General features: G+C 52.9%; 2 protein-coding genes across 5 annotated transcripts; both read left to right on the plus strand.

The window, feature by feature from the left end:
- The first annotated feature begins 2,068 nt into the window (after nucleotides 1–2,068).
- Nucleotides 2,069–118,657, plus strand: PDE5A (phosphodiesterase 5A). 4 transcript variants are annotated; one of them, XM_036240179.1, is made up of 21 exons: nucleotides 2,069–2,139; nucleotides 24,778–25,360; nucleotides 33,887–33,976; nucleotides 50,738–50,809; nucleotides 52,772–52,861; nucleotides 55,435–55,572; nucleotides 57,782–57,849; nucleotides 65,930–66,038; nucleotides 66,942–67,029; nucleotides 77,748–77,923; nucleotides 79,956–80,015; nucleotides 91,123–91,269; nucleotides 94,348–94,473; nucleotides 96,396–96,490; nucleotides 101,789–101,876; nucleotides 105,465–105,565; nucleotides 106,714–106,791; nucleotides 108,517–108,580; nucleotides 112,882–112,956; nucleotides 114,701–114,784; nucleotides 116,717–118,657. In XM_036240179.1, the coding sequence occupies exons 2-21, from the start codon at nucleotides 24,782–24,784 to the stop codon at nucleotides 116,852–116,854; spliced, it is 2,466 nt and encodes an 821-aa protein (XP_036096072.1). In that variant the 5' UTR covers nucleotides 2,069–2,139; nucleotides 24,778–24,781; the 3' UTR covers nucleotides 116,855–118,657. The 4 variants fall into 4 exon arrangements, with proteins under 4 accessions (XP_036096072.1, XP_036096070.1, XP_036096073.1 ...); XM_036240177.1 differs by lacking the exon at nucleotides 2,069–2,139 and adding an exon at nucleotides 6,842–6,954; XM_036240180.1 differs by lacking the exon at nucleotides 2,069–2,139 and adding an exon at nucleotides 7,445–7,465.
- Nucleotides 118,658–134,011: 15,354 nt separating this feature from the next.
- On the plus strand, nucleotides 134,012–138,044 carry FABP2 (fatty acid binding protein 2). Its single transcript, XM_036241677.1, has 4 exons — nucleotides 134,012–134,275; nucleotides 135,931–136,103; nucleotides 136,994–137,101; nucleotides 137,779–138,044. Exons 1-4 carry the CDS (start codon nucleotides 134,209–134,211, stop codon nucleotides 137,827–137,829), a joined length of 399 nt encoding a protein of 132 aa, XP_036097570.1. The 5' UTR covers nucleotides 134,012–134,208; the 3' UTR covers nucleotides 137,830–138,044.
- The last annotated feature ends 3,534 nt before the right edge of the window (nucleotides 138,045–141,578 follow it).

The raw sequence follows: 141,578 nt of genomic DNA on the forward strand, positions 1-141,578 counted from the left end.
CAAAGAAGTTCAATTCCATTTGTGTACTTTTCACGTCCTTGCATCATTAAATCCTCAGTGTTTCGCACATTCACCAGCATGTTCAAATGTCTCAAGGAATCATCTCATCGTATCTCATCTCATCATCACATGTTCCTTGCTTGTCCCTCAAAATTTACATTATTATTATGATTCACTTAATAAAAATTGATGTTGCTATAAAAAAAAAAAAAAAAAAAACGTTCCTAGACCTGGCCAGTTTGGCTCAGTGGTTGGAGCATTGACCTGTGGACCAGAGAGTCCCGGGTTCGGTTCCCGCTAAGGGCACGTACCAAAAAGAAAAAGTTCCTAGATCTATTGAATTTTGAGTCCCACGTGCGGTTGCTTTGGCGGGGCCAGAGCAAATGATTTTGAGGGCGTCATACGGCCCACGGGCTGGACATTCCCCTGCTCTAGAGAACGGACTCCTCTCTTTAACAGAAGAGTATAGAAGTGTTCCGAATCTGAGTGTTTTCTGTTATTTTATGTCTCTGTGAGTGGTTACTATTGTTTATCAATGACAGTGACACAATCCCTCCATCACTCCTTCCCCATATGTGGGTGAAAGGGCAGGACCCCCCGAGTTGATCCACCTCTGAGATAGGACTTCATCACCCACAGGCGGTTGTCCACCCCGCCGTGGAGGTCCTGGGGGAACTCCGCAGGTGTGTCACCCAGGTGCACAGCACCCATTGCCAGGACTTCATCACCCACAGGCGGTTGTCCACCTTGCCGTGGAGGTCCTGGGGGAACTCCGCAGGTGTGTCACCCAGGTGCACGGCACCAACTGCCAGGACTTCATCACCCACAGGCGGTTGTCCACCCTGCCGTGGAGGTCCTGGGGGAACTCCGCAGGTGTGTCACCCAGGTGCACAGCACCCATTGCCAGGACTTCATCACCCACAGGCGGTTGTCCACCCCGCCGTGGAGGTCCTGGGGGAACTCCGCAGGTGTGTCAACCAGGTGCACAGCACCCATTGCCAGGACTTCATCACCCACAGGCGGTTGTCCACCCCGCTGTGGAGGTCCTAGGGGAACTCCGCAGGTGTGTCAACCAGGTGCACGGCACCAACTGCCAGGAAGGCGTCCAGTGTCCGTCAGACTGCCTCCTGTCCTCGGTGTGCGGCCCCTGTCGGTACGAAGAACAGCTGCTCACCACCCTCGGTGTAACGTCTGCTCACGCGGACCGGCCTTCCTTCACCAGACTGACCTCTCGGGCAGAAACCCCGTGCTTGGTCTGGGAGAGGAGAGGCCTGTGCTGATCGGAGCCCTTGCCCTGGTTCTGTTGTTGATAACTGGGCTTTGACTTTGAAATGGAGACTGATGCTGAGATTTCACTCGCCTACTTCAACTGCCTCGCTGACCCTACTGTGCGGATCTGACACCTTCTCCAACAGCGGCCTCAGAAACTGCTACTTCACACAAGCCTCAGAGCAGGGCTCGTCTTCCTAAGCGTGGAGAGACTGCCAAAGACCACGAAGAGCAGTAGCCTGGTCAGAGATCCATGGTGGACACAGTCACATTCAGTCACAGCAGTTCTGCCCAAGTGCTCTAAGGGAAGGCCCACATTTCTCCTTAAGTTGGCCCAACCAATAGCTGTGACACATGCTATGTTTAGTCACCGCCTTATCAGTGTCATTCCAGGTGCCCCCATGGTCCCCTCCTCCTGGTGTGAGCCCCTCCCCTGGTGAGGGCAGAGTCTTGACTTGCTTTCAACAGACAGGCCACGGCAAGGTGAGGGGATGCACGGATGTTTGTGAATGTGGGGTCACCTTACCTAAGACCGCAGCGCCGTCGTGCTGGGGGCTCTGTCCTCTGGCTGTGGGGGTCAGGAGCCTGCTGGAGACTTCGTGAGACAAGGAAATGAAGGAGGTTTGAGGAGCAGAGAGGGGCCTCAGCCACCAGCCTGGAGGGTCTCCGCTGGCACCCAGCAAGGAAAAGAATTCCTCATTTCGATGATCGACCGTGGGGAGCTGAATTGTGCCAGCAGCCTGGGTGAGGGCGGAAGGGGATCCTTCTCCGGTTCAGCCTCAGAGAAGCCCGGCTCTGCCAAGCCTCACTCGGGATCCGCAGAAGCTGGGAGAGAGAAAATGTGCCTGGCTTTGAGCCAGTAACATTGAGGTAACATTGTTGCATAGCAATAAGTAACATACTGCTCCTCGGTCTCTCGTCTTTTCTTAACCTTGAATCATTGTGGAAAGTTCCCCAATCTGGGCATGTTTGTGTGAAAATCCCTCAGTCTAATCATCATGAACAGATGCAGGCTTTTGGCAGGAACAGGACATAAGTAAGTTGTAAGTTGTGTCCTTCTCTGTACATCCTATTGAAAGGTGTATACTTTGGTTCCTCCAAATGTAAGTGATTCTAAATTGATCACTTGGTTAGAGTATCCACACGTCTTTCCTAGTAATGATAGATACTTTCCCCCCTTGGTAACTAATAAGTAACTCATGAGAAGATACTTTATGTAAACATTTACATAATGCTCACCCATTCTTTTAGCAACCATTTAATGACTTTCTAACTACATGCGTCCTTTTCTGTTCACTGGTTGTCACTCTGCTGCAAGGAACATTCCCTTCTCTTTTATGTCTTTGCTTATCTAGTTATTTGTTAATATCAGTACGGAACCGTAGTAAGTTGTTACTACCAGGTCATATCATGATATTCAAATTGTCCCCCTTGTGTCCATTGGAAGCCGCCTCCAGATACATGTTCTGTCCTTCTGATATGTTGGCATCGTTCTTTTTATCCTCACCTGAGTGTGTGTGTGTGTGTGTGTGTGTGTGTGTGTTCATTTATTTTATAGCGAGAGGAAGGGAAAGAGAGAGAGAGAGACTGACAGACATCGATGTAAGAGAGGAACCGACTGGTCGCCTTCCGTACATGCCCCGACTGGGGATCGAACCAAAACCTAGGCATGTGCCCTGACCGGGAATCAAACCTGCAAACTTTTTGGTGTCAGGGATGATGCCCCAACCAACTGAGTCACCCAGCCAGGACTGTTGGCATCATTTTTAAGCCTTTTTCATTTTCTGGCAAAACGAGATTTTCCAGGTACAGTGATACCTCGGTTCTCGAACATAATTCGTTCCAGGAGGACGGTCGAGAACCAAATTGTTCGAGAACCGAAGCAATGAAACCCAATAGGAAATAATGGAAACTGGATTAATTCGTTCCAAGCCCCAGAAAATGCCTATTTACTGGCCTAATTTGTATATAATATGTAGAAAAACATAAGTCTCAACAAGAAATAAAAGTGTACAGTATGTCTCAGGGTTAAATTCAGTGTAAAGCGTGACTCTCTCCACAAAGCGTGACTCTCTCTCTGCACTCACACTGATGACGCGAGCAAGGCGCGCTGGGCCGAATGAACGCCATTCGGCTCAACTCGGCTCATCTCGGAAGTTCGAGTTCCAAATATTTGTTCGGATTCCAAGACAAAAGTTTCTCGAATCTCCTGGTCGAATACCGATTTGGTCGAAATTCGAGGCGTTCGAGAACCGAGGTATCACATTTTGTACTTTCCTTGTCCTACCTGGACCTTTTCTCCACAGGCTGCTGGTTTCTTTTAAAATGAAGAATGGTATCTGGTAACCAACGTACGGGTACTACGTGTACTCCCTGCTACCGAAATGTCATTGCTCCCAGCATCTCTCAGTGACAAAGCTGGGCGTATACAAAATAATGCAAGATGTATACATTAAAAACTACAAGACGTTGCTGGGACAAATCTTAAAAGACTGAACTGGACGGATAAACATACAATGTTCATGGATTGTAGGATTCAATATTATTAAGATGTCAGTTATGAAGACGTCTTTGCTTAGCATCTCCCGAGGTTGCCGTCAACTTAACGGCTGGGATTGTGGTCTTGCCTGAGGGTTGGGAAAGAGCCCCTTCTGAACGCACTTGGGTTGTTGGCAGTGTTCAGTTCCTTGCAGTTACAAGACTGAGGGGTGTTCTCGCTAGCTCAAACTCCTCGTAGGCTGTTAGCTGGGGACTGCCCGCAGCTCTTAGGAACTGCCTGCATTTCCTTGTCATGTGGGATTTCCCCTCATGATGTGCAGTGTTGAAATGTAACTGCAGGTTAAAAACTCAGTGTGTGTGTGCACATCATGAGGGGAAATCCCACATGACAAGGAAATGCAGGCAGTTCCTAAGCACACACACTGAGCTTTTAACCTGCAGTTACATTTCAACACCACCATGCACCTCGTAGTGTTTCCCCTTCAACAGTGAGAAACCTGGATCCCCTTTTATGTGCAAATATATTGAATCAGTCTTCTCAAGCCTAGACTACATAGGATTGCTACAAGAGAACAGAGGGTACTGTGTGGTATTGGGGGGGGGGGGCAAGGCAGGAAAGATGTTGTGAGTCTTAAACAGTTTGTGTTATCCTTTTTGGGGAAAAAAATTTGATCATCCATAGTTTTGTTTGTTTTTTTTGTCCTACTTGTATAACCAAAACCTTTGACAGTAGAGGATGACAAAAGCAAAATCCCACGGAACCTTAAAAGACATGTTGGAGAGTTGGCATTTCATTCATTGATGGGAATACGTCGGGGGGCTTTCTGCTAAGTTGTTGCACATCTGTGTGTTGTAAAACGCGTCAACAGCATCCTCCATGTAATTTCCTGCTGATGTTTATTATTTACTCATTCTTCAACTCATTCTAAAAGATTTGTGATGTTTAGTGCAATCCATACCAGTAAGTTGCAACATAAAATAATCGAGCAGGTTGAGATAAAGAATAAAACAGAGCCCTGGCCGGTTTGGCTCAGCGGTTAGAGCGTCGGCCTGCGGTCCTGAGAGACCCGGGTTCGGTTCCCGCTAAGGGCATGTACCTCTGTTGCAGTTTGTCCCCGGCCCTGGCCGGTTGTGCGGGTGGCAGCCACTCGATGTGTGCCTTTCACATCGATGTTTCTCTCTCTCTCTCTGTTCCTTTCTCTCCCCCCACTCTACCTGAACAAAAAAATGGAAAAATGTCCTCGGGTGAGGATAAAAAAAAAAAAAAGAATAAAACAGAGCTGGGAAACAAGAAGCCCATTCAGAATATGCTTACTTGTCAGAACTTTAAAGTTACAAGAGGTATTACTACAGATGTCATCTGAGTTTTCTAGAGAGAATAGTTTGAAACACCTCAGGCCCCAATCCTTTGTGATATGCTCACCTCGGGTAACAGGCCTTCCCACTGACCCCCCAACCGGTTATCTACAGGGCTCAAAATTGAGATGCCTGATGGAAGGATACAGCAAATGTTTCTCTTGCAGCAATTTTTCAGAAACATTCCTGGTTTCTGATCATTTAAAATCTGACATAATTGATCATGCATGACTTCACTCTGCTTTGCTTGCTTGTTATTTGGGGGCTGCGGTTACTTGCCTAGAACAGAGAAGCTTCAGAGCAGCTGAAGTTACAAAAGGACACTTATGTAATGCAGAAAGATTGCATGGAGGGACGGACGTTCTAGAAGTTCTCATATTATCAATTTAACGATGTGTTTTTATATAGTAGTAATTTCTTACATTGTTGCCAAGAACATTTTAAAAGGAGTTTGTTACAAGTATGTAGCCAAATTGCTTTTGGTATATCACTGCTAATGGTGTCCTTCACACCCCGTGAAACCTACAAGGCCAGATTTAATTCTGTCAAAAACAATTAGTTCACTGGAAAAAACACACACACACACACACACACACACCAGATTAAAACTGCAGGTGCCTGCGGGGCTATGGGGTTGAGGACGAGCAAAGGAAGACACAAATCCCTTTTTGTGAGGCAGGATGGGGATGGGCAGAGCAGGGCAGGAAGGCGGAGCCCTCTCAAACCCATACTTTTGAGGGGGAGGGGTGTAAGTTCATTCCAGTTAAACAGAATGAGGAATCCATTTGGAACTGGGCTAACGGGCTGCCATGCACTGTACCGGCAGCGCCCTGGTCTCGGGCTGACTGTGCAGAGGTGACCTTGTTTTCTGGCGGCATACACACGCCATCGTGATTATTCCAGGGTACCCCGCCCCTTTTTAACACAAAATCTCCTTCCACGTCGTGAAGAGAGTGTGTTTGATGCAAAGGCACTTAATTTATCATTATTATTAACGTTGTTATTTATTAACATTGAGCACAAAAAAGGCCGTGCTGGAAGTCACCCGAAAACCTGTCTGGTGGCCCATGCACACTGTCCCGGGAGCGCCAGATGGCTGGGACGCTGTGAACCCAGCTCCGGCTGGGCTCGGAGACGGTGTCCCCGCGGCCCCCAGACCCCAGCGCCTGCTCCGGCAGAGGAGACGCGCGGTCATTGTTCTCTCGGGGCCCAGAAGCAGCGTCCGCGGTGGCACCACCGCTCCCTCTCGGGGAGCCGTCCCCCTAGCTACGGCTCTCTGGGCTGGGGCTGGGTCTCCACGTCGCGACCTCTCCGTTCCTAGAGAGGGGCACTGGCGAACACCCCGGCACCTCCGCGCGACCCGAAGCCCGGCGCACAGCGCACCCCAGCGGCCGCGTGCTGCTCCGGCCGTGGCCACCGGCTTCCGGAGAGCTGGCCAGCTGCCGCCGCGGCCGCCTCGGGATCGGGGACTCGAGAGGCCGCCGGAGCGTCTGGGCGGGACCCCCGGGGGCGCGGCTGCGGCCCCGGCCCCGCCCGCGACACCTGGAGCCCCAACTCGAAGCGGCGGGGCGGGGCCGCAGGCTGGCCCGGCGCCCGCGCTGCCCGCCTAAGTCCGCGCGCTCGGAGCGAGGCACGGGGAGGGTCTCGAGGCCGCGGCCGCTCGCAGGAGACCCCGGCAGGGGACCAGCCCCCGCGAGGCGCAGGGCGCGCGGCCGGCATGGAGCGGGAGGGCCCTGGCCGCGCGCGGCCGCGGGACCACGACTCGGTGGAAGCCTGGCTGGACGATCACCGGGACTTCGCCTTCTCCTACTTTGTCAGGAAAGCCGCCAGGTAGGAGGAGGCCCGCGCGGGCCGGCGGGCGGGGCGCCCGACCTGGCTGCTGTCTCCCCCCTCGTCCCCTGCCCGCACCGGTGCACAGCCTCGGTCCCGGGCCTCGATTTGAAAGTAGGTCCCGGTCTTGTTATGGTGCAGAGACCTCGACTTTAAGCGAGCGCAGCCCAAGCACCCAGGCGTGGGATTCGATCCAACTTGCTGGCAAAGTTCAGATACAAAAATGTCGCAGCGGCCCCGGCCCCCGCCCCCGCATTCCCGGAGCTGTTCCCGCGCGCCCGCGCTCACGGCCTCCGGCAGCCCCGTCCGCCTCCGGAGCCCTCAGCCTCCACAGCGACACCAAAACAGTTTGAGCCCCTTCCCTGCGGCTCCGGAAGCTCCATTCCCGGCCCGGCCCGGCGGCTGCGCTCCTCCCCCGTCCCCCTCGCCCGGGCCCGGCGGGGCGGGGAGCGGGGAGGGGGCGACACGGCGGGGCAGCCCCGGGAGAGCAGCGCGCAGGAGCCGTCCTCGAGTGAGTGCTGGCGCCGCGTCCCCTCCGGTCCCGGCTGTCCCGCGCTCCTTCCTCGCTCCCGAGCTCCAGGAGCCGTGGCGGCGCGGCGTGGAGTGGACGTGGAGACGGGCGGGTCCGGCGCGGCCAGAGCGACCCCAGGGCCAGCTGCGCCTGGTCCAGAGCCAAGGCCGACGGCCGCGGCGGAGGGCGGGGACGGAGCTGTCCTCTGGAAGGCGGCCGCGCCGAGGGCATTGGGGCTCGCGTGGGAAACGCTCTCGGAGATTTGGGAGGAACCGAGGCTGGAGCCGGGGGACAGGGCGGGGAGCGGAGAGTGGCGGGCGGGTCCTCAAAGCCCGCGGACTCGGTGCGGAGCCTGGGTGCGGACAGGACTCCTGCGCGCGCTCCGACCGGCTCCTGAACGACCCTTCAGAAGGGCGCGAGCCGGCGCTGGTCGCGGGGCCGGGGGTGATGGTGTGGGAGCCGACCGGGGCTCGGTGGGGGGCTGCCGCCGCTGTGCTGGGCGCTCCCCGCCAGGGGGCAGCGCGGCGCGGGACGAGGCGGCAGGGGAGCCGGCTCCAGTCACCCGCCTCACCTGGGCGCGGCGTCGCCCCCCGCGCCTGCTGAAGTCCGGGGTCGGCCGGGGCTGCACGGTCCACACCTCGCCTTCCCACGTCTGCTATGTTGCCCTTTGGAGACAGAACGAGGTACCTCCCCAGCACCCCCTTCTGACTTCCCCGGGCCCGGCGGGCCGGGGCTGGGTGGCGGCGCCGGTCACCAGCGGGGGAGGCTTCACTGACAGTGAACCGTGTGCCATTTGGACCTCCTGGAGTCTCTGCAGGGCATTGTTTTTGCAGTGTTAGACGGGGCCCTCTTTAACCCCGTTTCTCCTAAGGAACGTCCAGAGTCGGGGTCGACGTGACCACCTTCGGGCGAAGGCTGGGAACAGATCCCGTCTCTCTGGGTGAATTCCTGCCCCTTCTGAAACCAGCTCCAGCCTCGCTTTCGCCTTCTCCCTTGGAAGCCCCACATCTAAAGCGCCGGAGGGGTGGGGATGAACCCTGAGCTGAGAGCGGTTTCTTTCCTGAGACGGTTTCTTTCCCGAGGCGCTCTCTGCAAGTACGGGCTGAGCACGGAGGCCAGCGCCCTCTGGAATTGCCCTTTGCTGTGGGGGACAGTTTTCAGAGGCCTCTCGCTACCCCCAGACCATCTGTCCTGTCTCTGTCACCCTTGCACACTTCACCCTTCTGCTCTCGCGGAGCTGTGGCCACAGGCTGGGAGTGGGCCGGGGAAAGGGCTGATTTTTAAAGTGTGAGGTGTGCTCTTTAGCCGGATTACATTAGAGATTGGAAGGGAAAAGTTATTTGTCTTACAAATCAGCCGAAATGCTCTTTTCTTACCCCCTTTCCATTTAAAGACCAAAGTGGGGTTGCTTGGTGGTGGTTGTGGACTGGTCACACCCAACAACACAACTTCAGAGCCACCCAGAAGTTGGAAAGTGGTATTTTAGTGGGAAGTAATTTGAAAATGTTACTTTTCTTTTCACGTTGTGTTTTCTCCCTATTGACATAGGATGAAAATCTTAATTCTCAAAACTAAACTCATCAGTGTAAAATTTACATAATCTGAGATGATACTTTTCTGTTAGGGCTGTTTTAGGACAGCTGATGTGGATGGTCGGTTGCACACTTTCTATGACCTGTGAGTGTGCGTGTGTACTCCTAACAGAAGAGTTTATGTTGAGTTGAAGTTGGAAAACGAAAGTATCAAACAGTTGAGAGAATTTCAGGCCCTCAGTTGCAGGAGTTGCAGAGTTGCTGGGAGTTGTCAGTGTGTAGCTAGAGGTGCTTCATGAAACAAACAGTTCGGTCTGGGTTTGTATTTGGTGGCGTTAAAGTCAGATCTGAAGTAACAATGCGAGGTTGGGTCGTCGTTGCTTATAAAATTGCCACACTTCTAAACCCAGAGTGATTCACTTGGTTGTAGTGAAAACTTCCTGCAAACATTTTAACTCTACAGCTAAGATTTCGTTTTTTAACTAGAAGCTCACATTACTTGGCTGTATTCCCTTTTGTTACTCTTTGTAAGTGTAAGTGAACAAACACTGTAGGTGACTCAGGAAACCCATGAAACAATAGAGTTAACATACTTTTGGATTTGGTGGCCGCCTGTGCCCCTTAATGGGTTTGGTGATGCAGAACTGTTTTCTTGATTAAATTGTTGTCTTTTGACTGTTATGCATGCTCCTCTGTCCTCTCCCCAGACGGAGTGATCTGTGCCCAGTAGTAGGCACTGAACAGAACGAAGGTGCTGACCTTACCCTTCCTCAGTTCTCCTTTAAGCACCTGTGCGTTGGGTTGACCTTGAAACCTGTTATGCTGCTGCATTGCACTGTTTCCGGTAACTATCTTCCAATGCAGAGTTAACTCATTAAAAGCTATGGCTTGGAACACAGAAATAGATGTATTTAGTAACAACCTGTGTATGTGAATTTGAGTGTCAGCGGAACAATTCATAACATAATCTATTGGCATAAAAATTAGTTAGAGACGTGTCCCAGGACAGCTCCCACCCACAATGTGGGAGACAACTCGGGAGACTGATAATTAAGGGCCCTGATGCCCCTGCGTTCTCAGATGTCGCCTTCCCCGTGCAAATGCCACTTTCACAGCTGTTGTTATTCTTAACAGCTTGTTAGAATAATGTTACCTTTCATTAGCTACAAACCAGCTCTGTGATCCCCGCAAGCTTTAGTCCCTTAGTACTGGAGGGGTAGCCTGATGGGCTTCATTTTTTAAATTGATTTCAGAGAGAGGAAGGGAGAGGGAAAGGTAGAAACATCGATGAGAGAGAGAAGCATCAATTGGGTGCCTCCTGCATGGACCCTACTGGGGATCGAACCTGAAACCCGGGCATGTGCCCTGACGAGGAATCGAACTTGCAACCTCCTGGTGCCTGGGATAATGCTCAACCAACTGAGCCACACCGGCCGGGCCACAATGGGCTTTTTATTGCTTTGCTTTGTACTAAGTAGGCAAAAGCTTGAGAATATTTGGCATCTACTGGAAGGAAAGTGGAGAATATGAAGTGAGGACAAGTTTTATAGCAGCTTCCATCAAAGTCCAGAAACAGACGTTTCCCCCTCCCCCGTCGTCCTGTGTGACCGGCTTCCCGCTGGACCCGCAAAGCTGCCACAGGGTTGCTGTTCCCCGTCCTGTGTCTGCGCTTCTCTGTCTTTCGTCCTTTCTTTCTCTTACTCTTTCTTTTGTAATTATTTGTCACCTCTAAAAGCTGTGACATTTTGCCCTGGCCGGTTTGGCTCAGCGGTAAAAGCTGTGACATTTTTACTGGCACGGTATTTATATTAAGAGCAGAATGGGTAGAAGGTAAACATTGCTGATCCACTATTAAAAACTACCGTTTCCGTCATCACAGAGGAAAGTAACATCTCGGTTTGCAGACAAATGCTGTGCGAAGCATATTTTGTGGAGCGGTCACTAGTGTTGAAGAGAATGGAGCCCTGTGGGCATTGAGTCAGTCTGACTTTGACGTTATTTATAATGCAGGGTGGGGCAAAAATAGGTGTACAGTTGTTCCTAAGGAAAATAATACAATGTGTAATAAATAATAATGCAAGAATAAACTCGGTGTTTCATATACTCACAACTGTACACCCCCTTTTGCTCCACCCCGCATTTTTACGATGGTAATTCTGGTGCAGTAATGGCCCTTTTTGCTTCCGGTGTTTATAACAGGGCCGATAGCCAGTTTAAAGCTGTGTTTTATGGCCTGAAAGTACTCATATAGATTGAATGAGAATTCGTAGGAGCCCCTGGAATGACGTTTCTTGTTCCCTTCTATCCCGGGGTTTCACACTCAGATCCATGTGGAGCCCTGCAGAGCAAAACCTTGGTTCCTAAGAATGTGCTGGAATCAATACGGTGGCGGTTGGTCAGAGGTGGATATTCGGAGATCACTCTTTTGTTTAGTATCTCACAAACTTAAATAGGCTTGTAGCTCCCCCCACCCCCAAGTTTGTGGTCTGAAGATTTATGGAAATTGCCAATATTTTTACAAGATCATGTCTTCAGTGCCTCAAAATGAGTCGTTTTTAGCACTTTGATTTTGTCATATAACAAAATTTTCTTTAAATAATTCCATCTAAAGTAGATGATTTGACTCTGGTCTCTGATATCATTTTTTAAAGTATTTGTGACTCCATCCTGGCTGGTTTGGCTCAGCGGTTAGAGCATCCGACTGCAGAGGGAAGAGTCATGGGTTCGATCTCTGCTCGGTCCGGGTCACATTGATTGGGAGGCAACCAATCAATGTGTCTGTGTCTCTCTCACATTGATGTTTCTCTCTCTCTCTCTCTCTCTCCCCCCCTTCTCTCCTCCTCTTCCTCCCTCACACCCTAAAGAATCAATTAAAAAACATCCTAAGGTGAGGATTAACAAAAAAATAGTATTTGAAACTACCTTCAAGTTGTGTGGGTGAAGGCTGCATTGTCACCCTTATCTGATGACTGAGACTGTCTTCCTGCCATGGTCTTCTTCCTCCAGATTTGAAAACACACAAAAAATCTTAGAACTTTGGTTGGGCTTCCTGGTGCATTTTAATAATATCCAGGAAAGATTTCTTTGTCATTGAAAAGGCTGAACAGAACTGCTTGATGTTTGTTAGTTTATCCCCCAAACATTTTCAACCTAATCATGTATGAAACCTGCAACTGTTGCGTTGAGTTCCGTTTGCTCTTTGGTCTCAGAGCTGACTGTGGGATAGAAGCCGCGTCCTAGGATAAAAGCCCTCAGTAAGGACTGTACGACAAGTGAGTAGGTCAGAGCTGATTGACAGTGGAGGGTTGAGAAAGGACTAATTTCTGCATTTAGGATGCAGACTAGCTACTGACTGTGCAGGGCTTCTTAGGAAATGAGTTCAGCTGCACCGACATACATCCAGTTGACCGATGTTACGGCTTGATGGATGGGTCCTTGGAAACGTCTGTTACAGTATCAGGTTCTCCGTAAGAAGTGCCTGTGAGCCGCATACCTAGGAATAAAAACTGAAAAAAGTCTTTCCACATGAGTCACTCATGCGATATTTAGCTCTGTAATCTTGTTAACCGACGTGGTATTCTCATTTCATTTTGAATTATATCTATATTTTTATGATGTACGTGCTTCGTTCATTTTCTCTAAATGGTAGGAATGTATACTTATTGCCAAACCAATGTTTAAAGCAGGTGCAGCAACCTGAGAGTTAAGTTCCTAAGAATCATTTTGCCAAGTATTCAAAGAAGCGTTTAAACATGTGTATTTCTCTAGTGTTTAGTTTGAAGTGAACATGCCTTTTTAAAAAAATTTTTTTATTTATTGATTTTTAGAGAGAGAGGAAAGGAGAGGGAGAGAGAGATGGAAACATTGATGAGAGAGAACATCGACTGGCCGCCTCCTGCAGGCCCCCCACTGGGGATCGGGCCCACAACCTGGGCCTGTGTCCTGACCGGAATCGAACTGGCGACCTCTTGGTGCAGGGTTGATGCTCAACCACTGAACCACACTGGCTGGACAAGTGAACATGCTTTTTAAAGTCCTGTGTGTCCTTGTTGGCCTCTGTATTGGTTGAGACTTTCCCCTTGAATCTGAATTGTAAAGGAAGATTAACTTTTTTGCAAATTATTTTCTCTGAATAATTTTATTACACCCAAACTTGAGAGACCAAAGAGCCCTTATTTGATATCATATCCTTAGTGCTAATTATAAACAATAAGAATCATCATTTCTACTCTCTGTTGGATAGTTCTACTGAGGTTATGAGAAAAGACCCTGATCTTTTGAGCTGATGAAATAATTGAAACACACACACACACACACACACACCCACCATTGACTTTTAGAGGTAGACCAGATCATGTGATTCAGTGTTGCTCACACTGCAGTAGTGCACCCCTGCTAAAGACATTCCTATGGTCTCCATCACAGTAGCTAGAAAGCTTTGGGTCACAAGAGACAGAAACCCAACTTGAATTTGCACAAAATTGACTCGCGTCATTGAAGTTCCTGGAGGTTAGTTTGGCTGTGAAATTCAGCTGATGAAATAATATTGTCAAAATTCTGCCTGTTTCTCTATTTAACCTGTTCGGTCTTCAGTCCACTCCCCCACCCCCCACACCCGTCCCGGGGCCCTGTGCTGTGGTGGCTACAGCTCCCTGCGTGCTTTCTTCGTGTGCTGGGAAGGCGTCTTCTTGGCAAGTTCATGAGAGTCTTGAACTTCCGATGTGAGAGAAGCACCTTCTTCTCTGTATCTGTCCTCGAAATGACTCCGGTCCTGCTGTGTCGCAGCCTGCCCTGGACCCATCACCGTGCCCAGGACAGTGCTGTCTGACCACCTTGTCTAGGCATGTTGCCCCTCGTGTGCTGTGTCCCCGGGGACAGGGGCACTCCCAAAGGAAGTGAGGGCACACCCCGGAGCCCCAGACGGCTGCCACACTGAGTGTCCTCTTCCTTTCCGTGTAACGTTATTTCAATGTGAAAATGTTAAGATGAGTGTCATTTAATCAGTTCAGCATGTATGCAACCGTAATACCAAAATAATTGTATAAGTGAATTATGACTAAAATGAAGACTCCAACCAAATGCCAGTGGACAGCGCTCACTAGATCGCCTGTGGAGCGAACAGGCCCCGGCTGCGGGCAGAGGGCAGAGGGCCGGGCTCAGCTCCCGCCCGCAGGTGCCCTTGATGGATCTGTGCTCCGCGGGGCCCCTGTGTTTGAACAGTCGGGAAACTTGTTCCTACAGGTAGCCTGCCGGCTTCTCGGCTGTGCTTGGACTGGCAGCATAGTTCATGTTGCATCTACTACCTCTGTGATGTTCTCTCTACCCAGAGCCACTGGGCTGCGGGGTGGTTGATGGAACAGGATGGAAACCTGACCCGTTACAAGGTGGTCCTCTCCGCAGCGTGAGGTGTACTTCTTACACCTCCGTTTTGTTTCATTGTCGTCGGTGTGGACACACACAAGCAAAGCGTTTTCATGGCAAAGGTGCAGACCCTCCTGCCACACTCGGCGTGCCCGCTCCGGGTTCTCAGACCTCGGCCTGGCACGTGCCAGTCCCGTCCAGCCTCCAGGGTCGAAGCTGCAAAGCAAACCAACGGGCCAATGGACAGCGTGGGTTCCGGTGGCTGTGTTTCCTTCCAGCTAGGTTTTCCTTCAAGGGACATTTTCCACGCGTGTGACAGGGAGTGCATGGAAAATTACAACGTGTGTCTCTTCCAACTTTCAGTCCAGTTCGAATGTGAAACCGTATGAAGCAATTCTGATTTTATTTGTGTTTGGTTCCAGCTAGCGTCTCAGATATTTTCATAGCGGGGGGGAAACTTGGAGTCACTAAGTAACTGTAGACGGAGCCTTCATTTTCTCCCCGTGCCAGACTCAGGGGGACGCCTCCGTGTAACGCCGGGTAGAGATTTTGGAGGATGTCAGTGGAGGTGCCCCAAACCACCCCTGTTTCATTGACCACCCTGCTGTGGGATGCTGTGTGTTGGGTGCTGATAGTCTTCGCTGGGAGACTGTTGGGCACATTGCAGGAGGTTTAACATCACTGGCCCAGACGCTGAGTTCCCGGGGCACCCTCGTCTTTGTGACCCACATTTCCAAATGTCCTCCAAGGGCTGGTTCGAAACCCCTTAACACTGATATCTCTGTACCGTGGTCAAGGGCCCCAGGGGGGGCAGATCCACGCTGTAACCCCAGACCACCTCGAGGAGTGGGACCTTTGGGATGTGATTCGCTCTCTCTGTAGAAAGGAAATAATAGCGTTTACTTCCCAGGGGTCTCGGGGAAGCCGAAGGAAGTAACGTATGCTTCTCTGTTTTCGCTCGTCCACTCTGTCGCCTTGAGACTCGTCATGCCTTCGTGGGGTCATGCTCTTCGGTAGTCTGGGAAGTGGGACTGCAGCGACAGAGGGGTGATTTTATAGACTTTACGTGCCCGTCTCATCTTTCAGGTACATTTTTACTAATGGTTGGAACAGAACCTCTGTGGATTTTGTAAGGTGCTGGAAGGGGAATTGGAATGGGAGGCCGGAGCTTTGCTGTTAACTAACTTTGTAGCTGGCCCAAGCTCAGCCACCTGGGCGATCAAATGGGAGGGAGGGGGGCATCAGGGCAGACATTCATAAAGGAGCTTAAAATTCTCACTGGGGTCCCAGCACTCTCCATGCTCAGTAGGGGAGCAGAGTATCAACTTCTCAGATCAAATCCCTCCCTTCTTTAAGTATTTCCCAAACAGGAGTAGTGGACCCAAGTCAAATTATGCAAATAACGTGACCGAAACTGTCTAAAACGAGAACCCAAGAGCAGGAAGAGTAACCCATGTTATATTTTCTGTGAGTTATTTTTGTGTGTTTCCTACAGATAATTTTAGCAGATTGCCATGTAAGCTGTCTGCCGTCCCTTTTCAGACAGGAAATTCACACACTCCTTGCAGTTCTGGCCTTTAGGGATTAATTCTCATGACTGATGAAGAACGCACGGGAGGGAAAGGGACAGGGACGGTGAGTGACCGGTACGCAAACACACGAGCCTGCGTGTGTGTTCCAGTCACTCAGGCCTGCGACTTTTCACTCTTCTTTTGAGGCACGTCAAAAATCTCCCCAGATGCTCTGCTCAAGGGACCTGCCACGTGGCCAGCCTTGGGGCCGGGGTGTCCACCCACTTGCGGAATTTCCCCAAGTGAACCCCCTTGTGTGGAAGCCAAATGGCCCACCTGCCATCCCCAGGTGTCCGGTAGCAGAACACTAGAGCCACCGAGTGTCACAACATTCTTCCCGTTTAGAACTTTGGTCATGAAGAGATGTTGCCATTGTTTTCATCGTAAGTCATTAGTTGCATATTTTCTCACATTTGTTGGCATTTTTATTGTATCTTTGATACTTGGAGGAAAAAAATTGTCTCCCAAATCTATATAATTTTTGGAAAAAAAATTAATTTTGAAGTAGTGATGGAAAAAAAACAAGTTCCATTTTTGCATTTATTTTTCTCAGCGAAATGTTAGGCTCTTAATCTTTATGTGTTTTTCAGAAAAGTGTGTCATAGGTAAATGTAGTTATTGGTCTGGGGAGTCTGTGTATTTCACTTGTATTTTGAGAAAATTCTTACATTAAAGCAACTTTTTTTTTTTTTTAATATGACTGTTTCTGTAGAGAAATTAGTGCATTTAAATTAGGAGCTTAAAACAAAGCAATGGCTAACATCTCATTTTTCTGTAGAAGTCCATTGAATAAGTTCTTTTTATACTTACAAAAAAAAGCAACTTGAAAATATACTCCATTTAATGTTCAATGAACTTAGAAACAATAACTGTTGTGCATTAAACACAGGGGCCAGACTCCATACTGTCCCTTTAAATACATCCGTTCCTTTCCGTTCTCACAGGGCCTGTGAGGGGCGGTGGCGCTGTCTCCATTTTATAGGGACAGTAAATGATGTCCCTAAGGTCTCGCCCTCGAAAGAAGTAGTTCTGGGCCTGGCTGGAGGCCCTCAGTTGGTCGAGCATCGTCCTGGGTACTGAAGGATTGAAGGTTTGATTCCCGGTCTGGGCTCGTATGAGAGATGTCTCTCTCTCTCTCTCTCTCTCTCTCTCTCTCTCTCTCTCAGATTAAAAAAGGAGAAGAAAAAGAAAGAAGCAGTTTTGGGGTTGAAGCCCAGTCTTTGCCACCCAGGGCCCTGACCACCGTGCTTACTGAAGTTCTGGGCCACTGTTAACGGGAGCAAAGCAAGGGCCCAGAAGGGTGCCCCTGCGGATCTGAGTCCGGCGGAGGCTGAGTGCCTCCCAGGGCCTCTGCCGCACGCACATCCGAATGAGGGTCCCGAGCCTGCCCTCCAGGGTTTAGTTTCCATATATAACTTCAGAGTATAAAAGTGGGAACTCTCAAGTGACATTTGAGAATAGAGTGGCTAGAAATGTAGGTACCAGGCCACTGCAATTATATTTTTAGGGTTAGAACACAAATACCCTAAGCACAGTATATTTTCAAGGAACGTGTACCCTTTGACACACGACTTCAGGCAGGAGTACAAAGCACTCCAAACGGCTGCTTTACAAATAGGCTCCGGCTGGTATTTTTAGCTCGAAAGCGTTATGTTTACATCACATTTTTACTTCGCCTTGTAAATTCTTTCTCCTTACTCTTCTACATGCCAAGAAATATTCTATAAAACCTAGGCAAACTATTTAAATGCTTTCCCCTTTCCAGACTTCTGGAATAGCGAGTGTATATATTGAGGCATTTCTGTCTTTTTCAAGAGTCGTCTTGCAGGCTGAGCGGGCCCCTGGATGTGCGCAGGGTGCCTGGACCTGCCGCGCGGCCCCTGTGGCGAATCCCGTTCGCCATGCGATGGGCCCGTCCCGCCTGCCCCGTCCATACGTGTGCACGTTCTGTTTGTTATTTCTAGAGAGCAGGCCTGTGGGAGAGGCTGTGACTTGTCTGCATCCGTGGAAAATTTCTAGAACACAAACTAGGCGTAGTGATGTTATTCCCTGTGATACGTTTGTCATAATTCTGAGTGAAAATGAGGAGTTGGAGAAGGGAGAGCGTTTTCCTTCTTAACAGCATGTATGCCTTAGAGTGACCTTTCATCTTTTCAATGAATAGTGCTAATCAGTTCATGAACTTTCTAGAAAGGAGGAGATGAAGTGTACCCAATGCACAAAACGTTAACCCACTTAAATATCCGCACAAAGTCGTTACTATTTTGGCACCCTTAAATTTACTTATTAACTTAATTGAGTCTACCATATTAAGAATGATACACTTTTCTCTCTTCTTAAAAAATATAAGCACTCAGCCCTGGCCGGTTTGGCTCAGCAGTTAGTTGGCCCTCGGACCAGAGAGTCCCGGGTTCGGTTCCTGCTAAGGGCATGTACCTCGGTTGCAGTTTGTCCCCGGCCCCCTGTTGGGGTCGTGTGGGCGGCAACCAGTCGATGTGTCTCTCTCACGTTGATGTTTCTCTCTCTCTCCTTCCCTCCCGCTCTGTCTGAAGATAAATGCAAAAATGTCCTCGGGTGAGGATAAAAAAATAAAATATATAATATATATAATATACATATATATATATTATATATATATAGGCACTCAGAATGTGTGTAACTTTGATGAAATAGTTACAACCATTATAAAAAAGAAAAACAACAATTTACCCTCGAAGCTTCCTGGCTCCCAGAATTCCTTTGACCTTGTTTATCATTCACAATGTACTTATTCACCCCTCTGTGTGTCGGTGAGGATGCCAGATGCCAGACGCTGCGAATGTCAAGTTCAGCCTTTTCCCGGGCAGCCGCTGCCCCCGGCTGCCTGGCCTCTGGGTAGGACCTTGGTTCGTTTCATGGGCGCTCTGCCCACTTGGTGACAGCATCCAATGGAGGAGGGAGAAATCAGACCACCCTTCCTCATGACGCCAATGCTCACGTCGGGTTGAGCTGCGAGGGTCTTCCCTACAGCATTCCCTAACATCCCCAAATATCCCAGCCTTCCCTAGAGTGAACAGTCAGAGACACACTTCTGATTGGAGTCACCATCACTTAAACAGATTTGAGATTTGAAATTCAAGTCGCATGGATGGCAACCCATGGCAAGCTGTGGGTGGCTGCCATCTAATCAATGCCAGTCCTCGGCTCTCTCCTCGCTGGGTGTGGGAAGGGGCCCCGCGTGAGCCCGGCTGCCTCCGTGGTGTATTCGGGTTTGGAAGGACAGGTGGCACTTACCTGGGCAGGACGGCTCCTAGCGTTGACGTTGGTACCCTCCTGGCTTCCCCTCCAGTCGTTTTAAGACATGTTGTCCAAGTTTAATTAAGAACAAAACTAAATCAATATGCCCGTTTATAGAAGGTGTGTGCTACACCCATGTGTGAGGTGGGACATTTTTCGTGGAGTAAGAAGTCATGAGTGATTGGAGGACAATAAAACGGGTTTGGGGGCGGAGGGGAGGGTCCAGGCGGGACGTTAGCTGTCAGGATCTTGTCATCAGTGACAAACTCTTGGCACCAGGGCTCCCTGCTGTCCCCTCGGCCGGGCTTCATGTCCGCACATAAGGCCTGTGGGCTTTCGTTAGAGACTTGAGCAAGTTCCCTCGGAGACCAGACGGAGCCCCAGGCCCGCGGTGCTCAGCAGGGAGCCTCTGGTGCGGGAAGGGACAGCGCCAGGTCCCGAGTGCACGTGGCCCGCGAAGAATACCTCAAGGACCACATGTTTCTCGCTCTTTTTGCTCAGATGGCTATACCGTAACTTACGCGGAGTTACCATGTGACAGCATTATTGAGGGTGGGAGTGGGGAACTTAGGGTCTATGAAGAACAACCTTCCGAAGTCTCAGCTTCGGCCGCAGACTTTGAGTGCTCGGGGTGGGAGTGACCCGCTGACTTCCAGGCCCACGAGGCCACTCGGCCTGTGGTCTCGTAGCACCTGGAGGACGCTCTCCCCCTCGTCCTTCCCTCCTCCTCCAGGCAGCACTTCAGGGGGAAACGATCAGGTCCCCACTGGAATGGGGCCTGGGTACAGGAGACACAAATGCTCCCAGGTGGGTCCTCTGACCTGACCCCCGCAGCCCAGGGTGAGAAGTGAGGAGGAAGGAGGTCTGCTGCCTAAAATTGAGGAAGCCGTCCAGCCAGTGTGGCTCAATGGTTGAATGTCAACCCTGCACCAAGAGGTCACCGGTTCGATTCCCGGTCAGGGCACATGCCCAGGTTGTGGGCCCGATTTCCAGTGGGGGGCATGCAGGAGGCGGCCAGTCGGTGTTCTCTCTCATCGATGTTTCTCTCTCTCTCCCTCTTCCTTCCTCTCTCTCTAAACTCAATAAAGGAAAAAAATTTTTTAAAAAAAGAAAGCCGAAGGGCAAAGGGCCAAAGTGAGTTGACCGACATGATGGCCCCTCCTGGCCTGCTGCAGTTCGCCGTCGTAGGGACTGTGCCATCGTAGGGACTGTGCCATCGTAGGGACTGTGCCATCGCAGGGACTGTGCCTGCAGCTGCCTGTTTCCACAACGGAAAGATCAGCTGTGAGCTCCAGAGAGGTGGTCCTTGCTTCAGCCTCCCACCTGTGTGGTCTTGGAGCCAGAACCAGCATTTTCTCCTGATAACTCTCCAGAATCCAGAGAGGTGTTCTTGACTTCCTGCCCTGCTGGAGACAGCAGCACCCAGCCCTCGTTAAGGGGCAGCGCAGGTGCTGTTGGCTGTCTCACGGAGGATGAGCTTGAGACTCAGAGGAAGAAAGTTGCTCGCACCGGCCACACCTCCCATGAGCAGCAAACGCTAAGATTAGGTTAGAATTCAGGACGCGTGGCTGGCAAACAGCCTTCGGTGCGTTGCAGTCCCGAGAACTAGCAGCTGAAGGAGGAGCGCCTCTCCCTTTCCTAAGGAGATTGCAAGTTACTTGTTTTCCGTTAAATACATTCGATGATGTGGTTTTGCAAGTAAAATGAAAAGGCTTGATTTAAGGAGGAATTTGATGCCACCAATGATTAATCCAAGACCTTTCAGAAGGTCCAGTTATCCTACACAGGATCACAGTGTGGTGGGCACACAGGATCCTTCGTGCTCTTGGGACGATAATGTCAGGGTCGGTGAGTCCACAGGCTGGAGCTCGTTGATGTGCTACACAGAAAGCACCTGTTCTCTGTTGTCTGTGCACCTGCAGTAGCAGCTGGGAAACAGAATCTAGAAACACTCGGGGGGCAGCTGAAATACAGCACGCCCGGTTACCGTGGGATTTCAGAGGCTACCGCTGCTAAAAAGTTACTTGCTGTTTATCTGCAACTCGATTTCAGCTGGGTGTCCTGTGTCTTTATTAGCTAAATCTAGCAGCTCTAAGAATGACCTTTCTTGAACACATTTATTTTATATTCTTTTCAGTGCATAGTTTTAGATTTCTAAACCATGGCCTGCTTTCAGAGAAATAGACAGATTCAGATTTTTAAATATATATACATATATTTTTATTGATTTTTAGAGAGAGAGGGCGACAGGAACTGGGGTGGGGGTTTCGTTGAGGTCGGGTTTTATTCTCGGCTCAGTGAGAAGCCAAGTAGTGTCGTTCAGATGCTAAGACCCTTGGGGACACGTTGCTCTGGGTGGTGAGTAGTGGAAGGGGAAGGTACCCTTGGAGACACCGGTTAGGGGCGGTGGCCATGTCCAGGGGAGACATGGTGGGTTCGGGGCTGGGTGCAGGACAGGAGGTAGAAATGAACAGATTGGGGTAGGTTGGGGTGGTCAAGTTGGCAGGACTTGAACCGGACAGGAGAGTTGAAGGCAGCAAATTGAGAGTCATCCCCAGATGTTTGGGTTGAGGAACCGGGGAGGCGGAGGCTGCTCCTGTGACCATGAGGGAGCTCACAGCCATGAGACCGGAGCCAGGTGACAGGTGAAGAATCCCGTCTCCTCCATTTCAGTTCTCTGTTTAGACGCCCATGTGACGTCCTCAAGTAAGTGGTTTGATTGAAAGAGAGAAAAGTTCATCGCCATTTTCCAATCAGCAGGTAAGAGATCATCGTGGCTAAGTTTAGGTTTGTAGCTGAAATAGTTAAAATGCCTGTTTCTATATTGAGTTAACCGTTTAAGTCCCGGGTACATAGGTTAAATTCGCGGGAGATATGTTAATGTAGACACACCGCTCTTTTCCTGTCTCACGTTTTCTCCGGACAGTTTTATTCGAAACGTCTCCACACGTCTTTGACGGGCACCTGCAGTGTGGACACCCATGTCTTGAACCCTGCGGCTGCAGTTTTGAGGGGTTGCATAAATGCCCCCCACAGTATGCCACCCTCGTTTCTAAGTTTGTAAGATACAGCATTATTTTAATCGATCTATTTTGCTGTCACTGGAAAGTGTGTTCTAAGCCACAACATGAATTTATAGGACATTTACATTTTTAAAAACCTCACCTGAGGCTATGCTTAGAGATAGGAAGGGAGAGAGAGAGAGAGAGAGAGAGAGAGAGAGAGAGAGAGAGAGAGGAAGAAGAAGAAGAAGAAGAAGAAGAAGAAGAAGAAGAAGAAGAAGAAGAAGAAGAAGAAGAACTAAAGAAGGAAGGAAGGAGAAAAAGAAAGAAAGAAGACAGGAAAGGAAGGGAAGGGAAGAAAGATATGAGAGAGAAACCTGGTTCCGTTACCTCCCATACCCACCCCAACTGGGGATTGAACCTGAAACCTTTTGATGCACAGGACGACACCCAAATAACCGAGCCACACCAGCCAGGGTGGGACACTTACATTTTTTAAAACTCTGTGCTGAAGGTACATACTTGTGAACTGTACAATATACCTACCCACTAGGTTACTTTTAAGAGACTTTTAAAAGCCTTTTATAACTGTATCCATCCCTTGAAATGATGAGTCATCCTTGAATCTCCGTGTTCCCTTTTTTACCCATTGCACTCTAGGCTGGGAGCATTTCAGAATACTGTACATTCACCAAACAGTGCATTTTTGTTCAAAAGAAAGTAAGGGAACATCCCATAAATGGAAGACTTAGTAAGACTGAGACATAAGGCCGCCCCTTCGTTGTCCCTCTGTCTGCGTTCTTCTTTCTCACTCAGTAAACCGTGGAGATTGTTCACATGGCTGCACATGACCACCGCCCCGTGTCTGCCTTGTGTTCCGTTGCTCACACGTGCCGCGGTGCATCCAGCCAGCCTTCCATCGGTAGGGTTAGGTTGCTTCTGGTCTTGGCTGTAACAGTCCATGCTGCAGCAACTGTCCTGGTTCTGCTGCCACACACGTGACATCTCTGAAACAGAGGGTGAATGCATTTTAAAATGTGTTGGACGTTGCCTGTTTGCCTTCTAGAGAAGTGATATCAATTTTTCCTACAACCAAAGAAATTACAGAGTGTCTGTACCACCACACTCCCCAAAACAGTGCATCGTCAAACGTTCTGCACCCTGGCCACTCGGTGAAGATAATCAACGTGATTATAAAGCAGAGACTGCATTGCTCTCACTAAGGGCAAAGGCTCTGAAATATCGGCAGTGGTAGCAAGTGTTTTTCTTTCTAAAGTAAATTCTCATTTAAGAAAATGTCAGGTCTTACGCGTAACCCAGATTTTAAGTTATCCGGTACTCTAGGGTGTTTTTGGATTTTTTATTGGTTTGGAGAGGAAGGCTTAATGAAAACCAGTCTAACTTTCAGATAAACTAATGTTCTTATGTGGCCTATGAATTGTCTTAGAAGTTCGTCTCCAAAGAAGAGTTTTTAAAATGTCTAAAGTAATGGTACTGTTGATTAGCATAGATTACAGCTTTCCAAGGGGGATGATTTGAATCCACCAATCCTTGAAAGTGTATGATCTGGGATGTTTGTTTAAAAAAAAAAAAAATCACCCACCATGAAGCCTGTAGCTCTAATAGATTTCTTTCACAGGAGGGTACATTAAAAACAAATGATTTACCCTGGCCGGTTTGGCTCAGCAGTGGGAGCATCGGCCCACGGACCAGAGCGTCCCGGGTCCGGTTCCCGCTAAGGGCACGTACCTCAGTTGCAGTTTGTCCCCGGCCCTGGTTGGTCATGCGGGTGGCAACCAGTAGATGTGTCTCTCTTACATCGGTGTTTCTCTCTCTCTCTTCCTCCCTCTCTCCCTCTCACTCTATCTGAAATGCAAAAATGTCCTCGTCCTCGGGTGAGGATTAAAAAAAATAAAAAACAAACAAACAAACAAAAAACAAATGACTTAAGTGTTTTGGACTGAACGTTTAAACTTAGGTATTGCTGACTTTAAAATGCCCATCCCTTACAGCAGTAGATAGATAACCTATCTACCATTATTGAACGGGCATTGTTAGGATAATATTTCCAGAAGTCTACAATCCTTCTATACCAGTTCAAATCGTTTCTATTTCCCATTTCCTCTTAATCTCATCTGTGTGTAGTGGTATAGATAAAGCTGCCTGAAACCAAGCATTTAGCTAGCCAGCTACATTTAGTTAAACCTTTGTTTTTAACTCTCACCCATTTAACTTCGGAAAAAGTTTTGTGTCTGTTTTCCTGAGATGATCACCAAAAGCAGTGATGTGCACTTGAACACAAACTGATTTTGAGAGACGCAGGCTCAGGTTCGATGTGTTACAGAGCAGATGTCCAGAAATGTGTGTGCAGAGATATCATTCTCGATGACAGTGTCCTTTGGACCAGTTGTCCTCTGCAGTTTTGCAAATACAGCTGTCTTCACCCCTCTTGTTTGTATTTTCTATGACGAGTGGGACGGTTAGCTAATGAGTGACGGGAGAGGTTCCAGCAGCTCTGGGGGCGCCCTGTCCCTGGCCAGTAGGTAACTGCGGCCCGCTCTGTTCCGCAGAGAGATGGTCAACGCGTGGTTTGCTGAGCGAGTCCACACCATCCCGGTCTGCAAGGAAGGTGCCCGAGGCCCCGCGGAACCGAGCCCCCCGCAGCAGAGCCCGCGCCCCGAGAGCAGTGCCCCCGGGACGCCCACCAGGAAGATCTCTGCCTCGGAGTTTGACCGGCCGCTCAGGCCCATCGTGGTCAAGGATTCCGAGGGGACGGTGAGCTTCCTCTCGGACTCGGACAAGAAGGAGCAGATGCCGCTGACCCCCCGGCGCTTTGACCGGGATGACGGGGACCAGTGCGCGAGACTCCTGGAATTAGTGAAAGATATCTCCAGCCACTTGGACGTCACGGCCCTGTGCCACAAAATATTCCTGCACATCCACGGCCTCATCTCCGCCGACCGCTACTCGCTGTTCCTCGTCTGCGAGGACAGCTCCAACGACAAGTTCCTCGTCAGCCGCCTCTTCGACGTGGCGGAGGGGTCCACCCTGGAGGAGGCGTCCAACAACTGCATCCGCCTGGAGTGGAACAAGGGCATCGTGGGGCACGTGGCCGCGCGCGGGGAGCCCCTGAACATCAAGGATGCCTATGAGGTAAGGGGGAGCCCCCACGCCCACCCGGAGAGGGTGGGGAACTGGAGGACGCTGGGCAGTGCTGTGAATGCTGGGTGCTGGGCGGCGCTCTGGATCCTGGGCGCTGGGCGGCGCTGGGAGCGGTGGGCGCTGGGCGGCGCTGTGGATCCTGGGCGCTGGGTGGCGCTGTGAGTGGTGGGCGCTGTGCCTACTGTGGATCCTGGGCGCTGGGCGGCGCTGGGAGTGGTGGCGCTGGGCGGCGTTGTGGATCCTGGGCGCTGGGCAGCGCTGTGGATCCTGGGCGCTGGGCGGCGTTGTGGATCCTGGGCGCTGGGCGACGCTGTGAGTGGTGGGCGCTGTGCCTACTGTGGATCCTGGGCGCTGGACATACTGTGGATCCCGGGCGCTGGGCGGCGCTGTGAATGCTGGGCGCTGGGCGGCGCTGGGAGCGGTGGGCGCTGGGTGGCAAAACAACACCCTGCAGATGTTTTTATTCCTTCATTCATGCGTACATAAATTCATTCAAAATCATACTCATTCACTCCAAGTCCCCTTGACACCAAAGTGGTTTCTCTTTCTTTCCATTCTTTCTTCCATTTTCTGTTTAGCAAATAAACTAATGGCTGTCTTAAAATATGGAAAATTTTACTCTAAGGCATTTCAGTGGAAGATTTGATTTTTCTTTTACTTCTGCTACAGTCTTTAATTGTGGACTTAAAGATTATACCCTGTAGTTCGAATTTCGTACTTAAAATGATCTCTTGTGTTTGTAGAATTATGGGTTTTAAACAAAGCATCTTGCTGGAATGACACGTTGTATGTCGACGAAATGCTTTCTGGTCCTTGGAGAGAGCAGTTGTGGTCCCTGCCCTGTACTGCAGCGGACAACACTGTCCGGGGTGCCCGGTAATGCCAGCTTGCAGCTCCTGTCTGTGATTCCAGGGGCCACAGCTTTCTAGTCACCCCGTATCCCTGGTGCCTAATTCAGTGCCTGGTGCCAGGTCATCTCTATAAATACTGAATCAACAAAAATTATAGTAGGGAAGATAGATAAGTAGACTGGAAAGAGATCCTAACAGATGCTGGGGAACATGGGCGGGGCGGGGAAGCCGAGATGCAGCTGTTTGGGGAGGATGGAGAATGGTTATTTGAGGGCGCCGTGCTTGACAGTGGGCCCTGGACAGCAGGTTAGATTTGAGTGGACGGAGCTGTGTGCATGGAGAGACCCAGGCCTACAGAGAAGTTTCGAGCAGAACCCCTGTCTCTGCTGGGTGTGGGCCATCGTCCAGACCCCAGGAAGTGCAGGAGCCGAGCCGGGATGACCGGGGTCTTGAGTGCCACGCTGAGGAGTGTGAACATGGGCCAGGCCAGGAGGTGGTTTCCCGGGGGGCCAGCAGGACTCAGACTGTGCTTTGGAAAGATGAATTTTATGGTGGTCGTAAAATGAGGGGGAGGGGAAGCCCCGGAGCCTGGGAGGAGAATGAGTTCCATGGTATGCGAAGCGAGGATCTGAAGAGGGCACCGGCCTGAAGGGCGAAGAGGGAGCAGATTTCAGGTGAGAGAGGAACCGCTGGACCTGGCAGCGGGGAGGAGGTAGAGGTCAGAGAGAGCCCAGGGTGACTCCGCGTCAAAGCGGGGCCAGTGCTTAGACAAGAGTCCCTGGTGAGGATGCTGAGGGGGAGGGCGGTGTGAGCAGACCAGGTCTGACATCTTCGAACCAGCGATCTGTGCAAACGCGACTCCTCCTGGAGCGGTCTCCACCGCCTCTGTCCTCTGTAGTAACGCTGCCCCGTAGCTGCACCAAGGGTGTTCAGGACACAGCTGAAGAATTCTCTTCCTGCGCTCGGTGACAGCTGGGTTCCCGCTTCTCAGTGGCAGTAGCGTCCCCAGGACAGAAGGACCATAAATACGCCTCGGCTTTGCTGAGCGCGCCTTCCTTTGTCCGCGTGGTCCCAAGTCTCTCCCGCCCTGAGCATCTCTCCACTTACGTGCATTTTGTCACCTGCTCCCGTCCGTAAACGCCGGCGGTGTGATGTTCGTCCTGCAGTTGGGGATTACTTAACCCTTGGACGCTGCCTGGGAGGGCCCGTGTCCTCAGCCTGTCCTGCTTCCAGGGGAAGCCTCTCAGCCCCAGATGCCTGTGTTGCCACCTGACCCCGGGTGCCTTTGACACCTTTGACCTGTGTTTACAGTGACCTTGCAGGAATGTGTCCCACGAATGTCATTAAAAGTTGTGTGGTTGATCTGTGACATATAATTTACATTCGTATGAACTGTGGAAGTCGGCCCCCCAGTAATTTGAATAAGCTTATTACTGTCTCGTAGCCTTTGTGACAGTAGTCAGAACAGGCCAATCCGTGCTCCGCTTTCTGAGTCTCACACCTGCACCGTAAAGGACACTTGATAGCCGTGTTTCCGGAGCTCATTAGACGGCGGAACACTCTTGAAGTGTGTAATGTCACAGTGGGAACCGCAGGGCGACCACGAAGTATAATCGTGCTCAGGGGGAAGCTCCACATAATACAACAGTCTCGCAGATCAGTTCATTGTGAGAAAAACCAACATTTAATTTACTGTTAAAACTTTATTTATTTATTTATTTATTTATTTTTATTTATTTATTTAATCCTCACCGAGGACATTTTTTTTGATATTTTGTTCAGATAGAGCGGGAGGGAAAGAGAGAGAGAGAGAAACATCGACGTGAAAGGGACACATCGAGTGGTTGCCACCCGCACAACCCAACCAGGGCCGGGGACAAACTGCAACCGAGGTACGTGCCCTTAGCGGGAACTGAACCCGGGTCTCTCCGGACCGCAGGCCGACGCTCTAACCGCTGAGCCAAACCGGCCAGGGCTACTGTTAAAACTTTGTAACAGAATGATATAAATTGGAGAACTCAACTCGTTTATTACTAATAAAATAACACATCCATATACTTAAGATGCAAGACAGACCCACCGGCTTTGACAGCAGTTCTCAGCGAGGCCACAGGTCCCCACGAGAGTGGCGGGCAGGTGCTGCCCACGCACGATCAGTCACACAGTGTCTCCCGCGTCCGCCCGCCACTCTTGCGCTTTCTGGAAGGTGGCCCAGGATGTGTTGGTCAGAAGGTGTTCACACGGGGTGACCGAAGCAGCAGCGGGCATGTGTTTGGCGTTTTCCAAAGTAGGCATCACCCAGTTTCTACACTATTGTGTATCAGAGCGCAGGGGCGGAGAGCGCCTGCCCTTCCCCCTGCGCCCCGCCGCCTCGGCAGACTGCTCGGTGCCCGCTGACGGTGACCACCTCTGCTCCCCTTCGGACTCAGATGCTACCTCTCCTGCAGACCGCCGCCCAGAACACCCCGCAGCGACCGTCCCCCGCTGTCTGGGATCCCTCAGCCTAGCCAAGTGGACTTATGAAGTTAACCATGTCCTTGAACCCCTAGTTGCACGGCCTGTGGGAGCCATCAGCCCCCTAACATGTCCCCTGTCAGAGAATTCCCATGGTCAACACAGCCCTTTTCCTCCCCGGTCAACCGGAACGCAAACCGGGGCCTTCTTTTGTTTCCCGGGGACGGCACTCCTTGTGCACCCTGGTTTCCGGGGAGAAGACTTGGGGGGCTTCCTCGCTCCTGCAAGCAGGCCCCGCTTCCGACTTCAGGATCAGTCCAGAAACATCGGCTCTCGCATGGATTTCCGGTGCGTTCAAGTGTTTCCAAAATGAATTTTAGCAGGAAGACATGACCCTAGCAACTGCTTTAATTTATTTTTTTTATCCTTACCTGAGGACATTTTTCCATTTTTGTTCAGATAGAGTGAGAAGGAAAAAGAGGAAGGGAGAGAGAGAGAGAGAGAGAGAGAAACATCGACGTGAAAGGGACACATCGACTGGTTGCCTCCTGCCCCAACCGGGGCCAGGGATGGACCTCAACCGAAGTACATGCCCTTGATTGGAATCGAACCCGTGACTCATTGGTCCGCGGGCCAACACTCTAACCGCTGAACAAAACTGGCTAGAGTGCAACTGTTTTAATTTTGATGAATCATGGCACCGTTGTGCCCCAGGGAACACAGTTTGGGAACTGCTGCTATATCTGTCTTTGCTCAATATTCTCATTATCTTTAGGCATTGTCTTAGGATGCCACTCTGGAAGAAAACCAGCCTATGACTTGGCAAGTCTGTCATGTTATTTTTTTGTTTTTTGTTCTTTTTACATAGTTTCAAATTTACAGAAAAGTTGCAAGACCCTTATAAGAAGCTTCCACTTACTCATTACCCAGATTGTCCAGTTACATTTTGCCTCGTTTGCTTTATCGGTTTTTTCTCTATGTAAGTAATATATGCATGTGATCTTTTCTGAGTCATTTAATACGTCGGAGATATCTGTACTAAATATTTCAGTAAATTTTCAGTATATTTTTCAACAAGAACATTCTCTCACACCCTTGTAATCCATTTATCAAAATCAGGACATTTTAGCCCTGGCCGGGTGGCTCAGTTGGTTGGAGCACTGTCATGAACACTAAAAGGTTACAGGTTTGATTCCTAGTCAGGTCACACACCTGCGTTTCGGGTTCGATCCCCGATTGGGGTGCATACAGGAGGCAACCAGTTGATCTTTCTCTCTGGCATCGATGTTTCTCTCACTCTCTCCTTCCCTCTCTCTAAGAACCAATTAAACACACACACACACACACACACACACCCTGGCCGGTTTGTCTCAACGGTTAGAGTGTCAGTCCTCAAACCAGAGTCATGAGTTTAATTTGATTGCAGTTTGGTTCCTGGCTCTGGTCGGGGTCTTGCAGGAAGTGGCCAATCGATGTCTCTCTCTCTCTCCCCTCCTCCCTTCCCTCCCTCGTACTCTATTTGAAAATAAATGGAAAAATATCCTAGGGTGAGGATTAAAAACAATCCTCGAGTGAGGATTAAAAACAAATCAGGAAATGTGATGATAGAATGCTATTATCTAAAAGTCTATAGTCAAATTTGGCCAATTGCCCGTTAATGTCCTTCGTGGTTCATTTCCTCCTCCGATCAAGGATCTCATCCAGGATCACAACTGTCACACCCCTGTTATGTCCCGTCAGTCTCCTTAAATCTGGAGGTGGCTCTCACTGTTTCTTTGTCTTCCTTGACACACATCGTGGAAGAATAGAGGCCAGCCCTTCTGTGGACCGTCCCTGAGCAAATGAATCCAGGGCACGGTCCTCGCTGCTCGGGCCGCTCTCTGAGTCCCCGCTGAACGCCCACATTGCTGAGCGGGCTGGGGCCCAGGGTCTAACCCTTTCCCTGACTGTGCCACGTTCTGCCCTCCAGGGGCAGTAGGTAGTTTTGCTCATTCTCTTGGCACATCTGAAGTGCAGAGCCCCCTGTCTGACACTCCTCCTACCCCCTCCCAACCCCAAGGGCCCTGCAGATGGCGCTGTGGAAGCTGGTCCCCTGCTGTTCCAGCTGGAGACCAGCTCCTCCGGGGGCCAGCGCCCTCCCAGCAGGAAGATGCCCGGGAAGAAGCACGCCCCCTCCCCCACGCACAGTGGTGTGTGTCGTGGTGTGCGGTGTCCCTGCGCCCCCAGAGCTTTGTCTGGTCTTCTGGTGCCAGCAGGGGGCGAGCAGGGCCAGTGGGTGGCAAGGGTTGTGTTTTGACCTTGCTGTTCTCGCCCCCTGTGGAAGCAGTAATCACGGTCCCAGGAGGGCCCCGTGTGTTTCGTGTTCCGGGACCTAGAGGCTCTGAGTGTGTGGCCTTGGGTGTGTGAGCGTTGTTAGGGACATTCTCTGCCACGCGCGGATCCCGACGTGAGCGGGAAGGTGCGTGACGCCCCCCCACGCGTGAAGCGTGGAATCCTGAGTGCCGTTGATGTGACCTTCCCCTCCGCACAAACAAAACCTCTGAAACGTCCTGCTGGTTCCAGTCTGACTCGCAGCCTTGGTCAGGCAGGGGCTTAACCTTTTCTTTATAATTTGGTCTTGTCATTGACATCTTTATTACCCAAATAATCGCTGATGATGCATTTTTATTCATATTCTGATATTAACTTATAGAACAATTCACTGGACAGGTTAATTTGTTACTTCTTTAATTCATCTGTCTGCTTTCTGTGGGTACTTTACAATACAGGATGTGATTGAAGACCTGCTTCTGAGAAACATCAGCCAGGGTTTTCTGTCTCCATATAGCTTTCAGCATGTTTACAAGAAAAAAGCAAAAACACAGCAGGGTTTACTTATAAAATAAGATATTAATACACCATTTTATTTTATATTTTATTTTTTTCGACTTAAATTTTTCCTTTTATTTAAAACGGGGAAGGGGCCCTAGCCAGTTTGGCTCAGCGGTTGGAGGGTCGGCCTGCGGACCAGAAAGTCCCGGGTTCGGTTCTTGCTAGGGGCATGTACCAAAAGAAAAAAATAGATAACTAAATAAATAAAAAGGGGAAGAGAACATCTTCATAACGGCATTTCCTTTCTTTCTTTTTTAGTTAAAATCCAAGCCAATTTTTAATATTAATATTCACTTTGTTCTGTGAAATTGTCATAACTTTTTTTTTTATCCTCACCCGATGACATTTTAGCATTTATCTTCAGATAGAGCAGGAGGGAGAGAGGGAGAAACAGAGAGAGAGAGAGAAATATCGATGTGAGAGAGACACATCGAGTGGTTGCCACCCACACGACTCCAGCCGGGGCTGGGGACAAACTGCAACCGAAGTACGTGCCCTTAGCAGGAACTGAACCCTGGGACTCTCTGGACCAAAGGCTGATGCTCTGACTGCTGAGCCAAACCGGCCAGCGCCGTCATAACATTTTAAAAATTTATCTTTTTTGTTGAAAGTATATTATAGATGTCTCTTCCTTTTCCCCCCCTTGACACCCTCCTCTCTCTCCCTGCCCCCTCCTGCCTTCCCCACACTGTGGTCTGTGTCCACTGATAACGCATATATGCATATCAGCTCCTTAGTTTATCTCTTCCCGCCCCCTCCCCCTTCCCTCTAAGGTTCCTCAGTCAGTCTGACAACCAAATTGTACTTCTGAATCCCTTCGCCTTTTCTGCCCATCCCCCAAACCCTCTCCCATCTGGCCACCAACAAAAAGTTCTCTGCATCCACGTTACTGTTTCTGTTCTGCTTGTTCATGTGGTTGGTAGATTCAGTTGTTGATAGGGAAGTGTTTACTGCCGTGTTATTGTTCCTGTTTTTTATCTTCTTCAAGAAGACCCTTCAGCCTTTCGTGTAACACTGGTGTGGTGGTGGTGAACTTGATCGCCCGCTATGTTATCACTTTTCTTTTGCGATGGTCTTGAGTGCCAAGCTCGGTTCTCTCAGGAAGAAACTGGCCTCATTTCTGGCCCCAGTGGAGCGAATGTGGTGCCATCATCTACTCCGTGTGCAGCGTTGGCTTTGCATGACTTCAGGCTCATTTAAAAAAAACAGAAATGACCCTCAACAATGCGGATTTTCCAGTGTTGCTCTTCCATGCGTCCCGCAGGGAATTCCAGAAGCAGGCTGTGCAGAGCCGGGGCTATTATTAGGCTGAGCATATAGCTTCCCAGGGCTGCCTTGAACCTCGTTCCCGTGTTCCCGTCCCGTGTGTGCGTTTCCCTTCTCATCCTGCCCCACATGTGTCCAGCCGCTTCCTCTAGCATGTACCCCCCCCACCACCTGCAAGATTTGCTTTAAACGGTAACATGACCACCGATGATACCAGCGATGCCATTTGTGAATGAACTCCTTCATTACCTTAACGGATGCTCTGGCGCTCCTGTGCTGGTATTGGGGACACACTGACGAACCAGAAAAAGCCCCTTGCGGCATTTACAGCTTGCCTTCCTTCTCCCCGGTCCCCAGTTAGTGCCACGGAGCCGGGACCTTGTTCTCTTCGCCCACATTGAGACCGGCGGCACCTCTCCAAGTCCGTGGTGATGGGCGTGCATGGTGCACTTTGTAAAAGGGGAAAGGCATTCAAAAGATGAAGGAGTTGTTTCTAGTCTGATCGAGGCCTTTTTCCTATATAGGAAAAAGGAAGAAAGGATTTAAATTCTTAGGAACACTTGGCGATAGGAGAACAGGATGCTGAGGAAATCTATGAGCAGTCATCCCAAGGGAAGTGAAGGCGACATGGAAAGGTCGTTTTGGGGGCACCGGGTTTCCCAGGAGAAGTTTCAGTGCAGAGTTGCTGTTCATGGGAGGCTCGGGAGAAGGAGGCAGCGAGGTGGGGAGAGGAGACTTGAATTGCAGGGGTGGAGAGTTCCCATTTTTGCCTGAATTTAGGTCAGGCTGTCGAAATTGGTTAATGTTTTGGATTTCCTTTATCTCCGAACATTTTGGGGGGGACTATATATTTTTTTGGGTTCTCATAAATATTAGCTTCTCAAAAGAACTTAAATTTATCTTGGTCAGCAATGATATTCATTTAAGTGATTTAATGCCTTTTATAACAATACAATTGTCATTCAGAGCTACAAGGTAAGTCAAAGTTTAGATTTCTCTCATCTTATAAATCAGAAAAATCAAATCAGGTTTTGACCAGGTCAGTCATCAAATTGAATTTCCTTTTCCTTACTAGGATCCTCGATTCAATGCAGAGGTTGACCAAATTACAGGCTACAGGACCCAGAGCATTCTGTGCATGCCGATTAAGAATCACAGGGAAGAGGTAAGCCAATTTTCCATTTTATCAAAGGTCATTTGAAAACATTTTTCTTCTTGGAAAAAAAAAATGTTTTTCTTACTTTTGCACACTTCCAAAATAATACGATAGTGACAACTTAACTATGAAGTGAATGCTCCGCTTGCTGTTTTTAATTTCTATTTCAGTTGTAGGGTTGAATCCTGATAGAGACTTTACTGTGACTTAGAAATAGATTTCAGCCATTTCATTTACTTACTCCACCCCCGTTCCTCCCACGACTTTATTCTGTCTAAGATATATAACTGTGGTCGTAATCAATGAATTTCATAGAATGTTTCAAGTGTGTGAATATGGCTCCCTTTGGAAATGTGATCCGGTTGCCCTGGTCATCAGAAAATGGTAAGGTTCACCCGCAAGTGTTTTCTCATTGTTGCAAATCTGCAAATACTTTCCCAGGGTATTTCTTGGAACAAAACCACGTGTAAGTGGACCTGCGTAGCTCAGACCCCTGCCGTTCAAGAAGGGAATTGCTGGGCCATATGGCAGGTGTTTGTTTACTTTTGTAAGACATGCCCGGGCTCTGGACAGTGGCTGAAGCATGTGTTCTTTCTGTTGTTGTGAATCCTCACCCAGGATATTTTCCCTTTGATTTTTAGACAGAGTGGAAGGAGAGAGAGACACACACACACACACCCATGCCTGTCTCTCTCACATCGACTGGTCGCCTGCTGCACGACCCCAGCCGGGGTCAGGGATCAAACCTGCATCCCAGGGATGTGCCCTTGACCAGGGCTCGAACCCTCGACCCCCAGTCCACAGGCCGATGCTCTAACTGCTGAGCCAGACCGGCCAGGGCAGGACATTGTGTTTTTAGCGGTGCTGTATGAGGTTCTGGTTGCCGCATGTCCTTGGCAGCACTGGGCACTGTGTAAAACTGCAGCCGTCTGGGGCGGGGGGATGTCAGTGTGGCCGTCTGTTCACGTACTGACCTGGTTAGAGTGGGCTTAGCCCCAGGCCCCTGGACTGTGGGGATGACTGGGCCCCACGTTCCTGCGTCCTCTCTGTGTCCCTGTGTGACCCTGCGGGACTTGGCGTGAACCCTGCCCCCCTCCTGCGGGACCGCGTTCGCTCCCAGCACACACTGCCCACTAAGGCGCTGTCCCTCACGTCCTGGAGACGGTACCTTCACTGAAGGGAGGCTCCCACGCGCAGCTTTTCAATGTCTCACTGCCCCCCCCCAATCCCTGCCCTCTGCCCCTCCCCCCCACAGTCACACGGCCCAGCTCGAGTGATGCCCCGGAGAACGAACTCTTCAGGGGGAATAGTGAGGAGAAACTGGGGAGAACGGACGCGCTCCCAGTGTGGCGGCTGTGAGGGAAGTGATTTGGCCCCGAGAAGGTGTAACGCGTGACCTTCAGGTTCACCTTCACATGGGCAGCGGCGTGAACACGCAGCCAGGGCGGCTGTCTCTGGGCACACGGAGGCTCCTCCTCCGACCACCTGTGAGATCAAGTGGAGAGTCGCCGGAGGGTTTGGGCAGGGTGGGCAGGACGTCGGCTCTTGGGTGGAGTCCCGTCTGCACCGCGGACCTGAGGAGTAGCCAGGACGGGATTGGTCAGCCCCTGCCACCTCCTCCTCTGCAAGCTGGGCCCGTACGAGGGCTTGCCTCAGGGCTGTGGAGATTAAATCCCACTGCAAAGGGCTTACTGTGGCTCTGGAAGTGATCAACAAATGGCAGGTGTTCATCTTACTTTAACTTTTTTTTTCTTTATTGATTTTAGAGAAGAAGGGAGAGGGAGACAGAAACATGGATGAGAGAGAACATCGACTGGCTGCCTCCTGCACGCCCCCCACTGGGGATCGGCCCACAACCCGGGCATGTGCCCTGACCGGGAATCGAACCGGCGACCTCTTGGTGCAGGGTCGATGCTCAACCACTGAGCCACACCGGCCGGGTGGCAGATGTCAACTTTTAAAAGAGAGAGAACCCACAGAGCCTTTAAGACAGACGAGGAATGATCGTCTTCCGAAGAGGTCACCAGCCACAGACGCCAGCTGGGGCCGCCTGATAAACAGCAGGGTCCCTGGCTTAACTGGTCTGCCGTCGAACAAACATGAAGCTGTACAGAAAAATGCCTCTGCCGCTTTCCTAGAAATAAGAGGAAATGAAGTGGGTGCCGTCTCTGGGTTCGCCCCACTGTGCTGAGTAAGCCAACACCGATCTAGCTGATGGCCGAGGGGCCTAAAATAAACTGTGAATATTGACTGTTAAATGTTTGCCAAGTGTCCCGGTGCCTTTCGGCCACCCCGATCCTTAAGGAGCTCCCACGAGCTGCTCAGCGGGAGGGTTAGGTCTCAACTACGAGAGGCCGGCTGGAACGCAGTACAGAAGATTCTGGAAGATGTCTGAGATGCGGTAAAAGACATCATCTCCTCGTGAGTCTCTCCTACCTGTGAAGTACTTCAGCCCGTGGAAACCTTTCAGGAGATCTTTCGTTACCATTACAATCTTAAGTGCAGGAGACGGAGCAGTACCTTTCAGAAGTCTGCGTCGCGGATACGCCTAAACTTCCGTGGCAAATTTATAGTTTTTAAATCAGAGAGCGTCACTGTTTGCACTCGTTCCTTCTCTGCTCCCCTCTAAGAGATTAGGGCTCGTGGGGAAAGGGGGGCGTACTGGAGAAGCCTGAGGAAGCTACAATAATTGGTTTGGAAAGGTCCCGTTGCTACAGGCTAGAGAAATGAGGACAGAAACTCGGTGTTGGGCAGGGGCAGAGGAGGGCCAGCCCAGGCTGTGTTTGGGGGTGAGGACCTCGGGGTAGGACTTTGGCAATAACTGCCCCTCCCGTGGGAAGTTTCCTGGGGACCGGGATGCATTAATCCCTCCACCTTCCCAACAACCCCAGCAGCTTGTCATCATCACGTCCCACTCAGCAGGTGAGGGGACGGGACGGGACATGCAGGGCGCTCACCCTAAGTCACATCAGTGAGCACTTGCCAAGCGGAGGTTCAGACGTGGGTGGCCTGGCCCCAGGATCAGGATGCGGGCAGGCGGGCTCCTCAGAATCCTGGGTCCAACGTGGCCCCGCAGAGGAGAGGGCTGGAAGGAGGAAACGGGGGACCTGCTGGTGCGGGTGGCTCTTCAGAGCGACAGGGCTCTGCAGAGCGAGGGGGAGCGGGCTCAGAGCCACACCCTCCGTGATGCTCCCGGAGGGAGGAATCGGCGGTGACCGGACGGGTCCCCAGGGCTGAGAGCCTTACCGGGGGGCGTCCTGCTCGTCCCGCCGACGTGCTGGGGTGACCCTGAGAAGCACGCGGGCGTGAGGAGAACAGTCCGCCGCACGCGCGTGGGTTTCAAAACTGCTGTCGCTCTTCATCCCTGGTGCTGGATCTGGGGACCCGGGCACCTGGGCCAGCTTTATTTCTGTCACTCGCATGACTTACCTCTGTAACCAGACGGTTCATCTGTGCTCAGTGAAGAAGGGCGGGGGGACATCGACTGTTTCCCCCCAGCTCGGATGACCCATTTCCGGGGTGCGCCCTCCCCGGCAGCGTGGTCGCCTCCACGCGGGACAGACGTGCATCCTTTTGATCCCAGCGGCTGCACTGAGGAGGTGGAGGCGGGGGCCCGGGAAATAATGCAGGTCTGTGGACGCCCCTCATTGATCCGAGCTGGAGACGGCAGCCGGTGACGGCTCTGCGCTGAGACACCTGCTTTCTTTCGGTTAGACGCCAACCCCGGTGACTGAAGGCACCGAATTTGGAACCAGAGCTGTTTTCCTCTGTTTTAATTTTAGCATCGATTTTATTTCATCATACTTGATGACATGCGTCTAATTCTTTGATGCCACTGTCACAGGACTTATGATACGTTTTGAACAATTTGATAAAGGAGCCTTTTAGCTAACTATTTAATTATTTATATCTTCCTTTGGAAACACCTAACATGTTTCAAAAAATATCAGCGAGTGTTTGTGAGATTTCTATCAGGTACATACTTTGATAAGTGGAAGAGATTTAACGCCCACTGAAAATCACAGAATCAAGTCTGAATGGAGTCAGATGTGTGGTTCCAGCAGCGATGTACACACATACATGTTTTCAGCACACAAAAGTGCATTTAAGTCACACAGACCGACTGCTCCTTTTTAAATGTTCTCATTCCTGCCTGAATTGCCTTGTTTGGACAAGCAATGACCGAGCCCCTGTGGCGTGTGGGTCCTCAGTCCTGGCGTGAGGGTGTGAAGAATAGGAATCGAGGGAGATGCATCAGCTGTACCCAGAAATTCAAGACCAGCTCGAGGTCACGGGACACCTGTTAAATGAGTTCAGTATTCAACACATACGTTCAAAGGACAGGCTGTGGATTTGAGGAGCTACAGAAATGACGGGAAGGACGAAGCTGGGGTCTCTGCACAGGGTTGCCCCCAAAGCCTGGGAGGAACCCCAGACCGTGGACCGAGCCGGTGCACCCCAGCTCACAGAGCTGCCAGGGCCTCCTTCCAGCTTGGAACAGATACGAGCTAGTGGCTTTATGCGTACCCTTCGGTCCCAAGTCAGACCAGATGCTGGTATGGCTGCAAAAATAAGCTGAGTTTAACTGCAAGCTGTTGGTTCATCTAGATCTATTTTAGTCTTAAACAATTGGCTGGTCATATGGTTTTTTATTATGATTGCTTTTTAATCCTCATCCGAGGACATTTTTCTGTTTATCATCAGATGCAGCGGGAGGGAAAGAGGAAGAGAGAGAGAAACACCGATGTGAGAGACACATTGACTGGTTGCCTCCCGCGCGACCCAACCAGGGCCGGGATGAACCCAAAACGAGGTACGTGCCCTTGACTGGAATCGAACCTGCGACTCTTTGGTCCATGGGCCGATGCTCTAACCGTTGAGCCCAACCAGCCAGGGCCATATGTTTAAAACAAACAAACTTACAAATTGTTCACTGCACCTGTTCCCCTTCGAGAGCCTTTCTTGCTCACAGAAGTCCCGCTGGCTCGCGACTGGACGGCAGGGTGGCCGCGGTCTCTGCCTTTCCCTTCCCTGTGCCCTCCAACCTTAAACAGCACAGCTCACGCGGAAGACAGCGAGGTCTCTCCTGAGGCAAACCGTGTCTGCCGGGCAGCAGCTGGGAATCACGTGCTCCGAGGTTGGATCCCCAGCTTCCGTTCTGCCCCGGGAGCAGAAGGAAGCACACGGACGCTGCAGACTGGAGGTTCCATCAGTGGGCGGCTGCACCTACCCAAGCTCACAACGCTCCCAGGACTTGCTGCCGCCTGTGCTGTGTTCTCGCGAGATGATGTCTTTATCCGCGCTTTCGGGGTCACCATTTCAACACGTGTTGGAATGCACCCACTTTTCATGTAGTAGATCGTGTAATTTTGAGAAGTTGTCCCTGGGCCCTGAGTAGTGATAGGCGTGGTCTGGGCCCAGGCGCAGAGATCATAAATGATGTCTTTGGGTAAACATCTCACCCAGAGTCACATAACTAGACCCTTGGATGGATTTTGAGCACTAAATAATTTCCGTCTCTTCTTGGAGTGTTCAGGTGGTTGTCAGTGACATTGCTACTCTCAGCAGACGTGTGTGCAAGTCTGTTCCATCCATGAGGAGCTAAGATCACACAGGCAAAGTGCTTCATGAACCGCTCGATACTGCGCTTCTCCTTAAATCCTTATTCGAACATCCCCATTGTCTCTCTTCTCACAGCGACAATTAACTTTCTAGGACCAAGTCAAATGGAAGAGCAAGAGGTGATGGTCTAGTAAAATTTTTGAATCACCTTTTTTTTTTTTGTACATCACTTCGTAGCAGTGAAATAAAGTAAAAGTGACCTGGATTCAGAATTCCAGCTCCGTTTGATCAGAACACATCATTTGATGATCATGAGGACTGAGGTCAGTGATCTCTTTCAACATAAATTGCCCCAAGCTGGGTGATTTTTTAGGCATTCCAGAGGGTGTGGCCGGCCAGGAGGGTGCCAGGGTTCTCTGCACTCAGGATAGGGGCCAGGTGTTTGACTTAAGGTGAGGTCCCGTCCCGGAGGCCTCTGTTCCCACCCGGTGGGCCTCCCCATCCACCTTCCCACCGCGGGGGCACAGCGAGCAGGGAGGAGCAGCTGCGCCCTGTAACCCAGTCTCCAGAGAGCACCCTTCCCCTCTGGGCTCATCTGTCCTCAGTAGCCTAAGCCTCAGGTGCAGCCCAGAGTCAAGGGAGGGGCCCGAGGCTCCACTCTCAGAGCCAGCAGGATCAGAGAATTTGTGCAGGTATCTTGAAACCACCAGAGGACTCAGCATATTTTGTGGCTTCATCTCCTTTCCTTAAACCTTGCCAGACGACCCCACGGCCTCTACTTGTCCACAAAACGAGTACTTCTAAGTTCTTTCTCAGTCTCACGTGTAGGGAAATATAGGAACCTCTCGAGGCCATGGATGGGGTTTGCAGGAAGGTGCCGGGTCGGGGTGTGTTCGGCGCCCGCTGGCCCGCGTCACAGGGTCAGGAGCGGCGGGGCCGCATCACCGGGCCGTGCTGAGGCACTAGCATGCGCCCAGTGCTGTGTCACAGAGGCCGCGCAGGCTGCATTGCGTGGAATTGACGTCCTTTACTTCTCACCGGCCACGGGGAGGGCTCCCTGCTCTCTCCTTTTCATCCGTCACTCTGTGTTGCCCCCGGATCCAGGGCGGAGGGCTGTGCCCAGGGTCCGCTGGAGCTGACGCTGCGGGAGGGACGTGCCTGGCGACCGGGCCGGGCAGGCGGGCAGAGCTCCGTGAACCGCCTCACGCCAGGCACAGGAGGGGCGGGATTTTTCTTGAAGCCAGGACACATTTGCTATGATTTAAGGATCTCTATGGCTACAGCATGAAGGATCAGCAGCCTTTTCTGCTTCACATGTAACCCGGAGCCCCACAGTTTGACACGTGGTTTGGATAATCAGTACTTTCCGTATCAGCTCCTCCGCGGAGGGGGTACTGTGGACACAGGGAGCTGAGTGCGAGGCGTCTGCAGTGCACAGGTGGCCCGGGCCGAGGCCGAGCCCCAGGCAGTGGGTTTGTCGCTCGGGAGGTTGAGGAACAGTAGAAGGAAGCACCTAGAGCACATCCAGGCTGTTTAGATGGGACATAACAGGGTACACTGGGATCGCCCCTAAAATAAAACACGCAACAGAGAGAACTGGTCTGTGGGAGCAAAACAATTGGCTCCTTTTTGGGGCAAATTGTTTTTGGTCTCAGTCTCTCCTCTGTCCTCCAGTATCAACGCAGCCTCCTCAGCCCACGTCCAGCTGCCGGCCTGGCTTCTTAGTTCAGTGAGGCAAAGCCAGAAGAAGGCCTAACTGAGACCTTCTCTCGTCTCGTCCCCGCTCACCAGAATGTCCCTCTTCACCCGGCGGGCTCATCGGCTCACAAATATGCCGTTAGCTCTCCCCTCTGAGACAGCCCACTGGGCTGCACCTCCCTCCCTCCAGGGCCACCGGGTCTCTGCTGGCCCCTAGGCAGCACTTGTCCCCCCCCGAACATCCACCACCCCGCTCTGGGAAACCACTCTGGGTGAGGACCGGGACTTCCGTGGGCGAGAGCTGGGATCATTGCTCAGGCCTCCTCCTGCCCGGAGGTCAGTAGCATGTGGCATTGTTGGTGGTCACTCACCCATATGTGTTCGCTTGCTCCAGGACCTCAGACTGCCCAGTCGTCCTGTCTCCACAATGGCCTCTCTGTGTCCTCTGCTGGTGCCCACTCACCCCTCGGGGCCCCGCCCCGGACCCGTCTCTGCGGACAACACCCATCCCTGTAGGGATGTCACCCTCTCTCGTGGCTCAGTGCCAACCTGCTGTGGGGAGTGAGGGCACCCCCACTTTAGGTGCGGAAAGGTGGACTTGGTCACGTTCGGGAAATGTCCCAGTGTCCCCGAGCTGGGGCCAGGCACACAGCGTCTCCTTCTGAGGCTGCACTTGACTCCCATGAAGTGACTCCCATGAAGTGACTCCTCCGTGAAGGACTGTGCCCAACAGTTCTTGTACTGTTTCTATTTTTTAATGCCAATTGTGGACAGGAATAACGTCATGATAAAAGCTGGCGTTGCAGATGGTGATTTCAAGTGTGAATCGTGCCTGTGTGGTCTCTGGCACAGCTGTGGGGGAGGACACGCCTTCGGAGCTGGGGACACCCTCAGTTGGGAGTCTGCGTGCGAAAGGGTCTGCATCCGAGCCTTCGCAGATGCCGGTCCGTGCAGGCTCACCGTTCACTGGAGGGAGGAAACGCAGAGATAACATAATGTTTTGTGTGTGACCACATGTCTAGGTGAAGGGGTTGCTAAGTGTAAAAATATTATGAGTGCAGCCCGGCCGATGTGGCTCAGTGGTTGAGTGTCAACCCTGCACCAGGAGGTCGCCGGTTCAATTCCCAGTCAGGTTGTGCACCCGATCCCCAGTGGGGGGCGTGCAGGAGGCGGCCAATCATCGATATTCTCTCTCATCGATGTTTCCATCTCTCTCTTCCTCCCCCTACCTCTCTCTCTAAAATCAATAAAGAAAAAGTATATATAAAAATAATAATAATAAAGGGCACCCAGGGAGACTTCTCACAATGGCCACAGGCTGCTCTGTCTCAGAACCGAGTCTTTGTGTCCCAAGGGGCAGACACATTTAATATGAAGGCAGCATGTCCCTGTGGTTCTCCCAGCTGGTGTGGCAGACATGTCAGCATTTGGCAGGGAAGAGGAATTGTGTGTGTGTGAAGAGATAAGAATAAATACCAGGATGAAGAGTTATGCCCAGCATGCACTGCACACGGCCCCGGCCCAGGCAGCTACTGGTCCTGGAGGCTGGGTCTTTGCCCTGTCTGGGGACATCCGTCCTGCTAACAGCACCGAGCAGATGGTCAGACCTCAGCCTGTTCCACCGTCACCAAGCAGCCTGCAACCCGGCACATGGACCAACACTTTCCTGTACCGTCAGCACAGACAAGTGTACTTTTAACACTTAAATCCTTTTTGAAAACTGAGTTAAAAGTTACCGACAGCGAAATACACATATCTGAATGTACCATCTGAATGTACCATTTTGACCAATGTGTATAGATCTGTGTAACTAACACCCGATCAAGAGATAGACACGAGTCCTTACGCCGGCCAATCCCTACACTGTTCTGACTTCTATCACCATCCATTTACTGGCCTCTTTCTGAAAGAAACTACTACTTTTGAAACTGCATTATTATCTGTTTTTTTCCCAGAAACGTAGGACTTTTTTTTTTATGTTGCATGAGTGGTTCTTGGCTATCAACACGTGTCATGAGATTTATAATCGAAGTCAAAGAAAACAGAACTTCTAGCAGCCTCTTTGGATTTGTCTTTGTTCCTTAACGTTCTAATTTTGAAATCTTTCCATTGCCTTGGATGAAAATGTGAGTTAACCCGATGTACGCGTGCAGGGGTGTGCAGATGGCCTCAGATGTCCGGGGAGACGCCGGTCTGCACGGCCCCTCACCGATCATGCTTCAGGGGCTGCACCGGATGGGGGAGCCCGGCTGGCTTGGCCCCGGCGCGGGGCGGGGTAGCCGGAAGGACGTGGGCTTTGGAATCAGACCGGAGAGCGCGGCTCTGTGTTTGGGCCACCTACTGAACTCTGAACATCAGCTGCCTCTGAGTTACAGTGGGAGTCGTGATGATGATCGGGATGGTAAGTGCCCACCTGTAGGTGGTCCCGAGGTTAAACGAATGAGCAGAGGCCTCCCCGGCCTGCCCTTCACTTCCGTGCCACGGGAACCTTTCCGACACTGTGACTTCCCGTCGTTGGCTGGGAATGGAGGGGTGAGCTCTGTCCAGACGCTGGCCCTTGGGCAAGTGTTTCCGACGCCAGCTGTCTGCAGGCCCCTGCTGTTCATCTGGCAACTTGCTGGAAGCTTCTCTTCATGGGCGGCCTCTCCCTCACCCCCGGTGTGTGAGGAAACCTCTGCCCAGGACACCAGGGGGTGCAGCAGTGCAGGTGCCCACAGGGGAGAGAATGGATCACAGCCGGCCAGGTGCCCACAGGGGAGAGAACGGATCACAGCCGGCCAGGTGCCCACAGGGGAGAGAACGGATCACAGCCGGCCAGGTGCCCACAGGGGAGAGAACGGATCACAGCCGGCCAGGTCCGTCTCACCAGGCATTTAGAGAAATGCCAGACCTGGACTCTTAACTGTATTCATAAAAGCCCGACAACCCAAAACAACCGCAAACAGGTCAACACCGGCCAAGGTGCACATGGATGACGGAGTCACACGTACAGCGATGACATTGAGAAGCTGCGCCTTCTCTGTAATGACCAGCAACACGCGAGTTAGCGCGGCGCGGGGGACCGTGCTGGGCCCATCAGACTGACCAGGTCAACGCCCGCGAGCGCAGCGAGAACTCCGGGGCGTCGCCGGAACGGTGTCCCTCGCACCCCCTCGAAGCTGTCGTGAGGGAGCTCTTCCACGCGGGCACAGGAGACCCGTGCGCGGTCACCTCTGCGGATTGTCCGTCATAGCAGGAACCTGCCAGCGACCCGAACACTGAGGTCGAATGACCAGCATTTGGTACCGAGTCCCTAGGCCCTGGGAAGGCCACATGCAAATTCATTTCGTCTTAATTCAAGAAAGGGAAACCTCCACATAGTAACACTCCCTAGTCCTATGAGCAGTGGTTCCAAAAGTGTTTTCCCCCAGACCAGCAGTATTTGGCATTTCTTGAGAACTTTCGGTGAAACACGGTCTCAGGCCCCGACTGGATCCACTGAGCCGGGACTCGGTGGGCCCGCGGGCGGTGTTACCCAGCTCCGGACACTACCGCGGCCTGGGTGACAGCGTCCTTCTCGGCTATACGCTTTAACGGCAAAGCTGAAGGCTTATTAAGAGCATGAACTTCTCCCTGCCACAGAAGGTGCTGGGTGTGGACAGAGGTCCTACCACCAGGCTAAGGGCAGAGGAAAAACGGGCAGATGTGTGAACTCTTACTCAAACGTGTGTTGTCCAGTGAGTACGTCACCCCAAAAACGTGGTCCCTCTGGCACCTCTCCCACCGTCGTCATCGACCACAGACGTCTGCCCAGCCTTGAGTGCGCTCAGGACGACACCAGGTCCCCCGGAAGGCCGAGGGGTCAGCCACGCCCGAGGAAACAAGCTCACTGGAGACTCGGATGTGCGTGGAGACGAGGAGGCTCGAGGCCGAAGACCCTGGAGTCAGGTGTGTGGCATCTGCAGCGGCCACGCAGGACGCGGAGGGGTGGCGGGGCTGGTGTTGGAGGGCCGGCCTCTGTAGGGAGAGAGACAGGTACTGTTTCAAAGAACCATGTGCACAAAGGTCATGTGAGCCACCTGGGCGCCAGCTGAGGGTGCGGATCCGTCTCGTTTCATCCTGTAGATGGACGGAGCCATGACGTCCTTTGAGTGATGGGGTGACTTGTGTGAGCACAGCAGTGTCCCAAGAAGGTAGGGTTGGCATGGTGTCGGTGGTGGACGAGAAGTAGGAAGACCACGAGCCCCCAGCTCTCGGGGATTTCGGAGGAAGTGAGGTTGAGGTGGAATCTTACAGGGCGGGGGGAGGGGGCATGAGAGCGAGTCCGACGGAGGGCTGAGCGTCACTGCTGCTGGAAACCTCTACCAGGGTCCGGCCGGTGTGGCCCAGTGGCTGAGCGTCGACCCTGCACCAAGAGGTTGCTGGTTCGATTCCCGGTCAGGGCACATGCACAGGTTGTGGGCCTGATCCCCAGTGGGGGGCATGCAGGAGGCGGCCAGTCAATGTTCTCTCTCATCGATGTTTCTCTCTCTCTCTCCCTCTCCCTTCCTCTCTAAAATCAATAAAGGGGGAAAAATTTTTTTTTAAATCTACCAGGAATGCCGCACCTCACGTCAGCACCCATGTGCCATCTTATGGTTTTGGAGGCCAGAGTTCAAACGAGTTCTCACTGGGCCGACCCCGGTGCAGTGGGCAGTGTTCCCGGGTGCAGTCCCGGGAGGAACGGCTCTCCTGCATGCCCCAGGCGGCGACCCTCAGCTGGGGGCTCTTCCCCCACGCATACCTGCGCGGACCTTCCCGTCCCTGGGACGAGGCCCACCTGGTGACTCGGGACGCTCTGTCCCCCGTCTCCACGCCCTCAACCACATCTGCAAGGTCCCTTTAGCCATTTAAGGTGACGTATTCCCAGGTTCCAGGGTTTAGGATGAGGGCACATCTGGGACTGTGAGTATTTGCCTACTGCGTCGAATATGCCCATGATTCTGCCTGGGGTTTGGAAGAGAGGTGGACGGCCGGGGTTGGGCACATCAGCCCTCACCTTCTGTTTGTGTGTCTGTACAGACGGGGTGGAGGGGGGTGGGGGGCTCCCTCCTGAGCCTAACACTCTGGCAGTGCCCCCTCCAGGGCACCGGCGTCTGTCCCGGGCCCGCCTGTCATCGTCGTGTAAAACGGTGCCGGTACCTGGTCGGCGCTCGGTCCTCACTTGTGTCTGTTTTGGAAGGAACGACTGTGCCCAGGGAGCATGGGGGAAGGACGGTCCCCGGCTTGGCTCCCAGATGCTCCAGAATCCGGACGGTGTGGCGAGACCGTCGGGGGTGAGAGGGTGGCTGACGAGCTGTCCGGTCCTGGTCGCCTTGCTCTTCGCTCCATGCCCAGTGCCCTGAGAACAGGGGGCGTGACTGGACTGATGCGTGGCCTCGGCGAGGATCTGGGTACCTGCCGGCGGGGGGAGAACTCACCGCGGCCTCGGTTGGCGGCCCCGGACGGGCCAGCTGTCCAGGCTTACCCTTGGCATTCCTGAAGAACACGCGACCCGTGAGGGCGTGATACCCACTATGCCAGGAGAAGCGCCGGTTAATCAGAAAACAGAGAAGCTCCTTCTGCTTAAAAAACGAAAACGAAACCAAACACACGTAGCATCAGTGTCGGTATTTGAGGGTTCCGTGGGCAGCCGGCAGGGAGGCAGGCGTGATGGACTTCCTATGGAAACTGACGTTTAAAAAATATTCTTTACATTAATTTCTAGAGCGGGAAGAAGGGCGAGGGGAGAGAGAGCCCGAAACCTCGGCATTGCTCCGACCTCAGGCAGCCAGCCCTCGGCGCACACAGGTGCCCAGCCCCGGAGCGCCGGCCAGGCCTGGGGCTGGCGTCCTTGGGGGTTTGCCTCTCCGACATGAGGTCTGACAGACACTTGCCGGCAAAGCTGTCTGTGCAGACGGATCCACAGAGAGCCTGTGGCTACCAGGTTCTTGGCTGGAGGAAAACGAACTAATCTGCTGGAAGGAGCAATAGATGCCCGAGAAAGGAAAGTCTTCACATCAACACGGTGCTCGTTTTGCACAGGCTCCTTGATGTTTGGAGAACGAACCTTTTTTGTCTGTGCTCTTCCGTGTGACCTTGGACAAACGCTGTACTTCGTGTCCTATTTTTATCTGCGGGTTCTGTCGGGGCTCTTTTAACATGCGGCCCATCTCGGGACGGGGCCCAGAGAAGTGTTAGAGTTCTCTGGTCTAATAGTCTCTTGAAAGAACTTGCCTGTTTTTTTAAAAAAATATCTATGATATTTCATTCATCATCCCTTAAACAAATGGACCTCGAATACCTAAGTCCGTAACGTATCTGATAAATAGTTGGTTACCAGAAAGGATGCACAGTTCACCGAGGGATGTCCTCGTGCGGTGAACTTACCTGATGATAATATCTTGCGCTGACTTGGGGGTGGGGGGTCAGATGAACTGTACAGGGACCTGGCACTCAGGCCCTGCAAAGTGGGTGTGAAGCCTGTGGGCAAGACTTCCGCTCAGTCCGCCCGACTGTGCAGATGCAGAACCATAGCCCCCATTCTGCAGACAATAGAAGACACAATTTTAAAAATTACCGATGGGCTTAAGAAAGGGCAAAGGCAGGTGTCAGACGGAGAAATTCCCCGGGCGAGAAACCTGAGTGGCCAAAGGCCAGAGGGGCGCTCGGAGGTCTGAGGGTGGGGACAGTGACATGAATTCTGAGGGTCGCAGCCCAGGCAGGTGAGGCCGGGACTGAGACCAGCCACACACGGGGGAGTCAGCTCACACGGGAGGCAGTGGAGGGCTGCGTGGACACCTCGTGGCTCGGGGACCCGCCCTCCTAGGGGGAACAGCCCCTGCTGAGGTCGAAGCCACAATCAAACTGAGTCTGTCTAAGGAGGTGAGGGACAACGGGCACGAGGGTTTAACAGAGAAGGAAAAGGAGGAGGAGGAGGCGTCGGCAGAAAAGAGAAACAGAAGTTCTAGAAATGGAAAGTGGTTGTTTTTGCCAAAGAGTGAGCAGGATTCGGGACATTGTTTTTTTTAACCACGGAGAACACAGTTAGAAAAACGCTCGCCCGTAAATGTTCCTGAGTGTGCACACACAGTTTGAAACGCGGTTAAAGTCTGGAAAGAGGTTTCAGCGAAGAGTGAGCCCGGAAGCCGTCCCCCGGGGTCTGCAGAGGCGGGACCGAGCATCCCCTGCCGGCGTGGAGGCAAACGGCTGCTGACCCCCGGGGCTGGCCACGCGCCGCTTCTCTTTTCCAGTGGAGACTGACGCTCGGGGTCACCGCTGCCCTGGCAGCTCCTCCCAAACGCCCAGAGACACCCGATGGGCTCCTGGGTCACTGACTGGGAAGGGGGACGTGTAGTCTGCAGCTGGGGGCCCCAGCCAGCCCACTGGCCTGCACCAGCCCCCTCCAGGGAGTCCCTGGGGTAACCTAAACCACCACCTCATCCCCGTCCTAGAATGTACAACGTGCGGCTGGTTTTCCTCTTTTCTTGTGAGACTTTGAAAGAAACTCATCTCTGTCAATTCATGGTGACATCATGATGGACTGAGACGCTGACCGAGTCGACCACTGGCCTGTAAGGAGCAACTGGCTTTCTGTCCTCTCGTGTCCGAGCAGCCGAACATTCCTTTCTTCTGCGCGTCCGGCCCTGGTCACAGGTCCGGGTACACCCGCACATCCACGCGCGTCCCCAGGCTGTACCGCCTCCGGGAAGGTCTGCCTGAGAACCTCTCTGTCTGCTGTGGCTCATCTTCCTCTTATAAACCATTTATACGAGACAAATAAAAGCATCTCCTGAGACGCCTTCCCCTTTTCCCACATTAGGTGTCCCCTCTGTGCGGTGAGCCGTCGGGGGGCACCTGTGTCATCACACCGTCACGTGTCACCCATTCTTGGGTCTGAGCTCCTTGGTGCACAGTGGCACCCCAGCCGCTGCGGAGGGGATGCGGGACCACTGACAGCAGCCGGGGATGGAGGTGCCGCTCTCTCCTACACCCGGTGCCCTCCAGGGACCCCGTGAACAGGCGAGCCCCCATCCAGACCTCTTCACGTACACCAAGCCTTGTGTGAGCATTTAGTCTCTGAGACAGGAGCAGCCAGAAGTCTGTTCGCCATTTTCAGGAGCTAAAGAGTTGAACTAAGGACAATAAAAGGGTACAGGATAATTGTATAATTTTGCTTTTATTACTATTATTATGAATGTCCCTTCAGAAAACTGCATCCAACAAGAATGCATTCCCCTCCCCTTTTTTTATCCTCCCCAGAGGACATTTTTGCATTTATCTTCAGTCAGAGTGGAAGGGAGAGAGGGAGGAAGAGAGAGAGAGAGAAACATTGATGTAAGAGAGACACATCGACTGGTTGCCACCTGCACAACCCCGACCAGGGCCAGGGACAAACCACAACGGAGTTACGTACCCTTAGTGGGAACCGAACCCAGGACTCCCTGGTCCGCGGGCCGGCGCTCTAACCGCTGAGCCAAACCGGTCAGGGCAGGGATGCATTTCCCCCTCATTCTGCTTCTCTAGAGAGGATTTCACTTCCTTTTCTTGCAGCTGAGGGACTAGTGAGCTGAGGTAACCAGGGTGAACCATCCACACAGACTGAGAACTTCCCAGAGTGTGACCTCGGAGGGGAGAATAGCTCCTTCCCCGGGACTCATTTGCAGAAAGATTAGCCGTGGAAAGTGTCGGTGGGAAGAGGTGGCGACAGGCGGGGTTGTAGGTTCTGACGACGGAGATGATAGCCCACTGAAGTTGGAACCAGATAGGTGAGTGAAACACACTTCCAGGCCGAAAGACGAGCCGGTTCCGAAAGTCTTGCCAGATCTTTTGTGGAAACCTAAGACGTGTCCCCGGAGGGTAGCCCGTCTTCTGAGGATCCAGTTACCTTCCAGGCTTCTGGTCCATTTGAAGTAAAGCTTGGTCTGGTCATTCCTGTTCTGATTTTTCAATCAGACCTCTTTCCCCCAAAAAAAGCCTGTTGAAAGTAAAACGATTTCCAAGGTCAGGCATTTCAGAAGACGTTGGACTGTGTTCCTACATCAGGAATTATTTTCACCCTGGTCCTCATGCATTTTAACTTCTGTGATTGGCCCCTGGGTCCCGTTTCATTTTCTCAAGAGAGCATGTAACCTGTTTGAAATATCTAACCCCTATAAAGTCTTCATTTTTACCCTGCATTTTATTTGAAATGTGATAGAGAAAAATTTTGTGTTTCTTGTTGAAAACCATGAAAAATATTCACTTGAGATGTGATTGCCAATAACGTCTTTCACGATGCCAGGTGAGGCCACAGAGTCAGACAGGGTCGGGCCCCAGGAAGTTAAAAACCTTCGACTCCTGTTGGGAAGCAAGACTGTAGCAGATGCTGCGGAACTGAGTTGCTGAAGGGCTGGTTTTGGTTCTGTAGCCTATCACTCCTCGAAAGCACATGTAGAACTTCTGCTGTAAACACACTGTGGTGAACCAGTAACTTTGATCAGTGAACTGACCACTTTTCTCTCCTTACACCAGGTTGTTGGGGTAGCCCAGGCCATCAACAAGAAATCCGGCAATGGTGGAACATTCACTGAAAAAGACGAAAAGGTACCAACACTCATGTCCGGCGCGATGTCTCTTCGGGAAGATGCTTTCCCTTTGGGGTGTCTGCACCTTCAGAATTAGCTGTTGCTGAAACGGTTGATCACACACACAAAGCACATTCAAGTGATTTGATGTGGCCAGACAAGTGTTCCCTGGGCCGATGCAGGGCTGGCTCGACTGTGGACTGTGGTTCTGTCCGTCTGCATTTGGCCCAGCCCCTCCCCGTGCGGCCCCGCCTCCCCCGGGCTGTGTCTGTGTGTGTGTCTGTGTCTGTGTCTGTGTCTGTGTGTGTGTGTGTGTGTGTGTGTGTGTGTGCATGCACACGGGTGCGTGTTAGGCCCTTGCAGGGGCTGCCATGGACTTCTGATCCGCTCACTGAACTTCCATCACTGCTGTGAAGAAACTCGACCTGGAGTAAACCCCTAAGCAGTCCTCCCTCCGGGCTCAGCCCTCCAGCTCGGCTGCGAGTGGGAACTGCCCTCCTGGGGAAGGCACGTTCAGAATGTTTTAGAAGCTTCGCCCAGACAGCGGGCACCAAGGTGTGAATCCGGCTGGGTGGTATGAAGTGGGCTCCCGAGAGCGGCTGTGAGCATGGCTCCGTGGCCCTCTCGTCCCGCTAGAGGGCGCACGCGCCACGCACATCCACGTGCCCGTACAAGGACAGCAGCCCTCGCACCTGTTCCCAGGCGCCTTCTGTCGTGGGGTTTACCGTTCCTCTTCCCGAAGGTGTGATCATGTGCATTTCAGGGGGCCCACTGGACGCTTCCCACTCAGGCCCATTGCTAGTCATGTCTCTCTCCCGAAAATAGTAGGAGACTTTGGAGACATTCAGACGAGACGGTGATTTCTGTCTCCGTCCCGTCACCCTATTGGCCCTGGTGCGGCCTCCGTGCCTTAATTGCTTCAGAACACAGCAAGCACCTTGGAAATCAGGGTCGTAGACGTCTGCTCTGCCTGTCAGTGCCGCCTGGGGGTGCTTGGGGGGAACGTGGCTCTGGATCCGCTTTGCACTCCACTGTGTTGATAGTCCGTTCACGTGAACCCCCCTGGACAGATTGGCATCCTTCAGCTGTGTCACCTCTCGGCCAAATAAATCCACGGCTGTGGATCAAGCAGGTGCCACTCAAAGCTTTATTTTAGTCAACAATCAAGATAACGGTGAGCACATCCCCTGAGTAGAGCACAGGGAGGATGATAGATACCTATTAAAAAGGTCATAATTCAAGCCCTGGCCAGTTTGGCTCAGCGGTTAGAGTGTCGGCCTGCGGTCCGGAGAGACCCGGGTTCGGTTCCCGCTAAGGGCATGTACTTCAGTTGCAGTTTGTCCCCGGCCCTGGTTGGTCGTGCGGGTGGCAGCCACTCGATGTGTCCCTTCACATCGATGTTTCTCTCTCTCTCTCCCTTCCTCTCTCTCCCTCCCTCTCTATCTGTACAAAAAATGGAAAAATACCCTCAGGTGAGGATTAAAAAAAAAAAAAAAAAGCCATAATTCAACTAAGATTTGCAACTTTACATGGGAGTGTTATTGCTGGTGTTGTCTTAACAAGCGTGTGAGCTTTGTTGGCCCCAGGAGTGAGTTACAAGCTATCTCTGTCTTCTCGGCATGGGTCCAAGTCTTAATGTCACCCAGAGACCACACTGAGCTGCTGCACGGAGCGCATTTCAATGTCCAGTGACATAAGGAGGGGTGTCTTCTTCCCACCCCTCCTTCTCCTTGTTCCTTTCCACCTGATGTGGGACATAAGAGGCTGTGTTAACGCTTGTCATCCACGAGGGGTGCCATTGCGCCCACACCTGCTCTGCATTGCTTTCTAATATTATGTAGAAGAATAAACATCTACACTTTGGGCCTTCTCATATTTACTTCAACTCTAAATAACTTTGGATGCCTGTTGTGTTTCAGGCAACCAAACAAGACAGTTTTATAGACAATTCTTATTGGGTGTTGTCTTGCCTGTTTTCTAGGATTTTGCTGCTTACCTGGCATTTTGTGGTATTGTTCTTCATAATGCCCAACTCTATGAGACTTCGCTGCTGGAGAACAGGAGAAATCAGGCAAGTCTGATGACTAGAGAGCGAATACAGAAATTCTTTTTAAAGATTTGTTAAATCTTTATCTCATATATGCATGTGATTTTTATCTAATATATGTGTATAATTTTTATCCAATATATGTGTATGGTTGAAAATCCAGATAGTACAGATTCTGTTTCTAAATATTTTAGTTGTTTCTTCTAGTAGTTATTTCCATTTGCCATTTCCCATGTTCATAACTGTTAGACCCTATTTACTAATGTAGCAGATAAGGATTTATTTGGCTTACACCACCCTTGGTTTGTATGACCCTTAGCCTACCAATATCATGCCACTGTTTTGAGTTATTGGGTGGGTTGCATTTGTAATATTAAATAAGACTTTCAGTTCTTGCTCTGTCAACTACAGACATGATCTCTTGATTTCATGCTTCATAAGACGAGGACCTCAGCCTCTCTCGTCTCTCCTTCCCAACCCTGACCCCTTACCTCTGCTTTCCCATTTGGACTGTTTCTTTTTTGTTGCCCACGTGGATAACATATATATTGTCCACAACCATGATTAACATTTCTTAACCTTTTGTCTAGGTGAATTCCAAAGTTGCGATTTCAAGTACGGTATTTATAAGTACCGTGACTGTGAAAATGTTGTTTATATTAGTTTTTCTGAATGTCTCCGAATTCCATTTCATTTTCCCTTGAACTGTTGGCTCTGGAGTAATCTCATACTGTTGTTCCTCCCACCCCAAGACTCTCCATTATTTAGGAATTCTGTTGAGTTATTTTTCTTGGAGATCTTCAAATTGATGTTTTCCATCTTGCCTCTTCCAAGACAAACTGTTTCACCCCACAGCTGCTGCACAGATGTCAGCACAGAACTTTCCTTCACTCCTGTCTTTGAGGGGGTCCTCTGCTAACCACCTGGTCCTGTACCTCTTTCTCCGTTCATGCTCTTGTTTTATTGCAGCACATTCTCTATTAACTCCTTGAGTAAGGGCAGTGGTGAGGCAAGCTTTCCGAGTCTTTGCATGTATGAAAATGTCTATTGTACCATCCTTGCCAGTTTGGCTGGGTATAAAATCCTCAAAACAAACAAACAAAGGCAGTGCTTTGTCTTCTAACCAGCATTCGTGTAGTTCTGATTCTTGGCTCTTTGTAGATTTTTTTAAATGTCTGGAAGCTTTTTGGATTATTTCTACATTCTTTGGTAACTTAATTTCACAGTATGACTTTTCTTTTTCCTTTTAATTAATCAGGCTGATACCTGGACATCCTTTCAGTCTGGAGACTTAGGCCCTTCCGTTTTGTGTGAATCTTTTTCATTATTTCTTTGATATTTCATCTCCCCTGCTCTCTATTGTTTTCTTTTTCCAACTTGTGTTACTAAGATATTGGACCTCCCATTGCCTTCAACTGCAGTATCTCCCTAATGTTCCTATGCTCTGTTCTTGTCATCCATGCGTCCAGTTCCTATTTTTACGAACACAGCTGTGATCTGGTCACTTCCTTCCTGCAGTCCGTCACTGTCCAAACTGCTTCAAGAGGCGTCCAGGGCTTTGGGGTTCTTTCTCTGCTTCACTGTGCAACCTCATTTCCGCAGCTCTCCTCCTATACTCTGCACACACGAACCTCGACCCCAGTTTGTAGTATGCGACTCTCTCTCAATTCAGTTCCTTTTTTTTTTTTTTTAAATTTTTTTATTTATTGATTTGAGAGAGAGATAGAAACAGTGATGAGAAAGAACATCAACTGGCCACCTCCTGCACGCCCCCCACTGGGGATCTGGCCCACAGCCTGGGCATGTGCCCTGACCGGGAATTGAACCAGTGGTCTTGGTGCAGGGTCGACACTCAGCCAGTGAGCCACACCAGCTGGGCTCAATTCAGTTCTTTTGGATTGAAATCTTCCCCTTCCCTGCTTCTCCTGAATGATTCCTACTCATCTTTCACGCCTTGACTAAGATAGTATCCCCTCCAATAACTTTGCTGTAATACCCTTTCCAACCCCTCATCACACAAATTCTCTGTGATGTTAAAAGGAATTCTGTGGAACTCAACAAAAAGAGAAATTACCAGGAAAATCACAAAAAGAACTCTTAATGCTTTGTTGACTTTGGACAATATTTATGCTGTGCTCTGTGAAAATACTGATAGATGTTAATAAACATTTACTATTTATCGATGGTGCTTTATGCATCAGGTACTGTTCAGAATGCCTTATAAACGTTAGATTATTTAGTTCTTACAATATTGCTGTGATTTCGGTACTACTGTTATCCCCATCTCCAAGAAATCCACCCTACGTCACAAGCTGGCGGGGAAGGGAAGTCAGGAGTAAAGTCTGATGGGCCTGGGTTCAGCGTGTGATCGAACCGCTGAACTAACAATAATAACGACTGACATGAAGTGCTGTTAGCCAGCAGACTTACATATGTACCACTTGAATGCAAACTTGGTCATAACTTGTTAGATTAAATATATAGAAAAACGTATAACTCACATAAAGCATGATATTGATTTAGTGATCGTAAACAATTACTAAGTAGTAAGCCCTTGATTTTTCTTTTTTGTTATTATTATCGTTTTTATTGTCTAGGTGCTGCTCGACCTGGCCAGCTTAATTTTTGAAGAGCAGCAGTCGTTGGAGGTCATCCTGAAGAAGATCGCGGCCACGATCATCTCTTTCATGCAAGTGCAGAAGTGTACCATCTTCATCGTGGACGAAGACTGCTCCGTGAGTACCGATGGCGTTTTGTTTTCAGAAAGACAGAAACGTCTGTTCCTCGGAGCCCTGCTTTTAAACCCCGTGTTAGCCTCGAACCCTCTCTCAGGCCCTGTGTGGTTGTTCACGTGGAGCCGATGACAGGGTGAGCGGTCCCAGTTGAAGGCCAGCGGTGGGGCTGGAGGGCGCCTTCCGTGTCCCTCTGAGCTGTCACCACAGCAGGTCGCTGTGCTCGGAGCACCACGCCCTGATGGAGAATACGTTGTTGTTACAGTGCCGACCTTCCCTGGTCAGGACTGGCGGTGTCCTGGCTGCTAGAAGCAGGTAGACCCCATTCTGAATGGGCTGGGTAGCAAATTTTCTTTTAATCATTTAAAAACCAGAAGGCCTGGCCCCATCGAGGTAATGTTATTAAAGCCGCCTATGAGTCCCCAGTCCTTTACCAGCAATGGGAAACCACCAAGCTGTTCCAGCTGGTAGATTTCGACCCACTGATTTGTAACGTGTCGACGCGGAGGTGTGTGGAAAGGCTGTTTTCATGGCGTGCTGGTCACTTCTAGGTGGGCCCGCTGGGTTTGCCGTTAGAACCGGGGCCCCTACCCAGAGGCAGGTTCTTTCCCGTCTCAACCTGTGAACCACTGCTTCTGGGAGATTCCTGTTTTAGGCAGTTTTTTATTTTCTTTTTCCTTTAGACCCTAAGAATAGGCTCCTGACTGGTGGTTAATGGAAAGAGAGTGAGGGTTGCCACTTGCATCCATCGGCTATAGTCCACGTGTGATATCGGGGTTACTGTTTCTTGAGGGAGACGTAGAATAAAAGAAATGTAATCATTCATATTTAAAATGTTTAATTGTTTTAGGTAGTAAGACTGTACTGTGTGACCCAACTTTATCTAAATCAGTGTGTGTGTGTGTGTGTGATTCTCATTAATGGGATATCAATTAGGAGCTCAGTATTCTCATAGATACCACTTCATATGTCCAATCAGGTATAAAATCTTGACTGTAGAGATGGTCACAAGGTAGTAGCTGTCCTGTTCAAGTTCAGGCCAGAACTCATTAATGCAGTGATAACTTAGGTTTCCCCTGTGACCTGCTCTTCAGCATTTAATTTCCAGAAGTTACTCACGAGGCCCTCCGTCTGTAGACAGCGTACATGCCGCTCCAGTTGGCAGTCGGCTCCTGCTTCCCGGTTAACCCTGCCCTGGCCGCATCTGATGTCGTTCAGCGGGGCTTTGAGGTCGTGCCCAGCAAGATGCCAGTGTGCTCACTTTCAACGCCTTCAGTTGTTGGTTTAGTAAAGGAATTCGGTGACTTCACTTATATTGCAATTCTTTACTGATTAAAAGTATTTCAACAATGTGAGCCAAAATCAAAGTGTAAACGAGAAGAAAAAAATGTGTGCTCACTCTTCGGTCCCCACGTTAAACGAATATCATCGTTTTTTTTTTTTTTTTTTTTTATCCTCACCCGAGGATATTTTTCCATTTTTTGTACAGATAGAGTGGGAGGGAGAGAGAGAGAGAAACATCGACGTGAAGGGACACATCGAGTGGCTGCCACCCGCACGACCAACCAGGGCCGGGGACAAACTGCAACCGAAGCACATGCCCTTAGCGGGAACCGAACCCGGGTCTCTCCGGACCGCAGGCCGACGCTCTAACCGCTGAGCCAAACCGGCCAGGGCTGTCATCGTTTTCTTTCTGTGTCCTTCCGATTCTTTGTTCGGGTGTAAGTATTGCTTGGTTGCCGATATACTCCGCTTTTCCATGTAACCTCACCAATATTTCTCCATGTTGCTAAAATCATCATGATTATTCTAATGAGCTCATAAAATATTACCGAGCGATATGTCTTTTTACAATGACATTCTTCACCTGGGATCTAACAGCAGCAATCAATGTTTGCCCCAAAGCAAAAGTGTGAGGATTTTGAATAAACAGAGGGAAATTTCGAAGCTAACATATTTATTAACACCTAGTAGAAAAAAAAATAGTACTCAAATAAGTATTCTTACAAGTGAAGATCAGAAACTATAGGAACTATAGCTCTTAATAACAGGATGTCACGAAGCGAGTCCTTGGGCCAGCACCCCCGCACGGTAAGCACAAAGGTCACCCCCGTCGGGTGCCGCTCACTCCTTAGACTTGTGCGTCTGTGTGCGGAGGGTTGTTATGACCTCACTGAACTTACCCCCTGGTCTGCTGTCGCTCTGTTTTCAGGACTCCTTTTCCAGTGTGTTTCACATGGAGAGCGAGCAGCCAGAACAGCCATCAGATACTGTAACAAGGTAAAGAGAACAGTCTCGGTCTTAATTCCCAAGGATGTAAAACTGGCTAAATAGCTGCGTGACCCGTTTAAGTTAAGCCATAGACGCGATTGACTATTCTGTTCCCCACAAGTAATTTAGTTCGGGAAAATACTTGACCGCTTGACGTTATGAAGTCCCAGGGTTCGGGGGTTTTTCTTTTGTCTTTACTCCAGTTGGGAATTCTTCCATGGAGTGAACGCGCACAGTGAGCAAAGGCTTGGGAGCAGTGTTTGTTTTTGTTTTGTTTTGTTTTTTATCCTCACCCGAGGATATTTTTCCATTTTTTGTACAGATAGAGTGGGAGGGAGAGAGAGGAAGGAGAGAGAGAGAGAAACATCGACGTGAAGGGACACATCGAGTGGCTGCCACCCGCACGACCAACCAGGGCCGGGGACAAACTGCAACCGAGGTACGTGCCCTTAGCGGGAACCAAACCCGGGTCTCTCCGGACCGCAGGCCGACGCTCTAACTGCTGAGCCAAACTGGCCAGGGCGGGAGCAGTGTTTTTTGAGCTGGCTCCTTTAAGGCTATGACTACTGTATTTCGATGATATTTTTCATTGCGTGTTGGAGGCTCACTGGAAATCTGACAGGCTTCTGCACACACTTTTCCGCCCGTCGGCTCTGATGTGGAATCGGCCGGGGAGATTGGATACCAGACGGGAGCCTGTGGTCCCAGTCACACTGGCACATGACCCTGGGGCTGCCTTCAGATCAGATCTCTATTGTTGTTCATTGATTTTTCATATTTTTGATGATTCTTAAATTCATATTCCTTGTTTGTTTCTTTGTTTGTTTGTTTTTTTATCCTTACCTGAGGACATTTTTTCATTTTTGTTCAGATAGAATGGGGAGGGAGGGAGGAAGAGAGAGAGAGAGAGACATCAACGTGAAAGGGACACATCGAGTGGTTGCCCCCCGCACGACCCAACCAGGGCCGGGGACAAACTGCAACCGAGGTACGTGCCCTTAGTGGGAACCGAACCCGGGTCTCTCTGGACCACAGGCCGACGCTCTAACCGCTGAGCCAAACTGGCCAGGGCGACAGATTGTTTTTATATGATGGAGGTTGTAGATGTTATTGTCCCAAGTTTACATGTGCTTTCTGAAGAATGTTGGAAAGGATTTAGGATCAACTACCAAACGCCGGTTCACGTCCCCTCCTGCACCGCTAGCGAAACTGGCGCCGCTCGCTTTGCCGGGGCGCGACGGGAATTCTTGGCCACGATGCTGCTTCTCACATTATGCGTTGTTCACTTTTTTCCAGTGATTTTACCAGTAATTATTGATCATGCATCCAATCTGATCATGGAATGAGAACTAGCTTCCCTTTAGTATTTACTATTAAAGTTCCAGATTGTTTTCATGACAGTGGGCTCATCAGAGCATTAGTCCACATGGGGGGGTGACGTACCATCGTCTGTGACCGAGCACCTGGGTGGCCCTGCCTTGACAACAACCTCTGTGCAAATCTAGACCGTGGGACCTTCCGTAAGATAAGTGGCCCGGTCGCTTCAGAGTCAGGGGAACTGAGGGGAGTGAAGGGAGGGTGTGCTCATGACAGCCAGCCACTCTGCAGGTCCCGCTTCAAAACAGAACAAAACAGCATCGGAGACATTTTGGAGTTTGGAAATTTGAATATGGACTAAGTGGTGGTGGGGAATTCTGTCACTTTTCTATGGCATTAGGAAGATATTGTGGTGAGCAGGAGAGCGTTCTGCTTTTTAGGAGCTTTATGCGGACATATTTAAGGATGAAATGTTAGGAAGTCTGCACCTAACTTTTTTTTTTTTTTTTTTTTTTTTGCAACCCGCACGACCAACCAGGGCCGGGGACAAACTGCAACCGAAGTACGTGCCCTTAGCGGGAACCGAACCGGGTCTCTCCGGACCGCAGGCCGACGCTCTAACCGCTGAGCCAAACTGGCCAGGGCCTAACTTTTTTATTTTATGTTTTAAATGTGCTTTTTTTCTTTTATCCTCGCCCGAGGACATTCTTCCATTTTTTGTTCAGATAGAGTGGGAGGGAGAGAGAGGAAGAGAGAGAGAGAAACATCAATGTGAAAGGGACACATTGAGCGGTTGCCACCCGCACGACCAACCAGGGCCAGGGACAAACTGCAACCGAGGCACATGCCCTTAGCGGGAACTGAACCCAGGTCTCTCTGGAACACAGGCCGACGCTCTAACCCCTGAGCCAAAACAGCCAGGGTTAAATGTGCTTTTATTGATTTTTTTAGAGAGAGAGAAACATCGATGTGAGAGAGAAACCATTGATGGCTGCCTCCTGCACGCCCCCTACTGGGGATACAGCCTGAAACCAGGGCCTGTGCCCTGACCGGGAATCGAACCGGGACCTCTCAGTCTATGAGATGATGCTAGGTCCACTGAGCCACACTGGCCGGGTTGCACCTAACTTTAAAATGGTTCAGCCAAAGAGAAGCAAATAGAGCGAAGTTTAATAAAAACATACACAGATAAAGCAGATGCGACAACATGTTAAGCAGATGTCGAATCCAGAAGCAGTCTGTTCATTGTACTTTCAACATTTTTGTGTATTTCAAAACATGCATCATAAAACTTTGGCAGAAAATGCTTGTAATTAAGTTGGATACAAAACGAAACATAACTCGTGTCTGCAGCCCAAGTGAAGCCGCCTTGCAGAACAGCGCGAGGCCTGCTTTGGCTTCGACCCCCTGGCTGGCCCCGGTCACCCAGGCTGCAGAAGCCCCCTCGGCACGGAGTGGCCGTTCTTTCTTCTTTCCCCCTTACCTGCTCACACCTTCCTGTCTTCTGAGGTGTTCCCGCATCAGGATGAGAAACTAGACCACAGCGACGTAAAGTTGCAAGTTTGTTAAGGGATCGTATTAAAATCAAAACTCGTTATTTCTGGACAGTTGCTCTAACAGCATGGGACAAGGAAAGGCCCTTTCTGCTAATAAAAGAATTATAGGACTCAGTGGAGGGACAGGATGTAACTGGGACAGGGGGCGTTCCTGGACTCAGGAGGTACCCCTGACTCAGACCTTCGCTGCTGAGCTGGGTGCCAGGTGGGTAAACCAGGTGTCCCTGCCCGGAGGACCCTGCCCCAGAGGTTTTAGTTCACGTAGCAGTAATTGAAGAGCTGGCCCTGCTGGCCCCCTCAGCACTGCTGGTCTGCTCTGAAGTTAGTCCGGTCTCCACGTGGGTCCTCTCCGAAGCCCCAGGCTGTTTCCTGGCACTGTTGACACTGTACCTTTGAACATGTGGTGATATGCCCACGTCCTGGTGAGTGTGTGCCTCTGCCCCTCTGCCTCCCACCTGCGGGTTCAGGCTGGACTGCCATCAGCTGCGGAGTTCTTACTCTCAGGATGAGCACCAATACATGTTATTGTGATTTTATGATGCTATGACATTTTTGTTGCTTTTTAGAAAGAACATTTTAGAAAGCTTCTAGATAAGACATATTAATATTTAGCTATTTTATTTTTGGCTTGCATAAATAGTGAATATGTATACACACACACATACAAATATAAAAATGCATATTTAACAATTTATATATATCTGTGGCATGGTAGGAAATTGGTGTGATAATGCATATTAAATGGATAAAATTGTACATTATTTACATTTACCTTTGAATCTTGTGCACCAGCATGTATGTGTAATTATATTTTATGTATTTGCATTTTGATTTGTATCAGTTCAGCCAGGTCCTCTAATTCCTTGTAGTGATAGCTGAAGGAGCCCAGTGACTTGGTGTAATACTGACCCCTATTGGTGAATATGCTTTTCCTTTTTTTTTTTTGGAAAAGGGAAGTCTTTATATTTGATTTGGTTTTGGTGAATACCACATTCCCTTTCTGTAAGCAAAATGCAGGTATCTTTTCATTTATGTTTTTAATCACTTCAAAACAGTCTTAGTGTCATATGTTTACAAAAGATAACTGCAGTGTAATTACCTTAAAAGAGACTAATTTGCCTGAATCATTTTAACTGATTCACTAACTGATTTTACAGCAGTGAAAATTATGCAGCAGTAATGCCTTAGTTCTGCTACACATTTAAAACTTAGCCATTATCCTAATGATGCAATTAAAGATCTCTTCATGATGGGAATATGTTTTTATAAATAAAAATGAGATATGAGGTTGAGTTTCCCAAAAACTCTGCATTAGAATGGTGCATAATAGCATCTGCATTTTGAAAAAGGACAGTACTCACAGGTCACCAGCAATGTCTTTATTATCTTCCTAAAATTGCTTATTGATAGAATCCAGGCCTTGCCGGTTCTCATTATTAACACTTAGTGCAAAAGCTCTTCAAGGAGAGGGAGATGTTAGCGGTGAGCAAATCACTCGTTAGGCAGTTGTGTGTCCGTTTAAAAGCCTGGCCCATCATGTGGTACTTTTCCAACCAATCCACTTATCTTTTATAAATTAAAATGATGTCTTGAAGGCAGTTTTTAAATGTTAAGTGTAAAAGCAAAAACCACTCGGGGTGCCCATGACACATGATTGTAGCGTTGGACCGGCGCGGGGCGCGGGGAGCACAGCCGGCGGCTGGGAGGAGCCCCGAGAACTCGGAGGGAGCTCACCTCCAGGCGGCGGGGGGAGGGGAGGTCAGTGTCTGTGCTGCAGCTGGAAAGATGAGTGTGATACTGCACAGTTTGTGTGGAACTTAGTTGTAAGAAACAGGTTTCTTAGTGCTGTATTTCTGGAATAATTTTATGTGAATTTATAAATCCACACTTTTTAATCCTAAAATGACCAATACCTACTAGGGTTAATCCTTTAAACTCACTTTCTTGAAATGTATATACTGGTTAATACTTGTTAATGATTATTATATTAGAAACATAATTTTAGTGGAATACAGTAACACCTACTACTTTAAACATAGTGAAAGGTTTTCACTGCTTAACAAACTGGATACAGAGTGGAGAGTGGAGACTCTGAAATCAGACTCATTGTATCTAAGTGCACCGCCCACTAGCTCCAGGGCTTTGCGTAAGTTTTGGAGCCTCCGGGAGCCTCAGTTTCTCCGCCTGTGAAAGGGGGGCACTTTCTGCCGATAGCAGGGTTGTAGTCGGCACTGAACGAGGTAACGCATGCAACAGGCTTCAGAATATCTCCGCACGCGGCAAGTTCTCTGCTCGCGGTGGTTTCTGTCCCTCTCGAATGTGTCTTTCTGTCGTTGGCTTGCGCAGCCTGCCATGATTCCCGTTCATTCTGAGCACAGAAACTTCCATGTCTCAGTGTCTCCGAGCTCTGTGTCCCCGACTGTATCCACTGAGCAACAAAAGCCTTAGACTCCTGGTGAGACAGCTGGGTCCTCCCAGAAGCGGATGCTGAGACTGGGTTAAACACGCAGACATTTAGGAGGGAAAACCGCCGCGAGAATCAAGAGGGAAGGAAGCGGGGAGGCCGGGCAGCCCTCCGAGCGAGCCACGCAGGGCTGACCCAGGGGAGAGGGGCCCGGAGGGCCTGTGGAAGCGTCTCAGACGCTGGTGAGGGAGCGGGCCGGGCTGCTGGGGAGGAATCCCAGCTGTGGCCAGTCGTCCTGGTTCCACGCTGGCTGGCGTGGCCTCGGTGCAGACCTGGCCCTCGTCCTGCCGCTTCCTGCAGCTGGAGCCCGGACGCGTTTCCAAGGCCACCGTGTTCCTGTCTCTCAGGACTGAGACCCTGTTCCCTTGCATTGCACTTGCAGACGCATCCACCGCTCTCTCCGCCTAATGACTCTTCGGCCTGAAACCATCGCTTTGTTCCTAACCACCTGTAATTATGTAACGTTTTCCCGGTGCACGGGGAACTCTTTATTTCAGCAGTGTTTTATTCTGGGTGTTTCCCTCCCTGCCTGGAATACCCCCCACCCCCACTTCATTCCTGATGTCTTTCTTCACATCCTTCGCCCCTCCCCAGCCTCTCGTGCAGCTCTTGCCTCCCCCCTCGTGGAGGTGCGGCCTGCCCGTCTCCTCCACCGGTGTGCTGTTGCCTCTTATCTGCTGCCTCAGTTAGGAGGAGGCTCGACAAGCAGACAAGCCCCAGTCCCCGCAGCCCCAGCAGGAATGGAGAGCTGTTTCCCGTCCTGGAAAAGCCCCCGGTGGGCAGCTCAGGCTCCCCAAGGCCTCCGGGACCCCACGGCCTGGGGTTTCTCCCTCCCCCCAGGGTACGGCTCTTCCCCTCGGGGCCCGGGCCTCTCCAGCTTGCCTGTGTCAGAGGGTGGTGTGGGGGACACAGCAGGCTGGGCAGAGACATGCAGCAGCTGTTTCTCGGCGGAGGTTTCTGGAAGCGGTCACATTTTCTCTTTTGTCCTGTTGACTCAAACTGACTCACGTGGCAAAACCCAGCCGCAGGTGGCTGAGCCCCACTTCTCCCTTCTGGGGCCGGTGTCTGGGGGACAGGAAAGGGTATGGAGGGACTATGCGTGCAGCTAAACCTCGGCTCCTGTCTCTGGACTGTCAGCTGGTCACTGCCCCACGATGGTCACTGCCCCACGAGCGCTCGTCTCCCCGTGACACTGACGGTGTCTCTCGGGCCGCAGGTCCTCAACCTGTATTTGCTGGGCGAGGGGACTGAGTCTCAGCACGCCACAGAATCACGTCACAATAAGTCTGTGCGTTTTCCCGGGAGTGACTAGTGGGAAAACTGAAAGTTTTCAGGGAATTTACAGAAGAACTGGGTTTCTATTGATTTATAATGTTAGTGTTTCTACTTCTCGATGTCCGCGCTTCTAAGTCTGCTTTAATCCTCCCTGGCAAGTTGCTTGACCGTTTTGGGTTTCATCCCACTGTTGACAGGACGATGACAAGAATGATAAAGCCATGAGCAGTGGCATCATTTTTAAAGGCTCTGAACCAGGGTGTCTCCCCCAACGTCCTTCTTTGTCCCCCTGCACTTGTCTTATCTCTCCTAACGCGTCTTTTCCTCGCCCGAGACCTTTGCTGCCTGTCGTACTCGTGACATTTGTTTTACGAGCCTAAATCCCGCACTTATCCCATCAGCTTTTCTCAGGATTCCACCCAGATTATGTGCACGAAGTGGGAGCCCAGCCAGGGTTTTGGGCCGACTCTCCGTGGGTTTTCCCTTGCACGTAACACGGGACACGTGGTCAGTACCCGATGTGAGCACGTTCCACTGCAGCTAAAATGCACCGAAAAGAGAGACGGAGATGGTGGGGAATGAGGCCGCCTGTGGGCGTCTGCGTGGAGTCACCGGGGCTCACGAGCATCCGCAGCAGTCCAAGAAGGCATTCTGGGTGAGGAGGACGGAGAACGGGAAGAGCATCATCCTCGGGCCTCAGAACAAGGGGACCTTCCCCCTGAGGCGCGTGTTTCATTTAGAAATGCCCCCTGCTAGGCCTCCTTCGTCTTCAGTGGTTTTACAGTGAGGGTGGGCATACCCCCCGGGCCGCCCCTCGCCGGGAACGGGGCGCTTTCTGATGGAAACGCGCCCTTTGCCCGCCCCCAGCCCCGGCGCTGCAGATCACCCCTCTGCGTTCAACCTGTCAAGCAAGAAGTGGGAGTAAACCAGGGAAAATGTCCTGCAGTTGAAGAGAATGTTTTGAGGAAGATGACTTTTTAACTTAAGAAGGTATAAAAGACCTCAGAGGACAAAGAAGAGGCGGCAGCTCGCTTCGTGACGTTCATCCGGCTTGTCGACTTGCCTCCTGTGTTGAAATGTGGAAGGATGACGGGCGGATGTGCAGAGAGAATGATGGAGGAAGCAGGACAGGCTGGTGCTCCGTCGTCTGTAATCTGATGAAAAATGAGACGGGAGGAAATGCAGATGGATTTCACATTAAACAGCACAAAAATCAGCATGCCCATTAGCAATGCCGGCGACAGGACTTAGGACGTTTAAAACGTGTTTTAGAGAGTTGAAACATGGGGGGTCTTGGTCTTTTCAAATCGCTTCAATTATGGTACCTACCAAAGCTGTCGGTCATCAAATACGTGTGAAGCTGTATTTTCTAAGCTGTCTGCTTTGCCCTGCCATTTAAGACGGGGTTGTCTCTCTCGTCATAACTGCTGTTCGTTCTGCTCTGTCCGGAGAGAACTCACAGGCCTTGTTTCCGCAGGGAACGGGACGCAAACAGGATCAATTACATGTACGCTCAGTACGTCAAAAACACTATGGAAGGGCTCAACATCCCGGACGTCACTAAGGACAAAAGATTCCCCTGGACAGTAAGTACCCCGTGTTCGACTTGGCGGTTTTCCCACCAGAAAGGCGCCCACAGGGACCCTTCACGGGAGGACTGGCCTGGACTTGGTGATGGAGGGGCCATCGTACCTTCTGATCTGATGAAGGGGATAAAAGAGCTCTGAACGTCCGGGAGGGGTGGGCCGCGATACTGGCGCATGTTTCTGGGTACTTTTATCAGTCTCTTTAAACAGGTACTCATGAACTATCCTCAGCTAATTTTGAGGTAATGTATCTTACCCACTTGATGTCAAGGACGTTCCTTAGATGGGATTTCTAGAGCTCTCGAGTTCATCCTCAAGAACTAAGCTTTACGAGGCTTGACGTTAGTAATGGGGGGCCTGCTGCGTGGAGCAGTTCTGTGGAAAATGAACGTGTTCCCTTGACTGCAGGGCTACAAGACGAGCTCCTTAGCTTTGAGTTCTGGTATTTTTCTCATTTTATTTCAGAAAAGTATGGCAGATTAAGGCAGCTGCCTTGCTGTTGTTATTTCGTATGTAGGAAAGCTCTTAGAAACAGTGGTCGTGTCTCCAGGGGGCCGGTGTGTAACCCGGTTCCGGGCTGGGGGCACCCTCCCCTCCTTGGACACCTGGGGCTCCTCCCACGGTAGAGCGCACGCTAGTCCTGTGAGCACTGGGAACATTTAAAAGGGGGAAAAAAGAAATCAAGGATACTGACTGACTGTTGTGGATAATGTAAAGACTAGTTGCTTTATTTTACATTCATGTGAACGTCACTGTAATTTGTACGTTTTCTACCCTCTGTCGCTCCAGCCAATAAAAGATGACTATTGGTGGTTTCAGATGCCCAATGTGGTTTACATAATGGCATCTAGTGGGCAAATCAGTCTTTTTGTAACGTGTTGCTGGTTTTTTGTTTTTGTTTAGAATGAAAACACAGGCAACGCAAACCAGCAGAGCATTAGAAGTTTGCTTTGTACACCTATAAAAAACAGAAAGAAGAATAAAGTGATAGGTAAGCCTTCACCAACCTCTGTGCTGTCCTTACCAAAGAAAAAGGAAAAACGTGTTCCCAGAAACGTCTGTCTTTCAAATGTACGTTTAAAGGATAAAATGGGTAAAAGACAAAAACCGAAGCGAGAAAAGGATTTGGAAATAACAAGACGTTTGTTACGTAGCTTGTTAACCGTGATGTGTTTCTGTAATCGTTACGCTCCTATTGTAACCCAATGTTTGTGTAAGAATGACACACTGAGAGTTAGATAGTGTGCCCTGTTTCAGAGTCGCACTTCTTGGTGTCCGAGTTTTCTCTCTCGCATGTGTGGTTTAGAGGTACGTTGTATTCATTCACTCGTACAAGCACTTGTGAGTCGCTCCGCTGCTCTGGGTGAACCTGAACCAGGCAGAAAGCCCGCCCACGGGAGCGGAGGGCCCAGCGAGGCCTGGACGGCTGCCCCTCAGGCCCGGGAGGGCTGCCCCTCAGGCCCGGGAGGGCTGCCCCTCAGGCCCGGGAGGGCTGCCCCTCAGGCCCGGGAGGGCTGCCCCTCAGGCACGGGAGGGCAGCCCCTCAGGCCCGGGAGGGCTGCCCCTCAGGCCCGGGAGGGCTGCCCCTCAGGCCCGGGAAGGCTGCCCCTCAGGCACGGGAGGGCAGCCCCTCAGGCACGGGAAGGCTGCCCCTCAGGCACGGGAGGGCAGCCCCTCAGGCCCGGGAAGGCTGCCCCTCAGGCACGGGAGGGCAGCCCCTCAGGCACGGGAAGGCTGCCCCTCAGGCACGGGAGGGCAGCCCCTCAGGCACGGGAAGGCTGCCCCTCAGGCACGGGAGGGCTGCCCCTCAGGCACGGGAGGGCAGCCCCTCAGGCACGGGAGGGCAGCCCCTCAGGCCCGGGAGGGCTGCCCCTCAGGCCCGGGAGGGCTGCCCCTCAGGCCCGGGAGGGCAGCCCCTCAGGCACGGGAGGGCTGCCCCTCAGGCCCGGGAGGGCTGCCCCTCAGGCCCGGGAGGGCTGCCCCTCAGGCCCGGGAGGGCTGCCCCTCAGGCACGGGAGGGCTGCCCCTCAGGCCCGGGAGGGCTGCCCCTCAGGCACGGGAGGGCTGCCCCTCAGGCCCGGGAGGGCTGCCCCTCAGGCCCGGGAGGGCAGCCCCTCAGGCCCGGGAGGGCAGCCCCTCAGGCCCGGGAGGGCAGCCCCTCAGGCCCGGGAGGGCTGCCCCTCAGGCCCGGGAGGGCTGCCCCTCAGGCCCGGGAGGGCTGCCCCTCAGGCCCGGGAGGGCTGCCCCTCAGGCCCGGGAGGGCTGCCCCTCAGGCCCGGGAGGGCTGCCCCTCAGGCACGGGAGGGCTGCCCCTCAGCAAGCTGCCCCGGTGCCTCCCGTCGCTAAGGTTCGCCGCGCGGCGTTCCGCTCAGAGCAGCCCGGGAATTCCGGGGGCACTGCGAACACAGTCCCCCGAGAACTCGGTGATGAAGGACGTGGGCACGTCTTCTAAGGGCTACGCTTCTCAAGGAAAGGCCACGGAGGAGGCTCGGACGGAAACGAGCTGGAAACGCCAGTGGGTTTGGGCTTCCAGACGTGCCGGTAGTTTCATCGAGGAGAGGGCCTCGGAGGGAGGGCGGGGGAGCGTCCTGAGAACAGGAAGACCACACAGGTGCCCTCAGGCTCTGTCCCCAGCCCGGGCCCTCGTGCGGAGTGGAGACGTGTCAGCGTGCACAGGGCGTGGCCATCGCTCCGGGGGCGTGGGAGCTGCAGGTTGTGGCCGACAGTCCCAGGGTTCCCGGCGCCCGGCTGGTGTGCGTCCTCGGCTGGTGTGCGTCCTCGAGAGGGTGCACTGGGCCGTACACCGAGCCTCCCGCCAGCCCCGCGTCCCTCCTTCTGACCCCTTTCCCGGGCCGCGGACTCCGAGGGCGGGTCCGAGGCCATCACCCCGCCCTCCCAGACACACTGACGGACGGTTGTTTCTCCCCGGGAGCCAGCGTCCTGTGCTGAGATGAATACTCTCCTGGTTTTACGCATGGTCTTGTGAACTTGGTTACCGTGACCCCCCCCCCAGACAGACGGCTCTTTGTCAGCGTGGAAAGCTAGTGTCTAAGCCTGCACGGTGGGTCAGACCCTGGCCCTGGTGAGGCCTGGGGACTCCCTGATCAGCTGCTGGGCACTGGCTTCCGATCCTCGCAGAAGAAGTGTGGCCCCATGGGTGGGGGCCCTTCTCAAGGGGGCCCGTCGGGTCTCCAGCAGAAACACTAGGAGAATGCTGACGAGGCCGCCCAGTGTGACCCGGGTCAACGTCAAGTTACGGATTTTATTTCCCAGGAAGCTCAAGGCGAAAACTACATTTTACACACACACACACACACACACACACATATATATATATATATATATATATATATATATATATATATATAATGCTTTTTGGCATAGGTATAAAGACTTATTACAGCTGCCTTTGACCTAGGAACATGGGGAATGAAATTCCAGAAGGGTCTGCTATTCACGGGTGAGTTTCACAGGAAGGGGCCTCGTGGCCACCTGCCAGGGCACGTCCCACGTCCGGCTGGCGCAGCAGCAGCTCTGGAACAGAACTGGGCGCAGGGCGTGGCTGCAGGAGTCGTGGGGTGTTCGTAGAGCCCGGGCATGAGCGCGACTTAGCCTCCGCCCTTCTTGAACCATTTAAAGCAGCAGTTCTCAACCTGTGGGTCGCGGCCCCTTTGGGGGTCCAATGACCCTTTCACAGGGGTCGCCTAAGACCATCGGAAAACACATATTCCCGACGGTCTCAGGAACCGAGACCCCGCCCCTCCATCCGTCTCCAGGCGGGTCCGCCCACACGCAGACGCGCCCACACACAGACGACGCGAGGAGCTGTATTCGAGGGTCCGGCATGAGGAAAAGGGAGAACCACTGATGGATTCTGGCACATGACTTCCCTCTGTGCAGCCGAAGTAAATAGCCTTTCAGCCCTGTTCAGGAATCACAGTTTCTGGCCTGCGGCTGTTTCAGACCGGCGAGCAGAAGGGCTAGAAAATGCCAGTGGAAACAGCCTTCCCTCGGCTTAGGTCTCGGACCCCCCACCAGAGAGCAGAGCCTCAGTAAGCAGACGGGGTGTTTGGGGAGGAACGTTCCCTGCGAACAAAAAGGAAGAAAACAGGGTCCCCTAGTGGGTTGCAGCCGGGGCTCAAGTTGATTCCAAGGACGAGAAGGAAATTTCCAGTGTTCCTGCTGTTTTATAAGTGTGACAAGACAAAGAGCTTGACTTCTGGACTAGACTTCATACCCCAGACGCAGCATGGAAAACATCATGGTTGTAGGTCGTTTTTCTTCCATGTCACAGACCGGAGCCTGCTATTATGTAACTAATAGAGAATCCCCAGAGTTACATGAAGAAACACAGATGGGCACATGTTTCTCCTAACCCTCCTTCCCCCGCATCTTTTTCCATTACTGACATTTAGATGAAATTATGGACATTAGGCCGGTGCAGGGCCTGCTGCTGTATCATCAGTGTGTCCCCGAGGTTTCGTTTCGTGTCTGCTTAGTGCTCTGTGGATACAGTGTTTCCACCGCTTTGCTTTCAACACTATTAAGGAAATATTTTCCTCACTCAACATTCATTCATTTAACCAACGACTCCCTCTATTTATAGGCTAAATATGTCTTTTTCCCATCTCATATTTACCAGAAATCCTTCTGCCTGGTTTTTCATACCAACTTCAGGGCATATTTTGAAGGAATGAGTCTCATTCCCATCTAACAAAGAAAACGTTTAGATCATCTCCACTGTAAATAAGTTACGTTTCCATGTCTTCGTTCATGAAAAGTATAATAAAAAGGATAGTGTTAGACCACACTGTTGGCGGTGAAGGAGAGATGGCACGTCTTACCGACAGTGATTCTGCTTGGATGGCTCTCCCCCTCCTCTGCTCGTTCTCGGGGTGCCATCTGATTCCCAAGCACAGATAAACACTCTAAAATAACATCAGTTTAAATTTGACTTCTAGTTCATTGTATTTGTCATATTCAAGTCCACCCCTTGGCCGTAGTGCTGCAGCTCGTGGTTCATCAGCTTGCTGGGATTTTCCTAACACGGGCGGTGGCTCGTGGCACCGGTGGTGGTGATGCTGGAAGTACTCGGCTTCCCCCCACTAGAGAACTGAAGATCGTGCTCGGTTATAGTGAGCACCCGGAAATGGGACAGTGATAATTGGAATAAAATGAGAGAAAATAAGACTGAACAGTCTAGCTTAAAAATCTAAAAGTGAAACTCCACAAAGTGGAAACAGATACAGATCTTCTCGTTTCAAGCACTGATTGAAGGAATGGAAAAATAAGAAAAACTCCCAGGTAGCACTGGGAAACAGAAGCTGGCTTTTCTGGACCAGAAAACCGAGGAGTTCCTGACAGACAGGAAGTGTTTAACCTTGTAAGGACACATTTTACACAAGAGGGGCAAGATGTAAGTGGGGATAGTAATATCAGACAAAGTGGAATTTAAGGTAAAAACATCATGCACAGGGTCACTCTGCCTCGATGAAGTTTAGAATCCACAGAGGAAAGTATAATGGTCGCACCTGCTTCTAATAAAGTAAATGACATCATGGACACAGAAAAGCCAAAGCTGGCCCTGGCCAGTTTGCCTCAGCGGTTAGCGCGTCGGCCTGTGAACCAATGAGGCTCGGGTTCGATTCCGGTCAAGGGCACGTACCTTGGTTGCGGTTCAGTCCCCGGCCCTGGTCGGGGTCATGCAGGAGGCAGCCAGTTGAGGTGTCCCTCACATCGATGTCTCTCTCTCTCTCTCTCTCTCTCTCTCCCGCCCTCCCACTCTCCACTCTATCTGAAGATAAATGGAAAAATATCCTCAGATGAGGAGTAAGAAAAATAGCCGAAGCTGTTAAAAATGCCAGGAGTGGACAGAATGCTAGTCCGTACACTGTCTGCGTATGGGAGGAAATAAGGAAACACTAGACGGGATTAATATAAAAGTGAAATGGATTTAATTGGCATCCATACGTTTATAATTCATAATTTAAAAGTGCAGACTCCTGCCACGTACCCTTCAGCATGGCACAAATAGCGGGGACACACACACAACCAGTCACCCGCGGAGGACGGAGCCCCGTGGCTCACGAGCCTTTGACACTGGGAGCCAGAGCCAGGGGTCCCAGGAAGGGCAACGCGCAAGAACCGGACAAGGTGCGGCCCCAGTCCTGTCTGAAATCATGGCATGGAAACTTCCAGAAGCAAACAATTCCTAGTTTTCTATTGGGCGCCCTCCGAGGGCGCGGTGGTCTCGCGAGCCCCGCGGTTCCCCCCGGGCGTGGTCAGCCTGGGCCGGGGCTGTACCTGTGCACGCCCCTGCTGGCCCTCCGCAGCCATCCTGCCTCTCAGGCGGGCGGTGGGGTATCGCAGGGCTTGAGTGCAGGTCACCCCGAGTTTACCTCGGCGCCAGAGGGGTGATGCTGGCGATGTGTGGAGCACTTCCTTTCAGGGACAGGTAAGGGGTGCGGAGGGAGCCCACGTCCACAGCCCCGCGTCCAGGTGTGAGCGCTGCCCTCGGGCATCGTCAGTCAGTGACCGCTTACTGTGCCCCACGGACAGCCCACTGTGCCCTCGGGCGTCGTCAGTCAGTGACCGCCTACTGTGCCCCACGGACAGCCACACTGTGCCCTCGGGCATCGTTAGTCAGTGACCGCTTACTGTGCCCCACGGACAGCCACACTGTGCCCTCGGGCATCGTCAGTCAGTGACCGCTTACCGTGCCCCACGGACCAGCCACACTGTGCCCTCGGGCATCGTCAGTCAGTGACCGCTTACCGTGCCCCACGGACCAGCCACACTGTGCCCTCGGGCATCGTCAGTCAGTGACCGCTTACTGTGCCCGATGGACCGGCCACACTGTGCCCTCGGGCGTCGTCAGTCAGTGACCGCCCACTGTGCCCCACGGACCGGCCACACTGTGCCCTCGGGCATCGTCAGTCAGTGACCGCTTACTGTGCCCAACGGACCAGCCACACTGTGCCCTCGGGCATCGTCAGTCAGTGACCGCTTACTGTGCCCCACGGACCGGCCACACTGTGCCCTCGGGCATCGTCAGTCAGTGACCGCTTACCGTGCCCGAAGGACCGGCCACACTGTGCCCTTGGCATCGTCAGTCAGTGACCGCTTACTGTGCCCAACGGACCAGCCACACTGTGCCCTCGGGCATCGTCAGTGACCACTTACTGTGTCCCACGGACCAGCCCCACCGTGCCCTCGGGCATCGTCAGTCAGTGACCGCTTACTGTGCCCCACGGACCAGCCACACTGTGCCCTCGGGCATCGTCAGTCAGTGACCGCCTACTGTGCCCCACGGACCAGCCACACTGTGCCCTCGGGCATCGTCAGTCAGTGTTACTATTAATAAGACAGAATGAAATTATTTGAACTAAACAGTCAACTGAAGAACTTAGAGAAACAGCACTTTTCTCTTTGTCAGTTTCTCTGCCCCCCCACCCCTGCCAATAAATAGATAGGGAGGGAGACAGCAGAGGGAAGACAGTGGGAAGATAAACTGGCCCAATGGGAAGGTTCAGCGAGAGCAGTGGGCAAACACAGTCATGCGAACAGACCTCCAACAGGCGGTGAGGGTGTAGGGGAAACAGCAGCAGGAACGAGAAGGGAGATTTACAGGCGCAGAAGGAGCTTGAAACAATGTCACATAATACGGTGTGCAAAACGGTACCAGGGGCGGAGGAATTCTGTCCAGTGGTAATAACCAACGCTGCCTCAAGGGGGGTGGACGTTGTTTCAGAGAAGTCATTGAGAAAGTTACTTTTAAAGTCCTTTAGAAACAAAACTATTGTCCACAGGAAATTCTCGGCAAAGCAGTCAGAGGAGAGGAGAGCGGAAAAGGGTGACTGATAGAGAAGGAAGCAGCAAGTAGAGTAACTCACACGGGACGTGATACGTGGAAGAACCCAAGAGGATGAGCTGATAGGACCTATCTAGAGAGAATTTAAAAAGTACCCGGTTATCAAATTAATGTATGCCAGATGAATTCTATATGACAAGACTCATGATAATGGGGAAAAATCCCATTTAAGGTACAAAACGCTGAATCATTCTATTGTGCCCCTGAAACTAACCCAATAAAGATTGTACACCAACTATACTTAAAAATAAATGTTAAAGAGACCAGTACTCTGTGAACTCTCAGGGTGGTCAGCAACGCTGAGACTTCACTGTCGACGGTCCTGCCGCTTGGTTTGCTCCTAATAAGTTTTGGACTATTTTATTTTTTTATGATCGTACGTATGGATTGGTTTGTGGTTTTGTTTTATTTGTGGTTTTGCGGTAACTACTTTGTTATATATAAGCGATTCTGATTTTGTTTTTTTTGTTGTTTTTTTTTTATCCTCACCCAAGGACATTTTTCCATTTTTTTGTTCAGATAGAGTGGGAGGGAGAGAGAGGAAGAGAGAGAAACATCGACGTGAAAGGGACACATCGAGTGGCTGCCACCCGCTCGACCAACCAGGGCCGGGGACAAACTGCAACCGAGGTACGTGCCCTTAGCGGGAACCGAACCCGGGTCTCTCTGGACCGCAGGCTGACTCTCTAACTGCTGAGCCAAACTGACCAGGGCCAATTCTGATTTTGTGTGGCTTGCTGGCAGCGTGGCCTCTGAGATGACGAGTTAAATTTCATCATGTGCGCCGTCCACTCTGCCAGTCACTCCTGAGAAGCTGTGAAACCCTGTCCGTAGGTGTGTAGGTGCTGCGTTCTCTCCAAGCGCTCTGTCGGTTTGTTATATGCCTTCTTTGTAGCCATTGCTTTTTGTTTGGTTTTTAACCTGGGCATTTTTGTTTGATAGAATTAAATTTCTGAAGGGTATAAAGAAGTCAGCAAGATTACCGTGAGTGCTAAGTAAGTGTGACTGCTGCTCTTTCCAGGGGAGTCCAGTTAGATGCCCGAATGGGTCATCTGTCTTCCCTCTCCTCTTGCTCTGAGCTTAACTCTGTGTTAGTGTGTCTGTGTCTGTGTGTCTGTGTGCGTCTGTATTTGTGTGTCTGTGTCTATGTCCATGTCTGTGTTTATATTTGTGTCTGTGTGTGTCTATATTTGTGTCTATGTCTGTGTCTATATTTGTGTCTGTGTGTCTGTGTGTGTCTGTGTCTATGTCCATGTCCGTGTTTATATTTGTGTCTGTGTCTATATTTGTGTCTGTGTCTGTGTCTGTGTCTATATTTGTGTCTATGTCTGTGTCTGTGTTTATATTTTGTGTCTATATTTGTGTCTATGTCTGTGTCTGTGTCTATATTTGTGTCTGTGTCTGTGACTATGTCTGTGTATCTATGTGTCTGTGTGTATCTGTATCTGTGTGTCTGTTTCTATGTCTGTGTCTGTCTGTTGGGTGTAACAGACAAGCGGCTGCTGTTCTCTGAGCTGTAGTTGTGATGCTGACTCTTGTACACTCACCATCCCATTTCGGTACCTGTGCCCTGCAGAGGCGTCATGAACTCTTCCCGCTGTGCTCATTCAGGGACTTTGACCAAGGCCCAGATTTGACCGGGGAGAGCTGCCTAGCCCGGTCCCAGCCTGGCAGTGTCCCTGAGTGCGTCTCATCGCCTCTGTGGTCCTTCTGTCCCTACGTGCAGTCATTCTTCCAAAGCCATCAAAGGAAAAGTCTTGTTTGTGAACAATGGCCGTCACGTATGAGGAAACGTCAGTGAACGTGGGAAGGCAGTCACAGTGTGGTGTGAGGATGAGGGCAGGTGCGGTTTGGGAGAGAGCCAGAAGCCGGTAGACGTGAACCCTATTTGTACCCGGGGGTTCCCAGAGGCCGGCGGGCATGACGCGTGTGTTTCCACCCCGCGTGGGGCGTGCTCTTCGGCGATGATGAACGCTGAGTGCTCTCCGCATGGTTTCCACTCGTCGTCCAGTCTCACCGCGCTTTGTCGGAACGCCGTCTTCACAGCGCGTTAGCGAAGCGGCCCTACGGCACCGTGTGGGTCGGAAGGCTTCTTCACTGTCTACGGTAGAAAGCTCCCCCCACACACACACAGAGCGATCGTGAGAGCACGGATCACAGGTGTTGCCCACCGTGAAGTGGGCCCACAGCGACGGGGCGGGGTGAGCCCCACGCACCTTCACGGACCGGACGTGAAGGAGAATGAGAGCAGAAATAAGAGAGAACAGACGGTAGTCTTCACGGGACAGCAGCTGAGGTCAGAGCTGCAGCCTTGGCCTCTCCCATCCGCTCCACAGACAGCTTCTGGGTTCCTGTCGAACGCCAGGCATGTCGCTAGCCAAGGACATGGAACTGGAGAAACAGAATCTCGGAGCCCAGATGTGTCGAGTCCAGCAGAGAGGCACACCAAGCTATGGCGCTGAGGGCAGAAAGGAGGTGCCCCGGAGCTCACTGGGCAGGACCTGTGAGGTCGCCGGGTCTCCAGGAAGGGGAGCTCGGGGAGCGTGCGGGCCAGCGGACACGCACAGGTCAAGGGTCAGTGGGAGCTGCGAGCATGAGGTGAAAGGGCATGGAGCAGTGCAGTGGGGCGAAAGGTGGCCTCCGGGGCCCGGCTGAGCTGGGGCTCGGCTTGCACACCTACGCACACTACCTGCGTGGCCTTGCGCAAGTGACTTAACCTTTCCGAGACTCGGTCTCTTCCTCTGTGGAATGGGCTGGCCACACCCACCTCACTTAAATCGGGAGACAATTTGTAAACCACAGTGTTTGGCACAAGGCCTGCCGCACGGTGTGCAGCGAGTGGATGCTGTTACTACAGATTCAGAGACCGAAGCGATGAGGACTTGAACCACACTGCTCCCCAGAGGTAGGAGGTCACCCAGTCCTCCCAGAGGCCTCGAGGTCAGAGAACAAAGGGTTCCGTAGAGATCTATCCCATGTTGATGACATGCTTGACTTCCGAAGAGAGGCCAGGCCGTGGAGGGTCATGGTTTCCTTCAGAGATGAGTTCTGCATTTATTTCTAGGCAGAGTGTCGTTTTTATTTGCGGTGCCACAAGTAGACTCATGCGGCCCTGGCCAGTTTGAGCGGTCAGAGCATCAGCCCGCGGACCAAAGGTTCCATTCCCTGTCCAGGGGCAGGTACCTGGGTGGCAGTTTTGATCCCTGGCCCTGGTTGGGTTGTGCGGGAGGCAACCAATCGGTGGGTCTCTCTCTTATGTTGATGTTTCTCTCTCTCTCAAAATATCAATGGAAAAATAGCCTTGCATGAGGAATAGCAAAAGAAAAAGCAGAATCCTGCAAACATGACCCTCCTCGACAGAGGCCCGTATTTGCGACCGGAGCCCGTCTGTGCGAGGGCCTGTTGTCTGCGGTCTGCTTCATGTGTGACTGTCCTTCCGAACTTGCGGTTTCTTGGCAAGGAGAGCATCTGCATGGCCCAGAAGTATGACATGCACCGAAATCATTCCCTTGGCAAGGGTGCAAACATCCAGTTAGTCTCCAAAGGACAAGCTGTCCTTGGGGACTCAAGTGACCTAAAATTCACAAGCGATTCTGGAAGGAATTAGCGCTCCGGGATTTTTCTGCACAGCCCATGTGTAGGACCAGTGGAATGGGTTCTCGGGTCCCAGTTTCCTTTGTGTTTGCAGCTGGCACTGTGCTGGGAGGAGTGGCTGGCTCGTTCGGCGACACCAGGCACCCCCGCGAGGAAAGGATAAGACAGTTCGGGGGGGAGGGTCGCAGAGTCCATCGGCTCTGACCGTCCCCCGCAGCATCTGCTTCTCCTCTTGGCCACCACAGGGGTTTGCCAGCTCGTCAACAAGATGGAGGAGAACACGGGCCAGGTGAAGCCTTTCAACCGGAACGACGAGCAGTTTCTGGAAGCCTTCGTGATCTTCTGCGGGCTGGGCATCCAGAACACGCAGATGTACGAAGCCGTGGAGCGAGCCATGGCCAAGCAGATGGTCACGCTGGAGGTGAGCGCAGCCGGGCACCCCCGGTGCCCACGGCCGACAGGCAGGTCCCCCTCCCCCTCACGACTCTCCAGTCTGCTCTGTCACCTGCCCTCACGGGCTCATGGGCCCCACGTCCCCGAGTCCTTCTGTCCTCATTTAAGTAGCTAAGGAAACAGACCCTAATATTCCAGAAACTCGTCAAAGGTCATGACCAAACCACCACTCAGGCGCACGGTTTGTCCCATCTGTCCTCTGCTTTTTTGGCAGAAAGCAGTCCTTGACCCGAGTCAGCCATCCACACAGATGGTACCGCCTGGCCCGTCTCGCCTGGCCACCCGCTGTAATCACACAGTTTCAGAACCAAAGACAGAAACCCTGGTGCTCACAGACGATCAGAAGTAAGGGAAACAGAGAACCACCGTCCATCTAGCAGAGTTCACATGCCTAGACCAGCCACTTCCCCATCTCTCGGAAACGCTGTTTAGAGAGGTACAGACAGCTCCTGAGTGTTCCGATTGAGTCTTGGGTAGAGGCCGGGGATCTGCGAATCCCTGAGCTCCCACAGTGAGTCCAGCCCTGCAGGGGCCAGGGCACTGCTGGCCGGGGCGCTGGCCCCATGCAGGCCCCTCGCGGCAGGACCAGCCCACCCAGGGGCAGCCCCTTCCACGTGGACTCATTAACTTCCGTGAACATGTGCACTTCATGTACCACGGAAATTTCCTTCATCACAGTCCGGTCTAGGGACACAGACTTCGAAGACTGCCAGTGTCTCTCCTCGTCGTGCATATGTAGGTGTGAGATAGAGTGTTGACCTGCTCTTGTCCGGTTGAGATGAGCTGGAATCAACGTGTGGGATATAACTGTTCCCGGTCCGTAATGAACCCTGAAGAGTTAGGAAGTTAGCGCCTTATACGTCGAGAGTCAGCCATGACCAGGATGACTCTTCACTCCCTCGGGTGAATGTAGAACACTGACAGTTTTGCTATGGTCTCATGTAAGGTTAGACCGCAGATCGTAAACCAGGGGAAATCTCGGTTCCAAATACACACACACACACATGTTTAGATGATACACACACACATACACGTGTACATACAGTTTCAAAAGTCTGAAAATGGTTTTCTTTTTAACAATGATCCTAAAACGTTTAGAGGTTTCTTGTACCTCTGTGTTGTCTCTGACAGAAGTGAACGTTCAGAAACATGTTTTAAAAGCGTGATAGACATTTGAAATACAACCGCCACCCTGGTTCAAAAGATTGTAATATTATCCCACTGCGTGAGGGTCTCACTCTTGAAAACGGGCAGGGGTGATCCCTGGGTCCAGTGGTAAGAGACAGTGAGCCTGTCCGTCTAACCCTGTGGGGTCGTGGACAGCGCTGCAGGGCAGGAGCGGGGAGCTGGGCCGAGGCCCTCCAGCCTTCTCTGGGGTGAGCTCGCAGCCAGGGCAGGGGAGCCCCTGCACGTGGGTGACCTCGGCTGCCGGGGGACGGGTTCCTAGGCCGGCACCTCTCTGCACAGCTCTGAACCCTGTGAGTGCGCAGGGGTCCCTGGATCGGTGGCAGGGACACCCGAGCCATGCGGTTTTTCTTCATGAATTTTGCGGGGTCACAGGCCTCCCCTGAGAGCTGCTTCCAGACGACTGCTTTCCAAATGGCAACATTAAAATGTCAGCCTGTGCAGAGGTTGTTTTCCTAATCCCGTACATAAGCACACGGAACGCAAGTCAGTTTGAAAAAAAATAAAACACAGACCATTGAAATTCAATGTTCTGCCAAGTTCGAGCCCGCGGCTTTACACAATGTGTTTGTGATATCCGCAGTGCCAGGCTCAAAGTGAGCAGCCTTCTTGGAACATGGGGAGAATAACTCTGCTTTCCAAAACAAACAACCGAATTGAAATCTGGGGTTTTCTGTCCGTTGCAGAAAACACACCAAACCTTGACATCCGAAGAGTCTAGTTCTCCTTCCGAGAAGTCTTCGCAGAATCCCAAGCTTGAACTTCGAGGCCCTGTTGGTGTCCTCTCGTGTAACCTGTCCCGTCTCCGCCCGCAGGTCCTGTCCTACCACGCCTCGGCGGCGGAGGAAGAGACCAGGGAGCTGCAGTCCTTAGCGGTAATGCCCTCCTCCTCCGCGGAAACCATTCACAGAGCGCCTCGCTCACACAGGGGGCCTTCCTCGGGGTGGCTGCGTCCACTGGTAACGGTCCCCGAGACACTTGGTCCAACGCGGTAAATATTTAGATGGACACTCGTAAGAATATGTAACTCCAATTTCCTGCAGGGCTGAAAGTGACCGATAATCCAAAGCAAAGGGAGTGACTTATATTGACTTGTCTGTCATACATTATGTGATTCTGGGTGGGTTTTTTTTTTACTCCTGATCATTGTTCTAATCTTTACATTTATCTTAGGCCAAGATTAAATTCAGTTTCTGGGCAAATGGGGCCCGGTGACCCCAAAGTGGTTGCTCAGTGAGGGTCATGACAAGACTTGATAGTGTGTCACCAACGACCTTTCCTGTGTCACTGAGAATTGCGAGTGATTTTAGTTCCTGAGCATGTGGCCTGGGAAGTGTTATTTGAAACTGGGCTCTTGTTCCTGACCTCTCATTCCTCGCTCGCCGGGTGCGCTGACAGGTGCGCTCGCTGTGTGCACTCCCTGTGTGCACTCGCTGGGTGCACTCGCTGGGTGCGCTGACCGGGTGCGCTGACAGGTGCGCGCTCGCTGGGTGCGCTGACAGGTGCGCTCGCTGTGTGCACTCCCTGTGTGCACTCGCTGTGTGCACTCGCTGGGTGCGCTGACCGGGTGCGCTGACAGGTGCGCTCGCTGTGTGCACTCTCTGGGTGTGCTGACCGGGTGCGCTGACAGGGAGAAGCCCTTTGGTCTGGAAATGGAATGTCGCAGGCTGCACGTGTTGGTGGACGCGCACGCAGGTCTGAGGTGTTAACACTTCGACACCAGGGCTGGCCTTCTGTGTTTCATTTTGAGACGACACGGGTCAGGCCTGCGTGAGATGTGACAAGGGTCATGTAGGGAATGACAAGGGCGTGGCCAGGTCATGGAGGTTCACTGTCATTGGCTTCAGCCTCGTGGCCCACCACATGCGGCCCTCTGAGCCCACCCCTGCCGTTCCTCCTGTGAGCTGCGCGACCCTGTCAGAGGCCGCACTGGGGCAAGAGAGGCCAGTAACTGCTCAAGGTCGCTGTGGCCGCAAGTGGGAGCCAGGACACACACGCACACGCACAGACACACACATGCATTCACACACGGCACATGCACACACGCGCGTGCGCACACACATACACATGTGCCTGCGCACATACACACACATGTGCACATGCACACATATATGCACACACGTGCATGTACACACGCGCACACACAGCGCACCTGCAGAGCCGTGCACATCACCACGGTGCTGCCTGTCAGGGGGAGAGGATGACGGTGCCGTTGGTAAGAAGAGGGACTGGAGAGAAGAACCGCCGGCTTGTGCGGAACACGTAAGTGAGGGCTGCAGCGGGACCGCCAGGGGAACGTGCACCATCGGGGGGACGGAGGCGTGGGGGGCTGGGGCTCAGGACAGGAGGCGGTGGCTGGGGAGGTAGCCCTGGGATGAGCGGTCCCAGGGTGCTGGGATCACGGCAGTGGGGCGGTGGGGAGAGCAGAGAGAGCTGGAGTGGGGGGCAGACCCTTGGGAAGGTCGGTTTAGATGGAGGAGCAGGAAAAGAAGAAGCTGAGACACACGAGGTAGACAAACGGAGGCAGCGGAGGACGGCAGAAGGCCCCACGCAGAGCAGGTTCTGGAAGGAGAGGGGGCCCCCGACTTGTAGGAAGGGCGACACAGCACGAGAAGGGGACAGAAGGCCCCACGCAGAGCAGGTTCCGGAAGGAGAGGGGCCCCCGACTTGTAGGAAGGGCGACACAGCACGAGAAGGGGACGAGCCGCCGGTTGAGAGAGCAGCTTCGGGAGCAGAACAGCAGCAGGTAGGAGGAAAGGAGAAAATGGAGGAAAAGGTCATGAGCCGTCTTTCAAAAACAAGTTCTGTGTGACAGAGGAGGAGCTACGAAGGGTGTTGCTGAGTCACAGGAAGTGTTTTGCGTGTGCTCTGTGCCCGTGAGCAGCGTGTTCTCGGACCGACAGGGAAGGAACAGGTACGTGAGACCAACAGTGCAAGTCGGGGTGAGCGCCAGCCTGGCTGGGCCACAGCGCTGCGGAGAGCCGCCCGCGGCCAGGACGACAGGGAGCAGTGACGAGGAGAGACGCGTCACAGCATGCACCACATCCGGGCCGGTGTGCAGCTTGTGTGTATTTAATCCGTGACAAACGACAGGGAGCGGTGACGCGGAGAGACACGTCACAGCACGCACCACATCCGGGCCGGTGTGCAGCTTGTGTGTATTTAATCCGTGACAAACGACAGGGAGCGGTGACGCGGAGAGACACGTCACAGCACGCACCACATCCGGGCCGGTGTGCAGCTTGTGTGTATTTAATCCGTGACAAACGACAGGGAGCGGTGACGCGGAGAGACACGTCACAGCATGCACCACATCCGGGCCGGTGTGCAGCTTGTGTGTATTTAATCCGTGACAAACGACAGGGAACGGTGACGAGGAGAGACACGTCACAGCACGCACCACATCCGGGCCTGTGCGCAGCTTGTGTGTATTTAATCCGTGACAGCTCTCCACGTCGGCATTGGCAGCATTTTGAAACGTGGCCCGAGGTCGAGTGTTCGGGTGGGCCTCCCCGGGTGGCAGTGGGGTGCCAGTTTAAGTCAGGGGTCCGGGCCAGAGCCCACAGCCCACTGCCCAGCGCGGAGAGAGGGTGAGGGAGAGGCAGGGAGGGGGGGGGACTTGGATGCTAAGTTAACTCACTGATGGGCAGGCTGAGCCATTTCCCGAGGGGAGCTTGAGGAACCTGAGGTGACGTTTCCCGAGAGGTTCGCTTCTGTTGGGGTTAACGTCATTCGGAACTGGCTGTATTGATTTTGTTCTCAATGTATTTGAAGGAGTGAGCTTTTTTTTTTTCCAGTTCTTTACAAAGGTTTATAGGATTAAAGTACCTTTCACATCAGGCTTTCTGGGCCCATCTGTCCAATCCTCCTAGAAGGCTCAAGCCTGGAACTAGACGGAACCATGACAGGGAAAGACACGGGTCTGAGTGTTTGCAGGCCCCGTGCGATTGTTATAAAGTGAGGTCAAGGGGACACGCGGCCATGTGTTGTCCTAGGTAAATAAAGGCTAGCATACAGAGCGATGTCTAAAGACAATGCTAAGAAATCGCTAGGCTGCTAAACTTTGCTTTTCACTTGGAAAACAGCAGTCTTTCAGAAAAACCTGAAAATTGTTTTCTCAATTAGGTTTATAGTTTCAGCAAGAGAAAAACACAGTGGAGTGACTGAAAATCCCCGTATTGCTGTATTGTTCAAAAAGCCACCTGTTCCAGTTGGAAAACAGATTTTGGAAGCTGCACCTGGAAGTTTAGGGCATATACCTTGTAGGTCAAATCACTCACTTAAAGTGGTTGAAATTCAGCACCTGATCCTAGTTTTCTGCCCACGGAATAAACATTCCTTTGCAGCCCCAACCACACAGGTGTCTGCGCCCTCCGGCGATTGTTGATCCCAATTTAAAACCTAAAAGAAGTAGAAAAGCTGTCACGCTTTCTTAACCTTTACTTTTATAGATTAGTTCTTAAGGGAATTAAACAGGGCACATATACTAAATATTTATGCCTGTGCCCAGAAACATTCTCTAGTTACACAAAAGTAATTCTGTTGATAGGAAATTCAGAATCCTTATTTTGCCTTCTGCTTTTCTTGAGTTCTTTAGTTTATTGAGTTTTCCGTTTCTAATCGGATAGTCTCGGCTTAAAAGTGGGTGTAGCACACAGACGCCCTTAAACTAAGCCTTCTGCCAGGTACATGTCAGTACTCCTTAGCCATAGGTTATTGCATAAAACGTAAAGGAACCTGACCTAGGTACAGTTATCAGAAGGTAATAAATGTTTATTCATTATAGGTAACTGGATTCTTAATAGATTGGCTGGTTGCCTTTTCTGCCTCCCTCTCTCGTTAGAAGAGCAGGAAATGAATATGTAGTAGGGGTTAGTTTTTTAAAATAAGCTTCTTGGTTTTCTCATGGAGCCGATGTTCATGGAGCCGATGTTGATTCCGTTCCGTCCCCCCGGCCCCTGCTGTGACTTCTGTAACCATGCGAGACAGATGCAAAAGCCAGAGGAGACCCTGCTGTCCAAATAAGGAGAGAGGGAGAAGCTCACCCCTTAGGCAGAATGTGCTGGGACCTCCTCACGACCTTCCCGTCCCTTCTCTGCTGCAGAGAAGGGCACTGAGGGGCAGAGCCAGGCACCCGACCTCTGATGCCCAAGTCAGGGTGAGGGTGTGATCCAAGGCCCCCTACCAAGATGACCACATTCCCTCACTTTTGGGGAAAATCTATATCGATAGCCAAATGATCAATGGAGAAAGTTTGGAGACACAGTAACAAAGACGAGTTGAAGCTGCGATCTCAGTAACCAGTGTCACTGAACTGCAGGGACCTATGGCATCCAGGAAGTCCCCCTCTTCCTGAGTGCTGGAGACACTGTCCTGCACAGTCCGGTCCCTCGGACCTCCTGGGGCCTCCACCGACACGTTCGTTTTTGTGGGGGTCCATAACACGGGCTGGAATGCACAGTGATGACACGACAGGTTCCCTCGTTCTTCCCGACAAGCTAACCTGACCTGATGGCTTCGATTTCGCTAGTGGACTGTTTCCACCGGTGTTCTTGGTGCCCCCAAAATAGCGGGCCCCCTTCCGGAAGTTCTTCCGCACGTAGATGTCTCCAGACGCCGTGTGCTCGTCCCAGCTGAAGTCCTGCATTCGCTCTACAGTTGCACTCATGAGCGCACACGTGTTTCGTCCTCATCGCGACATCATCACATGCTTTGTGTGGCTTTGACACACTGCACGCCCGCTAGCCAACTTGTTTACAGTCTGTGCCTCTTCCCTGTTGAGATGTAAAGGGCTCGGCTCGTATAGCGTTAGAAAGAAGGGGAAGCATAAAGCAGGTCACTCTGGTTACTGGGACTAGACCCATCCGGCCCGGCTGTGCGCGGTTCGCTCGGTTCCCCGTAGGGTTTGGTTCCACGTGGAGCCAAATGCTCCCCTTCCTTTGTACTCGTAGATTTTCCCTCATTCGTCCACGGGCTCCCTTCTCTCAGGGAAAGAAATGCTAACAGCCTTGGAAACAACTTGTGTGCATGTCTTCTTTAAAAGCATATGTTCTGTGCATGTTGAAGTGGGGAGGAGAGAGATTGGCCTCCGGGACATGTACTGGGACAGCTGTTGAGTGGCTTTATTCTAAGACCTATAACCAAACTGCTCTCCACAAAAGAGGGCCCGATCGGGGGTGGCAGGGGTGCTGGATGGGGAAAGGGAGGAGAGGTGAGACACCTGACCGAGGACCTGTCCCGGAAACTACCAATAAACTCATCAGTATATTCATTTTTATTCCTGAAAATAATTTCCTTAAAGAATGGATGGCTGCCCTGGGCTATTTGGCTCAGTGGCTAGAGCGGCAGCCCTCAGACCAGAGAGTCCCGGGTTCGGGTCCCACTAGCAGCGGTTCTCAAACTGTGGGTCGTGACCCCTTTGGGGGTCGAACGACCCTTTCACAGGGGTCGCCTAAGACATCACAGTAGCAAAATTACAGTTATGAAGTAGCAACGAAAATAAATTTACGGTTGGGGGTCCCCACAACCTGAGGAGCTGTATTGAAGGGTCGCGGCATCAGGAGGGCTGAGAGCCACTGCGTCAAGGGCACGGACCCCGGTGGCGGTGCATCCCCGGCCCTGGTTGGGGTCGTGCGGGTGGCGACCACTCGATGCGTCTCTCACATCGATGTTTCCTTCTCTTCCCCCGTCCCCCTCTCGCTCTACCTGAAGATAAATGCAAAAATGTCTTCGGGTGAGGATAAAAAGAATGGATATCTGAGGGAATTCTCTTCCTTTGTACTGCGTGGACACCAAGCTCCGGGAAGCTCCGCTGTGACTTTAGGCAAACAGGTGACTCTGTGAGTCCGGGTGCCCCGGAGAAGCAGCCCGTGGGGTGATGCAGCGAAGGAGGTTTGTTCTGCGGCGCCGGCCACATGGCTTGGAGCTGAGACCCCAGCCGCCGGCCGTCTGCCCGCCGAGACCAGACATGGTTCAGTCCGGGTCTGCGGGCCGAGAACAGGTTGCTGAGCTGACCTTTGAGTCCTCGTCCAAGGCCCTGGGATGAGACCCGCTGCCCCAGCTCCGGCAGGCAGGTGGGAGCAGAAGGGCGACCTCTCCCTTCCGGTGCCAGTGGTTCCGTTCGGGCCCCCACAGACTGGGTGCTCCCCCACGTGGCTGCAGACGGTCTGAGTCCACGGATTCGTCTCGTCCAGAAACACCCTGCCTGGCACACCCCCAAACAAGCTTTAATCTGGGCACCCATGGCCAGCCCAATGTACACGTAGAACTAACCATCACAAGTGACTGAAAACGTCACTAAACGTGCACTTACTTACATGCTCTGGCGTGGGGTCGGGAACCATCTGGACAGAGCCAACATGCTGTGGTATTGCACTTGAACTGTGCATTTCAATCATTTATGTGTCTGTTGTCCTAACAATAAGAGTGGTAGTAAAACAGCTACTATTTAGTAATTGCTTAATGAGAACCTGATTTGCGTGTTCTGCCGAGTTATCAAATGAATGAGTCAGTCAGTAGATTCTGGAAAATCCAGACTTTTGGAAAGCATAGACTCTAGCATGAAATAACACAGCTCAAGCTCCGTCAAACCGTTCAACAAGACTTTGCGTTTTCTTCCCCTTTAAAAAATTACGGAGCTAGAAATCAGGTAAGAGCCGACTAAACATGTAAGACGGCCGGCTTGCTGGCGGTAGAGCCAGACCTGTCCAGGGCGCTGAGATGCAGTGTCGTTGACCACTCTGATCTTCGTGAATAAATACGGCACAGGTCAAGAACACGGGTCTGGAGAGAGACGCCCAGCCAAGCCCCGCGCGGTGACCCCAGGCGAATGAGCCTTCTCTGGGCCTCCGCGTGCTCATCTGTAGAAAGAGGATAATAAGAGTTTGTCTCTCAGAGTGGTAGTGGCCAGAGTTCCTGGTCACGCGCCTGTTCAGGATTAGGTATTGGGAGTGGACATCGTGGGAGGAAAATGTGTCCTCAAAACCAAGGAGCAGCCGCACAGAGATCTTTGTGTTCCCGGTCTGCCCGCCCAGGCCAGTCTAACCACGTGCCCCGAGGACGCACATGCTCACCTGTAGGCCTAGGTAGAACTGGTGGGCGGACCAGCCGTGTGGGAGCCAGCCTCGTGGGTGGTAGGAACAGAGCACACCGTCTGTCTGTACCGTGTGACCAGATCTCTACTTGCGGGGCATCACCCAGAGCGGACGCTTGATGTAGCTGACCGTCACAACTTGGTGCGTGGCATCGCCTGGGGTCACCGCGCGGGGCTTGGCTGGGCGTCTCTCTCCAGACCCGTGTTCTTGACCTGTGCCGTATTTATTCACGAAGATCAGAGTGGTCAACGACACTGCATCTCAGCGCCCTGGACAGGTCTGGCTCTACCGCCAGCAAGCCGGCCGTCTTACATGTTTAGTCGGCTCTTACCTGATTTCTAGCTCCGTAATTTTTTAAAGGGGAAGAAAACGCAAAGTCTTGTTGAACGGTTTGACGGAGCTTGAGCTGTGTTATTTCATGCTAGAGTCTATGCTTTCCAAAAGTCTGGAGCATGGAAAAGCCACGTGAACACAGCAGCTAAGGTGCGTCCGTCCACGGACCTTAAGGGCTCAGAGTCAGAGACAGAGCTTGGCTGTGTCCCGGAAGGTCCCTGGCAAGGTGACCTTCACTCTGTGGAATTTGGTTCCAGAGTGAGAAGGCCAGAGACATCGAGCCTTGGAGACAGTCGAACCCAACCTCCCCGCGTTACAGCTGAAGGAACGGGCAGACGGGTGACAGGTCGCTCGGGGTGGCAGCAAGCAGTCCTGTGCCCGTGTGCGTCACCTCACTTTGAAGTGTCTCTCTGTGATGCTCAGTGTCCCTGACCTGCAGATGTGGGAGCCGATGGGATTCCGGCTGGTGACCACGCTCACCAGCTCCTGTCGGTCAGCGGCTGTCTGGAACAACGGGGTTTGGTTAAGGACAGCTGAGAAAGGAGGTGTTTCTATACCTCTGAGCGCTGCTGCTTTTAGCTCAGTCCACCCCTCTCCCAACGATGTGTGCAGTGCCCCTCCTGGTGGTTTCACCCCCAGAGTTGCTTGGTTTTAAAAATTTCACAGGAATGGTGACAAGGGGCCAGAGCATTGAGAGAAAGAGTCACGGGCAGGCGACTGACGTGGAGAACTTCCTCCGAAGAGTCACGAGAGGCACACCGGTTTCTCTGTTGGTCTGAGAACAGAGAGGAAAATGAGGTTCTGCTGCCGAGCGTTTCTCCGGGCTGCGTCTGTCCCCGCGAGCCGTGTGCGCTGCTTGCATTCCGTTACTCGGTTCATTTGACACAAATGAAAACTCGCAGCACGTGGAGGGGGGAGCAGCTCCTGGGACCAAGATGGTGTCACGGTTCCCGTTTTGAGCAGGGGTTTGCAGTCATCAGACAGATGCACCTTATTGCACCTTCTCGCTTTATAGGATCTTTAAAACTGTCATTTCTGTTCGTCTTCAACACCACAAGGCAGCGAGCTGTGTTACCCCGTGAAGAAAAACAAAGTCAGGAATCTCACTTGGCAGATTCTAACAACCAAGCCGTCGCTAAAAGAAGCGGTGAGAATCGCGAGCACATAACCTGCCCCGGAAATAGCACAGACCGAACTCCCTGCTATTCGGAAAATGCAGAATAGTTGGTCTTAGAAAACCATCTTTCCGGGCCCGTTCAAGGCAGACAGAAAGCTGAGTGCCCTGGAGGTGGCCCCTCGAGCTCTAAATGACGTGTGACTTTCTCATGGCGGTAGTCACGGATCCCAAGGCCCCCGGCCTCTGTGCCCCTGAGCGCAGGGCCCTGCGCGGAGGCCGGCCCGGGAAGGGGCGCGGCGGGGCGGACCAGGAGCGGCGGGGACAGGCTCTCGGGAGGGCCAGCGGGCGGAGCGTCTGTGGAGCAGGCGCAGCTGCGCCGGCCTCTCTGCCCCGAGAAGCGAGAATACCCTCGGGGAAGGAAAGAAGACTTCCTGCTCGTGACTAACGATGCCGCAGGGAAACACGTGTGCGCCCGTCAGGGTCGCGGGGGGACAGCTGCTCCGCTGTGCGTTGGAGGTGGCTGTTCCCCTCCTCACTGAGCTCTCCGCTCCGCTGTGGGTCGGAGCCAGGAAGCCCTTAAGTAAACATCCCAAACCCTCTTCCCCTGCAGCCCACGCCAGACCCGGGGGACTCACTTAACACGACGCACATTTTCTCGTGGAGCGGGGGCTTGGGAAAAGTCGTATTTGGAGTCGGAAGCGGGGATGTTCATTTAAAGTTGAAACGTGCCTGGTGTATGCACGTCAGATGCGCAGGTCACGGTGCCCAGGAGAAGGTCCGAGTGCCCTCGTTGGTAGGGAAAGCTCTGATTACTCTGTAAGAGCGTTTATTGTTTTTGTTTTTTCCCTTTATTGATTGTAGAGAGAGAGGAAGGGAGAGGGAGAGAGAGACAGAAACATCGATGAGAGAGAACATCGATTGGCCGCCTCCTGCACGCCCCCCACTGGGGATCAGGCCCACAACCTGGGCATGTGTCCGGACCGGAATCGAACCGGCGACCTCTTGGTGCAGGGTCGACGCTCAACCACCGAGCCACACCTGTTGGACCTCCATAAGATCTTATCATTTGACCTTTTTACTTCCCAAAAGGTGGAGGTGAAGCAGAGTAGTGAGATCCCAGATATTCACAGGAGACCTAAGGGCTTTGGAGGGAGTCAAGGAAAATGCCTTAAGGGGGGAAACCTGATTCAGATGCTTAATTTTCTTCCCTCTGCCGGCACCAAACCAGAGCTTCCTCTCATCAGTGACTGGGCCCCATCTGGCTGACGTGCTGGCATGTGGAATGGCCCCGGGGGGCAGGGAGTGGGGGTTCCTGCCCGTGCCGATCCCCGAGCTCCAGAGCAAATTAGGGGAGATGCCGACGGCCGTGCTTGTCTGGGGAGCCAGGACGCCTTGGACGTGTGTGGTGTTGCTTCGTGGGAGTTGGGGCTCAGTGTGACCTGATGTCTCAGGAGAAGCCGGAAATCCATTATTTTTGCTTAAAACGATGTAACACATCTGGTGGTTTTTAATAACATGCAGCCGCAAATGAAAGTGATCAGGAGGCATGTGCCAGGTCTGTGACTTTTCCAACCCAGCTTTAGAGCTTCCCCTCCCCAGAGGTTCTCGTCCTAAAATCGAACTTAGGACTCAGATTAAGTGAAGGGAATGACACGTCTCTCTTGCATTTGTTTAATCCATGTTCATATTAACACGTTTCAAACAGTATCTATCCATAATCACGACGGATACGAAGAAGTGTCGATCCCACTGTGGTCCGAAGCAACACAGGAAATGACGTCGGAGTGAACGCCCAGTAATTTCACAGGCGTTCCCAAGCCGGGGTCAGCTCTGGAGGCACTGACCCTCCTGTGGGTGGGGACGGCGCCTTAAAGGGGCTCCTCACTCAGAGTAGGTGCTTCCGGGACAAGCAGGAGGACCACGGAGCGAGGTGTCCGACGGAACTGCTGGTGTTAACGACGGTCCCCTGGCTATGGGACCAACACCAAGGGTGGTCCTCAGACAGCCCCTCCCAGAAACAAAACCAGCGTCTCAAAACCAGCCCAGAGCTGCAGAAGCAGGATCCCCATCTGCTTGTCTCCCAGGGGACAGGAAGTTAACCCCTGTGCTTGAGTTTCTGGGCCTGAAAAATGGTTGTCTGAGAATTACACGCAAAATGCTCAGAACATCATCCCTGTCCTGCTCCCCACTTGATACCCAGCCCACAGCCCTGGGACAGGCCAGGACAGGCCAGGACGACATGAACACCGGGGAGGCATAAAGGGACCGCTGTGCGGGCCTTCGTCCCGAGTCCTGGGCCAGGTTCCGTCTGGAGCAGCGCCTGTCTCTCCGCTGCGCCCTAGAGGAAGGTCCCCAGTGCATGGGGGGGGGGGCAGACACGGGTGCTCCCCCACGGCGAAGCCAGGGTACTCATTCACGCTGCACCCCTCCTGTCACCAGGCTGCCGTGGTGCCGTCGGCCCAGACCCTGAGAATCACAGACTTCAGCTTCAGCGACTTCGAGCTGTCTGACCTGGAAACAGCGCTGTGCACCATCCGGATGTTCACCGACCTCAACCTGGTGCAGAACTTCCAGATGAAACACGAGGTGGGCATACAGCGACGTCCTCTGGCACGCGCGTGTGTGTGCACGCGCGTGTGAGTGCACGTGTTATGTTTGTGTGTGCATGTCAGTGAGTACACGTGTGTGTATGTGAGTGTGTGCGTGTGTGTAAGAGAATTAGTTTTGGATGCTTGTGTGAAATACGGATTTTTAAGTTTCAGTGATTGATATACTGTAGCCTAACCCTACCAGAGAATTAAAAAGAAAATTACCAAGCCCCATGAAGACATTCATCGGGGTCCCACCAGGCTGTAGACTAGGGGAGTCTTCCCAACGTGAGCTGGGGTGTGCGAAGGCAGGAAGACGGGGGGGTGGGCACCTCCAGGGGAGGCTGGCAGGGAAGCACTGGGCAGGGAGGTGCGAAGCCAGGCACATGGACCCTCGCAAGTGGATCGGAGGAACCGGGATCTTGTCCTGGCGACAGTGGGGTCACCAGGGAGTTGGAAGCAGAGAGGCGACATGGTGTGACTGCAGAGTTGCGACAGCACTGTTAGGGCCAGACTGAGCGAGCGTCTCTGAAATGGGGGGTGAAGGCGACTGTGGGGAGCTCTGGGTCCCCACGGGGCCGCCGTGCGGGGAAGATGAACACAGGCTGTTGCCAACGTCGACAACCTCACTGGCCTCCCGGAAAAGCAGGGCCAATCCGCACCCTCCAAACGCAGTCTGAAGAGACGGGGGCCCCTCGTTGTTTACCTGGCCGTGCACCAGCGCCGGAGAACACGAGGGAGGAGGGGGCCGTCCGCCAAACGAGTCCAGTCGTTTGCCGCGAAGCTGTTGGTTTCCGGTCAGCGGACGTCTAGACTCCCGGTACGGATCTCCTCTCGGGAATTTAAATACCGCCAAGGCCTCGCCGTGTGGCCGTCTGTTAATTCATGAAATGCGAGTTGACTGGCGTGGTCAGTGGGCCCCGCACGGTGCTGGGGACACGGTTCCACAGTGAGTGTGTCCGCTCTCCGAAGCCTCGCCCGTCGGGATGACAACTCGGGGCGGACGTGCAGGAGGAGGTGAACACAGCAGCCTTCACGGTGTAATTGGGGGCTGGGCCTCGTTCTCTCTTCAGCTTCACCAAAGCCTGTTTCACCCTTAGATGATACGTCCGTAGTTAGATTTCTGGGTTTTCCTTGATCCCTTCATCAATACCAGTTATTCAGTACTTCCCTGCCTCGTTTCGAAGCCTATCAAAAGCAAGTTTCGAGAGTTTCCCAGACAAGAAGCTGAAGACGTTCACCACCGCCAAACCGGTATTGAATGAAATGTTGACGGGTCTTCTCGGAGAAGAAGATAAAAAAATATGAACAATAAAATGGCAATAGATACAGATCGACAACCGAATCTACAAACAAAATGATCGAGCAGCACAGAAACAGACTCGTAGATACAGAAAACTTTTTGTTGGTGACCAGATGGGAGGGGGTTGGGTGGAAAAGATGAGGGGATTAGGAGGTACAAATTGGTGGTTAGACTGAGGAACCTCAAAGGGAGGGGGGAGGTGGGGCGGGAAGAGAGAAACTGAAGAACTTCTGTGCGTCTACGCATGACCAACGGACACGGACAGCAGTGTGGGGAGGCGGGGGCGGGGGCATCTGTAATACATTCAACAATAAAGAAAAGTTTAAAAAGGAAAAACAAAAACAACAACACAAGTTTATAGTTCTTACTTAAAATCCCCAATAATTATGTTAAGCGAAATCAGCCGGTCAGAGAAAGACAAGTATCACACGATCTCACTTATTTGCGGAATCTAATGAACAAAATAAACTGACGAACAACATAGATCCAGAGACGTGGAGGCAGGGAACAGACTGACAACCTCAGCGGGATGGGGGAGGGGAGCGGGAAGAGATAAAGCAAAGAACCTATACACATATATGCACCACGGACACAGACGATGGTGTGGGAAGGCAGGGGTGGGGAGTCCGCAGGGCAAAGAAAGGAAGGCTATCTGTAACATCTTCAGTAATAATAAAATGTGTCCAGTAAGACGAAGCTGTCGTGTTCCTGGCTAGCCCCGCTGCGAAGGGTCCTCATGGAAGAAGGTGTGCGGACGTGGGGTGAGCGCTCAGATCTTCCGCCAGGCGTGGTACCAGGGACGGGAGGAGCGAGGGGTACTCGGGCTCCCTGGATCAGTGTCAAGGACTGGGACAGAAAGGCCCGAAGAGAAGGAGGAGGGCACAAAACCCCGGACCCCCCTCCTCGACCAGCAGTTCCGCCAGGCCAGCGAGAGGAGACCTTGGCTCTGACCTACTTCTGACAGTGCTGGCCATTGTTCCAGCGCTCTTCCCAGTCCCCAGGGCACGTCTTTGTGTTCCAAGCGTCTCCAGTGATGTGCGTAGGGACCGGCACACGCTTGTTATTCTGACAGACCCCCGGGAGCCTCGGAGATCGTCCGGAATTGGAAAGAGGCCGCTCGATGGTGACGCAGACACAGAGCAGCCGCGGAGGGAGCTCGCCTCCCTGGGGCTTTGATTCCACACGCACCGCTTAGAAGCTGAATTAAACCCAGCTTGTGCGACTCTTCTCAGCAGGCTCTCCTGTTTTCTTCCATCTTTAAAGTAATTTTTTCATGTGGAGCTCGGGGCGCTATTTGGCATTTACTTATTTATTTTTTTCAACCACATCTTGGTTACCAAGCAGCAACTCCGTCTGCGTGTTCAGGCTTAGTTTCCAAGGGACCAGGACTAATGACTGCATCAGGCCTGGCAGCTGCCCATGAACACGAGCCCTAAACCTTGTCGCCAGTCAACCCCAGAGCCTCACACCAAACACCTTTGGGGACAAATAGCAGGAGCCTGAGAAGAACGTGGCGTGGCCCCTTGCGTGGCCCTCTGACAGTGAGCCCGCCGCCATATGTGACCCTCTGCTGGACTCTCCTAATTGATGACACGTGGACACTATACGTTTCAGGAAGCTAGTCAGCACCCTGCTGGGCCCCAAACAGCTCTCTTAGAGCCGGCTTGCGGTCGGCCTCTGATGGAGCCGGTGTGGTCACAGGGTGAGCTCCGCAGCCATGTGGCTCACGTGAGTGTCGGCACTGTGGTAACCACGCACGGTCTCTTCCCACAGGTGCTCTGCAGGTGGATTTTGAGTGTGAAGAAGAATTACCGGAAGAACGTCGCCTACCATAATTGGAGACACGCCTTCAACACGGCCCAGTGCATGTTTGCTGCCCTCAAAGCCGGCAAAATCCAGGTGCTTTTTACAGACATTTCTGTGGCCGAGGCACGTTGTGGCCGTGGTAGACATTTCTGTGGCCGAGGCGCGTTGTGGTTGTGGTAGACATTTCTGTGGCCGAGGCACGTTGTGGCCGTGGTAGACATTTCTGTGGCCGAGGCACGTTGTGGCCGTGGTAGACATTTCTGTGGCCGAGGCACGTTGTGGCCGTGGTAGACATTTCTGTGGCCGAGGCGCGTTGTGGCCGTGGTAGACATTTCTGTGGCCGAGGCGCGTTGTGGCCGTGGTAGACATTTCTGTGGCCGAGGCGCGTTGTGGCCGTGGTAGACATTTCTGTGGCCGAGGCACGTTGTGGCCGCGGTAGTGCAATACGCAGCGTACCCTTCAGGTTTGTTTGTTGTTTAAGAGAAAGCATTTTAAAATGTTTTTCCCTTTCTTGATATTAGAGAGAGGAAGGGAGAGGGAGAGAGAGATAGGAACATCGATGAGCGAGAACATCGATTGGCCGCCTCCTGCACGCCCCGCACTGGGGATCGGGCCCACAACCCGGGCATGTGCCCTGACCAGGAATCGAACCGGCAGCCTCTTGCTGCATGGGTCGATGCTCAACCACTGAGCCACCCTGGCCAGACTGAGGTTTTTTAAAAATGTGCACTAATGATGATTGAGAATACCACTTATTGCCAGTTACGAAATAAATTATATCTTAATGAAAGAAAGCGAGTATGGCAAAATACTTAGTCGCTAACATTCTTTCGTGTAGTATGTATATGTTGCATAGTAACATGATCTTCAAATAACTTCGTGTTCAGTTTAAATGGTGCTTGGGCAAATAACCATGCCCTTCGGGGGAAACTGAGAGAAAGGACTGACGTTCGCAGTCAGCCTGCACCCTAGGAGCATCCGTCCAGGCCCCTCGGCTCGGGAGCGTGAGTCCATAGATGAGTCCGGGCTCCCGGTCACGGGTTCCCTTGAGCTCTGTCCATTTCACAGGCGCCGAGCAGACAGTGCCCGCGAGGTCGCGTCCCTCCTCCCCAGGCCACAGTCTGCCATCCCTGTCCTTGGACTCCAGCATCGGTGGGAACCGCCTAGTCGTCCTTGGGCAGGGATCCCAGCCCCCACACAGAACTCTCGCACCCAGAGCTCCCGTGCGGTTTGGTCCTGAACCCCAGGACTGGCACCTCTGCTGCTGCTTCCTCAGGGGGGCACCCTTAACCGCAGGCCGGAGGGAGCCCCACCCCGAGTCCTGTTCTCCCGCCGCGGCGGACGATCGTAGGAACAGGCCCGATTCGTGTCGGAGCCCGGGAGGTCACGGGGACCCCACCGCCGAACCTGTCCTGGCTTTTGTGAAGAGCACCCAAGTGCTGGCTTCCGTGCATGTCGGGACGGTGCTCGGGGGAGCGTTGGGGATCCCGGCAGAACGGAGCGGAGGGGCTCTCAGTGGGTGTTGTCCTGCTGAGAACGTGGCGCTGGAGAATGCAAAGGACAGCCCCAGAAATGACCTGGGCTTGGCCTTGGAGTGTCCTAGGCAACGTTTTAAAGCCATAGTTTCGTCCCTAATCCCCTTCGGTGCATTGTTTCCCTGAACGTCCGCATGTCTGTGTGCCTTGAGGGCACAGGCAGAGCCGGAAGGTCCTGAAGGTCACAGAAGCAGCTGGGAGCTAGAGGTCAGGGAGACCTGAGGGTTCCGAGCTTATCTGATCATTCACAGACATTCACAGATCATTGGGAGGGTCACCTTTTCGTTGGTGAGTGACATTGGCAATGACCCCGTTCTGAAGACGGGGTGCAGCTGCTTCCCTGTGGATCAGGGCTCCCTCGGGGGTCCTCGGAGACCCCGCAGCAGCGCTATGCAAAGCACTGAGCAAAGACGGGGCGACTCCACAGAGGTGGCCAGTGCCCTCACCGCGTCCCTCTCCCCCCTCCCCGCATCCCTGCAGAGCAAGCTGTCGGAGCTGGAGGTGCTGGCCCTGCTCATTGCCGCCCTGAGCCACGACCTGGACCACCGAGGCGTGAACAACTCTTACATCCAGCGGTGAGCCGGCCCCCGCCTGACGGCAGGGCCTTCCTCTCCAGGTGCCCGGCTGTCCCGCGTAAAGCGAAGGCAAAACCGCGTGCTCCGGACGCCAGGGGGCGGCGGGCCTGCAGCGTACCCCGGCTGTGTTTGCGGGGGGGGGGGGGGGGGGTTGGGAGATGGAGAAAGGAGGCGAGTCCCCTGCCCTGGCGGTGACCTCTGTGGCCTGAGGCTGAGAAACACTTAGGTTCAGAGTCTTATTTCATGAGATAATTACCAAGAGCTTTGTTTTAGGTTGAGCTTAAGAGCCTCGTAGAAAAGGTGTAAAGACTAACTCAGAAAAGGTAGGGTGTCACCCCAAGGGCAAAGGTGATCCTTGAGCGCTTAGCTGGAGCCCCCGTCCTTCATCAGCACTTGGGGGGAGGAGGTTTGGTCTTGGGGAAGGCGCTGTGTGTACCCCGGTGTTGGGGCCCCTGGCTCTGTGGCCGGACTCCGATTCCAGTCCTTCCTCTCACACAGTCCGTGGGTGACCTGACCGAGGGCAAGGGCGCCCCTCCCTCCGCACCTCGGCTCCCTGACTTGTGGAGCTGGGAGGGCAGCGTCCCTGCCTCGCGGGCCGGTGCGGGTTCGGGAGCTCACGCGTCAGCACCCCGTCAAGGCTGGTACGCACTGTTGAATAAGTCTTAGCAGCCGATGCTGGTGACAGTCCCCTGATCATCACCAGCCTGCTTCTTGGCTGGTCTGGGGAGGAAGATCAACGGATGTGAAGGTGACGTCACTTTTCATCGGGTTTTTGAGCCACTGTGACATTTTCATTTTCTCGCAGCAACTTCGTCAAAGAGCCTACACTCTAAAGGGAAAATCTCTCTGTACTGAGCATTTTGAACAAATGTGTAAGTGATTCCACTGATGGGTAGGTCTCCTCAGGAAATTCCAGATGTCTGGTATCTTGAGGGACTTTCAGGCTCTCATCACGGTCCCTTTATCTAAATAAACAGAAGACTTCATGCAGGAAGAATTGCGGAGCCGGAGCTTGCCCGCTGACCCGCGATGGGAGGACGGCAGTTCGCCGGAGGGTCAGAGACGGGCGGTTTCCTCCTTCACGCCGAGCGCCGGTGGGCGGCCGGGTCCCCGGCGCGGCCCTGTGGCTGCGGAGCCTGTCGTTCGAAGGACTCGGAGCGAGCGTGACGTTAGTGTTCGGCCTGGACGTTGTGCTGCTCCGCCGGGAAGGCCGAGACATTCGGCTGCTTTTTCCTTTGTTTATTTAAAAATACTGACCCAGAAAAACATCTGGAGAGACGTCATCTCAGAAACAATGCCTGGGAAAAGGCGCCGCCGCAGAATCTTGCTCACACACACCACAGAGCCGACTTCACCGTCATGGTAACTTCAGTGGAAAACTAAAGGGGTGTCAGAGACTCATTTCTCCCCACATCCCTGCGGTTGGAGGAGAGGAAACCAGAGTTTTTCAGAGTGTTTCTTCTTTCCTGAGTGGGAAAGGGCGGGGCCCTCCCTCGGGAGGGTGAGACGGCCGTGGACTTTCCCGCACGAAGGACAGCTGCTGAGAGGTCCGCTCTGTCCCACTCCTCAGACACTCAGACACCGTGGCGAGGGACCCAACACAGTGAGAGAAGGCACCGCAATCAGAGAACACGTCGAAAAGAGAAAGCCCTCGCGTGGGAGAAAAGTTAGAACCTGAACTTTGCCGGCCGGCCGTTCTTCTTGATCACTTTTCCGGAAGTTGTTTGAAGTAGATCCCCTTGTTTTGATCCATTGTGGGATTCTTTACTTCCTCCCTGGATCAGGAAGGCTGCCCCGGGAGGAGGGCCCAGCACGCAGGGAGACGGGAGTTTGCCCTCTGCTCGCGTCTCCACGGGGGCGAAGCTCAGGGGCTCATGCAGACAGTGGGTTATTTTACCGACAGGCAGCTCCGGGCACCGGTGGCCGATGTACAGAGACACCCACCAGAGAGAGTACGTGGTCACGAGCGGCTCATGTCGAGAACGGTTAGGCCTGCAGTCAGCGTAAGAAGTCAGTGATCAGTCCATTTACTTGGTTAGATTCGGGTTTGGTGTTTTATAAGGTAGTACAGTGAAATTAGCCGACGTTTTTGGCAGCCGGATAATGACCAGTGACGAGGGCCTGGCGCTGGGCTGGCAGAACGAGAGCCATGAACTGTGGTTTCCGGACCCGGGGGTATTCAGCCTCCCACAGGGCTCACTGCAAGGAGGGAACTACGAGTCCCAGCTGTTTCGTGGTGGGGGCTGCCTGCCCAGCATGGGGGGCGGCCAGCACCAGCGCGCTCCATGTCCACTGTGAGTGGGGGAAGCGAGACTTCCACGGGATCTTAAAACGTGGGCAGGATGCGAGGAGGTGGATGAAGACATCCCAGAAACCCGGGAGGGGGGCATTGCCATGGGCATGCTGATGGCTCACTGACCAGGGATGGAAGGTGACAAATGAACAGGTAGAAGGTACCCTGGGAGGGAGAGAGCATTAAGAGTCAGCGGTGCGTGTCAGGTTTGACGTGGCCAGAAACCAAGGACATTGTTTAGGAAGAAGAGTCTGAAGGTACAAGGAAAAGGGTAGAAATGAGAGCCCCAGAGTTCAGCTAGCAAGCCAGGCGCATGGTGAAATCACATTCTGGCTCAACGGGAGAGACTGAAGGAGAAAATTTTTTAATTCGCTGTAGAACAGCTAGTTATATGCATGGAAGAAGGGGGAAAATCATGACTCCTGGTCCAAGAAATTGGAACAAAGATGGTGCCACTGATGAAAATGAAAGAACTGAGGAGTACATGCAGGTATGCATGCAGATGTGCATGCAGGTGTACATGCAAGTGTGTATGCAGGTATGTGCACGGGTGTGCATGCAGATAAGTGCAGGTGTGCATGCAGGTGTGCGTGCAGGTGTGTGTAGGTGTGAATGCAAGTGTATGTGCAAGTGTGCATGCAGGTGTGCATGCAGGTGTGTGCAGATGTGAGTGCAGGTGTATGTGCAAGTGTGCATGCAGGTGTGTGCAGGTGTACATGCAAGTGTGCATGCAGGTGTGTGCACAGGTGTGCATGCAGATAAGTGCAGATGGGCATGCAGGTGTGTGTGTAGGTGTGAATGCAAGTGTATGTGCAAGTGTGCATGCAGGTGTGTGTGCAGGTGTACATGCAAGTGTGCATGCAGGTGTGTGCACAGGTGTGCATGCAGATAAGTGCAGATGGGCATGTAGGTGTGCATGCAGGTGTGCGTGCAGGTGTGCGTGCAGGTGTGTGTGCAGGTGTGAGTGCAGGTGTGCATGCAGGTGTGCGTGCAGGTGTACATGCAAGTGTGCTGTGCATGCAGATAAGTACAGATGGGCATGCAGGTGTGCATACAGGTGTGTGTGCAGTTATGTGTGCAGGTGTACATGCAGGTATGTGTGCTCCAGGGGCAGCCATGAAAAAGAGGGGGGTAGAGGAGCTTGGCAGTGAGGGGGAAATGATAAATGGGTTGGTATTAGAAGAGGTAAAATGATCAAATGAATTTTTTCAAGATTGAAGATTCAGTGAAATCAGGATGAAGTTTCAGACTGGGTGTATTTGTCCTGCAGGACTCGCCTGCCCCAGGGCCACGTCTGCTCTGTAACACGGGGACGGGAATGAGCTGGAGCCATGGGCTGGCTTGGGGTCCCAGGGGCAGCCAGCTCTGGAGACGCAAAGGGCAGCCAAGACAGCGCGGGCAACTTGTGGACCTCGAAGTGGGCAGAGGCCGCCCTAGGGTGGAAGGAGGCAGAGGCTAGGCTGGAGGTGACGTTAGCACGTGACATCTGAGTGATGGGCAAACGCTGTCATGGGGCAGGACTCGGAAGGGACATGGGGTCTATTGCCCGAGGCTCTCTGTACGTGTCCTCCATCTTCCTGCACCATCTCACCTGCTCCGTGGCCCGGCTGTCTTCCACACGTTGACGTGTTCCTGAGCTCAGACATTCATACCCACCCAGTGTCCCGCAGGTACCTTAAAACCAACAGTGCCAGCTCAGCTAGTCCCCAGCCATCTCCTCCCTTGATTCCTTGTCAGTAAATGACAAGGTGAAATGTAGCCTAGCAGCTGCCATCTGGTCTATCCCAGAGCAGTTCTCCGCTAATTCTGCGTCTCTCCGTAGGATTCTGCCACTCTGGCCCCGACCTTCTCCTACCTCGGTTCTAGAACAGGTTACCTCATCTCCATGCATCATCTCTGTCCTGGTTCTAGCACGTGGATGTCTTTCCGCAGGTCTGCCCTTCTGACTCCATCGATGAGTAGTCATCACCCACAGAACCACTCACTAAGGACGGGAGGGCCAGAGGTCACAGGAGGCAGGAGCTAGTGGGACAGGTCGCAGTGACCAAGCAGGGCAGCCTGGGGCAGCCTGTGGGGGCAGCAAGCAGAGAGTACTCTTGCTTGGTTTCCCTAAGCTCGTACTTCTCCTATTACGTTTCTTTGGTCTTGGGCAGCTTCTCTGTGTCCCCGAATTAACTGCGAAGCAGAAGAACAATTCCCGTGGTCATATAAGGAGAGTAGAAGTTGTGTTTTCGGACCTGGTGTGGCGCTTCACTCAGACGGCAGTGCTGTAAACTTAGAACAGAGACGTTCGGGACGGACTTTTCCTTTTAAAGAATAGAAAGTGTGCCTTCCGCTCACATGCGCAGGGTCATGAGAAACCTGAGGCTTGGGCTGCACGCGTCACGCTTTGGGACTTGATTTGTGACCTTCTGCTACATGTCATGAACTGAGTAAGGGACCCTGCCCCCTTCACTCAGCCAGGCGTCCCTCCTGCCCCCCAAATCCAGTCTACGGAGCTCCCAGGACCGCTGCACCGAAACGCCGGGTCCTGCCTGGGGAACAGCTGTCCCTCCCTTGCATCCATCACTCACACCCCGGCTGGGTCCCCCTCAGACAGTCCCCCCTCTCCCCCCGGGGCTCAGGAAAGGAGAGAGCATCACGGGAAAGGCCAGCATGAACTTTGTTTCAGATTCTAAACTAATCATAGCCGTGACTTTGAAAACTTACAGGTGCGGCTATTTCAGAGACCCCTTTTCCAAGTCCAGAGCAGTGAGTACTTTGCCCTTCGTCCAGCCGATGGGATTGCTTACACTCTGAACCAGCCTCTGGAAACCGCTGGACTCGTTATACTCATTTCCCACATATCGCCTCCCTTTTCTCAGCAAGACGGGGAAGTGGTTGGTGTGATGGATGGTGTGCAATAGCCTCTTTCCTGGTGAGCCAGTGTGACAAGGAGGAGGTCGCTGAACTGCGTGCCGCGGAAGCTGACCGTGCTCTGTGTTCTCTCCGCCCCGTCCCTGCAGAAGCGAGCACCCCCTGGCCCAGCTGTACTGCCACTCGACCCTGGAGCACCACCACTTCGACCAGTGCCTCATGGTCCTCAACAGTCCGGTGAGCGCCCGGCGCGGGGTCCGAGGGGAGAGCTGTGTAAACTCAGCTGTATTTTTAAGTTTTGGGCCCGTGCCCAGGATCATAATTCTTGCGCCTGCTTTATTCCTTTTTGGGTAAGGAAAGAAAGCCGGGACACTGAGGTCCCCCCAGCCTGGCTCCTCCAGACGCCACACGGTCAGCGCTGCCCAGTGGGGTGGTTTGCTTCTGGCCGCCTCGGGGTCCTTCCTCATGATTCCAGCTCAGAAACGAGCAAAACGTGTTTTCTGGCTCTTAGTTAATTCTGCCCTTTTTTTTTTTTTGGTACAGCTCTCGAGTACCTTTGCCTCTTTTTATTGAAACTTCTGCCCAGGAACAAATTGTTCAGGAATGAAGCTGTTCAACAGCTTCGAGAAATGAGTATTTATCATTGTGAGAAAGCAAATGGCCTGCTATGCTAGTCGTACTTATGTCGAGGAAAATTAGATTGAGAAAATGTACACCAGCATGTTCGCGATGGTTGTTTTTGCCTAGTCAACAGAATACTTTTTATTTTCTTATTCCGGTTTGTTCATTCCTCACATTATGTACTGTGTGCATGCGTGAGTTGAGTTACACCTGCTGTGGGCACAGGCACAGGCACAGGGCACAGGCACAGGGCACAGGCACAGGGTACCCTCCTAAAGCAGTTTGTCTGCCTCTGCTTCTGTGGGCTGCAGAGGGAGCCTCAGGGTGGCCTGTGACTTGCCTGGTCACCTCTGCAGCCACTTTATTCCCTTTTTTTTTCCAGATAGAGTGGGAGGGAGGGAGAGAGAGAGAGAAACACCGATGTGAGAGAGACACATCAACTGGCTGCCTCCCACACGACCCCAACCAGGGCCAGGGACTGAACCACAACTGAGATACGTGCCCTTGACCGGAATCGAACCCACGAGTCTTTGGTCTGCTGGCTGATGCTCCAGCCACTGCGCCAAACCAGCCAGGGCACCCCAGCCACTTTAGACCTTAACATGTCATAGACGAATCTCGATTTAGAAATCCACATGCCTGGTCCTGTGTCCGAGTCCAGAGTCCGGCCTTGACTTAGCCTCCCTTGACTGCCTTCTGGCTTCTCCCATCCCCACCTGGGTTTCTAACTCCTTCCACACCCCGAACCCCGAGACTTGGAGGACAGAGGGAGACTAGGGCAGAGGTGAGGCAGAACATCCTCCAAAGTTGTGCGCGATGCTCCTGATGCGCAGTGGGTGCAGAAACCGAGTTCTTTTCTGAGGAGTGATTTCCTGGTCCCGGCCAAGCACCCGCACTGGGCTTTCCCCTGGGACGTGTCCTAATGTGCATGACCACCTGTCCCTGATCACCGTGGGGCTCCTTCCTCCGCTCCTGAGACCTGGTCGGTCGCTGTGTGCCCCTTTCTGCCCAGGTTCTCTTGCCCTCTCCGTGGTCCACTGGGAGCGGACAGGATTCAAGTCCACGCCGTGCCTCCAGACCAAGGGCACAGGCTGCCCCAGGGCGCAGCCTCTCTGTGCAGTCAGTCTGCAGACGGGGGTCAGACACACGTCCAGGGATGCGCAGGGACCCCCGCCCTCACTGGAGGTCCCCTCACTGTCTCGCCTGTCCCTGAGCCTGGGTGTGCGCAAAGGTCAGGAGTCACGCACCCGGTCTGGCACCCTCCTTACAGATCTTGCGCGTGGTCTCGCACAGTGAGATTGTTTCACGTGAATTCATCCCCGTGCGTCGGCGAGCGGGGATGATGCGTCAGGGCCGTTGGCAGAGACGTCCTCCTGGGAAGGGCGCCGGACTCGTGGGCGCCGACTGCTGACCTTCAGCAAGAAAGGAAACTGCTCCTGCCGAGCAGCCCTTGCGTCCTGGCTCAGAACACTGAGGACGGCGGGCGGCCCGAGGCGACCACTGTGCTCTGCTCTGGGCCCCGGGGCCCCACCCCCGCCTTCCCCTCCGTCTGTCCGCACCTTCACCCTCCTCAGGGCAGCCTGCCTCAGCTGGACGGGCCCGTCCTTGGCCCGGCTCGCGCTCCGGTTTGCAGTGGCTCTGGGTAGTTGCCCCGACATGTCTTCCCCGTAACCCTGGTATTTTTAGGGTGCAGTCTTACAGAACGGGGACTTCTCAGGAATGTGCGTGCCGTGTTGTAACGGGGACATCTGCGGTCACCTTGGGATCTGCGCTCTGTGCTTTAGCTGAAGCTTTTAGTGTAACATCCTGTTCTGCTTTTAGAAAGAAACTATGCTCACCTCTTCTACAAATCGTGTTTAACCGTTTTCCTACCACGGCTACGTCAATGTAATGTGTGTGACACATTGTTCTTAGTAGACATGGGAGGACCCTGGGGTACGTGTGCAGGCCTCGGGCTCTGTCTCTGGGAGCACCAATATACGGGAACCTACAGCCTTTCCCGGGGGGTCGGGGGTACGAACTAACACCCAAAGACCTTTCCTTTTCCTCTCGACATGGTTTTGCCTTCTAATAATTAGAGGGTCAGAAGATATTTTCTGGATCATTTTGTTTGGCCCAGAATCTAAAATGATTTGATATTTAACAGTAATATTTATGGCCTGGCTGGTGTGGCTCAGTGGTTGAGTGTTGACCCTGCACCAAGAGGTCGCTGGTGCAATTCCCGGTCAGGGCACATGCGCAGGTTGTGGGCCCAATTCCTAGTGGGTGGCATGCAAGAGGCGACCAGTCGATGTTCTGTCTCATCGATGTTTCTGTCTCTCTCTCCCTCTCCCTTCCTCTCTCTAAAATCAATAAGGAAAAGAAAAATAATGTGGATGGCCGTAACCACAGATGCGTCGTCAGATCTGTGCCCAGTCTCGGCATCTAGCCGTCCTCCATGCAAAGGGTCCGCCCGGCCCAGCACCCTGCCGCTCCCCTGTGTTCAGAACCACCCCCTGCCTCTGGGTCCCCATCCTGAGCCCCTGGGTTTTCCTCGGCCTGGGGTGTAGAACGCGATCTGACTTCGTGAGTCATTCTGAGAACCCGAGGCGTGTTTTACTCAGTTCAGGATAAGAGGTGTGTTTTCCATTGCAGGCAGGACATACAGAGGGTTATGGAGTGAGAACTCTGAGTATTTGCACTGGTCCCCTTTTCATTAGTCCTTATTGGTGCTTCAAACCACAGCTACGTGCCAGGAAGCCTGCCATGGGCCCTTGCCCTCGGAGCACACTGCGGGGATGCTAAGCTAACTTAGATACAATTGGGCAGATGTTGCTGGATTCATCACAGAGGCCATGGAGAAACAATGTTTCGTGATCAGTTATCTCAGAGTTCCACCACCCCCTTCTTTGTTCACGGGCTCTGATGTTGCAGTGTCGGGCAGCTGGAATGTTAGGTGTCCGGCCTGGACGAGGCCTGCGGTGGGCAGCGGGTGCACACACGCACACGTGGCAGGCGCTGTGGTGAAGCCGTGGTTTCACGTGACGGGGCAGTGGGAGCAGAGAGGAGAAACGTTGCTTCCGAGCATGCCCCCGAGTGAGCAGGTGCCCCCCATGCACGGGTCCGACTCCAAGACGCGTTTCATCTGTGACTACATTTCCGCTCTGTTCTTGTCGGCAGCTTCTCCGGGTGGGGCGCTGACCACGGTTTTCCTTTCTTCTGAAGGGCAATCAGATTCTCAGCGGCCTGTCCATCGAAGAGTACAAGACCGCGCTGAAAATAATCAAGCAAGCGATTTTGGCTACAGACCTAGCCCTGTACATCAAGTAAGTTCCGAGAAATCACCGGGATGTCGGTCCTGGAAGTTCGCAGGTTCACGTCGGGAAACGTCGAGCTGTGGCCCAGACGCTCTGGCCCAGCCGCTCCCCAGACCGCGGGGTTTCTTAGAGGCAGCAGTGCGGGGCTGTGAAGCCACTGATTCGGAACTTAGAGTGTACACCCGAGGGTGTGCACGCACCGCGGGGCAGGCGGTGGCTTGCACACGGGACTGCGGCCTAGACACGGCGCCTCCCTGCCCGCACCTCTGCTTTCAGCCCTTTAGGGACATAAAACAGCCAACAGGCAGACGGGAAGAGACCGCCTCGGAGGTCTCTGCTCCTTGAATTCGGGAGACTTTCCGGGCAGTTAGGATGATAGAACTCTGAGCGCATTCCAGTTGATTCAAAACGATTGCCGCATACAGATGATCGAATGACCAGGAATTTGAAAAGGCCCCGTAACCACAGGGCCTTCCCCACCTTCCCCGGCCGCGTGGGTCTCCTCGGAACCCTCCCGACACCTGCGTTGCATGTTCGGTCCTCAGTCACGCACAGTCCATTTTGTCCCATACGGTCCCTGTTTCCTGATGGCTCCCCGAGATGCTAACAGTGCTGGGCACATGGGGGGACTCGCTGGGCGCCCAATGAACGCGCGTTCCCCGTGTTCGCCGTCTCTCTTCGCTTCAGAAGTACGTCCCACTGACACAGGGCACTTGTCCTGACCTTATTTCTTTTCTACCCTGTCTCACGATACATACGGGTCCTGTGACACTGAACTGAAATCATACAGCTCTTCTTACGCCACCCATTTGAAATTCCTTGAGTCGTGCTCAGCATCACATTCTGACACACACCGTCTCACTTTCTTCGAGTCACACTCAGGAACGGCGACACCGTCCTTGGGATCTGTGCTAAGTGGGGGTCAGTGCTCCACCCGGAGGACACGGTAGGAGGAGGAAAAGTGAGATATTTGAAATAATGGGGTGATTTCGAAATAATGATTTTTATGTTGGGTTCTAAGGTGGGTAAAAGCCATTCGAGATTTTATTTTTTATTTTGCCCCCAGATGGAATCCATGATTCTTTATAGACCGCAAGGACCAGATTAGAGCCTTCGGGACTCCTCATAACCACCAAATATTTTTCTTGATTTTCAAGGCGGCGAGGAGAGTTCTTTGAACTGATCAGGAAAAACCAATTCAGCTTAGAAGACCCTCACCAAAAGGAGCTGTTTCTGTGAGTAGCCTTCCTTCTTGACCTTCAAGCTGGGGCTGAGCTGCCCTGTGGACTTGGTCACTGGCGGGTTTTATTGGGATTGTTTGGGACGACATGGTGATCTTAGGGGCTATCGGAGTTCGCCAGTGTTTACAGCAGGCGGAACGTGGGTTTCTTTTCAAGAGGAGAGAAATGCTCTTGTGAATTCAAGCGAGCGCGTCGTTCCTCTGCTCGAGAAGGAGCATGAGCACACGGCGGGGCGGCCGCCCCCGGCCCCCGGCTCCCGCGTTCACCTCCCGGTTCTTTGGGACGAGAGGGCTGCACATGGCAGCCTGTGAGCTGTGTGTGCAAGGAGCCGGCCGGGAAGCGTTTCCTGCTCTGGAAGATGACGGCAGAGCCGCACGGCCGTCCACTGGGCGCTCCCAGATGCGTGTGTGTCCCCCACGCGTACCCCTGCCCGCCCCTCGCGCCGTGGACGCCGTCCCCTGGCCGTTGCCTTGACTCCCTTCGCAGGGCGAGGACTGTATCAGAGGAAAGAACACAGGCAGTGCTAGGACATGCGATTCCCAGGACGGTGACTTTCTAGAAAGGGATTGTCACTGCTTAGCCTGGAGGCGCGGATTCTGAGGCCGCAGCCCAGAAGCCCAGCCGTCCGTCCTGCGGTCATGTCGCAGTGCAGCGTCCTCACGTCCTCGAGGTTCAGGCCAGCCGTAGGGACGTGAGCGCAGACCAGCTGGCCTCGGTCGCCACGAGACCCAGCCTGGGCCCGGGGTCCGCCGCTGCGCTGTCCTCCCCGTGCCCGCGAGGTCTCCGGGGTCACGTACCGTGGCCCCGCTCTTCGCGGTGCACCCCACTCGGCGCGGGCCGGCGCGGAGTGTGCTTTGCGGGCGGCTGCTTGTGTTGGCAAGTTCTACCGACGCCCCTCGTGGAGATGCTCTGAGCCGTGATGGGAGCGCCTGGTGCGCTCGTCTCTCCCAGGAGCGTGGCCGTGACATAAGGGGTGGAGAAGGGGCAGGACTTAGGGGGAAGCAACTCAGGCTGGGTTTGCTACAGCGACCAGCGGGCCTTCCCTGAGCGCGTCCACGCCCCGCGGCGGCCTTCTTGCCTGCTCCTTCCAACCAGTTCAGAGGATGAGGTGGCAGGTGTTTGGACCAGATGGGAAAACACTGTGCTGAGGCGGCACTATTTCCATGGGGCAGTCATGGGGCCAGGGTCTGCAGTGCCTGGTCCCGGACCCCCGAGGCCCACAAGAGACAGACTGGGAGCACCTCCTGCCATTGCCGGCAGACGCCGATAACGCAAAGTCACTGCGTGAGCGAGGGATGGGGGTGACCCCCATAATTCCGCTCCCACAGGCCTTTCATCAGCATGTGTGACTGTAACGGCTGGTCACTAGCATCAGTGTATCGGTCAGACGCTCCCTGGGAGGGGCACCAAGGGGAAAACAGTAAGAGCAGCAGCCAGCGTGGCCGAGGGCTAGTGCCGTCTCCCCTCTGCCATGCGGGGCTAGAGGAGGCGGCCGGAGGGCGAAGGCCAGTAGTTCGCTGGGTGACCAGAACGGTGACCCTCAGACACCACAAAATCAGCCACGTGTCTGCATAAACCCTGCTTCTGTTTCTTCCGTCTCTGTCAACGGCCATCCCCGTGGTTAGAGGGTCTTCACTGGGCCTCTGTGCTAGTGACGGTCGAGGAGGACAACACTCCCAGCGGAGTTCACAGGGCTGTGGGCTTCTTTCTCCCCTGCAGGGCCATGCTGATGACGGCCTGCGACCTGTCTGCCATCACGAAACCCTGGCCCATTCAGCAGCGGGTATGTTGATCGGTGGTGGTAAAAGGAATCATTAAAAACTAGCCTGGCCGGTGCGGCTCAGTGGTTGAGCGTCGACCCTGCACCAGGAGGTCGCCGGTTCGATTCCAGGTCAGAGCGCAGGTGGTCGGCCCCATCCCCGTGGGGGGCGTGCAGGAGGCGGCCAGTCGATGTTCTCTGTCATCGATATTTCTCTCTCTCTCTCCCTTCCTCTCTCTCTGAATGACTTTTTTAAAAAATCAAAATAAGAAAAGTCTTTACTCTTAAAGGTAGCTTCTGAAGTATTTGTGGCACTTACCTAATTCTTAAGTAGCGTCAAAAGCAGGTCATTGGACATAAACAAGTTTTCTTCTGTGGAAGATTCTTTAGCACTTATTAATATTTGTAAGCCATATTGAGAAAGAGAACACCTGTGTGAACAGAGCAAAACCCTGGCCGTTGGTAAGTTTCCTTCGGTAAGTACTACTTCTGGCTCACTTAGAGAGGTTTGGAGCACATCCCTTTAATAATGGAAGAGGGAAGAATTTCTATTTTCATGGGCCTCTCTTTCTTCCACATCAGACCTCGGGAAGGCAGAGCAGGGAGGTGAAGCTTCTGTGATCAAAGCATGTGGTGCGGGCGACGGGCAGCGAGGTCGACAGAACGCCTGGAACGGCCCAGGACACGTAGTGTGGGATGGAGAGAGCGCTGAAAACCACGGCGACGTGGAATTTCAACTCAACGGTGTCAGGGTGATTTCCCCGTATCCACAGCCAGATGGCGCGGGGCAAAATGGGGTCCACTCGGCAAACCGTCCCAATACTAAACAAAAACACGTGTGGATTCTTCTGTGACCCGGGAAGGAGAGGACCTCCCTAACCATGGTTTGACATACAAAAACAATAAAGAAAAAGATTGATCCATTTGATTCCATAGAAATGAGGAAACAGAACTCCTGCATGGCAGATGCTGTGAGCCATGCCAAGGACCATGAGAAGCTGGCAACATATTTGCAACTTCTCTCAGCTGGGTAGTTAACATCTCTAATATTACAGAACTGCTAAAAAGCAAAGAAGAAAAAGGCCAACCCCCCACAGAGAAATGGGCCAAAGGTTTGAACAAAAAGCTGATAGAAAAAGCAATGATCCCTGGCCGGTTTGGCTCAGCGGTTAGAGCGTCGGCCTGTGGTACAGAGAGACCCGGGTTCGGTTCCCGCTAAGGGCATGTACCTCGGTTGCAGTTTGTCCCCGGCCCTGGTTGGTCGTGCAGGTGGCAGCCACTCGATGTGTCCCTTCACATCGATGTTTCTCTCTCTCTCTCTTCCTCTCTCTCCCTCCTGCTCTATCTGAACAAAAAATGGAAAAATGTCCTCGGGTGAGGATAAAAAAAAAAAAAAAAAGAAAGAAAAAGCAATGAGCACGGCTCCTCCTCATTCGGAGAGGTTCTCAGAACCTCAGTCGGAAGGAAGAATGCACATGAAATTATGCTCGCACACACACGCACACAAAGCCTGTGTGGTCCCCTAACGGCCTCATTCCCAGTAGTGAGAGACCAGAATCAACCCCAGCGCCTGTCAGAAGCGTGCGCAACAGCCTGGATTCGCCTCGTGAGCACTTCCTGGGGTCTGATTTGGAAGAAAGAAAGGACGCTGAAGAATACACACTGGGATTCCATGTATATGAAGTTCTAGAACAGGCAAAACTAATCTATGGTGAAAGGAAGTAAAACAGTGGTTGGGGGGAGGGAGGGAAGGAGAGGCGAGCACTACCTGGGAAGGGTCACCAGGGCACCGTCTGCACCTGGGTGGGTGCATGTTACCTGGTCATAGGCACCTGTCAGGGCATTGAAATGCATACCTGTGATCTGTGCAATTCACGGTATGTACATTCTACTTCATTAACACACTCGCACACACACTCGCACACTCACTGAGATACCTTTTCTCAACTGTCCGGTTGTCAAAAATGCGAAGGTTTGGAACATTGTCTGTTGGGGGCGCTGTGGGAAGACAAGGAATGCAAACTGCTGTAACCCTTTGGAAGTGTAGAAATACACACCGTCACTTATTATTCCTGCCAGGACTCTCCTCCCAAAGATAGACTGGTGAGAACAGGAAAACTTATTTACACACGGCTATTCATCTTAGTGCTGCTTGTAACAGCAGAGACTGGAACTAGGCCAAGTGTTCGCCAGTAGGTGCCGCCCAGGTAACCTGAGCCCATTTGCGCAGTGCGTCCTCTGCAGGTGTGAAAAGAGGTGCACGTCACCTGTGGACTGGAGCGATTACAGGGGAGGAGTAAGCACAGGCAGAGTTCATGAGCCGCTCCTTGGGGGTGGGGTTGAAGGGGTGGGGATGGACACAGAGCCGCTGGGCTGGGCTTGTTTCGTAGGTCCAACTTTGGAACCATGTAAATAGTGTTCACAATGGTCAATGCAAATTGAATTTTAGACATCACTAAACCTTGAAAATGAAATGAAACAAACCTAATATGGGTTGTGAAACCACACTGCGGACTGTTTCATTCCAGGTGATATCAACACAATCACTGGACCAGGTCTCTCTAGTAGGATGTACCTTAAAAACAAAAAGAACTGTCCAAAAAAAGAAAGAAAAAGCCCTTAAAGCTGTTGTCAGTAGTAATTTCATGAGTGGTGACGCTGTCTCGATATTCAGCCCCTGCAGTGAGTGGTGTAGGATGGAATTGAGAGATGGGGTGGGTGGTGGAGAACCAGGATTCGGGGCGTGGTTGAAGGTGAAGATCTGAGGCATAATCCTGTCCCACTGGCTGTGAGTCTGAGACTGGATGAACCTGCTCTGTGCCCTGGCTCCGTCCCCCGGAAGGGCTTGAATCCGGCGATCACCGTGGTGAGCGGGCCAACCTCGCGCTACCTGGGTTTGTACACACCTCCGTGTAGAGAAGCGGGAGCTCGGGAAAGAAAGCGTCTGTGGTGATTCTGAAGTGGAGACGCACCCGTGAGCTGGCAGGAAGGCAGGGAGGGACGCAGGTCCCGGCAGAGGGACAGAGAAGTCCACCTGATGCGCTCCCACCGGCCGAAATGGAACAACCGACGGCATCATTAGGGGTCGGAGCACACTGAACACGGTTACGTTTCAGAGTTCAGAGGAATAATGAAGATAATAACACAGAACCTTCCCTCCTCATCTGTAGCGGATGCTTTGGTGAACAGTTTTTTGTTTTTTGTTTTTTAATGGTAATTAGAGTGGAGAAGATCAAGCATTTCTCTTGTTTTTTTTTTTTTAAAAAATACCAATTGTACTTCAGGGTAGTTAAGTAATTAACTTTCTCTTTATTGTATGTCGACTAATAAAGGAAAAGGGATGACTGATTGAAAAGCAGCCTCTGCAGCCCCTAATAACTGGACCTCGACCGAGGTCACCCGTGGCTGCTGACGTCAGGAAGGGAGGCCCAGGCCGCGTTAGAGAGCCCTCGATGGGGCGCACAGCGCCGCCAGGAAGTGGTCATGGGCCAGGGCAAACATGTAAATTAAAAAGTTCCAGTCTCGCCCTGGCTGGTTTGGTTCAGCGGTTAGAGCGTCGGCCTGCGGTCCTGAGAGACCCGGGTTCGGTTCCCGCTAAGGGCATGTACCTCGGTTGCAGTTTGTCCCCGGCCCTGGTCGGTTGTGCGGGTGGCAGCCACTCGATGTGTCCCTTTCACATCGATGTTTCTCTCTCTCTGTTCCTCTCTCTCCCTCCCACTCTACCTGAACAAAAAATGGAAAAATCTCCTCGGGTGAGGATAAAAAAAAAAAAAAAAGTTCCAGTCTCAAACGAATCGGGCTCCCAATCTCATTACCAGCGCGTGGAAATACAGGGCACAGGCACTACAGGACCCCAGAGGGAGTCAATCAGCAAATCTGGGAGGGGAACTGCAGGATAAACAACCCACTTCATTCAACAAGAGCAACAGATGAACATTTTTAGAGAGAGAAGAGGAGGATCCCGTAGGTTAATAAAAATGCACAAGCCCTCTGCACCCATCACAGTAGACACACCTGTGTGGTGTGTGCTCACACCCCGGGGGTGACAGGTGCCGGAGGCCTCATCCACGGAGCAGAGGGGCTCACACTGCATCTCTGCCCACGAAGCGCTGAGGTTGAAATGACGCGTCGGCCCTTTCCAGTGGTTACAGGTGACTAGGCGCACCTGTAAAGTGGACGAGGCAGCACCTCACGCTCCATCACGGCTTTATTCTAATTTACCAACGTGCTAGAAAGCTACCGATTGGGTAGAGTTTGTCATCTGCGTTCAGTGTCACGGAGCGACACGAATTGGTCGCCGGAACATCCTCTGTTGTTCATTCCAGATAGCGGAGCTTGTAGCAGCTGAATTTTTTGACCAAGGAGACAAAGAGAGGAAGGAACTCAACATAGAGCCCGCGGTGAGTATGAGACCCTGCTGGTGGCAACTGTTTGAATAATTATTCAAGTGCTTTTTTATGATAAACTTCCTTCTTGGCATCAGTGAGGTGTCTCCTTAGGAACACAGTTTCCTCTCATTTTGGCTCCATCATAGTATACCCCTTGGGGTAGTTTTTCCATTTAAATACCATAAGCCACTTTCCATTCTAACAGATGCCCTTCTGTCTATTATTTACATGGTTACATAAAATAGATGTAACCGCAGTCCACCACTTCCTGCGGCCTGATGTTTGTGTGGCCACCGTTCCACACCGCCCTGGGCGAACATCTGTGTCGCTGAACATTTTCGTCGTCTTGTTAGGATGACTTCCCAGAAGCGCTGTGTCGAAGGACACGGAGACTTTGGAGGGTTTTACACGTGCTGCCTTTCGCATAGAGTTTGCATCTCAAATACAAGAAAGGGTTTCCTCGCAGACTCACCCCCTTTTGGAATGAGTTTTTCCTGAAAACGAAGCCTAGAGTCTTTTCCCTTGTTTTCTCTTTTCAATTCAAACAAACACGTATTGAGCCCATATTACATGGGACGTGGTTGAGTGGCCTGTGTTCGTTGTCCTCCGCTGGGGACACCCTGCGTCTCCCCGTCTCAGCCCTCCGTAGCGTGACGGTGGGCTTGTTCAGAAGCTCGGCATCTCCCTGCAGAGTGGCGGGCAGGGCGGTGACCACAGCCAAGGACAATTCGCTCGGCTCTAAACAGGCCCCCAGACAGACTCGTGCTTCCCGCAAGGTGCCAGGCTCACCGGTGCTCCCCTACTGAGCTCTTGGGAGAAGCCGCAGCAACATCCACACCCTCCTCTCCCGAACGCTCTGTGTGAGCTGAGCTGTAGTCAGCTGTGGCCTCAGCTCCTCCTTCCGCAGAGTGAGGGTGTCTGATTGCACAGCAGCGACAGTTCAAAGCCTGTGTATTCTCCAAACTCATGTCAGTGGTAGATTCTACATCAGCAATGAACTTCAGATCAGTGGTGGACTGTAGGTCAGCGGTGGACTTTAGGACAATGGTCAATTCTAAGTCAGTGATCAGCTCTAGGTCAGTGGTTGACTCTAGGACACTGGTCAAGTCTAGGTCAATAGTCAACGCTAGGACAATGATCAAATCTAGGTCAGTGGTCAGCTCTAGGACAGTGGTCAGTGATCAGCTCTAGGTTATTGGTCAGCTCTAGGTCAGTGGTTGACTCTAGGACAATGGTCAAGTGTAGGTCAGTGATCAGCTCTAGGTCAGTGGTTGACTCTAGGACACTGGTCAAGTCTAGGTCAATAGTCAACGCTAGGACAATGATCAAATCTAGGTCAGCGGTCAGCTCTAGGACAGTGGTCAGTGATCAGCTCTAGGTTAATGGTCAGCTCTAGGTCAGTGGTTGACTCTAGGACAATGGTCAAGTGTAGGTCAGTGATCAGCTCTAGGTCACTAGTTAACTCTGGGACCATGGTACAATCTAGGTCAAAGGTGAGTTCTAGGTCAGTGGTGGGCTGTGGGTCCGTGGTTGACTCTGTCAGTGGGGGACTGTAGGTCAGTGAACAGTTCCGGGGGGGTGTGGGAACATCACAGCAGGACAGACGGGGCCGGGGACCAGGGCCTTCCTGAGCACGGTGCCGGCTGGGTACGGAGGCAGGTGAGGAGGTGGCAGGCTTCTCAGCTGGCCAGTGACTGGAGTTTCGGAGCCAATGAGCATGTGTTCTTAAGTGACCGCAGGCCCTGTGTGTTTCCAGGATCTCATGAACAGGGAGAAGAAGAACAAAATCCCGAGTATGCAAGTCGGCTTCATAGACGCCATCTGCTTACAGCTGTATGAGGTATGTCTGTGGAAACGAGACCTGCTAAGCTCGGGTTGCTATGTATTAAAACCTCAAGTTAATGGAAGGGATTGACATTAGGCTCACACGTGTTGTTTCTCCTGCCAAGGAACATGCAGCGAACAGGGAACACATTTTATTTACAGTTTCTCGGAAACTTCAGTTCACCGAAGTATGGCCATCTATTGAGCGCCTGCTGTATGCCAGGCTCTGAGCTAGCGCAGGGACCCTACGGCCGATGAGCCCGAGCGGTCCCTGAGGGGGTGTACTGGGCACGCCCCATGTCAGCAGATTCTTTTTAAGTGTAAGTTTTGACCCAAATAAAGAAAACTGATTCTCCAACCCTCTCATTCTACAGTGTAGCTTAATATTAGTAATGAAATATCCGTGAGGATTAAAAGGAGATGGATAGAAGAATACCATCAGTTCCCATTTCCAGACACCTGCCGGCTGGGGATTTTATTCTCGAGTTCAAGGTAGTCCCCGAAAACATCCAGCTTACTAGTTGTGATGTTTATACCCCGAGTTCAGAAAATGGATGCTGCCCTTGTCTTTCGAACGTTACACAGGAAACTATCGTAAGTTTCATTTGGGAAAAGAGCATTTATCCTGGTGTTTTCGTAGAAAGTTGAGGCCAGAAGAAACCCCGGAGTCCAGACATTTCCCAGATCCAGTAACTGGGTCTGGGAAGTTCATCTCTCAGGATGCTGGCATATTGGCCCCGTCGAGCAGGTGCACGGAGTCCGTTATCCCCCAAGTCCTGGTTCGTAGGCATCAGAAGGATTTCACCACAACGCGGGGGCAGCTGAGGAAGGAGGGGGAGGAAAGGGCAGGAGAGACGGCGAGGGAAGAGGCTGGAGCAGGGGCTGAATGGCATCTGCACTGTCTCCCCTCTGCGGCGGGCCCCCTCGTCCAGGCCTCTGCGCAGGTGGGCTCAGAGCACCGCTTCCAACACCCGAGCTTCTGCTCGTTCCATGACAGGCCCTTTCCCCCAGAGCAAGGGTTCAAGATACCAACGTGTCTCCTGATTTTCCCCCGGGCTCGGAAACGCAGTCAAAGTCACAGTCAGATCTCCCACGATGATAGAGTCCCCTCTAGTCCCTGTGCGTACAGGGCTGCCTTTCATTGACTCCACCCTGCAATTCTGTGTGTACTGATGTGTGTTTGCTAGTGTCTTTCACAGAAGAAGTAAAATCATTAAATCAAAGTCCTCATTAAGTCAGAGAATACGGAGAAACAGAAGGAGAGATAAAAAGGTTATCATTCCACTACCAGCGATATGCTGATGTTCCTGTTTTTTTCTTTCATTTAACATAAATGGCTGTTGCAGCTCATCATATGTCATAATGTACATCTTTCTGTGTCTGATGTTTTTCTAGGACAGGGGTAAAGACTGCAGAATAGTAACACAAATTACCTAACCCTGTTGTTGGGTATTTAAGTCCACATTCTCTATGAAAGAAAACTGCAATGAGCATCCTGTTGTCTAAATCTTTCTGGCACTGTCATTGCAAAATAATAATGCCGCAAAGAATTATGAATTAATCTGTATTGAAATCTTGGGTGAAATCTGTGTCACTACATGGTATAAAAACATTTTCTAGCAAAAACGAACACACGCAGAAACCGAGGTGTCCCCGTCCAGTCACATGTTGGGGAGACATCTGTGCTCCGTTAAGGGCAGAACGTGCAGTTTCTCTGCCAAGTGGATCCCCCCCGGGGCGCTTCCCTCGCTCAGCGCTGATGTTTTGGAACGCGTGTGCTTTGTGTCTCCACACGGCCTCCCTCCGAGGGGCGCTGGTGTGTGATCGGGGAGCCTGGGAAAGCCCCCGGGCCTGCCCGAGATGAGCTAGAGTGTGTGGGGGCCTTGCACGCCCGGGACAGGACTGTCACCTCCTGCCTCCTAGCGGCTGGCTGTCTCTGCTCTCCCAGGCCCTGACCCACGTGTCCCAGGACTGCTTCCCCCTGCTGGACGGCTGCAGGAAGAACAGGCAGAAGTGGCAGGCCCTGGCGGAGCAGCAGGAGAAGAAGCTGGTCAACGGGGACAGCGGCCCAGCCCCGCGGAGCTGACGGCCCGTGCGGCGCAGACGCCCCCAGACCGCCGTCTGCAGGGCCCCGGCCTCGCCGGACACTGTCCAGGCCGGGGTGCCCTTCCCACTGCCCTATGGTGTGGTCACAGCGTCTGAGAGCTCGGCAGGAACGGGTCTCGGGGGACGACCGAATCTCGGTGTGGCGCCACCGAGCTGAGGCCGGACGCTGCTGGCCGTCAGACGGGGACGGGACTCGGGTGCCCAGAGTGGGAGCCGCCTCCCCCGCTCGGGTGGGCTGCTTCTGCTGGGGAATGTCACGTCCTCCGTTCTGTGGCTTTGGAATCGCCGACCTTGCGAGAATGTTTGCAATCTCTTCTTTCTCAAAAATAGGCTGGGGGCAAATGGAATGCGCGCTGTGGCATTGAAAAGCTTCAGGCATAGAGCAGAGCTGTGGCTGCGTGGATTCCCAGGACACAGGTGGATATTTGTCAACAGTGTGCTGTTGACGGGGAACGTTAGCACTCCGAGTGAACGGGCAGGCCTGCGGGGCCGCACTGCACAGCACAGGTGCGGCCTCCTCGCCGATCCCACCAGCGCAGCGGCTGTCTGTCCCGATCCGTGTCTGTGACCTCGTTCATCTCCCGGACCACGGTTGATAACGAACACTACTTCTCGAGGGGAATTCGAGAGACAGGGCCGGTGGGAGCTCGGACCTGACGTGTGGTGACCACAGAAGACAGGGGCTGCCCTTCGCCGAGGGCCAGACGTCGCTCCCAGGGGCCAGGGGGAAGAACACGGAGGCCTGGGGGGAAGCGAGCAGTGTGGCGTTTGTGGTCAGCCCTGAAGCACAGAAGTGGGGGTGTGCACCCTAGACACTGGCCTCGAGCTGGGGGTGGCGGTGTCTACTTCTCACAGCTTTTACACAGTTGGGGAGCGTGGACATTTCCTTGGAAGCTGAGCCCCTCCAGCGGCATGCACCTGTGCGCGGTGCCCCGGTCACGCTTGCCCAGCATCGGGGAAGCAGAGGAGGTGGGCGGCAGCTGCTTCCGGGGCAACTCTGCTCCGAATCCGTGGACATGTTTGGGCTTGAGCAGGAAGAGAGAGATTTGTCTGGTTTGTTAAGCCCCTCTCCCTCCCCCCAGAAGTTTCTTTCACTGGTTTGGGTAGAAAATCTCTTGGGGACATGGAGATGCAGCGTTAGCAGTGACTTGTCACTACACATGTCCATTTGTGTCCTTTTCCTCTGCACTCACATGCAACATGTCTGAGGTTTTAAAATCCTGCCTCTGTACGTATCTGTAGCGGGAGATAATGTGTCTTTGTTCTTACCATTCAGGTAAAAGGAAAACAAAACAAGAAGGCAGAACACAGCGCGTGGCCTTCACTTCGTAGTGGGAAGGCCAGTCTGGAAAGTTATGGGCTGTGTGATCATCTGTGCTCTTGTCGCAATGCTTGTATTTCTAGGACGTTGTTCTCTTTGTATTTCACGTCCTACAGATGAGATCTGTAAGGTGACCGCTTGGTGGCCCCGGTGTGTCAATCACACACTGCCACGGAAGCCACGTGTGCACGTGCCGGTGTACACCTTCGGTGCGTACACGGTTCCTTAGCACAGAACACTGTCGAGTGTCATCTTCAGTAACCTGCCTTTTCACTGCCTGTGACCGCTGCTGACGTCCGGAGTCAGATGTTTAGTGGTTTGTTTCAGCCCCTCTGGCATGTCACTGAGGTTTTATTTTCAGTCTATCCTCACCTAAGGATATTTTTTCTCCCCGTTGATTTAAATTTTTTTTTCTTTATTGATTTTAGAGGGAGAGGAAGAGAGAGAAACATCGATGAGAGAGAACATCGATTGGCCGCCGCCTGCATGCTCCACACTGGGGATTTGGCCCACAACCTGGGCATGTGCCCCAACTGGGAATCGAACCAGTGACCTCTTGGTGCATGGGTCGATGCTCAACCACTGAGCCACACCAGCCAGGCCACTGATTTTTTTTAGAGAGAGTGGAAGGAAGGGGTGTGGAGAGAGAAGAGAGAGAGAGAGAGAGAGAGCGCCAGCGATATGAGAGAGACACACGGATTAGTTGCCTCCCACATGTATCCCAACCAGGGATAGGGATGGAACCTGCAACCCAGGTACGTGCCCTTGACTGGACTCAAACCTGCGACCCTTCAGTGCTCGGGCCAATGTTCTAACCACTTGGCCACACCGGCCAGGGCATCACAGAGATTTTAACACTCATAATAGATTAGGTTTGGAGGATTTGTAGGGTGTCACTTTAACAAGCAAAAAGATATATTTAGAATAGAAATTGTTTGGTTTACCTTTAGATAATGGTGGATTTTGCTTTACTAGTTTAGAAATTAGAAGTTAGGCAAGGCCGTGCCCGGATACTTTAGTTCATACAGAACAGGAGTACTTCTTTAGGGCTGGTTAGTTGGTTCAAATAATTTTAATTTTTAGGAAAACTGTTCCACACCTGGACTAATGTCTGGTACGTGGGCACAAAGTTTTCATTCTTATGTGAATATTTTCTTTCCAGTATTCTTAAGTTAGACACACACATACACACACACACACACACACACACACACTCACACACAGGGTGGGGCAGGAGGCTTATTGCTGTTCATATGGGAAACAATGCAATACTTAATACGTAATGAGAGCATCAGGTGTTCCGAGTACCCACAGCTGCACACCCCTTTGCCCACCGCGTTTTCATGTTGCCCACACCTCGCAGGAGTTCTGTTTTTTGTTTTTTGTTTTTTTTTATCCTCACCCAAGGATATTTTTCCATTTTTTGTACAGATAGAGTAGGAGGGAGAGAGAGGAAGAGAGAGAGAGAGAAACATCGATGTGAAAGGGACACATCGAGTGGCTCCCACCCGCACGACCAACCAGGGCTGGGGACAAACTGCAACCGAAGTACATGCCCTTAGCGGGAACCGAACCCGGGTCTCTCCGGACCGCAGGCCGACGCTCTAACCGCTGAGCCAAACCGGCCAGGGCAGGAGTTCTGTTTTAGCTGATCATGTTCAACCATTTCATTTCCGTGTGCAGCCCCCCAAGCCCCCCTGTTAAAAACCTGCCCGCGAGGTCCCCTGGCTTGCATGGCCCCAAGCGCTGGCCTGTGCCGGTCACGGTCCTGTGTGAGCGTGTGTGGGTCACAGCCTCCGTGCGCCTGAACCAGCCGAGGAGGCATGTCGGGGCGAGGAGGCATGTTGGGGCGAGGCCTCTGTCTTCCTGGAGGGTGTCACAGAAGGCAGCACCCTGTCAGCCCCAGTGGCCCTGGGGACCGCTGTCAGAACAGGACACGGGGCTCCCGAGCTCGGTGATCCCATCCCACCTGTCATTTCTCAATGATGTTACATTCACTCAGCTTCTCGCGCACATCACGCGAGTGTGAGACAGAACGATCTTCTGGCCTTAAAGTACAGCCTGGACGATGGCGTGCTCACCGCCGATCTCCATTCCGAAGAACCATGTCCCTCCGTGGCCGTGCTGGCCATCGAATGTGCCGGGAATGGCGGGTTCTGGGAGGAAGCAGGCACAGCTACACTCCTGCCGGGCAGGGAGGTGCCCCTTTCCAGTGCACAGACGCCCCCCCCCCGCCCCCCCGCTGATCTGCACTTGCCCTGCGCTCTTCCCCCTGCACGGCCGCCAGCAGCGCTGCTCCGCTCTGCTCACGAGGGCGGGTGGCGACGGGAGGGGAACGTCCGCTGTCCCCTCCGTGAGCTGCTGCAGGACAGCAGGGCGGTTCCTTCCAGTGCTGTCGCAGACAGGCAGCTCCCCACTTCGATCGAGTCCCCGCCACGTGTCCAGCACCAGGCTCAGCCACGGGGACAGGGCAACACCCCAAGGAGCTCCGGTCTCAGCAGGCGGGGCTGGGTGAGACACCAGCTCGTGCCGCACCTGCCGATTTGCCATGAAAATACGGGGGACACTATGTCACCTTCGTCTGCATCTGTAACGTGTGTATGACACAGTTTTCCAAGGACCACTTCCCCTGGAACTTAACCTGTTGGCGACCACCCTGTCTCCTTGAATCGCGTAGCTGAGAGTGTGCAGAACAGCATGTAAGGGGTCAAAGTGCACAGCAGGCGGTCTTGTTCTAGAACCAGTGGAGCTGCCTCGGTCCTCAGGCCGGTCACCTGCGCACTGTCGGACCCCTCCGCTCCGTCACGGAGCGAGGAAGAAAGGATGGAGGCTCACTTTGCCCTCCCTGCCCTTCTCAAGAGCCTGTGTAGACACATCTGAATGAATGCTGTTGAAAGCGATGTAAATAGCTGAAAATATAAATTTCTATGACAGTTTAAGAAAAGAAAACCTTATGAATCATCACTAGCCACTGTTAATATCTATTTGTATTCTTATACCTTTTCAATACATTTGAACAAATATATAGTTTCTGGCACTATTTTTGTACTAGGATAAAGGAGATGCTACCTATATTATGTTCAGCTCTTCCTCGTTTTAGATCACTGTTGGTGTCGACCTCCTGCCTTTCCCCTCCCCCACCACCAGACGTATTTCAGAGGCAAATCCCTTTCCAGGAGCCAAGGTGAATGACCCCTCAAAGCGGGGGCGGTCAGGGTGGTTTTCCACTGGGCAGACTCTTCCCTCCTTTGCCACGCTTTGTAAAAATAAAAGGAAGAATGGACCACTGTGTGTGGAGTGATTACTCATGGGCTCTGAAGTGGAGGCACAGACAATGGGCCTAACAGATTGCGAGACTGTAAATCAAGCTAACCTGGGGTCCCGTTAGCTGGAGAAAGGAAGAAAAAGCCCTCTCCTTAACCTAGACTCTCAGTAGTGGTCCTCTTTTTATTAATATCCTTGGCTACCGACGTGAGGGAACATGTCCATGCCCCTCACTCCAAGGTCCCAACGACGCTCCGACCAGCCTCGGGCTGTGGAGGAGCCGAGCGTGGAGGCGAAATCCTGGCCCCACACTGGGTCCCAGCCCAGAGCTGTCTAGTGTCCAGGCAGATGCTATTCCACTCAGTCCTCTCCTTACATTTTAATTGTAAAAGAACCACGTCCATTCTCAGCGGACCGCGCGGGCCACCTAGAAGCACTAGAGACCAGCGTCCGCTCGCCCAGCAGGCTTGGTGTGTTTGCGGGGCTCATGGGCTCACAGCGCCCTCCCGCAGGTGGAGGTATGGTTCAGTGCAGCTTCTCCGGGGTGTGCGGTTTTGCCGAAGACAAGCTAGCTGGGCCCCGCTTTCAGAGCCTAAGGCCAACAGGAGAGCTCCCCTGCAGCGGTACTTGAGACTTCCTGACCACTAGAGGGCACCAGAGTTTGAGCCGTGTTTGAAGATGGAATCTTCCCTGACTGGCCAAATGAGCAACTGACCATACTGGACATTCCGTCCAGGGAGCCCTCCTCCCCGCAGCCTCTGACGGCTCTTTACACCCGCGTCCTGCTATGGGCTGTGCTCTCATTAGACAGGGTCCCTGGGTTAACGTGCGCAGGTGCCCGGGATGACTTCGTGGTTGTAAGCCCGATACGCCTCTGCTCTGCCCGCTTCTGAGTGTTCATTGGAAAACCTCATTCCCATCGCTGGTGGAACTGGCTACACGCATCTTACAGCTCGAGAGAGGGACTGTCAGCTGGTGGCCTCCCCCGTGGCATGGCCTCTCCTCGGTCTCAGAGGTGTCCGCACAGCCCGGCCGCCTCCAGAGCCAGCAGGGGCCTCTTCCCAGGCTGGTGGGTGTGCCCCTGTCCTCCCTCTGCTCCCTCCCTCCCTCTCACCCTTCCCCTGCTTCCGTCCCCAAAGCTCCTTCTCTCGCACTGTCTCCCTCTCACACGGGCCCAGTGATAACATCAGACCTGCCCAGGGGCCCAGGATGACCTTCCACTTCACACGCTTAACAGTCGCACCGTGAACCTCCTGCAGCCAGGAAAGCGGACACGGTCACTGGTCCCCGGGATGCGGCTCCCTGGGCCACAGTCTGTCCGCCCGGCCACTGTCCCTCCCGTGAGCTTGTGAATTCGGTAATAAGATCATTTACAAAGCAGGCTTCACACACCCAAAGGGCTGCCCTGCCTGGAGCCTTTTCGGTGAGCAAAGACTTTACGTGATGAAACGGATTTTCTGAGGTTTTTGAGTGATAGACATAAGACGTGTCAGGTACCTGGTGCAGAAAGTAGAGTAGAACAGCAGTCGACTTCTATTGCTATCGTGATGACGATGACGATGATGGTGAAAGGTTCCTACCCAAGGAGTTAGAATGAAAGCGTTTATTGTTGAGAAAACGTGACTTCTGAAAACACGTCTAGCATGAACTCATGTCACGCTTCGCCGTTCACAGGGGCTTTCCCGCGGGAACAGTGATTCTCCGAGGTCACAGTGTCCACTGCTGGGCTCAGAGGCCCGCGGCTGCCCACGGGGCTTGTTCTGAGCGGACCTTGCCCACACCTGGAACGACAGTTCCTCTGTCCTCTCGGAGGACTCGCAGGGCCGGGCTTGTGTGCTGTCGGTCAGTCACTTCCGGAGTGGGGCTCCCGGACCAGCAGAACACCCGTGGAAAGGCAGGTGCTCAGCCCCACACCTGACCTCCAGGTTGCTCTGGTGCTCGCGTGGGAGAACCACTGATCCAAACACCCCTCGTCTCTTCTAACTGCTCGCCATCCCAGGATCTCGGGTGGGACAGGGCCACAGGATGCCTGGAAGTAACGCTTCAGTGATCCAGGTGACCGTTACTGGAGAGATTCCCAAGGTCTGACCAGCAGACTCATTGAAGACGTTGCTCTCTCTCTAATTCTGTGGACTTTTCATCTCAACAAAAGTACCAGAGTCTCTCTGTGCAGGGAAGAGACCCGACAAACCTGGGGGTGTCAGACTGAGATCAGCAGGGGCAGGACAGCGTGATGGTCCCCGGCGTGTCCCCTCCTCTCGCCTCGGCTTCAGCAGGACCCTGACAGATTAGCTCCGTGTCAGCCCTCCTGACACATCACACCGGGGAGACCACTGATGCGGAAGGCCAGAAGGACGGGGCTGCTTTTGCGGCTGCGACAGAGATAGACTGGAGGTGGCATGTCCCAGGCTGAGGGGTGCAGGGAGGCTGGCTGTGTGTGTGACAGACACGGTGAACTGGTGACCCACCAAACTGCTTCTAGATCGGGTAGAGAGGGCGAATGAGGTGCTTCTCATCTGTCGCGTGAACGCGTCCTAACAGGTGGCAGCGACGCCCAGGGGCCATTGGGGAGGGCGAAGGTCCCTGCGGCTGCTCCCAGGCTGGCAGTCGCCATTCACTATCAGAACCAAGGGCGGGTCCAGCGCCCCGAGGAGAAACTGCCGGGTCGGAGTCTCTCTGGAGAGCAGGCACTTCGGGGAGGCGGGAGGAGGGGCGGCGGGCGCTGCTGTCCTCGCCAGAGGCCGACGTCTGTGCTCGGGCGGGTCCCGCTCGGCGCTGGCCCTCTCCCCGCTCCGGTGTGGGGTCACCTCCAGATGGCAAGGGGCTGTTCCGACTCCACGGGAAAGAGCCCGCTGCCCGGCTGGCGACGAGGCCTGATGACCGTCCTGTCCCGAGCCCTGCACCTCAGTCGGCCCCCAAGAGCTGTGACTCCACGTCCTGGGCGCTGTGGGCAGGGGGTTCATGCCGAAAGAGGCCTGTCCTAGAGCAGGACCAGGGGATAGTTGTGGGCACTGCAGCAGGGCTTCTAGCGGAGGGAGGGAAGGGGTGGCGTTGACCGAGGGGTCACTGGGTGGCGGGCCCTTTCTGCACTGTCCATTCATCCTCACCAGTTGCCACTTGGCCCCTACTTCCCAGTGGGGAGGGGAGGGGACCTACTCGAAGGGGCGCAGCGAGAAGAGGACCCGGGGTCTGCTCCCAGGTCAGCAGGGGCAGGAGGGGAGGACTTCCTCGTCTCTCACCGCCACCCTGTCCCAGCCGAAGGGCCCAGCGGTGAGCCCCATCTGATCCATCACTTCGGGCCACCAGTCACTGGGAAGCACAGCAGACCCATCACCTGGCCACCTTGCTGGGCCTTACACGCACATCCTAGGTGAGACTCAGTCCGGCTGCCCAAGGGGCTGGGACAAGGAGCAGGCGGCTTTCCTCTTGGGTGACCCTCGGTGATGCTGTCCACCCCCACGACCTCCCTCCCAGGCAACCCCCCGCCCACGCTCTCTCTCAGGCGGTCAGGCGGGAGCTCAGGCGAACACCTGGTGGCCAAGGTACCGAACAGCCTTTGCCTCAACCTGCTTATTCGAGCAGTTCTCTTGTTCAGGGCTCTCCACTGGCCCTGGACCAACCGATGGCGACGGTCATAAGCAGCCGTGACAGTCCAGCGGGTAATCATTCCCCTGGGCCAGCTGAGGTGGGGAGGGCAGTCCTCTGCGAAGTGTCTTCCCTTTGTCAAGCCAGCCAGACCCTCCGAGGAGCAGGCTCCTCTGCTCTCGGGTCACCACCGTCCCCAGGCCGGGTCTGTCCCACGCCCGAGTCCAGAGGTGTGAGCTGGTAGTTGCCCGGACCATGGTGGGATCCAGTGCCACCTCGGTGCCACCTGTCAGGCAGGGCGAATGGCCTGGGGCGGACGGGAGCGCGCACGCAGCCCAGGTGTCCTGTCCCGGCCTGCAGGTGGGACACTCACCGTACCACCTGAGCTCATTTTACCGCCGGCCCACAGGTCCGCTGCAGGGGCTTCTCCTGAGGACACACGGGGTGCACCCTGCGTGCGTGGGTGCTGGGGGCTGCGCCCTCACTGCTGCCCCCCTGCTCTGAGGCTGGCGGGGAGAACACTGGGTCTGAGAAATAGTGGGTAACGACGGGAGGGGCCCTCTGCCCTCCCTGCCCACCCCTCAGCCCTGGTCCCCGTGAGTCAGAATCCGAGGCCGGAAGTCAGCGTCCTGGCCAGTGACCAGCCGCACCCGGAGGTAGGGTCGCTGGGACACAGCAGGCAGGGCGAAGGTGTCTGCTGCCCAGACGGGGCATGACCCCCATGTCCCTGTAACCCAGGAGCGTGCCAGGATTTCTCTGCCCAGCCTTGAAAGAAAATGGGGAGGGTGTCAGCGTCAGCATAAGAAGGGCATGGTGGCCCCGGCCGGCTTGGCTCAGCGGTTAGAGCGTCGGCCCGCGGACCAGACAGTCCCGGGTTCGGTTCCCGCTATCGGCTTGTACTTTGGTTGCAGTTCGTCCCCAGGCCCGGTTGGGGTCGTGTGAGTGGCAACCAGTTGATGTGTCTCTCTCTCATGTCAATGTTTCTCTCTCCCTCTTCCTCCCTCTCCCCTCCCACTCTATCTGAAGATAAATGCAAAAATGTGATTAAAAAAAAGAAGGGCATGGTGGCCGGGGTCCCGGGGTCCTGGGGAAGCCCCGAGGGCAGGCAAACCCAGGCACAGGGCAGACTAATGAGCAGCGTGAGCAGTGACCACAAGGACAACTGCCACCAGGAGGCCAGCCGTTCATCCCAATAAGCCTGTACTTGTTCCCGAAAGGAGACCAGGCGGGCCCTGGGGCTGTTCCCAGGTGAGGTCAACTCATGTGGAGGCAGGCTGGTCTCCACAGGGCATGAGGCAGAGGCAGCGGAGCCGGGGATGGGTCCAGCGGATCCTCTCCCACTCGAGCCCCCCCAGCCTTACACAGACAGACCCCTGTCCAGGCCACCAGGACTGCTGACTGCTAACAGCTCATAGCTGGGCCGCGTCCCCAGAAACTGTGCTAACCTTGGGGGAGCTGCCTCCTGTCAGTGGTCACTGGGGGGAACAAGGACCCAGCTCATCTGGGTGAGGGACAACTCTGAAGGCCAGTCCTTCCCCGACCCCCCAGAGCACAGATCAACTCCCCCCAACCCCACCCCCGGCTGGGTGCTGCGGCCCTCGCCCACTCGCACTGGCCCCCCAAGGCCCTCGCCCACTTGGAGGGGTCCCCCAGGCCCTCGCCCATTCGCACCGGCCCCCCAAGGCCCTCGCCCACTCGCAGGGGTCCCCCGAGGCCCTCGCCCACTCGCAGGTCCCCCGAGGCCCTCGCCCACTCGCAGGGGTCCCCTGACGCCCTCGCCCACTCGCAGGCATCCCGAGGGCAGCCCAGCTACAGGACTGTTCCCGGTTGGAACGGGGACTGGCTATTCTTTGTCCCATATGCGTGAAATGGACTCTGACCTCAAGGATCATGTTAATAAAAGGTACTAAGCATGGACGTTTCTTGAATTTCCATTTTGTGCTTTGGCAGATGTGTGTTAGAAACGTGGATTTGCAAGGGTCCTTCCGCGGGCTGGGGCCACGGATCCCCGAGACACTGAGCCCTGATCCGCCCCCCAGGGGTGGTTGCAGGTCAGGTTGAAGGGGTGTTTCCGGCGCTGGAGGAGGCACCGCCTGCGGGAAGCTAACTCCACGGCTGTGCGCTTCCTGCCACGTGGGCCGCGTTCACGCGGGGCGGTTTTGGCGTTTGGGGTTCCCAAGGCCAGGGACTAAGACAGCGTTTCGGATCCCAGTTCATTCGGATCCCAGTTCTGCTGGTCCAAGCAGGAGGGCCCCCTAGCCCCCCCTTTCTGTGGCCAGCACGCGGCACCTGCTTCTGAAGCTGAGGGCCCTGTGGGCGGGGCTGACCGCTGACCACCCCACGCGGCACAGAAGCACCGCTGCAGCTGGACTCGGGGAACGTGCTCTCGTCCCCGGTTACACACATCGGCCAAAGGTGCCTTCGGAGATTTTAGAGAATTATCTTTGACCATTGGCACTAACAGCTGTCATAAACTCCATAGATAACACATATATATTGCATATATATTGCGTAACTTACCCCTGAGGACACACGCTTAAAAAAAAAAAAAAAAAAACTTTGAAAATAAGTTTCCAAAAAAATATCTCAGTGCCTACAGGGATGCGCCTACCTGTGTCTTTGGCACAAAGCCTGACTTAATGCTTCGCCCCTGCAGCAGCCGGCCCGGGGCAGCTGAGCGAGGGGACGGCTTTTCAGAGGCACGGACAACGCTGCGCTTGCGGGCCCTGCCCTCCCCTGAACAGGAGCAGCTCCTCACCCCGCAGGTGCGGCTCCTCGGCGAGGACAGTCCCATCGGAGCGCGGGGGAGCGGTCCCAGCAGCCCCAGGGTGGGCGCTACAGAGGCGGGTGCAGGCGGAGTGGGTGAGCTGCTGACATGACAAGTTTTACCCGACGTCTCTCACAGGAGAGTCAAGGCTGTGACCCCCTCGGTTTGCAGACCACTGTGCTGGGACCGGCACAGTGAGGCCGACCATTGGGCACTCACGTCCTTGTAACTGCATGGTGAGGCCGACCAATGGGTACTCGCCCCCTAGTAGCTGCATGGTGAGGCCGACCAATGGGCATTCACTCCCTTGTAGCTGCATGGCCAGGCCAACCAATGGGCACTCGCCCCCTTGTAACTGCATGGCGAGGCCGACCAATGGGCACTCACCCCCTTGTAGCTGCATGGTGAGGCCGACCAATGGGCACTCGCCCCCTTGTAACTGCATGGCCAGGCCGACCAATGGGCACTCGCCCCCTTGTAACTGCATGGCCAGGCCGACCAATGGGCACTCGCCCCCTTGTAACTGCATGGCCAGGCCGACCAATGGGCACTCGCCCCCTTGTAACTGCATGGCCAGGCCGACAATGGCACTCGCCCCCTTGTAACTGCATGGCCAGGCCGACCAATGGGCACTCGCCCCCTTGTAACTGCATGGCCAGGCCGACCAATGGGCACTCGCCCCCTTGTAACTGCATGGCGAGGCCTACCAATGGGTATTCACTCCCTTGTAGCTGCATGGTGAGGCCGACCAATGGGCATTTACGCCCTTGTAACTGCATGGCGAGACTGACCAATGGGCATTCACGCCCTTGTAACTGCATGGCCAGGCCGACCAATGGGCATTTACGCCCTTGTAACTGCATGGCGAGGCCTACCAATGGGTATTCACTCCCTTGTAACTACATTTCAAATCCACATAAAAGCTGAGGGCAGTTGAGAGAACTGGGGGTGATTTCAGGGGAAAGAGAGCTGTGCTATGGGGCCAGCGATCAGGGCTGTTCCCAGTGACCCTCAGGGCAGCCAGGGAACTCAGTATGTCCAGCTCTGACCCCGTCATTATTTGTTTTGATACCTTGTTCATCACTTTTTTTGCATTAATATTTATTGTAAGCAAATAGTTCATTTAAATATTGTTTATCATGATTGCTGAGTGTTTTGCCCACCGCCCAGTTCTGTGCTCAAGGTGAGGGTTCACTAGCTTCCCCCAGGCCCAGTCCTGACCGAGGGGCACAAGGGACTAATGTCTGAGCATCCTTTGTGCCCGCTGAAGCAGGTGACAGCGACCAGAGACGAGGGTGCCTGGGAAGGTGCTGCCTCCTCCTCTAACGGTCTGTCCCAGTACGCAAAGGCTAGGGACCAGACAGAAACTAGCGGCAGGAACATCAGCCTGGAGTCACTTAAACACCATCCTGTGCAGAAGGATGGTCTGAGAGGATGGAGGGCTGCCTGGAGTAGGCGGCTGTGGGATACACTACCGTGGGCAGAAACCAGGGGCCCTAGCAGTAACCCGGTGCAGAGAAGGTCCTGCAAGTATGAAGAGGAGGAGCAGCGGGTGAGGGCCAGAGCAGAGGGCCTCCTGCCCTCCACCCCTCCAGCCCTCCAGGGGTTCCCAAGAAGGCTCACAGCACACTCTTCCCGGAGACGCTGGGAACCTGCGGCCAGGCCCCTCGTGGGGGCAGGTGGGGGCAGGTGGGGGCAGGAGCCTTGACTGACAGGAGGGTCGTCTTGAATGCAGTAGACAGGTCACTTCTAAACTACGCCCTCAGGACTCAAGGCCGAGCTTGGAAATGTCCCCCTTACAGCCTGTTGGAGGAAACTCCAGAAAGATTACAGTGCAGATGTGCCCCCTGGGGTCCTGGCCCCTGCAGGCCCTGAGAATATTTCATACTTCCCTCCGCGGCAGGCTCCCAGTGGAAGGCAAAGCCAGAACTGAAGCTGCGTTCCAGCCAAATCCAGTACCTGTGTTTGTTCAGCTACAGGTTAGGGAAAGAGGGATGGAGAGATGAAGGGATAAGCAACTAGATAGTGAGAGGCCAATTAAGTCATTAGAGAGAATGATTCTACTTAATCTGTGTCCTTAACAGGCAGGTGAGGTAAGAAGCAGATTGCTGTTGAAAAGGATAGCAACATGGTTGGGGCAAATTTCAACGAAGGACTGACTAAGGCTTTTAGGGGCCTTATCTGCATTTCAAAGGTCCCTGTCCCACAGGGATGAGCTGCTAAGGAGAGAATCCCTGCCCTGATGCACCGGGACAGAGGCACCCGTGGCCCAGCCGGCGCCTTCGCTAATCTCCCAGCTCATCTGCAGGCCGCCTGGGGCGTTCCTGCTCCTCTCCCCCTCCCCCTCCTGCTCAGTTCTGTGGTTCTCAGCCGGGTTGCAGTGACACGGACGTAATCAGCTCTCTCTTCTAGATGGGTCTCTCGAACCCCTCCGGAACCTGGCACCAGATGAAGATATATGTGTGTGTACGCCCATGTATACACACCCATGTACGTGGGACTACATGAAAATGTGCACATGCATGCATGCATGAGTGTATGCGAACACACACTTCGCACTGGAAGAATCATACATAAACATCACAGCAATTTGTCCAGTTGGTAGGATAGGAGTCCTTGATCGATCGTTTCTTTTTGCCTCTATATACCTTCTGACTTGCATGCACTGACTGCACCTGCCGTGAACCCCTTTGGGAAGCCTGCAGGGGTGGGCAACGGGTTCAGCTGCACGGTAGGCAGAGTCCCGGCATTACACTGGGACACCCCTAGAATCAGGGCAGCATGCACGGGGTCCTGTATACTGTTTGTCACCCTGTTAGCTGCTCCCATGCTGTGCCCAGGGTGGGAAACAAATGTGTTCATCAGGGACCAGAAACTCACTTGGCACAGAATTTGTACACATTTTGTGTCCTCTCTGCCCTCAAACCCGGAAGTCCCTCGGCAGACACAGGCAGGCGGAGGCACTCCGTCGGCCTGAGCCGGGGCAGAGGGCGGGGCTCCGGCGCACAGGTGCAGCAGGTCAGCCCGCCCGGGGGGCAGCTGGGCAAGGCAGGCTCGTTGCAAAGGTGACATTCAGCAGCCCCTTGAAGGCTGAGTGGGTGTTTGGAGACAAGCATGGGCGAGGGCGGGGCTTCTAAGTGGAGGAAAAGGGGGTGCAGATGGAGACGTGGTGGGGACCGGGACGGGGTGAGCACCCGCGCAGCACAGGAGACAGTGCGAGGGAGCCTTCGTGTTGGTGACAGCACACTGACTGGGTAGAGAAGGTCAATGAGCCAGGAGGGCTCCCTTTCCGGAGAGAAGAGAGGCAGCAGCCGACTGAAGTTCCCTGTGGGCCCAGCACTGTCCTGGGGCAGGGAGCGAGGAGCTGAGCAGGTGGAAGGCTGTGGCCCAGGGGGCCTGTCACCTGTCCCAGAGCAGGGCTGTAGCCATGACTGTTCGCAGACTTCAGCTCTGGGTGTCAGCAGACAGAGCGTGGAGGTGATGAGGGTCAGGAACTGTGAGGCCAGTGACAAGTGCTTCTCCACGTGGACTTTGAGGTCGCCCAGGGTGGCAGGCTGGCAGTGAGCCAGACTGTCAGTGGTGGATGGCAGATAATGAGGCTGGACGGCGACAGGTGTGGATGGTGATAGCCGGGAACGGGAGATAGCAGGGGGCGTAGGCTGGTGGTGACGGCCAAACGCAAATGGGCTCAGAAGAAAAGCTTTTCTTTTTTAAAAAAGTATTTTTCTCTATTGATTTTAGAGAGAGAGGAAGGGAGGGAGAGAGAGAGTGGAAACATCGATGAGAGAGAACATGGATTGGCCGCCTCCTGCACACCCCTCACTGGGGATCGGGCCCACAACCTGGGCATGTGCCCTGACCAGGAACTGAACCAGCGACCCCTTGGTGCAGGGTCGATGCTCAGCCACTGAGCCACACTGGCTCATAGGTTTGGATGTGGGATGTGGCAGTGGGGAGAGGGGACAATGTGAGCCCACCTACCCATGCGGCGTGAGGGCAAAGGAGAGAAGCCACCTGCTGCCACACTGCTCGAGGGGCCTCATCATTTGGGGACAGACGTAGATTACAAAGACGGGGAAGGTGGAGGGGTCACGATCCTTCGTGCAGGTCGGTCAGCTGACACTCCGCGGCCAGGAGAAGGCTGTCGTGAATGAATGATCCCGCAGGCCACGCCACTACCCGCAGGTGCCCTGGCAGTGCTGCGGCTCTGGGGTCTGGGGAGGAAGCCCAACCAGCCTTCCCAGGTGCAAACTCGAAGACATCGCCGGACAGGTCTCACGTTGCTGGGACTTCGTGGCTCAGGGTTACAGCAGAGGGAAGTCCCTGCTGGGGCTGGGGGCGTCTTTGGCTTCCCTGAGCCCTTCCTCTGCCCACACCCTTCCTGCCGCGGCTCCTGCACAGACGCTGCTTCCCACCAGCACGAAAGTGAGCCAGCTCGGGCCTGCAAGGCAGGTTCGCGCATCAGAGAGGGCCTGACAGCGCTGTGTCCCGTAAGTGATGCTGCACCAATGCTCTAGAGCAGGGTTCTCCCCCTTGCTAATGCCGGACCCTTGAATACAGCTCCTCGCCTTGTCTGTGGGCGCGTCTGCGTGTGGGCGGACCCGCCTGGAGACGGATGGAGGGGCGGGGTCTCGGTTCCTGAGACCATAGGGAATATGTGTTTTCTGAGGGTCTTAGGCGACCCCTGTGAAAGGGTCGTTCTACCCCCACAGGGGCCGTGACCCACAGGTTGAGAACCGCTGCTCTAGAAACTCTTCCTCCTCTGTCCGTGGGCTGAAGGATTCCTGTGGTCCCTGAAACCTGTTCCGCTGGGGTGAGCTGGAAACACAGCCCTGCCTTCCCGGCCAGTCTCTGCACATCGTGAGGACACGGTCCCCCGGTTGTCACGAACCAGCTGTGTTTGTCTCTCCCAGGGACACCGAGACCTTTGGAAGGTCGTTCCACTGCAGGAGGTTGCCTGACCTCTCGTGGGGCTCAGGGCAGGCTTCTGGAGCGTCAGCGACCCCCCGGGACCCGAAGGGGTAGACTCAGGCTGTGAGGCACTGAAGATGCCCACACCTTGGAGGACACGGTGGGGCGGAGAGACTGCAGCCAAGCGGCAGCCTGTCGGCTGTGTTGATGTGGTCTGTTCTCTGCTCCAGAGGCACCGGCGGGGACCATGGGGAGAGCTGCCGACCTCCACTCCACCCCGCGCGGTGTCCACCTCCCCGCAACATGCCTGCTTGATGGGAGAACGAGCGGGGCAGCTCCCCAGAAGGTGCGCCCGCTGGACGCACAAATGTAAAACCTGACTGTGTCCCCACGTTCTGGTCAAACGCGTTAGAGGCGTCCTCCCCTGGCCCTGGACGGAATCGGACATGCCCGGAGCTTCTCTGCTGACCAGTGATAATAATGGGTTCTCGAGTCATGTTCACTCACAGCGATCGTCTCTTTCGGCCATTCGTGCGTGCAGGCTGGTCACTCGCGACACTCGGTCTGCACACTGAGTTCAGGTGTCTCTCCCAGCGGCCCAGGCCCGCCGGAAGCCGCGCTGGGGGAGACGCTGAGCTCCCTGCCCCGCCCCCGCCCCACCCGAGTCTTGGTGTCCCACTGAGCCGGGTGTGCAGGTGGCAGGGCAGGGACAGCAGAAGAAGGGGGCGGGTTCATTAATGGTGGCTGACGGCGGGCTTCCGTTTTTCTGCAAACACAGCAGATATTCAAAGCTACCTCTCTTGTGGGGGTGTTCATGTTCCCCAGACTCGTGTCTGCCTCTGGAAGTGTGTTTCAGCAGCTGGTCACTGTTCAAGAGCAAAGCAGAACCAGAATGAGTCTGCACTGGGTGTCTTGCCCCCCGCCGGGTGCCCGGGTGGTCACCCTAACTCCTAGCAACCCCAGAACACGAGGCGGGAGACACGTTAGAAAAGCCAACGAATTTTCAGTCTCGGTATCATATTAACTTTAATCTCGCAGTCGTATTTGATCAAAAAGCCTATCCTATTTACAAGGATGTTGCTATTGTAAAATTGGAACAGTCATTAGACGTCTCACTTACCAGGTGTTATTTGATATATGCTCCGAATTATGTTATCTCCAATACAGGGTGCACTTTGAACTAGTGAGGGGAAAAACACCTGTTTTCAGACAGGGTGCATTCCGGTCCCTGCAGTCAGCGTGCCCACAGCTGGTGGTTTTAGAAAGAGTGGGCACGCTTTCATGTCCTAACTCAGTTCCACTCGGGGGCGACCACGGGATTTCGAGGAAGAACGCCTGGGCATTCAGTGCCCTCGGATGACCGCGTGAACTTTAAACTTCCACATCACGCACGGAGTCGGTTCTGAGATAAGAAACCGAATAAATTCTCTCCTGAGGACAGACCTGAAGCTCGGCCTGCCTGGAAGCTCGGACTCACCCGGAGATCATGGCCTTTGACGGGACTTGGAAGGTGGACCGGAGCGAGAACTATGACAAGTTCATGGAGAAGATGGGTAAGGGTCTCCCTCGCTCCTGGTTCCCACAGAACCTTCCGAACTCGCTCGCGCTCTGGGCTCCGGGGGCTGCTGTGGTGGGAGGCTCCAGGCGGTGTCCTGGTGCCGACAGGGACACCATGTTCCCCCGACTCCCATGAGGAGGACACATCGTGTCACTGGTGGAAGCAGAGATGCCGGGGCGCTGTCCTCGGAAACGCAGAAAGACCAGGTGTTCTGCTCACTGACTGCTGTGTGTGTGTGTGTGTGTGTGTGTGTGTGTGTGTGTGTGTAGAGTGAAAAACGGCAGTGTGTACTGATTACTCCCAGACTCTGCAATACTGAATTCTCGCTGGAAGGGCAAACACCGTATAATCAAGTCAGGGAACAGAGTTCTGTCGAAAGTCACAGCGCTGAGTAGATGAGACTTAGTTCCTTTCTCCTCTGACTTGTCCAGCTTTGGAACAACCTCGTGACAATACGCAGTTTCTAAAGGAGGGTTTAACTGAACTGATTTTAATATCTGTACCAGTACTCCGGCAGCCCATACTGCACAAGATGGGCAAACAAATTTGTGTTAATACCCAAACATAAAAATCTGTGTCCACTATAACCTGCAGTTCAGGGCTTCTGAGTTCAAATGTGTAGACTCTGTGCACTTTATTTTTTTTTTTTTTTAATATGTTTTTATTGGTACTTTGGAGAGAGAGGAAGAGAGAGAAACATCGATGTGAGAGAGAAACATCGACCAGCTGCCTCCTGCACGCCCCCTGCTGGGGATCGAGCCCGAACCCAGAGCATGTGCCCTGACCAGGAATGGAACTGCGACCTCTCAGTCCACGGGACAATGCTGAAGCCACTGAGCCACACCGGCCGGGCAGACTGTGTCCATTTTACAATAATAACCTGACTGAAATAATTGCTAACTTTCTCATCTTTGTGACAGTCAGAAATGCCACAAAAAGCAAAGAGAATTATGAAGTTCAAAATGTAAAGCCATTATGGAAAGCAAAGTTGCAGTGAAAAAGAAGGAGGAAAAGAGAAAGAACACTGTATATAAAGACTTAAAGTTGTATATCCCTATAAAAATAAGAATATAGTGCCCTGGCTGGTGTGGCTCCATGGTTAGAGCATCGGCCCTCAGACTAAAGGGTAGTAGGTTCCATTTCAGGTCTAGGGCATGTATCTGGGTTGCAGGTTTGATCCCCAGCCCTGGTCAGGGTGCAGCGGGAGGCAACCAGTCGATGTGTCTCTCTCACATTGATGTTTCTCTCTCCCTCTTTTCCTCCCTCCCTTCCATTGTATCTTAAAAAATCAATGAAAAAATATCATCTGGTGAGGATTAATGAAACACACACACACACATAATATGAATATAGTTTTTAATCCTTCATTTGTCATATCTGGAATTTGGTTTACTTAACACTGAGACAAGTTTGATAATTTTATTGAAATTAATTAGTTCTAAGATTCCATACTTCCATGCTTCATTTGTCTTTTCTGAAATTTGGGGAAAATAGCTCTTGACCTGTTTGAGCTTGAACTTTTTCTGCAGAAGCAATGGGGCTGCCTCGTGCAAAGGCGATGCTCTCGGGTTTCCACCTCCTCAAACAGCAGCAATGAACACAAATGGAACTGCGGCTTTACCTTCACCATACCCCTCTCTCCACTGACAGGTGTCAACTTGGTGAAAAGGAAGCTGGCATCCCACGACAATCTGAAACTGATCATCACACAGGCAGGAAACAAGTTCACCATCAAAGAATCCAGCGCTTTTCGGAACGTTGAAATTGTCTTTGACCTTGGTGTTGCCTTTAATTACAGCCTAGCGGATGGAACCGAACTCAGTGTAAGACACTTTTTATAAATGATGCATTCTTGACTTTTCTACATGGTGCTAAAGTCATCTCTTTCTGTCACTGGGTGGTGTAGTCAGTGCGGGTCTCTTTCATTCACGGGTTTATCCATGCTAGACAGCGGCGAGCTGGCGGAGTATTTAAATATGTCTTTACTTCCACACACATCTGTAAGGAACCTGCACTGAACAGTAGAATTAGAGAAAGTCCTTTGAATGACTAAGTATAGACCTCGTCACAAATCAGCTTTACGTACCTGAGAGCGACAAAAACGCTCGGTTCTCTGACTTCACCATGACAGACGCTGAGCAAAGGTAGCGGAGGTAATAAACCGCATTAAGGAGTTAGTGAGGGCTGCGTGACCAAGTGGAGAGCCTGAGCAGAAGGCAGGTCACCCCTCTTAATGCTTCGGATACTAAATTTTAGGGCTCATGTGTTTCAACTGATTTTTTAAAAAGTTTTTTGGCCCTTAGAATTTGTCTGGTTAAAGTCTCTGTTTGCAAGGACAATTACATTGTTAAATATTTGATCAGTTCTGTTCTTTCTGAACTTGTAACAATTCCGTAAATCGAGGCAAGCGCAGGGTTGTTGGCCGGGCCCTGACGAAGTCCAGGGCACTCTCGCTCCCACGAAGCATCTAGAAACCCAGCATCTGGGCGCCGCTGGGAGCCCAGCTGCAGAGCCGACGCCGAGGTCAGCCCGGCTCTGCGGCGGTGGGTGCACTTGTCTGTTCCCTCGTCTGTGAAATAAACGGCGAGAACAGCACCCACTTCCCACGGTCGGTCGTGGTGAGGATGGGAGGAGCCCACCCAACTCCAAACAGCAGCGACACATGCAGGACCCCAGGGGCTACTCCATTGCTCTTTCTGTTGTGCCCACGCAGGGGACCTGGAGCCTGGAGGGAGACAAACTCGTCGGAAACTTCAAACGCGTGGACAACGGAAATGAACTGAAGGCTGTCCGAGAAATCGTGGGCGGTGAACTGGTCCAGGTGGGTTTGAAACGGTCACAGCTAACTCCCAAAGCCACAAGAACTGCACGCCAATAATTTCATTTTTGTGGTTGCCGAGGTACATCGTCAGTAAATAGTCTATTACTTTTCTCATAAACCTTCTGACTTGAACGATATCCATCTTTTCTGGAAGGCTGTTTATTGAAGAGAACTTACATATATGTCAAACAGGTCGATGCCTATTTTCACTGAAAATGTGGCTACAAACTGGTGTGTTTTAAATGGGTGCATTCTGCACCTGTACAAAATGTTGATATCAAGTACAAGAAAAAACACTGCACGTCCATTTCAAAGCGATAATGATATCACATGAGACAATTCTTTTTTTTTTTTTTATCCTCACCCGAGGACACTTTTTCATTCTTTGTTCAGATAGAGCAGGAGGGAGAGAGAGAGAGAGAGAGAGAGAGAGAAACATCGATGTGAAAGGGACACATCGAGTGGCTGCCACCCGCACGACCAACCAGGGCCGGGGACAAACTGCAACCGAGGTACGTGCCCTTAGCGGGAACCGAACCCGGGTCTCTCGGGACCGCAGGCCGACGCTCTAACCGCTGAGCCAAACCGGCCAGGGCCACATGAGACAATTCTAATCTTTGTCTTAATTTAGCCTTAAATCTTAATGGCAAATTCTCCTGTCTGCTAACACCTTCCAGACTTATGTGTACGAAGGAGTCGAAGCCAAGCGGTTCTTCAAAAAGGAGTGAGCGCTGTCCCTGCCGCTCAGCGCCACCCGGCCGCCTCGGAGCTTGTCCAGCAGGAGCCTCCGCGGAGCTTGTCCAGCAGAAGCCGTCTCCTGCCAGGTGCTCCGTCCCCGACCGGGCGCCCTGTGCGAGTAACCCCGCCGGCTCCTGTTCCGGCCGTGCCACAGCAAAAGAAGGAAATGCGAATTAGGCTCTCCCTGGGCTAGGGTTCTCTGAGATGTACCTTTATTGGCCTTCCAAAAGAATTTGTGACTTTTTTTTAAACAGATGAATAAATATTGTCCCTACATTGCTTTGCAAGTAGCCTCTCTTAAAAAAAACAAAACTATGTGACATGCATATGTGTACGATAGACTGTTTCACATGGCGTGGATATGTGTACGACAGGCTGTTTCACGTGATGTGGATATGTGTACAATAGACTGTTTCACGTGACGTGGATATGTGTACGATAGACTGTTTCACATGACGTGGATATGTGTACGATAGACTGTTTCACATGGCGTGGATATGTGTACGATAGACTGTTTCACGTGGCATGGATATGTGTACGATAGACTGTTTCACATGGCGTGGATATGTGTACGACAGGCTGTTTCACGTGATGTGGATATGTGTACAATAGACTGTTTCACGTGACGTGGATATGTGTACGATAGACTGTTTCACATGACGTGGATATGTGTACGACAGACTGTTTCACGTGGCGTGGATATGTGTACGACAGACTGTTTCACGTGGCGTGGATATGTGTACGATAGACTGTTTCACATGACGTGGATATGTGTACAACAGGCTGTTTCACGTGACGTGGATATGTGTACAATAGACTGTTTCACGTGACGTGGATATGTGTACAATAGACTGTTTCACATGACGTGGATATGTGTACGATAGACTGTCTCACGTGGCATGGATATGTGTACGACAGGCTGTTTCACGTGACGTGGTTATGTGTACAATAGACTGTTTCACGTGACGTGGATATGTGTACGATAGACTGTTTCATGTGGTGTGGATACGTGTATTGACAGACTGGGTTTCCCCACACTTGGTAAACTAATAACATAAACTGTCAGGGGTCTTTAAAATCCTGCACTGGTTCTATTTTCCTTAGTAAAATATATTATTATAAAAACTATATATATTCAACCAGAAAACTTAGAAATAAGAAAAGCCACGGAAAATAACCATGTGTATAGGCCCAGGGTCCAGAGCTGGTCAGCATTCCGATCTTAACAGACCCCTCCCAGGCCTCGTGGCTGGGGGAAGCGTGTACTTCTCCACACGTGTCACACCCCACATGACAGGAGACAAGTGACCTGGCTTATATCTCTCTGCACTGCTAGCGAGTCCCAGGCCGGGCGGAGGGACTGAACAGGTTCACTTTCTTCCTCTCCACTCCCTCCTCGGAGCGGGATCTCTGAGCAGAGAACAGGGATGTGAGGACAGCCGGGCCCTCAGATGCCACACAGGTCACCTTCTGCTGCCACCCGCTATTCACCAACATGTGCGCTGGGCCTTCCCCTCGCTCACATCCTCGCATCTGTGCTGTGTCATATACTTCAAGCAACTGCTTCAGGGAGGGTGTGCACCGGGGCAGAAGGAGGTCAAATGACCACGACTTCCTCTCTATGAACTCTTGCTCTGACCACCCCTGGCTCCTCCTCGCGAAGGTGACAACACGCACCTAGTTCTGCCATGCCCCAGGCACTGTCCCTCTGCCGCTTGTAAGCAGCAGGCACGCTGGGGGCAGGGAGCTCCGCGTACACGATGCACGTGACCCCCGAGAGCGCCAGGCCGCTGAGAGCCTGACCTCGCTGGAAACGCCCCGGGAGATGGCGCTGCTCAGCTTCTCACTTGCTTTTTAAAAAGTACGGGCTCCGGTTGACTTCCGGTCAGGGTGGCAGCGTAGGTAAACGCAGTATCGCATCCTCCCACAACCACATCCAAGTTACAACAAAACTACAGAACAACCACAATTCAAAACCACCTGAAATCAAGCTGAATGGAAGTCCTACAACTACGGGATTGAAGAAGCTGCATCGAGACTGGTAGGAGGGCGGAGGAGACGGGCTGGGCCCACACCCACGTGTGGCGGATAAAAACCAGGAGGACACCTCGGCTGGGAAGGTCCTTCCTGAGGACTGAGGGGTCCCCGTCCCACACCAGGTGCCCAGCTCAGGGTTCCAGTGCCAGGAAGAGAATCCCTTCACTTCTGGCTGGAAAAACCAGTGGGAACTGAGGCTCAGGGAGGCTGAGGCGGCTGGAGCCCCAGGCAGCTCCTTAAAGGGCCCGCGCACGGACTTATCGGACTCTCTCCCTCTAAGCTCGGAGGGGAGGCAGCTCGAGGGGCGCCAGAGACACACAGGGAAGAACTGAGCTGTTTGGCACTGGAGCAAGGGCTGGAGAGGGGGCTTTCTCCGGGACAAACGTGCAGTCAGAGGCCTTTGTTCCTTTGGTGAGCCCTTCCCGGGGGCAGCAGACAGCCCCCCCAGCAACCTGGCTCACACTGGTAGCCCCGCCCTGGCGACTCCCTGAGGCCCCGCCCCACCCAACTTTGAGGCCCACCCAAGCTGTTGCCACTTTCTTAACCATAGGATTGGCCTGTCTTGGATCCTGCTTCAGGTTTTCCTAAATTTTTTCAAATGAGCAGCATCTGGTCTCAGCTAACCCCATACCGCTCGTTAAGTAATACACAGAAACAAACACAGGGAAGCAGCCAAAATGAGGAGACAAAGAAACAGGTCCCAAATGAAAGAACAGAACAAAACCCCAGGAAAAGAACTAAGCGAAATGGAGATAAGCAACCTAACAGATGCTGAGTTCAAAATACTGCTTATAAGGATGCTCAATGAACTCAGTGAGGGCCTCAAGAGCATATAAAAGGACCAGTCAGAAATGATCGATGCACAGTCAGAAATGAAGGAGGCTTTAACTGAAATAAAGAATAATTTACACAGCTTCAATAATAGAGTACGTAAATCCAAGGAGCAAACCACTGATTTGGAATATAAGGAAGCAAAAAACGCCCAATCAGAAGAGCAAAAAGAAAAAAGAATCCAAAAAAATGAGGGTAGTGTAAGGAGCCTCTGGGACAACCTCAAGCGTGCCAACATTCGCATCTTGGGGGTGCCGGAAGGAGAAGAGAGAGAGCAAGAAATCGAAAACCTGTTTGAAACAATAATGGCAGAAAACTTTCCTAACTTGGTGAAGGAAACAGACATACAAGTCCAGGAAGCACAGAGAGTCCCAAACAAGATGAACCCCAAGAGGCCCACACCAAGACACATCATCATCAAAATGCAAAAGGTTCAAGACAAAGAGAGAATCTTAAAAGCAGCAAGAGAAAGGCAGCTAGTTACCTACAAGGGAGTTCCTATAAGGCTGTCAGCTGATTTCTCAAAAGACACTTTGCAGGTCAGAAGGAAGTGGCAAGAAATATTCAGAGGGATGGAAAGCAAGAACCTACAACCAAGATTACTCTATCCTGCAAAGCTGTCATTTAGAATCGATGGACATATAAAAACTTTCCCAGACAAGAAAAAGTTAAAGGAGTTCATCACTACCAAACCGTTATTATATGAAATGAAGAAGGGTCTTTTTGAAGAAAAAGATCAAATATACGAACAAACAAAATGGCAATAAAAACATATCCATCAACGGTGGAATCTACAAACAAGATGAACAGGTAGAACAGAAACATTCTCATAGATACAGAGAACATTTTGTTGGTTGCCAGATGGGAGGGG

The sequence above is a fragment of the Molossus molossus genome, unplaced genomic scaffold (genome assembly GCF_014108415.1).
Source record: "Molossus molossus isolate mMolMol1 unplaced genomic scaffold, mMolMol1.p scaffold_m16_p_4, whole genome shotgun sequence".
Taxonomy (NCBI): Eukaryota; Metazoa; Chordata; class Mammalia; order Chiroptera; family Molossidae; genus Molossus; species Molossus molossus.

Coding starts and splice junctions, on each gene's coding strand:
- PDE5A (XM_036240177.1), top strand. CDS start 6,842: ATGGAGCGGGAGGGCCCTGGCCGCGCGCGGCCGCGGGACCACGACTCG. Junction 25,361..33,886: donor ACATCAAGGATGCCTATGAG/GTAAGGGGGAGC, acceptor TTTCCTTACTAG/GATCCTCGATTCAATGCAGA. Junction 91,270..94,347: donor ACTTCCAGATGAAACACGAG/GTGGGCATACAG, acceptor CTCTTCCCACAG/GTGCTCTGCAGGTGGATTTT.
- FABP2 (XM_036241677.1), top strand. CDS start 134,209: ATGGCCTTTGACGGGACTTGGAAGGTGGACCGGAGCGAGAACTATGAC. Junction 134,276..135,930: donor CAAGTTCATGGAGAAGATGG/GTAAGGGTCTCC, acceptor CTCCACTGACAG/GTGTCAACTTGGTGAAAAGG. Junction 137,102..137,778: donor TGGGCGGTGAACTGGTCCAG/GTGGGTTTGAAA, acceptor AACACCTTCCAG/ACTTATGTGTACGAAGGAGT.